Source organism: Ipomoea nil, unplaced genomic scaffold (assembly GCF_001879475.1).
Source record: "Ipomoea nil cultivar Tokyo-kokei standard unplaced genomic scaffold, Asagao_1.1 scaffold2653, whole genome shotgun sequence".
NCBI lineage: Eukaryota > Viridiplantae > Streptophyta > Magnoliopsida > Solanales > Convolvulaceae > Ipomoea > Ipomoea nil.
Genome location: NW_017619081.1, coordinates 1591128 through 1709689, shown reverse-complemented (window position 1 = coordinate 1709689; position 118562 = coordinate 1591128). Strand labels below are relative to the sequence as shown.

Below are 118562 nucleotides of genomic sequence, written 5' to 3'. Positions count from 1 at the left end.
TCAGATCTAGAACCCAATATTTAGATTTCAATTTATTAAATTTAAGAATTAAAAAAAACTGGATCATGAACCATGAACCATGAACCGGCGGTTCCGGATCCGATTCGCAATTTTGAACCGTCTTTATTTTAAAATTTATTTTTTATTTTAAAATAGTCTAAATTCAACAATAAATGTATTTTATTTTTTCAGTTCGGAACATGAACCGGCCATTCCGGTTCGCGATTTTAATAAACTCTAAATATCGCGTTTTGATTATAAATTGTAATTGGAATATTTTGGTTTGGTTGCTATAGTATCTGTTTGGTTTGAACCAAATTATAGTAATAATTTCTTGGAGAAGAAAAATAAATGAATTATTTATTTTAAATATTTATTTTAAGGGTAAATATGTCCATTTAACATTTCAGGGGAAAAAAGAGCCACTTAAATAATTCAGGGGGAAAAAGTACTATAAGTATATAACTCAGGGGGAAAAAGTGCCATTTTCCCTTGTATAAAAAAAATATACATAATTGTATATAGAAATGTACATAATTGTATACCATAACATACATAATCGCATCAACTCCCTACATAACTTACCAAAATGACGTCGTTTTGGGAGACGTGAGGCGCACAGTGCTATGTGCGCCATGGTGCAGGGTATAACGATGGCTCAGACACCTATCGTTATACCCTGCACCATGGCGCGTGTAGCACTGTGTGTCTCGTGCCTCCCAAAACGACGTCGTTTTGGAGGCGCGGTAAGGAGTTGATGTGATTATGTGTATTTATTTATACAATTATGTATATTTATTTATACAATTATGTGTATTTTTTTATACAGTTATGTGTGTTTATTTATACAATTATGTGTATTTATTTATACAATTATGTATATTTTTTATACAGTTATGTGAAACGACGTCGTTTTGCATCAGGGCGCACAATGCAATGCGCGCCCTGGTGCACGATATAAATTGCCCTCAGACACCAATCGTTATACCCTACACCACGGCGCGCGTAGCACTGTGCGCCGCGCGCCTCCCAAAACGACGTCGTTTTGGGAGGCATGGTAGGAAGAAGTTGTGATTATGTATATTTGTTCATACAACTATGTATATTTTTTATACAATTATGTACATTTTTTTTATACAATTATGTACATCCGAATCAGGAAATTTTTGTGTATTATGTTAAGAGTTGATGTGTATTATGTTAAAAGTTTATGTTTATTATGTATTATGTTAGATTATGTGTATTATCTTTTAAAAAACAATATGTATATTTTGTTATACAATTATGTACATTCATGTATACAATTATGTACATTCATGTATAACATTATGTACATTTTTAAACATGAGATTTTATAAAGGAAAATTAACCGCCAAACACTGGGTAGCGAAATTTCAAAAAAATAAAAATAAAAATTGAAACAACGTCGTTTTGTATCTGGACGCACAATACCACGTGCGCCATGGTGCAGGATATAAATTGCTCTCAGACACGCCCTGGTGTAAAAATGAGGCGAATTGTTTAGCCCAAGTAGTATTTTAGAGCCTAAATTATTCTTTAAAGCCCACTCAACCCCAATAAAAAATATACATAACCCTAATTTGATTAAAAATAGGAGAAGAGTCTAAAAATAAGAAATGAAACCACAAACCAGCGACCCTCCTCATGCGACTTGCGACTGCCGACTGGGCGAGTTGTGGCGCAACCTCCCCTCTAGCGACCTCAGGTGATGCCTCGTTTTCTGCCTTCTTTTGTTTATTTCGTTTTTTTTTTTGGTTTGTTGTTAGCCTGTTATTACAGAGTATATATATATATATATATATATATATATATATATATATATATATATATATATATATATATATATATTGTTCTTTGTGTTATACTGTTATTGTGTGTATATATCTTATATATAGTAGGCAGTAGGCAGTGAGTGCCACTTGGCAGTAGGTAGGGAGTGCCACTGTTATTGTGTGTATATATTTTATATATAGTGTGCCACTGTTATTGTGTGTATATATATTAACTTGGCAGTAGGCATTAGGAATTTTTTTTTAATATTAATTTGTTTGAATATTATTAATTATTTGTAGATTGATTGTTTATAAAAAATGGTTAATCATTCAAACAAGAGTAGTGCGGGCAGTGGTTCAGGAAATCTTGGAGTGACTACGGATGCAAAAAATAAATATGTCATATGTAATTATTGTAAGAATGTGAATTGAATTTTATTTGAATGCATTTTCATATGTTGAATGTTAAATTGTAGTTTGTAAATGTGTTGAAATCTGTCAACTATTATCATGAAACTAATTGATTGGTTGAATTGAATCAATAGGGGTTATGCATTAGGTTTCTTTGAAGTACAGTTTAAAACTCAATTATTTTGAGACATATAAAAATAGAATTGAGCTCGTAAGTTGGGGATGCAAAATCTTTGATACGTCTTTTCTCTCACTGTTTCAACTCATTTCTTGTTGAAATTCAGTACTTGAACACTTCTTCCCCTTCCAACTGCAGAGTAATTGCTGGGCAGAGTTAGTTGATAGTAGACTGAGAAGATATTGCTTAATAGGATATATAGTAGGGTTTTACCTTCACCATAGAGCTGGGGCTGGTTACCATGTTGAGAGCAGCATGGGTTGCAGCGATTATACCCATTCTCATTGCCTTGATTCATTCCTCTAAGCTTCGTTGCTTTCACGAATTCCTGCTGGGTTTCGCTAAGAGAGGCAAGATCATGCAATCTTCTAACAATGTAAGTGATTAACATTTTAATTTACAATAAAATTTGAATTAAATTAAAAAAAAATGTTTAGTCAGATTGTTGTGAACCTTTGGTATTGATTATTCAATGGTGACCTTGTGCCCATCTTTAGCTTTCTGTTACTTGCCCGCATATAATTTTTTTTTTTACTGAATTTTTGTTTTTATGGATGAATTAGACTTTACCTTGCTTAAAGTATTGTTTTTTCATGTACGGATAAATAGGTCATTTTATCTCGTTTCCTAGTTTGTTTGTTTGTTTTTTTTTTTTTTTTAAATCCATCTTGCTTGATGTGAACATTATGTTAAGTAACTTGTTAACAAACTTTTTTTTTATTGAAGTGCAGAAATTTACTGTTCCTCAGAAATTCTTCTGTCATTTTTATATTCTTGCTACTCTTTGGACCACTCTTCTGCTGGTTGCAATGTCACTTTATGCATATACGACTACAACAGTAATCTCTGAGTCATCACTTTTTTCTAGCATTGTAAGCGATTTGACGGGACGCTCACACATTCTTTCCCTGCATACATCAAATTCATCAAAGGAAAATAGAAGCAAAGTTCTGCTATCTGTCTTTCTGCTTTTACTAATGGAAACCCAGGCATTGCGACGTCTTTTTGAGTCAATATATGTATTTAAATACAGTCCGTCTGCCAGAATGCACATTCTTGGCTACTTCGTGGGCTTATTGTAAGACTGCCTAGCTTATATATTGGTGATTGTTATTGTAGATGAGAAGAAATGAGACGCCTTCTAAATCTTATTTTTATTTCATGATATGATGCTAGTTTCTTCTCAGCTGCGCCTTTATCGCTTTGCTGCAATTTTGCTCTGGAGGTTTTGGAATTCATAGCGAGTTTGGTCCAAGAGTTTATTGTTAAAGGGAAAGAGAGAATTCAAGTCGCCGAGTTTGATTGGTGGGAATTCGTAAACCCTCTGATGCAACTAAGATGGTATGCATGGGTTGGTGCAGCTATTTTCTTTTGGGGTTGGATTCATCAGCACTGTTGCCATGCTATTTTGGTAATATTCAAACCTTTCTTCGTTCTCCTTTTCGGATTCAATTTGTTGGTGTGTTTTCTTCTTTTAAACATGATTTTCCGTTCGTATTATTTGTAGAGCAGAAGGGGATTTAGTGTAATGCTACCTTTTCAAGCACATCAAAATTTCCTATAAAATGTCTCATTTTTTTCTTGTATGGAACTAGGGAAAATTGCGGAAGAACAGAGAACAATTCGATGATTTCATAATCCCTCATGGTGATTGGTTTGAATGTGTTCCGTCTCCACATTATCTGGCTGAGATAGTAAATCCTGTTCATTCATTAGCTTTGCTTTACTCTTTATTAGTCTACATACCAACTGCTTGAAATACTTTTCCAAAACATGCTGGCACATGCTATATGAATTTGATTAATTGAAGTACGTGTTCCATCTCAACTAAAAGCCTAGTTCAGCATGCCCCTCATGTGTGCGGGCCGGTTACTTTTGACGGGCTCCAAGCAACACATGGATCATAGTCTGCGTGATGCAAAGATTCGAACCCGTGACTTTTGGCAAGGGGTGGGCTTTGATACCAATTGAAGCATGTGCTCCATCTCAACTAAAAGTTTAAGCTGATAGTTGGATTGCACATTTATGTTTATATATTATATATATGCTATTATGCTCAACAATATTTACGTCATAACTGGTTTTTCCATGTACTGACGGTTATATATGGTGGTCTCGTGGTTGCAAGTGGATGTTTGGATCTCATAGTGTGGCTACTCCTAACTTTTGTGGTACTAGTTGGAAAAAAAACGCTTATCCTTTACACATTAAACATGTGATTCAGGCATACGTATATATTAGCGAGTATATTTTGTTTTTGCAATTAAGGTGATTAATTACATTGTCTATAGGTGGTAAATCTCGTCTTGGCAGCCGCAGAAACGCATAGATGGTATCTGCATAAATTTGACAACTACCCCAGAAATCGCTTTGCCATTCTGCCCTTCCTATATTGATGATTATGCTCTCTGCAGTTGCAGTTCTTCCGGGTTTTAATCGGTTGCCCTGATCAAGGTTTGCGTATTCTTCTTACACTCACGCATACACTTCTAACACATGTAATTAGTTGCAGGTTGATGAGCCTGTAAGTAACAGCCATACATGTTTTATTATAACAATTATCGTATATGGATCAAAATTTTTAACATCTTACATGATTTTATTTGATTAACTCGGGATAGTTTAGTCAATTTTCATGTCATGTTAGAATGGTGAACCACTAGGAACCTGCAAAGACCCCTTATGTGTAGAGTGTACAGGTAAGCGGTCGGAACATGGGCCTCTTAAGCAAAGGTTCTGGGGGTTTAATATGGGGTTTTAGATTAATATGGCGTAAGTAGGAATAACATAACTTTGGAAGTTGGTAGACAAGTCTCAAGCAATGTGAGGCTTGAGAGAATATTGCTTAACGATGAATATTACATGTACTTTTATTTTTCTCTCTTTATTGATATAGTATATTATAATTGATCTAGTAAAAATGTGAGTCATTTTTTATTTCTTTCTTTTTTCCTTCCTTTCAATACAATCAGGACATGCAGTGAAAGTTTTATTCTATAGGTATATACTTGTTATATATATTGTCCTAAAATTCTAATAATCAAATTTTGTTTTCAAACATAGTGAAGTCTCAACTTTCTTTTTAGTTTCTAATTAAGGGTTTGAACTGTTAATTGTTGAAACAAATACGGAGTAGTTAATAATAATGCTTGTACATACTAACAAGTTTAAAATTGACTTGTTTGACTATTATTAGTTGTTTGACTTGGTTAAACAACCAATATGATTTGGGAATACACTGCAATGAATCCCAACCGCAGCCACATGAGCAAGAAACAGAGCAAGTAGTTGAAGAGGAACAACCATTGGATGCTTTGGTTCAACAAATTGGAGAAGATGCAGGACTGTCAACGCCCTTGGGAGCAGAAGTAACTCCTCCACTTGTTAGAGTCCCATTTCAAAGATATGTTCATCATGCCCCTGCTGCTGATGTTGATGTTGATGACTTTGATCGGTAAATTGACAGTTTTTTATTTACATTTAGCTTTAACGTTATGAATTTATAGTTCTAAGATTATGAATATAAAATTATGAACATTTTTACAACTGTGAACATATAGCTTTGAAATTGTGGATATATAGATATAAAATTATGAACATTTTATATCTGTGAATGTATAGTTCTATGATTATGGACATATAGGTTTAATATTATGGATATAAAGTTCTAACACTGTTGATATATAAACAACAGTGCCATGCAAGAAAGTGAGTATGATGTTGAGGACGTGACTATTAGGAAGAGACCCCAGCGATGATTCAGGAACAAACCTCTTTGTCTGAGGTCACCATACTGGACACAGAATGCAGGTTTTATATGCACTGCAACTCCCCGGGAAAAAATCATCTCAAACTATGCATTCTTGAGTGTGTCTAACGAACACCCAGAAGAGTATGTTTGAACACGTATATTTATAACAAACTTTTAATTACTTAGATAGTTCATATTATTATTATTATTATTATTATTATTATTATTATTATTATTATTATTTTGGTGTTGTAGTGAGTTGCTGTTCAGCTATGGTGACTACTACCTAACAAGGCGTCACTTCTCAACTTTGAGCAACGGCGAGCTGGATATAGACTTCTTGAATGTTTGGTCTTTACGGCTAACTTTGAAGAACACAGAACGTGCTGTTGGGAAACCAAAACGAGTATTCTTCACCACACTGCCACATGTAAGAGTTATTTTTGACATGCAGATGCATATCTTTAAAAATCTGGCTGTGTGGCATTATAATTCTAGATGTATAGCTTATAATTTTTGGATATATAGTACTCTAAGCCTTTTGAATACTCATTTTTGCATTCTGTGTATTCAAAAACAGCTGCAGCTTGATCCATCTGATGATTGGATGAAAAGTCTCCTGGCCGAGAAAAAGATGGAAAATTTCAATGATAGATTGAATTATGAAATATCAAGTTTTGGAAACCTGGAAATCAATGATGCAGACCTTGTAAGATCTATTACACACACCCAATTTAAGAATTTAAGAATTTATTATGGATATATATGCATGAAGCTTGGAATATACAAAGTTTATTAAGATCCTTTATTTACTTCTGAATTTGTGGATATATAGTTTTAAAATTGTGGATATATAGTTATGTGATTATGGATATGTAGTACTCTGTGAATATATGAATGTATTACTCTGTGAACAGACTGTTAAGAATTCTGGATATATAGTAATGTTTTTTTGGATGTATAGTTATGAATTTATGGATATATATGCATGAAACTTGGAATATATCCAATTTATCAAGATCCTTTATATAGTTCTGAATTTGTGGATATATAGTTTTAAAATTGTGGATATATAGTTATATGATTATGGATATATAGTACTCTGTGAATATATGAATGTATACCCATGCAGTTAATAATACATGAGTATGTAGTTGTTCAAATTTGATCTTTAACATAATCTTCTGTAATTTCAATTTATCATGTCCATAAATATTAACATCGCTATACCTTTTGTTTTGGAATTAGATATTTTTCCCAGTGCATCGCCATACATGTAACACCCCGTGTTACGACCCCTAAGACCAATCAATCATTTGACCAATTGCCCAAAAGAAAGAATTAAATTACAATAATTAATTAAGAAAAGGCCCACCATAGTCCGTGGGCCCTCTTCTCTAAACCCAACCCCTAGTCCTAAAAGGAATAGAGTTAACAAGCCTATAGTATTTGGGCCCTAATTAGGACTCTTAGATATATAAATAGGGGACATTGGAGGCACCTAGAACCCCCACCACAATAATCTCTCACTACACCAAGAATTCCAAGAATTCCCCTACGAGAAATCAAGAAAGAAGAAAGCTTAAAGAAATACCCTTCATAGCCAAGGAATTAATTAAGGCTAAGAGGTAACCCATGTCTCAACAAAACCTATTTTCATAGCTATGATTCCCCTCTTAGGATTTTCCCCATATGCTTGTGTGTTGATGATTCGTTATATTAATCCTGGTAATTGGTATTATGATTCCATGGGTAATCTTGATGATGAAAGGTTCTTGATGATTATATGGTGTTCTTGATATCCTTGATGATTATATGGTGTTCTTGATATTCTTGATGATTATATGATGTTCTTAATGTTTATGTGATATTCCTACCGAATCTTGATATTAGAAGATGAATTGTGCTCTTGTTGAATTAAAAGTAATTAGAACCCTAGGTTGTATCGTGGAACTCGTATGGTATTATTCTTAGTATATTGGGTGGGAATTCGTATGTTTGGGTGTTGATTATGTTTAGAAAAGCATGATAGGTTATGTGTCGTATGTTCTTGCTTTTGAATCCATTAATTGTCTACGTATTGTTGTCAATTGCGTTTGAAAGTGTCTAAGCATGGTTTCGGGTTCCACAAAGATTCCCGGGGCGTTTTTGGTGAAAAAGAGTCAGTGGGGGGGTAGGTGGGGGTAGGGGACCCGCCACCTACCCGCGGCCAACATGGGCAACGCCGGCAGCGGGCAGCCGGCGGGCGGGCAGCTGCCCGCCGGGCACCCGCTGCCCGGAGTTACGCCACCGGCGGGTGAACCCTCACCCACCGGCTACCCGCTGGAAAATACCCTGCTATGGGATTCCGGCTTCCCTGTTTGATGTTCCCCCGATCCCCGTGGCGTCCCAACGGACTCCGTCTATCGTGCCTTTGTCTAGTTTGATATTTCGGGTACCGTTCGTAGGTTGTACGAGTCTTATATATTGCATGCTAGATGAATTGGTATCCCGTTGACCCAGGTGAAAGAAGTATGAACCCCTTAGGATTATCCTTAGCATGTGAAGGATCACGCATAGGTTTTGTTATACGTTTTCTCCCCCTTCCCAATGTGTTAATGTGGGTTGCATGTGCTTGCTATGTGTTATGTGTGCATGATACCCCAATCCGGTTGCGATCGGATTGGTTATTCCTGAGCTGCAGTTCAGAAGCTGGCTGCGGTCAGATTTACACTCTTGGGCTGCGGTCCACCGTTTGGTTGCGATCAAACGTTTCTACATGAGCTGCGGTTCATATTTCCTGGTTGCGGTCAGATGACATACTCTTGGGCTGCGGTCCACTGTTTGGTTGCGATCAAACTATGATGAGCTGCGGTTCATCGGTCGGTTGCGATCGACCCCTCCGTGTTGCGATACGGGGCAGGGTGCTGTGGGGCCGTGTCAGAGCTATATGCGCTGACCCTCATGTATGAGCATGCGATTGGTCCTGTGGCGCCAACAAAGTGTGCTTATGTGATGAGATATGGATAAGGTGTTGTTATGTGTGTTTTCAGAACGTGACTATAGGATTTATGCTAGCAACTGTATATGCTTGGTTATGTGCTTGTCTCTATCTATCGTGCCTGTTCTCTATGCTGGAAAACTGTATATGCTTGGTATAATTGTTGACTGTGCGTATCCCTATCTGTCGAGTCTATTCCCTGTTTTGAAAGCTAGAGTCTCTTAGGATACATCTTCATGCTTCGAAATGGTTTTTCGTATATCTATGTATATAACTATATGTATTGTATTTCAACACGTTGGAGTGGGTTACCAGCATCTCTCGCTGAACAGATATATTTGGCTTTCAGGCACAGACGAGTAGATCACTGGAGCGCGCTATAAGCTTGGGGCGTAGATTAGATAGTTTTCCCTTTCGGCCTGTGTGCCATGATTTTGTATTGATACTGATTGAGGTTTTAGAATTTAGCCTGTGCACCTGAGTTCTCTAGCTCGGGTGTGGCATAACACTCCGTATTCTTATAGGCATTTTGGGATTTATGATCATTTACCTTTGTTACATAGTCTTTAAAAGTTTTTTGAAATTTCGGGGTGTTACAGTTGGTATCAGAGCCTAAGTTTGACCCTAGGATAAGACTATTAAGACAGACCTTAGGACATAGACTTGAACTTTAGGGACATAGGATTCGGGAATCCTAAGACGCGCGGTGAGATTGTGAAACCTACACATAACCTCCCCTCACTTTATCCCTCCCCTATCTAAAGAGAACTTTTTCCCCCGCTTATCGCATCGAAAGAAGAGCACCAAGCTCTAACTTAACGTTCTTATAAACATTGACCCAGAAAGACGACAGCATGGCGCCAAACAGAAGACAATCAAGGACTCCAGAACCCGCCACACACGACCCCCTGACCCAAACACTACAACAACTAACGCAAGTCGCCCAGGCACTAAGCGACGTAGCTCTTCGCAACAACAGGCCCCCGCCTCCTCCATCAAACGCGAACTCAGACGTCGCCCGACAAGTTTCAAACCATCGACCACCCACGTTCTCAGGAAAAGAGGACCCCGTGATCCTGGAGGAATGGATCCGGACCCTCGACAAAATTCTCGGGTTAGTGGAATGCCCAGAAGAACGTCGCGTGGAGATAGCCTCGTTCTACTTCGGACACGAGGCCGATCTTTGGTGGATCCACGAGGGTCCCGCTTACCAACAAGAACCAGGGTTCAACTGGGAAAACCTCAAAACGCAACTGCGAGAACGATTCTACCCAACACACGTAAAAGCATCCATGTACGAAGAGTTCCTCCATCTAAAACAAGGGACAGCCACCGTCATGGAATACCACAAGTGATTCCTCGAACTAGCACGCTTCGCACCAGAGCTAGTCCCCACCGAAGTAACCAAAATAGAAAGATTCGTTTCGGGCCTCAACTTCGAAGCCCGAAAAGCACTAGTGGTAAGCAGACATCGGACTCTCAACGAGGCTTACTCCAGTGCCGCCAATCTCTATCGAATCCAACTACTCCAGCGCGGGGTTCAGGAGCAAATACGAAAGAGGAACACCGGAGGGGGAGCACCACCGGTAAAAATAACCAGGAACGACACCAACACAAGACCAAGCAACCTGACCAACCAAAGACCGTCCCTAGGGAACAATGAAGCAAACCCAAGAAGCTTCCCTTGCCCAAAATTAGAGCTGTCAAAACGGGCCCAACCCGTCGGGTTGGGCCCGTTTAACCCGTATTTTACACGGGCTGGGTTGGAGGATTTCCAGCCCGTCCCGTGTAACCCGTGGGAGATACGGGTTATACGGGTTGGCCCATGGGTTACACGGGCCGGCCCGTATAACCCGTATCCCCACCCATCCCACCCCCAAATGTGTTGTATAATTGGGTATTTTATTAATATTTAAAAACATTGTTGCTAACAAAACTTGAAACATTGACCTTTTACTTAAGTTATCAAGTTATTACTAATATTGAAACCAATTATGCTAAGAACACATGTTGAACATTTTAATATAATTATATATCTATTTACATCATTCACAAGCATTATTAAATATATAATTGATAATTAATTTATATTACATTTATTACAAGTATTAATTAATACGATTAATTGTATCTTTATATAAATTTTAATTACAAAATAAAAAATATTACATGTAAAATATATTAGTATTAAATATAAATTAAATAAATTATAATTACATATTAAAAACTAAAATCTAATTTTATATGTGTATATCAGTATATGTTATATGTGTATATACATATTTGTATATATATAAATATACATATTTGTTCATTGTGGTTAATGTGGGTGATGTGGTTGATTGGAAATAATCTTGAGTACTAACTTAGAGGTTATGGGTTCAATTTTTAACCTATATATATATAACAATAAATATTTTAATAATGTAAATACAAAAAAAAAAAAAAAAAAAAGGGTTGACGGGCTGGCCCGTTTAGCCCGTCAGCCCGTCCTACACGGGTTGGGTTAGGAAAATCCCAACCCGTGGAAAGACGGGTTGGCCCGTCCCGTCCCGTTTCCAGTTGAACCCGAGACGGGCCAGCCCATATGGGCTAGGCTGGCCCGTTTTGACAGCTCTACCCAAAATGCAACAAAGGCCATAGAGGGAAAGATTGCATGGGCAATCCCTGTCGATGCTTCAACTGGGGAGAAGAAGGGCACAAGGCCTTCCAGTGCACTCAACCCCAAAGGCCACGCCCCACCACCACGGGTCAACACGGAAGCACCACCCACCAAGGAAACTACGGTGCTCCCGGGAAAATATTCGTCATGAGCCGCACTCAAGCCGACCTCGGGAACGAGAGCAATCTCGAGGAGGGGAACCTAACCCCAGAAGACGAGGACCACGCAAACCCCGCAGGAGAAAACCAAGAAGACGAATTCTGTCTCGGATAAACCGGCAATTCCTTGTAATCACTTTCATAGTAAAACTACTTATTTAGCGATTACTTCGGAATTATTATAAATAAAGGCTTAGATCGGAATTCGATCCTGCTTACGGAGGGGTGGAACTAAAATTATACAAACAAGCCAAGCCTTCCACCACTAAAAGACAAAAGAAGGAAAAAGACAAAGGCCACACCATAAAAAAAAAAAAAAAAAAAAAAAGAGGCTTAGTGTTACCAATAAGAATTGAACCCTTAACCTCTCACTTACAAGATCAAGGTCTTGACCACTAGGCTAAGGGTGTTTCTTGAAACCTCAAGGGAACACTCCCTTGTTAAAGCCCTACAAAATCCCTAAAACCCACAAAATCCCCAAATCAAAAACCCTTCTTCTTCCCCTTCTTCTTCTCCTTCTCCCTCACTTCCTCCCCTTCCCTCTCCCGCTCACCTCACCGCCCCACCAAAGAAGTTCCGGCAGCCACACAAACACCACCACCAGCCGATCACCGCCGCCGGCCGAGCGCCGTCCGCCAGCCCCATACCGCCGCACCGCCACCCAGCCGACCGCCCCCTCTTCGCCCGGAGGCCGCCCAGCTGCAACCCGCTGCCACCACTACCCGACGCCACCAAGGACCGCCACTCCCCTTCGCCCAAACCAACACCGGAGCCCAGCCGCCGCCGCCCCCCTCACGACAAAGCCGCACCGTCGACGACCCGCCGGAAAAACGCACCGGAGCCCCCACCGCAGTCTCGCCGGAAAGTTCGCCGGAAAACGTCACCATCACGTAAAGCATCACATGCCAAAGAAACCCCTCGGAACCCGTACCCCGGAATGGAGCAATGCCGGTTATACCGTAATCGGAGGTAAAGCTCTTGAACCCGACCAATTTTCTCCAGAATTGGTCGATATGCTTAATTATCAAGGCCTTTTGGATACATACCTCACCATCAAGGGGGATACATACCCCGAATTGGTGAAAGAGTTCTATCAACACTTGGTGGCCATCAAACGAGGTGATAAACTAGAAATCACCACTAAGGTCCGAGGCAAGGAAATCATACTTTCCGAATGCCGTTTGGCCAAGCTCTTGAAATTGACCACCACGGGTGTGTCAAACTATGACCGAAAGGGGTGGATTGACACCCAAAGTACGGGGTACAAGGACTACCTCGGGTACCTACTCAGGAGAGAGGAAGGATTCACCTCGGCCACACGATCGAATAGGAAGTGGCTAACGGCGGAGCAAAAGATATTGGTTATGATTGTAACCGATAGCAGAGCCCATAAACAATAAGAGCAAGGACGTGGGGAGTTTGGAGTGCACCTTTGCCTATCTCTTGAAACACAAAATCAAGTTCAACCTGCAGGCCCTCATGCTAAAACACATGGAGTTTTGCAAAACAAGCAACCGGCTTAGCCTACCCTACGGGATGATCCTAAGTTGGATCATGGAAAAGAAGGGGGTGGACCTAAGCCACACCGAGGTTAAAACCTCGAATGGCATGATCTTTAATGCCCAGAACCTCCGACGCAATGATATCTACTACACCGAGGGAGGACAGTATGTCACCCTCGAGGAAATTTGTCTCAAACCCGAGGAGGAACGTAGGGAGTTGGTTGACCGATTGGACATCTCCAACAAAAAGCTCAAACGAGCAATGCAAGATTGTGGGGGTCTGGAGGGAAATGAGGATCAGGAGGAGGATGACGAGCCTAACCCATCATTGCACCCACGGTCGGGAGGGGACCCAAGGGAGCAGAACGAGGGCTCAATCAATGAGCGCATACTCGCACAACTCAACCGGCAAAACCAAATCATGGAGGAAGGGTTCTCATCCTTGATCCGGACGACACGCGCACTAGATCAGAGGGTGGCAGCAATCGAGGCCACCTTGGGCACTCACGGGGTGTCCAGTTCAGGAGCAGGAAACCGAGGTAGACCCAAACTTTCCTATCACAACACCACCAGAAGTCCAGCCTACCCCAGCTAAGACAAAACGTGGGGCCACACTCCTAAACCAGGAGGCCAAGATGCGGGATGTCTAGGGGTGAAAGAATGGACTACCACACCGGGCTTCGGGGACGAAGCCCCTCGTAAGGGGGGGAGAGTGTAACACCCTGTGTTACGACCCCTAAGACCAATCAATCATTTGACCAATTGCCCAAAAGAAAGAATTAAATTACAATAATTAATTAGGAAAAGGCCCACCATAGTCCGTGGGCCCTCTTCTCTAAACCCAACCCCTAGTCCTAAAAGGAATAGAGTTAACAAGCCTATAGTATTTGGGCCCTAATTAGGACTCTTAGATATATAAATAGGGGACATAGGAGGCACCTAGAACCCCCACCACAATAATCTCTCACTACACCAAGAATTCCAAGAATTTCCCTAGGAGAAATCAAGAAAGAAGAAAGCTTAAAGAAAGACCCTTCATAGCCAAGGAATTAATTAAGGCTAAGAGGTAACCCATGTCTCAACAAAACCTATTTTCATAGCTATGATTCCCCTCTCAGGATTTCCCCCATATGCTTGTGTGTTGATGATTCGTTATATTGATCCTGGTAATTGGTATTATGATTCCATGGGTAATCTTGATGATGAAAGGTTCTTGATGATTATATGGTGTTCTAGATATCCTTGATGATTATATGGTGTTCTTGATATTCTTGATGATTATATGATGTTCTTGATGTTTATGTGATATTCCTACGGAATCTTGATATTAGAAGATAAATTGTGCTCTTGTTGAATTGAAAGTAATTAGAACCCTCGGTTGTATCGTGGAACTCGTATGGTATTATTCTTAGTATATTGGGTGGGAATTCGTATGTTTGGGTGTTGATTATGTTTAGAAAAGCATGATAGGTTATGTGCCGTATGTTCTTGCTTTTGAATCCATTAATTGTTTACGTATTGTTGTCAATTGCGTTTGAAAGTGTCTAAGCATGGTTTCGGGTTCCACAAAGGTTCCCGGGGCGCTTTTGCTGAAAAAAGAGTCAGTGGGGGGTAGGTGGGGGTAGGGGACCCGCCACTTACCCGCGGCCAACATGGGCAACGCCGGCAGCGGGCAGCCGGCGGGCGGGCAGTTGCCCGCCGGGCACCCGCTGCCCGGAGTTACGCCACCGGCGGGTGAACCCTCACCCACCGGCTACCCGCTGGAAAATACCCTGCTATGGGATTCCGGCTTCCCCGTTTGATGTTCCCCCGATCCCCGTGGCGTCCCAACGGACTCCGTCTATCGTGCCTTTGTCTAGTTTGATATTTCGGGTACCGTTCGTAGGTTGTACGAGTCTTATATACTGCATGCAAGATGAATCAGTATCCCGTTGACCCAGGTGAAAGAAGTATGAACCCCTTAGGATTATCCTTAGCATGTGAAGGATCACGCATAGGTTTTGTTATACGTTTTCTCCCCCTTCCCAATGTGTTAATGTGGGTTGCATGTGCTTGCTATGTGTTATGTGTGCATGATATCCCAATCCGGTTGCGATCGGATTGGTTATTCCTGAGCTGCGGTTCAGAAGCTGGCTGCGGTCAGATTTACACTCTTGGGCTGCGGTCCACCGTTTGGTTGCGATCAAACGTTTCTACATGAGCTGCGGTTCATATTTCCTGGCTGCGGTCAGATGACATACTCTTGGGCTGCGGTCCACTGTTTGGTTGCGATCAAACTATGATGAGCTGCGGTTCATCGGTCGGTTGCGATCGACCCCTCCGTGTTGCGATACGGGGCAGGGTGCTGCGGGGCCGTGTCAGAGCTATATGCGCTGACCCTCATGTATGGGCATGCGATTGGTCCTGTGGCGCCAACAAAGTGTGCTTATGTGATGAGATATGGATAAGGTGTTGTTATGTGTGTTTTGAGAACGTGACTATAGGATTTATGCTAGCAACTGTATATGCTTGGTTATGTGCTTGTCTCTATCTATCGTGCCTGTTCTCTATGCTGGAAAACTGTATATGCTTGGTATAACTGTTGACTGTGCGTATCCCTATCTGTCGAGTCTATTCCCTGTTTTGAAAGCTAGAGTCTCTTAGGATACATCTTCATGCTTCGAAATGGTTTTTCGTATATCTATGTATATAACTATATGTATTGTATTTCAACGCGTTGGAGTGGGTTACCAGCATCTCTCGCTGAACAGATATATTTGGCTTTCAGGCACAGACGAGTAGATCGCTGGAGCGCGCTAGAAGCTTGGGGCGTAGATTAGATAGTTTTCCCTTTCGGCCTGCGTGCCATGATTTTGTATTGATACTGATTGAGGTTTTAGAATTTAGCCTGTGCACCTGAGTTCTCTAGCTCGGGTGTGGCATAACACTCCGTATTTTTATAGGCATTTTGGGATTTATGATCATTTACCTTTGTTACATAGTCTTTAAAAGTTTTTTGAAATTTCGGGGTGTTACAATACACACTACTTTGTTGTGTGCATAAATGTCAAGGAATCCAAGGTTCAGGTGATAGACAACAAGGAATTGCCTGCTGGTGTTTCAGAGCTTGATAAATATGGGGACTGTCCATATACACTGGTAGCTTATATTATATTTAAAAACTCCTTATTGTCACCTATATATTGAATTTAAAACATTATGAACATTGAGCTAATTTTTTACCAGATTGAAGCATTCAAGGCGTACCTGGCAGCAGGACAATCCACCTTGACTCCCAAACTGAACAGCATGCCAGTAGAGTTCCTTGCCATGGACTGGAAAAATGCTGAAAATGTCACCGACTGTGGCATATATGTAATGCGGCATATGGAGACTTACATGGGTGGAGCTCTCGAAAACTGGGATCCTGGGTTCAGGAAACATATGCGCACAAATGTAAAAGTAACATAAATATATTACATTCAAACTACATTAAAAAAAGATAACAAAATTACAATAAACTAATTATTTATTTTTCTTAATTTACAGGCAAGCTTCATTTGTGAGTTGGGCAAAGTATGCTGCTTGTATCATCACATCAAAACTGAACACCGTCGTAAGCCAGGTCATAAAAGCTGCAAAGATTGAAGACAAGAAGAAGTAAAAGTGCAAAGATCATTGAACGTTTTTTGTTATGATCAAACATTGTTTTGTAACAACTTTATTGCAATTGTTGCAATTTCTGATCTATGAAGTTCACGGATTGTTTTGTAACAACATTATTGCAATTTTTGCAAATTCTGATCAATGAAATTCACGGAATATATAGTTCTCATATTATGGATATATAGCTTTAAGATTGTGTATATATGGATATAAAATTATGAACATTTTACATAAGTGTAAACATAAAGTTCAAATATTTATGAATTTATATTTCAAAGATTATGGACATATAGGTTTAAGATTGTGGATATATTGATATAAAGTTATGAATATTTGTACAACAGTGAACATAACATTTTACACAAGTGTAAACATCAAGTTCAACTATTTATGATCAACTGCAAATGCAATATATAACCTCAAGTATAACAAATAATACACATTCCATTGAAAATATAATTCCTAAGTAGAGGGTGCGGGGAATGCCGAATAAATCCAGCCATGCTCTACAAAAGGAATAACATTTTCCATGGAAAAAGAATGAAAATATAACAATGCTGAACAGTGTGAATTATGAGCATATAAAACTACATATAAACCTGGAATTGAAGAAGAACCATCAATGTCTAACTCTATTGGATATGAACTTGATGAATCAACAACAACATCTTCACTGACTGCATAATGTTACAAGCCAGAACAGAGTATCAGTTTAGAAATTTTGGATATATAGTATTAGAATTCTGGATATATAGCTCACAATTTCTGGACATAAAGTTCAATAATTATGGATATACAATCCAGAACAGAGTATCCGTTCACAAAATCCTGGATATATACTATTATAATTCTGGATATATAGCTCACAACTTCTGGTTATATAGTTCAAAAATTATGGATATATATTTCGTTCATTCAGAAAACCATAAACACATAAACACCCAAAAATTACGAATGATCTCAAACTAGAATGACCAGCATCACATACGTTGTGTACAATCACACTAAATATAAACACCTAAACAATATATCACACTGCAACAATCAAAATAATCGCAAACGATCACAAATCCATAAAAAACCAAATGCAAAATAACCTGGAACCGTATGCAATTCATCAACTGCTTGATCTCTCTGATCTACTGCCTCCTCCATCATATGATCCATACACAAAATCAGAAAAACGACTGCAATTGCTATTGCGATTGCGATTTCACGTATACTAAACTCAAAACGCCAAACTACCAAAACTTTGAAAGCGTGCAAAAACCGCAAATACGATATGAATAACGCCGTTAACGGCCATCTAATTATTTTTTATGCGAGCCGTGTCGTTTTTTAATAAAACGGCGCCGTTTTGCAACCGTATGCACCTTGCAAGGTGCATTCGGTTGCACGGCATAATTTGCGTTCAGACACGCCCAGGTGTAAAAATGAGGCGAATTGTTTAGCCCAAGTAGTATTTCAGAGCCTAAATTATGTTTTAAAGCCCACTCAACCCCAATAAAAAATATACCCAACCCTAATTTGATTAAAAATAGGAGAAGAAGTCTAAAAATAATAAATGAAACCACAAACCAGCGACCCTCCTCGTGCGACTTGCGACTGCCGACTGGGTGAGTTGTGGCACAACCTCCCCTCCAGCGACCTAAAGTGCCTCGTTTTCTGCCTTCTTTTGTTTATTTCATTTTTTGGTATGTTGTTAGCCTGCTGTTACAGAGTATATATATATATATATATTGTGCTTTGTGTTATACTGTTATTGTGTGTATATATCTTATATATAGTAGGCAGTATGCAGTGAGTGCCACTTGGCAGTAGGTAGGGAGTGCCACTATTATTGTGTGTATATATTTTATATATGGTGTGCCACTGTTATTGTGTGTATATATATTAACTTGGCAGTAGGCATTAGAATTTTTTTTTAATATTAATTTGTTTGAATATTATTAATTATTTGTAGATTGATTGTTTATAAAAAATGATTAATCATTCAAACAAAAGTAGTGCGGGCAGTGGTTCAGGAAATCTTGGAGTGACTACGGATCAAAAAATAAATATGTCATATGTAATTATTGTAAGAAAGTCATAAAAGGGGTGGGTTAATGCAAGCATATATCGGGCAACGGGTTTAATGCTTATTATCTTATATTATTATTCTGCAAATTGCAATAATTTGGCTGATTGTTGTGGAGAGGACGATGGGAGAACAGAAGCCATGGTTTTGCATATAAAAAATGAGACGAGGGATAAAACTGTGGCTGCAGCAGTAGTACTGTTATGGTATTGGACTGGTGGTAGGATCTTGATGAAACCTTAATCAAATGGAACTGTGGTTTATTTTCATTAGAATGTGAATTGAATTTTATTTGAATGCATTTCCATATGTTGAATGTTAAATTGTAGTTTGTAAATGTGTTGAAATCTGTCAACTATTATCATGAAACTAATTGATTGGTTGAATTGAATCAATAGTTGTTATGCATTAGGTTTCTTTGAAGTACAGTTTAAAACTCAATTATTTTGAGACATATAAAAATAGAATTGAGCTCGTAAGTTGGGGATGCAAAATCTTTGATACGTCTTTTCTCTCACTGTTTCAACTCATTTCTTGTTGAAATTCAGTACTTGAACACTTCTTCACCTTCCAACTGCAGAGTTATTGCTGGGCAGAGTTAGTTGATAGTAGACTGAGAAGATATTGCTTAATAGGATATATAGTAGGGTTTTACCTTCACCATGGAGCTGGGGTTGGTTACCATGTCGAGAGCAGCATGGGTTGCAGCGATTATACCCATTCTCATTGCCTTGATTCCTTCCTCTAAGCTTCGTTGCTTTCACGAATTCCTGCTGGGTTTCGCTAAGAGAGGCAAGATCATGCAATCTTCTAACAATGTAAGTGATTAACATTTTAATTTACAATAAAATTTGAATTAAATTAAAAAAAAAATGTTTAGTCAGATTGTTGTGAACCTTTGGTATTGATAATTGAATGGTGACCTTGTGCCCATCTTTAGCTTTTTGTTACTTGCCCGCATATAATTTTTTTTTACTGAATTTTTGTTTTTATGGATGAATTAAACTTTACCTTGCTTAAAGAATTGTTTTTTCATGTACGGATAAATAGTTCCTTTTATCTCGTTTCCTAGTTCGTTTTTTTTTTTAAAAATCCATCTTGCTTGATGTGAACATTATGCTAAGTAACTTGTTAACAAACTTTTTTTTTATTGAAGTGCAGAAATTTACTGTTCCTCGGAAATTTTTCTGTCATTTTTATATTCTTGCTATTCTTTGGACCACTCTTCTGCTGGTTGCAATGTCACTTTATGCATATACGACTACAACAGTAATCTCTGAGTCATCACTTTTTTCTAGCATTGTAAGCGATTTGACGGGAGGCTCACACATTCTTTCCCTGCATACATCAAATTCATCAAAGGAAAATAGAAGCAAAGTTCTGCTATCTGTCTTTCTGCTTTTACTAATGGAAACCCAGGCATTGCGACGTCTTTTTGAGTCAATATATGAATTTAAATACAGTCCGTCTGCCAGAATGCACATTCTTGGCTACTTCGTGGGCTTATTGTAAGACTGTCTAGCTTTTATAATGGTGATTGTTATTGTAGATGAGAAGAAATGAGACGCCTTCTAAATGTTATTTTTATTTCATGATATGATGCCAGTTTCTACACAGCTGCTCCTTTATCGCTTTGCTGCAATTTTGCTCTGGAGGTTTTGGAATTCATAGCGAGTTTGGTCCAAGAGTTTATTGCTAAAGGGAAAGAGAGAATTCAAGTCGCCGAGTTTGATTGGTGGGAATTCGTAAACCCTCTGATGCAACTAAGATGGTATGCATGGGTTGGTGCAGCTATTTTCTTTTGGGGTTGGATTCATCAGCACCATTGCCATGCTATTTTGGTAATATTCAAACCTTTCTTCGTTCTCCTTTTCGGATTCAATTTGTTGGTCTGTTTTCTTCTTTTCAACATGATTTTCCGTTTGTATGATTTGTAGAGCAGAAGGGGATTTAGTGTAATGCTACCTTTTCAAGCACATCAAAATTTCCTATAAAATGTATCTTTTTTTCTTGTATGGAACTGGGAAAAATTGCGGAAGAACAGAGAACAATTCGATGATTACATAATCCCTCATGGTGATTGGTTTGAATATGTTTCGTCTCCACATTATCTGGCTGAGATAGTAAATCCTTTTCATTCATTAGCTTTCCTTTACTCTTTACTTTTCCAAAACATGCTGGCACATGCTATATGAATTTGATTAATTGAAGTACGTGATCCATCTCAACTAAAAGCCTAGTTCAGCATGCCCCTCATGTGTGCGGGCCGGTTACTTTTGACGGGCTCCAAGCAACACATGGATCATAGTCTGCGTGATGCAAAGATTCGAACCCGTGACTTTTGGCAAGGTGTGTGCTTTGATACCAACTGAAGCATGTGCTCCATCTCAACTAAAAGCTTAAGCTGATAGTTGGATTGCACATTTATGTTTATATATTATATATATGTTATTATGCTCAACAATATTTACGTCATTACTGGTTTTTCCATGTACTGAAGGTTATATATGGTGGTCTCGTGGTTGCAAGTGGATGTTTGGATTTCACAGTGTGGCTACTCCTCACTTTTGTGGTACTAGTTGGAAAAAAAAAACGCTTATCCTTTACACATTAATCATGTGTTTCAGGCATACGTATATATTAGCGAGTATATTTTGTTTTTGCAATTAAGGTGATTAATTACATTGTCTATAGGTTGTAAATCTCATCTTGGCAGCCGCAGAAACGCATAGATGGTATCTACATAAATTTGACAACTACCCCAGAAATCGCTTTGCCATTCTGCCCTTCATATATTGATGATCGTGCTCTCTGCAGTTGCAGTTCTTCCGGGTTTTAATCAGTTGCCCTGATCAAGGTTTGCGTATTCTTCTTATACTCGCATACACTTCTAACACATGTAATTAGCTGCAGGTTGATGAGCCTGTAAGTAACAGCCATACATGTTTTATTATAGCAATTATGGTATATGGATCAAAATTTTTAACATCTTACATGATTTTATTTGATTAACTCAGGGATAAATTAGTCAATTTTCATGTCACGTTAGAATGGTGAACCACTAGGAACCTGCAAAGACCCCTTATGTGTAGAGTGTACAGGTAAGCGGTCGGAACATGGGCCTCTTAAGCAAGGGTTCTGGGGGTTTAATATGGGGTTTTAGATTAATCTGGCGTAAGCAGGAATAACATAACTTTGGAAGTTGGTAGACAAGTCTCGAGCAATGTGAGGCTTGAGAGAATATTGCTTAAGGCTTGAGAGAATATTGCTTAACGATGAATATTACATGTACTTTTATTTTTCTCTCTTTATTGATATAGTATATTATAATTGATCTAGTAAAAATGTGAGTCATTTTTTGTTTCTTTCTTTTTTCCTTCCTTTCAATACAATCAGGCCATGCAGTGAAAGTTTTTACTCTATAGGTATATACATGTTATATTTTATATTGTCCTAAAATTCTAATAATCAAATTTTGTTTTCAAACATAATGAAGTCTCAACTTTCTTTTTAGTTTCAAATTAAGGGTTTGAACTGTTAATTGTTGAAACAAATAGTTAGTAATAATGATTGTACATACTAACAAGTTCAAAACATAGTGGCCCTGTTTGGTAACATAGTTAGTTTATCGGTTAATTTTGGTTTGTTTGACTTGGTTAAATAACCAATGAGTGTTTGTTTAATCAGTTTTTTGTAACAACTTATTGCTCCAAAATGTTAAAATTTAAAAAAGTTGTTTAAAACATTTTTTTTTAATTACATCTAATGGATTAAATTGGCTCGGACCCGTATCAAATAACCCAATTAATTAAAGGAACGAATGAATACGGTAAATGAGAAGTGATAAAGACAAGAAATGTATGTCACAAAGATTGAGATTGTATTAATGTTTGTGTATTACAGGAGAATAAGTGATGTCTTAACAAGTAATTACATGGGTATTTATACTAATTGCTTTCTAATCGTTCCCCAAAAAGAGGTAGTTAGTCCTAACAATTAGGACCACTCTCAAGTGTTGACCGGGTGACCCGTGTGCTCCAAAAGTTAGCATCAAATGTTCTGGAGTTTGGTGAAGCTATGTTTGAAATTGGAAAGCAGGGCGCACCTATTGAAGTGATGAAGAAAGCATTCTCAGGGATATCAAACACGCTAGGTGCTACAAGTGCAATTGAATCGACTTCCGTTCCAACTGCCTCTCAGTTGGATGACATATTCTTTGGGAGTGAAACCTTCACAGCTGCAGTGGATTCGTTGGTGGAAGCGTTTCAGAAGACAACAAGAACCATGGAAATTGAAGCTCCATCATTTGATTTGGGAATAAACTGCAATGAATCCCAACCGCAGCCACATGAGCAAGAAACAGAGCAAGTAGTTGAAGAGGAACAACCATTGGATGCTTTGGTTCAACAAATTGGAGAAGATGCAGGACTGTCAACGCCCTTGGGAGCAGAAGTAACTCCTCCACTTGTTAGAGTCCCATTTCAAAGATATGTTCATCATGCCCCTGCTGCTGATGCTGATGTTGATGACTTTGATCGGTAAATTGACAGTTTGTTATTTACATTTAGCTTTAACGTTATGAATTTATAGTTCTAAGATTATGAATATAAAATTATGAACATTTTTACAACTGTGAACATATAGCTTTGAAATTGTGGATATATAGATATAAAATTATGAACATTTTATATCTGTGAATGTATAGTTCTATTATTATGGACATATAGGTTTAATATTATGGATATAAAGTTCTAACACTGTGGATATATAAACAACAGTGCCATGCAAGAAAGTGAGTCTGATGTTGAGGACGTGACTGTTAGGAAGAGACCCCAGCGATGATTCAGGAACAAACCTCTTTGTCTGAGGTCACCATACTGGACACAGAATGCAGGTTTTATACGCACTGCAACTCCCCGGGAAAAAATCATCTCAAAACTATGCATTCTTGAGTGTGTCTAACGAACACCCAGAAGAGTATGTTTGAACACGTATATTTATAACAAACTTTTAATTACTTAGATAGTTCATATTATTATTATTGTTGTTGTTGTTATTATTATTATTATTATTATTATTATTTTGGTGTTGTAGTGAGTTGTTGTTCAGCTATGGTGACTACTACCTAACAAGGCGTCACTTCTCAACTTTGAGCAACGGCGAGCTGGATATAGACTTCTTGAATGTTTGGTCTTTGCGGCTAACTTTGAAGAACACAGAACGTGCTGTTGGGAAACCAAAACGAGTATTTTTCACCACACTGCCACATGTAAGAGTTATTTTTGACATGCAGATGCATATCTTTAAAAATCTGGCTGTGTGGCATTATAATTCTAGATGTATAGCTTATAATTTTTGGATATATAGTACTCTAAGCCTTTTGAATACTCATTTTTGCATTCTGTGTATTCAAAAACAGCTGCAGCTTGATCCATCTGATGATTGGATGAAAAGTCTCCTGGCCGAGAAAAAGATGGAAAATTTCAATGATAGATTGAATTATGAAATATCAAGTTTTGGAAACCTGGAAATCAATGATGCAGACCTTGTAAGATCTATTACACACACCCAATTTAAGAATTTAAGAATTTATTATGGATATATATACATGAAGCTTGGAATATACAAAGTTTATTAAGATCCTTTATTTACTTCTGAATTTGTGGATATATAGTTTTAAAATTGTGGATATATAGTTATGTGATTATGGATATGTAGTACTATGTGAATATATGAATGTATTACTCTGTGAACAGACTGTTAAGAATTCTGGATATATAGTAATGTATTTTTGGATGTATAGTTATAAATTTATGGATATATATGCATGAAACTTGGAATATATCCAATTTATCAAGATCCTTTATATAGTTCTGAATTTGTGGATATATAGTTTTAAAATTGTGGATATATAGTTATATGATTATGGATATATAGTACTCTGTGAATATATGAATGTATACCCATGCAGTTAATAATACATGGGTATGTAGCTGTTCAAATTTGATCTTTAACATAATCTTTTGTAATTTCAGTTTATCATGTCCATAAATATTAACATCGCTATACCTTTTGTTTTGGAATTAAATATTTTTCCCAGTGCATCGCCATACATGTAACACCCCGTTTTACGACCCCTAAGACCAATCAATCATTTGACCAATTGCCCAAAAGAAAGAATTAAATTACAATAATTAATTAGGAAAAGGCCCACCATAGTCCGTGGGCCCTCTTCTCTAAACCCAACCCCTAGTCCTAAAAGGAATAGAGTTAACCAATTTCAAATATTTATGAATTTATATTTCAAAGATTATGAGCATATAGGTTTAAGATTGTGGATATATTGATATAAAGTTATGAATATTTGTACAACTGTGAACATAACATTTTACACAAGTGTAAACATCAAGTTCAACTATTTATGAATTTATATTTCTAATATTATGGACATATAGCTTTAATATTGTGGATATATTGATATAACATTATATGAACACTTTACTAATTTGACATACAAGTCCAATAATTTGTGGTCATATAGTTCTCAGAATATGGATGTATAGCTCTAATATTATGGATATATAGTTTTAGTATTATGGATATATAGCTTTAATATTATGGATATATAGCTTTAAACCTGCAAAGCAACAAGTACTAAAATTTTGAATACACAGATCAAAAACTTGTAAATTGATATCCTCAAAACAGCTAACAACTTGTATTAACCCCAATCTCAATCTACAACTGCATTATCATCTAAATCATTACTAAATTGACAAAACTCCGAACTCCCAGAACTTGGATGTACAAGGTACCCATCCCCTGCAATCTCATATAGACTTTCCAAAACCAACGACTGAACAGCACCCTTTGTACTCGAAGCAACTTTATTTGCAGCACTCCTCTTCCCCCTTGCAACACTGTACTTCTTTTCAATAACACTACTCCTCCTTACATTACGCTCACCTTTTGATCTCCGGTTTGAAGGATTTTGAATGACACCACTTGAAGATGAAACACCACACTCTTCAATATGCACATAGCCAATCTCAGCTTCAACCTTTTTCTTGGCATCCTCAACTGCTTCATCGCAGAACTGCCTAGTTACACTTTTATCTTGACTAGATGTAGTCAATCTTTGAAATTTTCTACAAATCTCCACAACCCAAATTGAAGGAGGGACACCAACTCTATAAAACATTGGACCAATATTCACATCCCTACCATCATCAACCTTTTTAGTCCACCTTTTCATGATATATTTATTAGAGATACTAGAAACACAATGTATATGAAGAATACGTAAACAATGACAGCATAAAATTCCCAACTCAGAAATCAACTTGCAACTACACGAAATGTCCAAGGTTGCCAACTTAAAACTAACTTCATGCCTTATAATATCTATATCTGGACGCCATACATGATACTTGAACTGACAGCCATCATTCAACACCATTTCTTGATGACAAGCATTGCCTTTCATAAATTGTTCATCAAACAAAAAATATATCTCAATCGTATATACCTCTCTAGCGTGTAAAAGAAGTTTCACGTGCTCCATCATCATAGTGGGTACCCCTTGAGCACAACGAAAATCTTCACCATTCTCTTTGCTTCTCCATTCAGAAATTACACTAACAAATGATGAATAAAAATCACAAAGACCCGCAGTCTTAGACAGCCTTCTTGAAATCGAATGATTTGTAGTTTCACTCCTTTGCGACGATAAAATGCCCCCTGAAAAATAATCCTTGTTGAATGCTGGACACCACTTCTCCCTACAGTCATACAGCTTTTGTATCCAACTATTCTTGTGACACTTATAGTCAGTCACCAGCCTGAAAATGATAAGACATATGTTCAGAACTCTAATGCTATATATCCACAATTCCAATACTATGAATCCATAAATTGAATGCATATAATTCAGAGACAAACAGGAAGCTCACTGCTTCGTTACTACATGTTCAGACAACTAATACTATATATCCATAATTCTAATGCTATATATTCATAATTCCAATACTATAAATCCATAAATTGAATGCATGTAATTCAGAAACAATCAGAAAGTTTCATGCTTTACTACTACATGTTCACATAATTTTAATACTATATATCCATAATTCTAATACTATATATCCATAATTCCTTTACTGGAATGAAAAAAAAAAATAAAAAAAAATAGTGGACATACCTTGTCCAATAAAATTCAAACTCAGCTTCAGTCTCTGTGTATTTCAACATACAGTTAAACATATCCAAGAAATCCTTATTATTCCTTAACGCCTTGATATGCTTCTTCGAATTCTCACCAATATGCCATATGCAAAGACGATGACGTGATGTTGGAAACACCTGACAAATAGCAGCAGCCATGGATGCACATTGATCTGTCATGATAGACTGTGGACACTTCCCATTCATAGATCTTAAAAATGCTCTAAACAACCACACAAATGATTATATCCTCTCATTCATCAAAAAACCGCATCCAAACATTACATTCATGCAGTGATGGTTCATCCCTACAAAAGGGCCACAAATCATATCATATTTATTGGTGCGATATGTTGTATCATGCACTAACAAATCCCCAAACAACTCGTAGTCTTGTCTCATACGACCATCCCTCCAAAAAAAACTGCACAGTCTTGAATCGCAATCAACTTCAAAATCGAAGAAAAAATCAGACTCAGTCGACTGCCTCTTCCTAAATATTTCAATTAATGAGTTCGAATCTGTTCCATCCAAACGCTTTGATGTATCAGAAGCAATCGAATTATAAGCATCTCGATTAGTGAAACCAATTAATATAATGGAGACCTTCTACTTGATGTTTCAAATTGCAACACCACTCTTCTTCAAATCTTTTAAATATAACAGCTGATTATCATCCACATTTCTATGTGAACGGAGAAGATGACTCTTGTCTACCGCACATAACTCGTGGTTGTGCACTTTTACGTGTTTTGTAACCGTCCACAACTCATCCTCACCCACGTCAAACTGAACACATGCACCACACCCTGTCCTTATGTCAATTTTTGAATATGCCCTAACACCAGCATTTGCCTTAACCTTAAAACCAGCTTTAGAACACATAAACATCTTCATTTGGACTGTTTTACTATATTCCTTGCAACGTTGATTACTCTTCCTTACACTAAAACCAACTCTATATGCATAATTGTTATACAACTCATAAGCGTCAACCCCGTTACTTACAACAACACCAACCAAATCTTGATCAACTGCAAATGCAATATATAACCTCAAGTATAACAAATAATACACATTCCATTGAAAATATAATTCCTAAGTAGAGGGTGCGGGAAATGCCGAATAAATCCAGCCATGCTCTACAAAAGGAATAACATTTTCCATGGAAAAAGAATGAAAATATAACAATGCTGAACAGTGTGAATTATGAGCATATAAAACTAAATATAATCCTGGAATTGAAGAAGAACCATCAATGTCTAACTCTATTGGATCTGAACTTGATGAATCAACAACAACATCTTCACTGACTGCATAATGTTACAAGCCAGAATAGAGTATCAGTTTAGAAATTTTGGATATATAGTATTAGAATTCTGGATATATAGCTCACAATTTCTGGACATAAAGTTCAATAATTATGGATATACAATCCAGAACAGAGTATCCGTTCACAAAATCCTGGATATATACTATTATAATTCTGGATATATAGCTCACAACTTCTGGTTATATAGTTCAAAAATTATGGATATATATTTCGTTCATTCAGAAAACCATAAACACATAAACACCCAAAAATTACGAATGATCTCAGACTAGAATGACCAACATCACATACGTTGTATACAATCACACTAAATATAAACACCTAAACAATATATCACACTGCAACAATCAAAATAATCGCAAACGATCACAAATCCATAAAAAAAACAAATGCAAAATAACTTGGAACCGTATGCAATTCATCAACTGCTTGATCTCTCTGATCTACTGCCTCCTCCATCATATGATCCATACACGAAATCAGAAAAACGACTGCAATTGCTATTGCGATTACGATTTCACGTATACTAAAATCAAAACGCCAAACTACCAAAACTTTGAAAGCGTGCAAAAACCGCAAATACGATATGAATAACGCCGTTAACGGCCATCTAATTATTTTTTATGCGAGCCGTGTCGTTTTTTAATAAAACGGCGCCGTTTTGCAACCGTATGCACCTTGCAATGTGCATTCGGTTGCACGGCATAATTTGCGTTCAGACACGCCCTGGTGTAAAAATGAGGTGAATTGTTTAGCCCAAGTAGTATTTCAGAGCCTAAATTATGTTTTAAAGCCCACTCAACCCCAATAAAAAATATACCCAACCCTAATTTGATTAAAAATAGGAGAAGAAGTCTAAAAATAATAAATGAAACCACAAACCAGCGACCCTCCTCGTGCGACTTGCGACTGCCGACTGGGTGAGTTGTGGCGCAACCTCCCCTCCAGCGACCTAAGGTGCCTCGTTTTCTGCCTTCTTTTGTTTATTTCATTTTTTTTGGGTATGTTGTTAGCCTGCTGTTACAGAGTATATATATATATATATATATATATATATATATATATATATATATATATATATATATATATATATATATATATATATATTGTGCTTTGTGTTATACTGTTATTGTGTGTATATATCTTATATATAGTAGGCAGTAGGCAGTGAGTGCCACTTGGCAGTAGGTAGGGAGTGCCACTGTTATTGTGTGTATATATTTTATATATAGTGTGCCACTGTTATTGTGTGTATATATATTAACTTGGCAGTAGGCATTAGGAATTTTTTTTTAATATTAATTTGTTTGAATATTATTAATTATTTGTAGATTGATTGTTTATAAAAATGGTTAATCATTCAAACAAGAGTAGTGCGGGCAGTGGTTCAGGAAATCTTGGAGTGACTACGGATGCAAAAAATAAATATGTCATATGTAATTATTGTAAGAAAGTCATAAAAGGGGTTAATGCAAGCATCTATCGGGTAACGGGGTTAATGCTTATTATCTTATATTATTATTCTGCAAATTGCAATAATTTGGTTGATTGTTGTGGAGAAGACGATGGGAGAACAGAAGCCATGGTTTTGCATATAAAAAATGAGACGAGGGATAAAACTGTGGTCGCAGCAGTAGTACTGTTATGGTATTGGACTGGTGGTAGGATCTTGATGAAACCTTAATCAAATGGAACTGTGATTTATTTTCATTAGAATGTGAATTGAATTTTATTTGAATGCATTTCCATATGTTGAATGTTAAATTGTAGTTTGTAAATGTGTTGAAATCTGTCAACTATTATCATGAAACTATTTGATTGGTTGAATTGAATCAATAGGGGTTATGCATTAGGTTTCTTTGAAGTACAGTTTAAAACTCAATTATTTTGAGACATATAAAAATAGAATTGAGCTCGTAAGTTGGGGATGCAAAATCTTTGATACGTCTTTTCTCTCACTGTTTCAACTCATTTCTTGTTGAAATTCAGTACTTGAACACTTCTTCCCCTTCCAACTGCAGAGTAATTGTTGGGCAGAGTTAGTTGATAGTAGACTGAGAAGATATTGCTTAATAGGATATATAGTAGGGTTTTACCTTCACCATGGAGCTGGGGCTGGTTACCATGTTGAGAGCAGCATGGGTTGCAGCGATTATACCCATTCTCATTGCCTTGATTCCTTCCTCTAAGCTTCGTTGCTTTCACGAATTCCTGCTGGGTTTCGCTAAGAGAGACAAGATCATGCTATCTTCTAACAATGTAAGTGATTGACATTTTAATTTACAATAAAATTTGAATTAAATTTAAAAAAAATGTTTAGTCAGATTGTTGTGAACCTTTGGTATTGATTATTCAATGGTGACCTTGTGCCCATCTTTAGCTTTCTGTTACTTGCCCGAATATAATTTTTTTTTTACTGAATTTTTGTTTTTATGGATGAATTAAACTTTACCTTGCTTAAAGTATTGTTTTTTCATGTACGGATAAATAGTTCCTTTTATCTCGTTTCGTAGTTCGTTTTTTTTTTTAAATCCATCTTGCTTGATGTGAACATTATGCTAAGTAACTTGTTAACAAACTTTTTTTATTGAAGTGCAGAAATTTACTGTTCCTCGGAAATTCTTCTGTCATTTTTATATTCTTGCTACTCTTTGGACCACTCTTCTGCTGGTTGCAATGTCACTTTATGCATATACGACTACAACAGTAATCCTTGAGTCATCACTTTTTTCTAGCATTGTAAGCGATTTGACGGGAGGCTCACACATTCTTTCCCTGCATACATCAAATTCATCAAAGGAAAATAGAAGCAAAGTTCTGCTATCTGTCTTTCTGCTTTTACTAATGGAAACCCAGGCATTGCGACATCTTTTTGAGTCAATATATGTATTTAAATACAGTCCGTCTGCCATAATGCACATTCTTGGCTACTTCATGGGCTTATTGTAAGACTGCCTAGCTTTTATATTGGTGATTGTTATTGTAGATGAGAAGAAATGAGACGCCTTCTAAATCTTATTTTTATTTCATGATTTGATGCCAGTTTCTACACAGCTGCTCCTTTATCGCTTTGCTGCAATTTTGCTCTGGAGGTTTTGGAATTCATAGCGAGTTTGGTCCAAGAGTTTATTGTTAAAGGGAAAGAGAGAATTCAAGTCGCCGAGTTTGATTGGTGGGAATTCGTAAACCCTCTGATGCAACTAAGATGGTATGCATGAGTTGGTGCAACTATTTTCTTTTGGGGTTGGATTCTTCAGCACTGTGGTTATTTTCATTAGAATGTGAATTGAATTTTATTTGAATGCATTTTCATATGTTGAATGTTAAATTGTAGTTTGTAAATGTGTTGAAATCTGTCAACTATTATCATGAAACTAATTGATTGGTTGAATTGAATCAATAGGGGTTATGCAATAGGTTAGTTGAAAAGGTGAATAATTTGTACTAGCATTTGATGAATTAAGTTAAGCTTCTCAGCTTGTGTAGTCCATGCTAATGCTAGATGGATTATGACACTAATTAATTAGTTCATACAAGTAGTAGATGAGTTATGTTTCTAATTATATCCCTAACATATCTTTAGTTCAAGTGTATCAAAAAAATTGAATAGTTCATGCTTGAGTAGCCGAATTATGTCACTAATTTTTAGTCCGTATTTCACAAAACTACATTAATTCTAAGCATATAGCCAATAAGGATGGCAATTTAACCCGCTTCGATGGGAAAAATCGATTCCTGCCTCGATGAGACGGGTTCGGAGATTTTTTCGGGAAACGGGGACGGGGATGGGAGGAATTTCTCAATCCCCGTTGGGGACAGGGACAGGGAATGCATTCCTCGCACCGACCCCGATCCCTACCCCGTCCCCATTAAATTAATATATATATATATATACATATATATATATATATATATATATATATATATATATATATATATATATATATATATATATATATATATATATATATATATATAATATTATTAACTTTATAATATATAATATATGTATAATATTAATAATAAAATTTTAAAACTAATATTGACTTAACCAGTTAACCCTAGCAGATTGCCCAAGACCCAAAGTCCTCAGTCCTTTCTCATTTCTACATTTCTACTCCGTGAGCCGACTGCCGACCCTGCCCTCCTCTCCTTTGCCGTCGACCAAGTCGGTTGCCCGCCGTCCGCAGAAGATCTACCGCTCACCTGCTCGTCCTTCGTTTGCGGTGTGCCTCTCTGTCTCTGGCCGCAGTAGGTCCACAGTCCACCGTCCGTGGTCGTGTGCGGTGTGACTCCGTCGGTAGGTAGTTTCTTGACTTTCTTCTGTAGTTTAATTAGTTTAATCTTCTAATTAGTTTCTTCTGCAGTTTAATTAGTTTCTTCTTTAGTTTAATTAGTTTCTTCTATAGTTTAATTAGTTTAATCTTCTAATTAGTTTAATTAGTTTCTTACTTTCTTCTGCCTTACTAGTTACTGCTTAGTTTGGTTTAATTAGTTACTTGTTATATGTTACTTCCTAGTTTCGTTTAAAATACAATTAGCATAGATATCAAACATAATGATATGTTACTGCCTAGTTTCGTTTTTTTTTTTTTTTTTTTTTTTTTTTTTAAGGCATAAATGAAAAACGGGACGGGAATTCCCCGTCCCCGAAAAATCCCCGCGGGGACGGGGAATGAGGAGAAATTTCGGGGACGGGGACGGGACCCCATTCCCCGCCCCGCCCCGTTGCTATCCCTATAGCCAGAGCACCTCATAAAATTCAATATATACATATACATTCCTGGCACAAATAAATCTGTTGTTCTGACTTGTGAGATTAGTCGTGGGTTCAAGGTCCTAGGCTTAGCTTGATTGAACTCTTTAGTTAATTTGCATTAGATAGTCATTAGCTTTTTTGAGTACTACTAACTATGTTACAATGTAGTATCTGTTCATAAGCTATTTTCTCAACCTATTGAAGCACAAAGAGTCAATACCGCATCCACTGAGGATTGAACCCATTTGGGAGAGCCACTTCGTGCCCCTAGACCACAAGGTCATTGGCATAGTTTAGAGTATAGTCATTAGCTAATCTTTAGTTTTTGCTGAAATCAAAATATTCAATCAAATTTCTTTAGAGTAATTCAGGTAGCTCAATTAGGATAAAACAATTGCTGCACTTCCCTGTGGGTATTACACCCTAATACTTGCAATGCTATATCGATCTTGTATGCTTGCATGTACAAGGTCTTAAGACTAATTGAAAAGACCATATTAGCAATTCATCTGGAATCACTAGTACAAAAAATATCAATAAAACTGAATAATTCGCGTCCAAACTTAGAACTTTAGACGCTTAAAGTGTAGTGCAGTGACATTTTTGTAATTAAAATGTCACTATATAATTTTTTATTATTTTTTCTGAAATTAAAAAGAATAGGCGTCCAAAGTTGACGCCTATTATATGCCTAAAGTCATTTTTGTAATTAAAATATCACTATTTATTTTATTTTACTTTTTTGACGCAAATAATAAACGCTAGGGTTTTTCTGAACAAAATCGCCCCCAACCTCGTCTTCTCCCCGTCTCTGCCTTCTTCTCTATTCTGAACTAAACCGCCCACAGTCGCCGTTCTCTACTTCTCCATCTCCACTCCGCCGGTCGTCCATCGTCATTCGCTCGCCGCTCGCCTCCATCGTCTTCTCTGCTACTCTCGTCGCTGCTGCGCTATTCTCTGCTGCCATCGCCGTTCGCTGGTCGCCGCCGGTCTCGCCCGTCGCCCATTGCCGCAAGCTCACCGGTTGCCGACATTCTCACCGGTCGCCGCAAGGTACGTCCTTTGAATACCAAGGCGATAAACATTGAAACTCCTCCAAACTCTCTTGGAAAACGTCGCCAAACGCACCAATAAACTTAGCTTTGATCTTCCATCGTTTGTTATTCCTGTCAAAACTTTTCCAAGCATTGGCCGGGTGAGGGTGAAGCATCGAGGGATTCTTCTTACCCTCTAAGGGACTGTAATTAGGTCTGGGGTTGCAAAAATGATAGAATGGGGAAAGTGGTACCAATGTCGGAGATGTAAATACAGGTTGATTATTATGTGCTTTCTGAATGCTCTTACACTTGGTTTTGCTTCACAGAGGGATTATTGCATAGTTGAGGGACAATTAATGGGCAAAAAAGTTAGCCTTTATTAGTCTTTTAATTATATAAAATTAGCCACTGTTAGTATCTCTATCACGAGTATTCAAATGTCAAGGCAAAAAAGGATTGAGAATAGACTAAGTGCTCTACTTATAAATATTTTAGCTCCATCCATCTTTAGTCTACTAATGAAATGACTACTGCAAACATTTAGTCTTTCTATATTGCAATTTGTAAAGATATAGATTATTTACTGCCATGTTCCAAGAGTACTGAGAAATTTGAATGGACAAAGTGAAACTGTTATCTAGATTAACTAGTTTTCTCTTCTGAATTTTTTTTTTTCCGTTACATTTCCAGGAGAATAAATGAATTAAAGTCATAAATAGACATTCATGATGACATTATCCTGAAATTCAAACAGTTTTGGCAAGATTTTGAGGGTTCCCCTTTAAAAGGTAAACCCACTCGAGCTTAAAGTTTCAAGTTTATTGTCATAATTTATAATGGTTGTAACTGCTCTTATTTTTTAAAACTGTTGTGAAAATTAGGTAGGAATGCCATTCTTAGGGGTGTTTGCCCATTGGTCTTTGGACTTTTCACTGTCAAGCTTGCATGTTATATTCTTGTTGTTGTTGGCTCTTCTTAATTTAATTTAACCTAGGTACAGTCAAATCATGAGATTGATATTATCAGCAATCACATGCCATGTGAATAAACTTATAACAAGATATAGTTGCATTTAATCTTAGTAGTAGTTTTCTCAGTGTTTCTTCAGTTGAGAACTCTCAAACCTTTTTACATGCCATTTTGATGGAGTTCATTTTTATATAGTCACATTGACACTTATTGGAGGAGTTGCACATATTGATGCTTCTGGAACAAAAGTAAGGGGGGATTCTCATTTGCTTCTTGTTGGTGATCCTGGTAACTTCTCATATTTTATGCTTGAATATCAGAGTATCTTCTTGTGACTACTATTTTAAAATGATTAAATGGTTAACATAATATTTAGAACGAATTTTACTTTGTTTTGAAAATTATTGGTCCATAATACCAGGCTATCGGCTGAATAATGCTCTAAATATACTTTTGTCTTTGTAATTCAATCAGGTACTGGGAAGTCACAATTTTTGAAGTTTGCTGCAAAATTGAGCAATAGAGCTGTAATTGCTACAGGGTTGGGAAGCACAAGTGATGGGTTAACTGTTACTGCAGTTAGAGATGGGGGTATAACATTTCTCACTTCAATTATTATTTAGAGGTTGGATTGAGCTAACACTTATTAAGTGCTTTTAGGGGAGTGGATTCTGGAAGCTGGTGCTCTTGTATCAGCTGATGGTGGTCTTTGTTGCATTGATGAATTTGATAGGTAAACTCATGAGGGAACCACACATGTTATGGACAATTCATTGTTTTTGGTGCATTGGGATTGAACCTGACAGCTCTTGTTAGAATCTTGCTCTAATGCATTGGACTACAATGCCCTTGTCTATAATAGACAATTCATGATTTTTCAAGAGAAATGTTTTTAGGAATAAGGTTCAAATTGGCCACTGAACGTAACCTGAAAATGCAATTAGGCCACTGAACAAAAAAAAAGTGCAATTAGGCCACTGAACACTCCAAAAATGTGCAATTTCACCTGATAGCAGGTTACCCTCAATTTTAGCAGGTTATCTACTTACGTGGCAGCTGAGTTGGCATTTTTAATAAATTTTAAATCATTTTTAATAAATTTTAATAATAAATTTTTATTTAAACAAATTTAAAAAAAAAAAACGACTTTATTTTATTTTTTATTTAATTTTTTTTTCAATTTTTTATAAAATTTTTTATAAAATTAATTATTAAAATTAGTTATTAAAAATTATTTAAAAATTATTAAAAATGCCACATCAGCTGCCACGTAAGCAGGTAACCTGCTAAAATTGATGGTAACCTGTTATCCGGTGAAATTGCATACGTTTGGAGAGTTCAGTGGCCTAATTGCACGTTTTTGAAGTGTTCAGTGGCCTAATTGCACTTTTTGTTCGTTCAGTGGCCTAATTGCATTTTCAGGTTACGTTCAGTGGCCAATTTGAACCTTATTCCATGTTTTTATTTAGCAAATGCACTTTGACAGTAGGTTCACTGAACTAATCACATGTTATAGTACATATTTTTATATGTCAACCTAATGATGTGCTTTTTGATAGCATGAAGGAACATGATAGGGTGACCATCCATGAAGCTATAGAGCAGCAAACTATTAGTGTTGCCAAGGTAAATAATCATACAAAAGTTCTTTTTTGGAATGACCTTTAATTTTGTTCCCATAATGCAATCCAATTTGGATTTTATCGTTTTGATTGGTATGTCCCAAGCAACAAAGAACCATCTCCTTTAGGATGCTTTTATGGTATAAAAAACTTGGAATCTCTTTATATTTTTATGACACTTGTGAACTTTTCCTTTAAAATCTAACATGACAACCAATTTTATTTGGGAATGCCATCTTCCCACCCCTGAAAGGGAAAAAGATTTATTGTTTTTATATTTGTTATTGATCAATGAACATGACCTCTCTATGACAATTCTAGGCTGGTCTTGTAACAACTCTGAGTACAAAGACAATAGTCTTTGGTGCAACAAATCATAAAGGACATTACGATCCTGAGCATCGTATCTTTTCTTTTGGTCCTGAGCATTTGTGCCTTTCACGTCTTACAAGATGAATTTCCAGAATTATCATCATTTCAAATTTTTTCTGCATTCCATTTCATATTGTCGTTTCCTTAGCAGACACAAACAAAGAGCTGAATCCTATTGAGAATTCCCATTTTTTCCATAATTTAACCAACACAAACAAAGAGCTGCAATTCTGAGGAGATTCTGCACGATATCTGGCCACTTCCTATGCTTAGGCGGTAAAATGCTTTGAAAGCCAATTCTGGTTCAGAAATACAAAATGTGTCACTTGTTAAAATGAGAAATCTTCTATACCTGGTATTCATCACTTCACTTGACATTTTGACAGGTATCCACTTTGTGAAGAGAGATTTTCAACCAGTTCTCACAAAGGAGGCTGAAAAAGTTATTTCAAGCTATTACCAACTCTAAAGACGATCAGCAACTCAAAATGCAGTAAAAATGAAGAATACCAGGAAGTAAGTGTTGTAGCAGGAAAAACACATGAGGTTAACTTCTTTTCCTTCAGTTTGTGACTTCAATTGCTTTGTTTTTCCATGTGTTCTTGGTCATTGCAATACAACCAATCTTACCTTACAGTATGTTCTGTTAGTTATCCTCTTCCCAAAGAAGAACTTGAATATAATGGTAATAATATTTGCATATTCTTCTTTCAGTTGTTGAGCATTTCACTTTACGTTTTAGTATATAATGCTAAAAATACTCCCTACAGATTATTCACTGTCACTTTAGCTATTTTCTTAGTTAATTTGACCAAATTTCACTTTACGTTTTGATATTGCCATATTGGTAAATTCAGTTTTTGAAAACTAACACAATTATATTATGATACTACAAAAGTACTATTTGTCTATTTGACTCGGGCACTCTGCTCAAAAGTTAAAAATCTAAGTCAAAATAAATGGTACATGAGTGAAATTCCTCCTTACTAAATACTCCGTACCGGCAGTTTTCTAGAATGACAAAATGATTGAGGAGCATAGATTCAAGCAATGAATGTAAAAAGTTTTTATTCTGTTTATACTTTTTTTTTTCCTGAACTGTTATAATAATTTAATTCAATAAACTTAATCATCAAAGGATTTATAAGTCCTATTTTTGTGTAGCGTGGAAATCCAAATCAGAAGATTGTGAAAAGGAAATACAGGAATGGCAGAAAGAGATATCCACTGCAAAAACAACCATTAGCTCGAGGGACCTTGAGTGGTATTAACTCTAATCATTTTCTTTTGAGTTCACTAGGGCTGCAGCATATAGATTAACCATGGATAGATGTTTAGGAATTTGGGCAGTTTATTTGTAGAATTTCTAGTTTATTTTAGTAAAATGTTATTAGAATTGAAATTTTAGATTGGTGTGTTTTAGTTGATAGAATTGGTGTGTAGTATACATCTTAAATTGATTAATGTTGAAATATATTATTTGGTAGTTATGTTGGAAATGTGGTAGTTATGCTGGAATGTACAGGAAAATAAAATTTGGTAGTTTTATAAAAAAAAAAATTTTTAATTTTTTTTTACTATACGGACGCGAATTATAATTTTTTAAATCAAAACATTACCTTTGCGTGTCCAAAGTTCATGAACTTTGGACGCGCAAAGGTAATATTTTGTTTTTTAAAATGATAATTCGCGTCCAAAGTTCTTGAACTTTGGACGCGAATTATCATTTTTCGCGTCCAAAGTTACTTTGGACGCTGATTGTTTATACAATCAGCGTCCCCGACATCTGCGTCCCAGCTACTTTGGACGCGAATTAGCCTTAACTTTGGACGCGAATGACTGTTTCTGTACTAGTGAATATTGACTTCTGGCATCTCAATATGATGAAGGATAATGAAGCCAGTTTCTGCCTTATTTTAAGTAATGAACTTTATTTTTTCACTGAATTGCCGAGTTTATACAATTTATAGAAAAAACTCAATTAGTTTGAGGCATATCAAAATAGAATTGAGCTCATAAGTTGGGGATGCAAAATCTTTGATACGTCTTTTCTCACTGTTTCTGAAAGTTTCAACTCATTTCTTGTTTACATTCTGTTGAAATTCAGTACTTGAACACTTTTTCCCCTTCCAACTGCAGAGTAATTGCTGGGCAGACCAGCACAGAGTTAGTTGATAGTAGACTGAGAAGATATTGCTTAATAGGATATATAGTTGTACTACTGAGTAGGGTTTTACCTTCACCATGGAGCTGGGGCTGGTTACCATGTTGAGAGCAGCATGGGTTGCAGCGATTATACCCATTCTCATTGCCTTGATTCCTTCCTCTAAGCTTGGTTGCTTTCACGAATTCCTGCTGGGTTTCGCTAAGAGAGGCAAGATCATGCAATCTTCTAATAATGTAAGTGATTAACATTTTAATTTATGATAAAATTTGAATTAAATTAAAAAATAATAGTTTTGTCAGATTGTTGTGAACCTTTGGTATTGATTATTCAATGGTGACCTTGTGCCCATCTTTAGCTTTCTGTTACTTGCCCTCATATTATTTTTACTGATTTTTGTTTTTATGGATGAATTAGACTTTGGGAGTGTTTGGTAAATAGCTGTTAGCTGATTGTGTTAGTGAGTTTGACTACTTGATAGCATTAGCTGATTGTAGAAAAGTGTTTGGTAAATTAGTTGATTAGATGCAAAATGATTTTCTCAAAAAGCTGATCGAAAAAGCTACTTTGAGCAACTTTTTGAATTTGAGCATTTTGGAGCAATAAGTTGTTACAAAAGCTAATTAATCAAACACTCATATTGATTTTTTAACCAAGTCAAACAGCTAATAGCAGTCAAATAAGTCAAAATTGGCTGATAAGCTAACTATTTTACCAAACAGGGCATTTACCTTGCTTAAAGTATTGTTTTTTCATGTACGGATAAATAGTTCCTTTTATCTCGTTTCCTAGTCGTTTTTTTTTTTTTTTTTTTTTAAAATCCATCTTGCTTGATGTGAACATTATGCTAAGTAACTTGTTAACAAACTTTTTTTTTATTGAAGTGCAGAAATTTACTGTTCCTCAGAAATTCTTCTGTCATTTTTACATTCTTGCTACTCTTTGGACCACTCTTCTGCTGGTTGCAATGTCACTTTATGCATATACAACTACAACAGTAATCTCTGAGTCATCACTTTTTTCTAGCATTGTAAGCGATTTGACGGGAGGCTCACACATTCTTTCCCTGCATACATCAAATTCATCAAAGGAAAATAGAAGCAAAGTTCTGCTATCTGTCTTTCTGCTTTTACTAATGGAAACCCAGGCATTGCGACGTCTTTTTGAGTCAATATATGTATTTAAATACAGTCCGTCTGCCAGAATGCACATTCTCGGCTATTTCGTGGGCTTATTGTAAGACTGCTTAGCTTTTATATTGGTGATTGTTATTGTAGATGAGAAGAAATGAGACGCCTTCTAAATCTTATTTTTATTTCATGATATGATGCCAGTTTCTACACAGCTGCTCCTTTATCGCTTTGCTGCAATTTTGCTCTGGAGGTTTTGGAATTCATAGCGAGTTTGGTCCAAGAGTTTATTGTTAAAGGGAAAGAGAGAATTCAAGTCGCCGAGTTTGATTGGTGGGAATTCGTAAACCCTCTGATGCAACTAAGATGGTATGCATGGGTTGGTGCAGCTATTTCCTTTTGGGGTTGGATTCATCAGCACTGTTGCCATGCTATTTTGGTAATATTCAAACCTTTCTTCGTTCTCCTTTTCGGATTCAATTTGTTGGTCTGTTTTCTTCTTTTCAACATGATTTTCCGTTCGTATGATTTATAGAGCAGAAGGGGATTTAGTGTAACGCTACCTTTTCAAGCACATCAAAATTTCTTGCCAACTTTGAATTTTGATGCTTGACCAAACTGATTCCTATAAAATGTCTCATTTTTGTCTTGTATGGAACTAGGGAAAATTGCGGAAGAACAGAGAACAATTTGATGATTACATAATCCCTCATGGTGATTGGTTTGAATATGTTTCGTCTCCACATTATCTGGCTGAGATAGTAAATCCTTTTCATTCATTAGCTTTGCTTTACTCTTTATTAGTCTACATATCAACAGCTTGAAATACTTTTCCAAAACATGCTTGCACATGCTATATTAATTTGATTAATTGCAGTACGTGCTTCATCTCAACTAAAAGCCTAGTTCAACATGCCCCTCATGTTTGCGGGCCGGTTATTTTTGACGGGCTCCAAGCAACACGTGGATCATAGTCTGCGTGACGCAAAGATTCGAACCCGTGACCTTTGGCAAGGGGTGGGCTTTGATACCAAATTGAAGCATGTGCTCCATCTCAACTAAAAGCTTAAGCTGATAGTTGGATTGCACATTTATGTTTATATATTATATTTTATTATGCTCAACAAAATTTACATCATTACTGGTTTTTCCATGTATTGAAGGTTATATACGGTGGTCTCGTGGTTGCAAGTGGATGTTTGGATCTCACAGTGTGGCTACTCTTCAGTTTTGTGGTACTAGTTGAAAAAGAAAAAAAGAAACGCTTATCCTTTACACACATTAAACATGTGATTCAGGCATACATATATATTAGGGAGTATATTTTGTTTTTGCAATTAAGGTGATTAATTACATTGTCTATAGGTGGTAAATCTCGTCTTGGCAGCTGCAGAAACGCATAGATGGTATCTGCATAAATTTGACAACTACCCCAGAAATCGCTTTGCCATTCTGCCCTTCCTATATTGATGATCATGCTCTCTGCAGTTGCAGTTCTTCCGGGTTTTAATCGGTTGCCCTGATCAAGGTTTGCGTATTCTTCTTACACTCACACATACACTTCTAACACATGTAATTAGTTGCAGGTTGATGAGCCTGTAAGTAACAGCCATACATGTTTTATTATAACAATTATCGTATATGGATCAAAATTTTTAACATCTTACATGATTTTATTTGATTAACTCGGGATAGTTTAGTCAATTTTCATGTTATGTTAGAATGGTGAACCACTAGGAACCTGCAAAGACCCCTTATGTGTAGAGTGTACAGGTAAGCGGTCGGAACATGGGCCTCTTAAGCAAAGGTTCTGGGGGTTTAATATGGGGTTTTAGATTAATATGGCGTAAGTAGGAATAACATAACTTTGGAAGTTGGTAGACAAGTCTTAAGCAATGTGAGGCTTGAGAGAATATTGCTTAACGATGAATATTACATGTACTTTTATTTTTCTCTCTTTATTGATATAGTATATTATAATTGATCTAGTAAAAATGTGAGTCATTTTTTATTTCTTTCTTTTTTCCTTCCTTTCAATACAATCAGGACATGCAGTGAAAGTTTTACTCTATAGGTATATACTTGTTATATATATTGTCCTAAAATTCTAATAATCAAATTTTGTTTTCAAACATAGTGAAGTCTCAACTTTCTTTTTAGTTTCTAATTAAGGGTTTGAACTGTTAATTGTTGAAACAAATACGGAGTAGTTAATAATAATGCTTGTACATACTAACAAGTTTAAAACATAGTGGCCTTGTTAGCTAACTATGTTAGCTTCTCAGTTAATTTTGACTTGTTTGACTATTATTAGTTGTTTGACTTGGTTAAACAACCAATATGAGTGCTTGTTTAATCAGTTTTTTGTAACAGCATTGATCCAAAATGTCAAAATTTAAAAAGTTGTTCAAAACAATTTACTTATTTTTTAATTATTATATCTAATGGATTAAATTGGCTCGGGTAACCCGTATTAAATAACCCAATTAATTAAAGGAATGAATGAATACGGTAAATGAGAAGTGATAAGGACAAGAAATGTATGTCACAGTGATTGATATTGTATTAATGTTTGTGTAATACTATTATAAGAGAATAAATGATGTCTTAACAAGATAATTACATGGGTATTTATACTAATTGCTTTCTAATCGTTCCCCCAAAAGAGAGAGTTAGTTGTAACAATTAGGACCACTCCCGACCTCGGACCCTTGCCTAGTACCAGTGGTCGAGGCGGTGGGGGCCTACCCGGGAGCCTTGGGTGCAATTGAACCCATCTTGTTTTGCTCTATTGGGTTGGTTTGTTTTGGGTTTCAACTGAGTTTATCTTGTTCCGCTCTAACGGGTTAGTTTGCTCCGGGTCCATCTCTAAAATATTAATCACCAAGCCCCTACTCCCCAATAATTTTACCAAAAGTCATTTTTATTATCATCAAATATTTTATTCTTATTCCAATTTTTATTCATGTTCAAACCAAATGCCCCCTTAATTAGACTAGCTTAGTTTAGTTCAAAGCATAACTAAATAGATGGATGACCAACTTACCGATTTGACACCACTTAAAGAAAGAGAAATAATTGAGTGAGATAGGAATTTAGAAAATATCTTCTGAGTAAAAAATCTAGAAAAATGTTTTTATCAAAATAAATCATTTTTCATTGATTTTATTTTTTGCTAATAGTCAAATAATGAAAAATTCCAAAAATAAATTTTAAAAATCATTTTAAAAATTTTTGAGCGAACTCTAAATATGGGTGGACAATTCGGTTCGGTTTTTCATAACTAAATCGAACTAGTAATATATCAAAAAATCAAACGGTTCAAGATTCTTGTAAATCAAATGGTTCGGTTAAAAATTGATTTGAACTGAACGGTTTGGTAAAAATCGAACCGAACCAAGAGTATCGTTTGATTTTTTTTTTTAATAATAAATATAACAACAACAATAATAAAAGAAGTAAATCGTTCCTTGATGCCTAGGGGTGAGCGTCGGACGGGTTCGGACATATTGGGGTGACGGAAAATCACCCCGTTCGGATTTTGATTTTTGCTTCAGGACATCCTGTCTGTTCAATTTTGGACAATTATTCGTCAGATAATTGTCCGAATTAGTTCGACGAATATCCAATTTATCCGTCGGATTAGTTCGGTTTTCCAAAAAAAAATAAAAAACATTGGAAATTAAAAATTGTACTTCAAAATAAACAATTTTTTACATGTTTCACAGTTTCGTTGAAACACTGAAAGTTGAAACATCAAAACTTGAACACTTAACGACTTAAGAGTTAAGTTTAAGTAAACTTACAAAACATATAAACAAATGAGAAAATTACACTTTTGGTCCTATGACTATATGGGAGGTGGTAATTTTAGTTCGTGACTTTTAAAACTAACAGATTTAGTCCTTTTAGTATTCTTTTTTTTACACATTAAGTCCTTCCGGCCAAATCACAGGCCAAAAGTCACTGGAAAAATATAAATCATTTTTTTATTATTTAACTATGAGGACAAATTGGTCATTTCCAAGTCATTTCTTCTTCTTTCTCTTCCTCTTCGGCTGGCCTTCGAAAAATCCCGGTGTCGTGGGGTATTCGTGAGCTCCGAACGCCATGAACTACCAACCCAAATTAACAAATCACAGATATGATGATTGGGCCCATTAGATATGCGGGTCTCTTCCGAGAACGTGAAGCAGGCGGAGTCCATGGTGAACAACATCTTGGCCGAGTCCTCCGGCAACAAGAATCGATCCGACGCGCCGAAGACGTGTCTTGAGCTCTACGAGTACGTGGAGCGTCGTATGGAATTTGTGGGCGGTGCCCTGACGAGCGGCAAGATCAAAGACGCCCGGGTGTGGATGAGCGCCGTCCTCGTATACCACTACGACTGCTGGTCGGCTCTCAAGTATCGAGAACAGATTACAAATGAACAGATTGGTCAGAATATGTGTCATTTTTCCAGGAAATTATCGGGTATAAATTCTAACCTGCCAACGAAGTTGATGTCCATGGTTTTGAGGAAAGTCTTGGCCATTTCAACAGACGATCCGACGACCACCGGGAAGGATCCAAACTGCAACTGCATGATGGGGCCGTATTTCTGCGACAAATCATGGATGGAACGGTGAGGGAGGGTGCCGATGAGGTTCAAGTTTCCGATGATGGGCCATGGCTTAGGACCCGGGGGTAGATGAAGCTTTCTCCGGCGGAGATGTTTGGCAAGGAGGATAAGTGCAATGGTGGATAGCCATGCTACTGCATAGGTTGCAGGGCCCTCCATTGAATGAAGCTAAGATACTTTGTTTAGTGGGAGCAGATGAGATGATATGATGGTGAGCTTCTCAGACTAAATGTGACGCTTTTACCCCCCAAAAAATTAATAATGAAATGAAATTGAAATTCCGGCGAAAATCTACCGGCAAATTAGCCGGAAGGACTTAATGTGTAAAAAAAAGCATACTAAAAGGACTAAATCTGTTAGTTTTAAAAGTCACGAACTGAAATTACCACCTCCCCTATAGTCATAGGACCAAAGTGTAATTTCCGAAATATACAACTTAGAAGTTAGAACTCAAAGTTCAAAACATATAAATTCACAGATTAGGTTTTAAATTTAAAACTTTGAGTTAGAACTTCAAAGCAAAATATAAGCATGTGTTAGCATTAGCAATCACTGATTCATCATCATTCTCCAATCTCCAAGCAGCAACAATTTAGCATTCAGCATTTCAGTCAGTCAGCACTCGGCATTCAGCCATTCAGCCATTCAGCCATGATCCATTCAGCAAAAGAAAACCAGAAATCCAAAACTTCAAATACCCAATATACAACTAACATATGAATATATAATTATCTAATATTAACTATTGAGTAGTCTATTCTTCTTCCCGATAAGTGATAACATAAAAACATAATAAGTTCAAAACATTGCATAATGTCATAATTTAATGCAATGCATTGTGACATTGAATATTAGAACAATTGATTGAGTTAATGGATTATAGACTAAAGAGTATGGCACACTACTCAATGAGTATGGATCAAGTTAGAATTGGGGGCACACTACTCAATGAGTATGACATAAACACCACACTTCATAGGCAACATATCAAACCCAATTCTATATATTTAGAGAACATGGTGGAAGCATCACCATTGCACAATAACACTTATACTGGAACAATTGATTGAGTATTTGAGTTAATGGATTATAGATCAAAGAGTGCTCAGATAGCTTTTCTTCCATATCAAGTTAGGATTGGGGGCACACTACTCCATGAGTATGGCATAAACACCACACTTCATAGGTGACATACCAAACCCAATTCTATATATTCAGAGAACATGGTGGAAGCACCATCATTGCACAATAATACTTGTACTAAATAGTGAATACTTATACAGTTATACACTTATACTGATACCTACTCAGTAGTCAGAACTCAGAAGAAATCACTACTGAACAGTGAATACTTATATTGATACCTGAGTTCAATGGCAGTAACATTTAAAATGTCACCTAACCATGAGCACTTTCCACTTTTCCAGTTCCCAGCCTCATGAGGGACATTGATTTGAATCTACACATACATGATACACTGATACAGAGAGTCATAAATTTATCAAGAAATCAAATAAGTAATCAGAAATTCAGAATTAGAATTCATAAAAGCAGAATAAATATGTAAACATACAAGAATTGTAGGCAGTGAAGATCCAACTCTAGTGCTAGATGTGATGCACAACTCTGTAAAACAAATACAAAAGTGGAAGTTAAAACTTAAAATCTTCTATGTAATGGTTATTATAAACAACTAAACAGACAAGGTAAAAATGTAAAATGTTAAAGTATATACCTTTCTCAATCCTTTCAACATCATCAATGTTTTCTTCAACAGAGATAGGTTAATTGGCTAACCTTAGCCAATCTTGTGCGGCTGTGCACACACAAGTGTCTCAACAATTTTAAGAGTTAGGGAACTCCTAAAGGCATCTAGTACCCTTCCACTGGTACTGAATGCTGATTCTGAAGCAACAGTAGAGATTGGAACAGCTAGAGTATCCCTTGCCATTTTAGATAAGACAGGGAACCTATCAGATTGATGCTTCCACCATCTTAGAAGGTCAAAAGAATCATCCTCATCCACAATAACCTCAGAGAGATACACTTCCAACTCAGTTTTTTTCCTAGACAAATCTCCACTCTCCAATTTTTGCTTCTTAATCTGAGATTTCACTAATGATTGAGGTCTCCCAACAGAAACAGAATCAGATATTGTGGTTGAGGGAGAAGATTTCTCATATTGTTCAGGAACAGACTGGACAGGGAAATATGCAACATAATCTTGAAACAACTCCTTAAGGCCAACAATAACCTTATCAAACATTCATTTACCCTTGTGCTCGCCATATAACTGGTTAAACTGAATGGACATATACTCAATTTTGTCTCTGGGGTCTAATATATTTGCATAGAATATCAAAAAATTCATTTTTTCAGGCTCACCCCAATACTTATCAAATTTTTGTCCTCATATTTTTACCCATCACTTTAACACTTTCTTATGTAGTTTCCACCATATTTTTCAACAAGCAAGACATATCAAAAACCTCAGAAGGTATTAGAAGTCACATACAATGAACCAGAAATCTTAACAGTCATTTCATAAAAACATTTCAGAATCTTAACCAAAAATTCAATGGATTCCCAATCCATGAAATCAGGTATACTTCTACCCAAATCAGATTTAAATGAACTGTCATGATCTTCATAGGCTTCAAATACCTTTTGAAATAATAATGCAGTATTAAGCATCATATAGGTGGAATTCCACCTTGTAGGAACATCAAGACACATAGAATTCCTAACTTCCACCCCCAATAGATCAGCCAGATCCCTAAACTTTTGTAACCTAGCAGGTGAGCTCCTCACATACCTAACAGCATCCCTGACTTTCTTAACAGCGCTGTCACATTCTTTCAACCCATCCTGTACCACCAAGTTATGGATGTGAGCAATGCACCTCATGTGCAAATACTTACTCCTAACAATAGTACAACCCCAAGAGACCAACTTATTCTTCAAGAATCCTAGGGCAGTATCATTGTTGGAAGCATTTACTGTCACACTAAACACTGATTTTAGACCTTAGTCCAAAAGGCAACTTTCTAAAGTCTTTGCAATACTTTCCCCCTTGTGAGAATAAATGGGAACAGATGAAATGATTTTCTTCTGTAGCTTCCACTCACTATCAATGAAATGTGCAGTTATTCACATGTAGTTTATTCTCTAGACTTAGGTCCAAGTATCAGCTGTGATACTTACCCTCTGACTGCTAGTCTTAAAAAACTTCTTCAAGTTCACTTTCTCATCAGAAAATATCTTGAAAATGTTCCTACTAATAGTCCATCTTGAAGCGATTTTAAACCTAGGACAGCAGACTAAAACAAACTTTCTAAAACTATGTCCCTCAACAATCCTAAAAGGAAGTTCATCCAAAATAATCATTTCAGCTAAGGCTCTCCTCCTTATCAAGTCTTAATCAAACACCCAAGTACCCAACACCCCTTCAGTTCTTTCACTACTTTGAGTTACAGCAGAAGAAGGTGCAGGTTGGAATATAAGTAGGGACTGCCTTGTACCCGTAAAGTGAGGATTTTTAAGGCAGCTTAAAATGTGATTCCATAGAGAAGAAGTCCCATGTTTCTTGGTCTCACATGCACACACTTTTGTACAATATATACATTTTTCTTTGATGACACAACCCTCATTGTCTTTGATCTTTTCAAACTGATCTCATACTGGAGATCTGGTGGTTTCAACTGTTAGTATGACTAGTATTTTATTATTATTATTTTATATTGTATAGTCATAGTTTATGTGGTGTTAGATTAGCTGACTTAGTTTACTCTATTAGTTAGGATTAGTTAGAGTTTTATTCAACGATATACTCTGTAATCCTATCATTGTGTAATCTATCTGAGGAGACTTTTCTAATCTGGTATCAGACAGGTTATCCGATCCTCTCCAACCTCCACCGCAAATTTACCCTCTTCTCACCCCTCCTCTTCCGGCATGTCGACTTCCTCCGAGCGTACCGTCTCCGCCGCCGGCAACTCACTCGCCGGAGCTCACCATTACGTGACGATGAAGTTAATGCTCAAGAACTTTCTGTTTTGGAGGATACAACTCCTCCCCTTCCTCCGCGGCCAGGAACTCTTGGGATTCGTGGACGGTAGTCTTCCGTGCCCTCCGGAGACCATTCCCGGCGCACCACCGACCGGCGACTCCACGACGACTACGGCTGAGGCAGTGGCGGTCCCCAATCCGACGTATCACGCCTGGGTTAAACAAGATCAGACGATTGTCTCTCTTCTGATCTCGTCCATGTCAGACGAAGTTCTACACCTTGCACTCGGCCGGGAGACTTCGGCTGTGATCTGGTCCTCCATCACCGGCGCCCTTGGGTCCTCCAGTCAGGCGCGCTGTCTCAATATGTTGAGCCAATTCCAAATGCTGCGTCAAGGAAATTCTACGTCGGCGGATTATCTCGGACGAGCCAGCGTGCTCGTCGAATCCCTGATCCAGGTCGGCCGGCCTCTCACACTGATGGAGCAGAACTTATACATTATTCGGGGCCTGCGACCGGAGCTCAAAGCTTTGGCAACGTCTCTGACTGCATCGAGATCTTCGGTGACTCTTACTCACCTCTCCGATTTTTTACAGGCACATGAGTTCATCCTCGTGGATGATTACCCATCGATGGACGGCGGTGTCACTGGTGAGCTGTCGTAGGCTCCCAAATTAAAACCTTACAAACGTAGTAGAGGGAGTAAGGATCGATCCCACGAGGAGTAACTAGTTTAAAATATGTGCTCAAATTAAAGGAAGGGGGGGGGGTTGGAATATATCGAGAATAAAGATAAATTAAAAGAGAATTTAAATAAACAAGTAATTTAACTGAACGAATAAAGCAATGAAAATAATATATCGAAAACACTTATAATAAGAAACCTTGGTTAGTAAAGATCCGCCATCGGAATTTAACACTGATCATTGATTAATAAAGTAATTAATATGCAATTGAATATTTGTCGTGAAATTATTTCATTTCCGTTTTCCCTTAGTTGTAGTTAACTAAAGCACACGCGGTTTAATTACCCCTAACTACTAAATAACCTAAGACAAGCGCTATAGATTTAATTTAATAGCAGCAATAGGAACTAGGAAAACTGACAAACTAAATAACACAAGCACAAGCGGTTGCATTTAATTTAGGAAAATATTCTTCCCGAGTCCAATTATCACTAAGCCGTCAATAATTAACCCAGTTGCTACTGAATATTAGAATAATTTGTAGCACAAAATTATCTAATATAGCAAATAATTATATCAAGTAAATAACTAGTAGGCCTCCCTAGCAATTAAATGATATAACTATTCAAATAACTTAGAAGAATATTTAATACGCAAATACATAAAAATTATATAATAAAAATAGATAAATAATCTTACAGCATAATCAATTCCGGGGCTTCAATTCACTAAACCAAGCTAGAAGAAAATTAGCTGCGTAGAGCCATTGATACGAGAAGAATATATGTATATATTGTGAGAAAAAGACAAGATCCCTGTCCTTACAAAGCAATAAGCTATTTATACTAATCATTGAGAGATTAATACGGATGTGTTTGTGGCCGTGCTACGTGGGTGATGCCGCATAATTTGGCGAGTGGAAGATGGAATTGACATGCTGCTTGGTGCTGCGCCATTTACGCATGAAAGAAAGAAAGAAACAACAACATATAATGTTAGTTTTGCTTTGGACGTACGTCCCTTTGTTAATAAAATAATTGGACCCTAATTAACATTAACATATTTAACTAAATAGCATTATAAAACATTTATTTAATTAATTAATTATTAAACTCTAAAAAGAAATAATTAATATATAATAGTAAATAATTAATAAAAATATTATAAAGATGTACCTAAAATATGGGTGTAAAATATGTCTATCAGTCACGCATACGACCATGTATGCCGGGCCTGGCCGTGGGGCGCATGCTGGTGGCAGACAGTCGCAACCTCCGCAGCAGCAGTGAGGTGGTCGAACTGGTCGTGGTGGCCAACACCGGGGAGGCCGCGGTGGTCGAGGCGCGCCGAGATGCCAGATATGCAGATCGCATGTGCATTCGTCTGTTTATTGCTACAAAAGGTACACGACGCAACGCAGCAACCTCTGGAAACAATTGCGGTTTCCGGCAAGATTCTGGCAACTCCGATGTCTATTCCGGCAGACGGGTTGTATCCGGACACCGGAGCCACCGCGCATGCAACCCCGGACGTGAACATGCTAGGCCAATCAGACACTGGAGATCTGGTGGTTTCAACCTCTTTCATTTTCTTTGGAACAGGTGAAGGCAAAGGCTCAGCAGACTGAGGAGTAACAGTCTCTACAGCTGGTGCTTCCACCTCAAGTTGGATTCCAGATAGACCGCTAACACTTTCCATCTAAAAAGGGGAAAGTATCAGTGAGACAGTGAATGGAAAATCACTTGTCAGAAAATCATCAACAATTATGGATACAGGCATCAATTACTTAAAGTCTTAAACAGGCAGAATTCAGTTACTTGGACATTTCATCATGTATGCAGAATTGCACATAAATAATTTAAGGGTTACATATCCATAAACTTAATTACTTAATACTTACAATTTCACACTTACAATTTACAAAGAAATTCATAATCAGACATTCAAGCTATGTAGATGTATGCTACTTTATAGTGCTCATCATTTATATGGATTTCACACACATGGGCTAGGGCTTCCACCAGAATACCAAATTAAGGGCTCAACAGATTCACACTTTATAATGCTTAACATTTATATGGATTTCAGTATTTCACACACAGCGGCTAGGGCTTCCACCAAATGACAAAATCATAGAATCCAACTAAGTATCAGAAATTCACACTCAAATGACTAGTGACATGCAATCTGGAACTTCTCAACAGATTGACAAGTATCACAATCTACATAATCATAGCAAATTAGGAACCCTAATTAAAGTATCAAAAATTTACACTCAAAGGACTAGTGACATGCAATCTGAAACTTCTCAACAGATTGACAAGTATCACAGTCCACATAATCATAGCAAATTAGGAACCCTGATGAATAAGACAATAATCTCTAACAAAAATGTAAATAGGGTTTAGCAATTACTTCGTTTCTAAAAAATAATCCCTCGAGAACAAAGCGCTTCGTTTCTCAACAGCCATAGAGAATCAGAGACAACTAGGGCTTCCACAGTTCCACTGGTGACCGGACTAGGGCTTCCACCTAGGGCTGGGCACATTGAGGTTTCGGTTCGTTTTTTTTTTTTTCGGTTTCAATTTCGATTTTGATTTTTCGGTTTTAAAAAAATTAAACCATTCGGTTTAAAAATAGAGTTCGGTTCGGTTTCAGTTTCGGTTTGAAAAGTTCGGTTTTGGTGGAAGTCCACTATTTAAACGTTTCCTTTTTTGTCTGACCGATTGTTCAGTTGGCTCACTTGGAGTGCCACTTGAAGTGTTTTGTTGATGACAAGATGAAGAATCATCCATCTATAGTTAATATTTGAAAAATAAGAATTATTAAAATACCAAATGGTGGGACTTACGACTTAGAGTTGAGATATGAGGATTTGAGGAATTGAAATTATTAATTATTATAATATTTATATATAATACTAGCATTTTGTACGTGTGATGCGCGAAAATTTATGCCCAACATCAAAATATTGATAAATGCAAATAATTACAAATTATAGTTTAAATTATATTTCGCAATTCCTTAAAGTAGTAAATTTTAATTATCGTATTTGAAAACTATAGAGATAAACAAAATTTATATTTTGTTTATTAATAATGTAAACAATTTTGATATAATTTATACTTTGTTTTTACAATAAATAAATAAAATATCTATAATACTAATCTAGTAACCGGTCACATATATTGGTGTGTGTGCATGCCTCTATATATATATATATATATATATATATATATATATATATATATATAGTTATATACACACACATATATGATTTACTATTCATAGCTTATTAATTAAAATATAATCAACATCTAAAGTAATTATATAATGATTTTAATAAAATGATAATTAAAGAATAGGAAAAAAGATATCATAGACAATTAGATATAGGTGTATGATATTAATGATAGAGTTATGAAAGTTTTAGAATTAAATAGTAATGGTGTTATAACGGTATAAGGGTATTTTAGTCTAACAAGAATGTACGTAGTAGGGACAATTTTGTCCATTATAATTGAAGTGTACAACATTTAATAAAAAATGTATACCTTTATATACAATTCTAATAAGAGCCAATAATGTTAGGCCCTTAACTGGAACAAAAAAATGTCGGTAGGATTGTTTCTTAAAATTAATGGTTCATATTATTTTAATTTTAGTATATTTTAATGATTTTCCTTATTTACCCTCTATTATATTATTTTCTTCTCTTAAATAATCTAAATTCCATTAGTATAAACTTTAGTAACGGAATATTTCATTAACTATTTATTATTTTTAACCTATTCATTAATTTCTATAAGAAAGATCTTAGGTTCGAACCTCATCCCAATTAAAGTTGGCATAATTGTTAAACATATACTACGAATATGTTAAAATATATTAAAAATATATAATATAAAATTTAACATAAACTTTGTTCAAATAATTAGTCCGGCTAAATACATAACATTCAAAGTTAAGCATCAAAGATTATAAATCAAAAACTTTAAAATTCATTTGATTTTTATGCATTTAAAAAAAAAAAACAAATTTAGGTTAAGTTTTTTTTTTTTTTCCGTTTAATTAATCTTCTTTTGATTATTTAGATCAGAACAAAACTTAATATTTCAATTATACTTTTGCATTATTGGCATGATTTTGGTTGTTATGGTATTAATATTTTTTGTATGTATTTTTATAATGGTACAATTATACATTACTTTACAAATATTATACTATTATTTTTTTTATCGGACAAAATGGTTCTTACATCATTGTTAGGCCTGCGCGGCCTAACTACAAAGTTTTTTTAATCATAAATACAATTACACCTGAACTCTAAAACGGTACGATCATTTTCTAACAAATTGACAATGTTGACATCCCACTGGCTCTAATTTACACATCAGAATTTTATCAAAAATAGCACTTTTTCCGGCTGAGTTATATACTTATAGTAAATTTTCCCCTTGAATTATTCAAGTGACTATTTTCCCCCCTGAAATGTTAAATGGACATATTTACCCTTAAAATAAATATTTTATTTATTTTTCTTCTCCAACAAATTATGACCACGATTTGGTTCGGTTCATGTTTCAAACTAAAAAAAATAAAATTACATTTATTGTTGAATTTAGAGTACTATTCTTAAAATAAAAAATAAAATTTTAAAATAGAGACGGTTCAAAATCGCGAATCGGATCCAAAACCGTCGGTTCACGGTTCAGGATCCAGTTTTTTCGATTTATAATTTTAATAAACTAAAATCCAAATATTTGGTTGTGAATTTGAATCATAACTGGAAATTTTCAATTCGATTGCTATAGTGTCTGGTTCAGTTCGTACCGAACAGTGGTCACCCCTACATATAAACAATAATTTGTTGGAGAAGAAAAATAAATAAAATGTTTACTTTAAGGGTAGAAATGTCAATTTAATATATCGGGGGGGGGGGGGGGGGGGGGGGGGGAACCGCCTTTTTTAGAACAATTGAGGGGGCTAATGTGCTTACATGAATAATTCAGGGGGGAAAAAGTGTCATTTTCCCTTTTATCAATGCATGAAAACTTCTAAAGAAATTTGTAAGTTAACTTTTACTATATCATTATAACAATATCTATTGTAACTATATATTTTGAATTATTTATTATCATCCTCTATTGACAGAAATTGTAGCAATTGTCATTGACAAACTCTCTAAACAATTTGTCTCAACAACGAATGTAAATTAAAAAAAATAAAAATCAATGATTCATTATTGTTGATGAAAAGTATGTGCACCACTTTTTTTTTTTGAAAAATCAATCTGTGGATTGTATTAATTGATGAAAGCTATAATAGTGTCAGGAGGGATAGAATCCCAATACATAGAATGTTCCTGAGTAAAAGCTAACGAAGCTAAAGCATGAGCATGTAAATTAATCTGTCTAGGCACATAGCTTAACGAAATAAAATTAAATAGAGACATCATTGTCTTGCACTGGTCAATTATCAACCCAGCATACGAGTGAATGGGTGTAATCTGGTGATTATGGTGGATCGCAGAACCATACAATCCGTGAGCAGATTGGCCGAATTAATACTCCTTTCAACTAACCAGGACAGTGCCTCTTTAAAAGCCATAGCCTCTGCCATGAGTGGTGAAAAACAAACGGGTGATCTTCCATTCCTAGCTGCCACAAACGAGCCACCGGACTCTAATAACACAATTCCATACGTAGCCTCCCCGGTTTCCTGCCGATACCCCGCATCTATATAGCATCGCATGTGATTGTTGGACAACACTGGTTCGGCCTATGGTTGTACACCTTCTCGCGTGGAACGACCGTGTACCGCACCATAGGCTTTCAGCAATGTTGCCGCCCCCTTCGCAACAGCCCGCGGCCGTGACATGGCCCCTTCCCACACAGCTGCATTGCGGCTCCTCCAAATATTGTAAAGAACTCCCACCAAAAGCTGTGTTTGTTCCTCGGTTAGAATCGTCATAGCCCCAGTTAACCATGCCGCAAACGAATCTGTAATAATATTCGTGATAGGTAATTGTGTTATATTCCAAACTAATGCAGAATATTCACAATAAACTAATGCATGCAACACATCTTCATTATTAAATCTGCACATAGGACATGTCGGGTCAATCTCCACCCTCTTATTAATTAGATTCGTGGTAGTGGGTAAAATATCACATACTGCTCTCCATATAAAAGTCTTCCATTTTGGTGGTACTTTCAATTTCCACATCTTAACCCATTTATCAAAATCACCTGGGTTATTCTCATAATCACCAACAATACGCCTGTAGGCATTTGGTAGGGAATATCCCGATCGCTATATCTTTACCCCGGCCGGTGTGCCTTTGTTTTTGAATTCTTGTCTTTGCAGGTAACAGGTCGAGCTTCTTGTGAAGAACCCGGTCGGTTCCCGACCTGGAGTTGTCCGAGCGGCAGTGTCGACCCCCGAGCGGTAGCCCTTTGGCGAGAGAGCTGACGAGGGACACGTGGCGGCTCCACGCGTTGATAGGCAGGGCACCCGGGACAACGGCACGTGGTTGCTACGTGGGAGGCATGCCGAACGGCTGGATTTGTGTCTCCGGCTCCACGGCTATAAATACCCACGATAGCTACAATGTGGGGGACTTTTGGACGATCAATAGGTTGTTGTTAGAGAATCCCGACCGCAGTTAGTCGGCACTCAGAGCAACCAAGTAGATTGTACTTAGGGCCTTCACAGTGATCAATAAGAGTTATTTACTTGCTTTAATTGGTCTCGTGTTTATTTAATTACCGCTTACGTGGCAATTAACACTATCATTTTGGCGCCGTCTGTGGGGACCCGTGCAAGAAAGTCATCGTCTTGACAAGCACCCGATTTTTCATCAACCATGTATCCGTGGGCACAAAACCTCTTCGCCGACGACCAGACGGATGCAGCGAGCTCATCCGACCACCAGGCGACTCAGCAACAAGGTCAGACGATGGACCTCAACCTCAATCTCTCACCACCCCATCCATCCAATACATACCCGGCCGCCCAACAGCCGGTGAATTACATCCAACCGGGATACCCAACATCCGGTCAGCAATATCAGCAGCAGCCGATGATATATCCCGGCCAGTATCCATACTCGGCCCCACCTCAACCGTACGGGTATTGACCAGGCCAACCGATGTATTACACACCCCCGGTTGGCTATCCACCTTACACGCCTGCGTACACGACTCCAGCCGCCGCCCCTCCAGTTTACCCGGCCGAACAAGCAGAGCCGCAGCATCAGCCCGCTTCCCGGGCTCGACGCTCGGCTCGTTCGCGGTTGGGGTCGGGGGGTGCTGATGCGATGGAGGCACCACGGCAGGCCTAGCAAGCACCGGAGGCTCCAGTCCAAGCGGAGGACCCCGAAGAAGCTGCCCGGACGGTAGCTTTTGACCGTCTTCGACCGGCGATGCGACAACGTTTGGGGCCCCAAGACCCTAACCGACAGCCGGAAGATGTACAGATGCAGGAAGCCAGGCAGGAGGCTTCATCCGGGCATGGTGGGTCGAGATCTCACCGTCGACGATGCGCTCGGGATGCAGCCCAAGCGGCCGAGCTCAACGAGACCCGAGGATTGCTCTATAACCTCCAGGCGGAGTTTGCGCAATTCAGGAACGCGCACCCTACAATACCCCCGGTCGACCAATCGTCCTTGCTCAGGACACCTTTCACTGCCGAGGTAATGGCTCAGCCCTACCCGCTTGATTTGAAGGTCTCCGGGGAGAAAAGTTACGATGGCCGTACGGACCCTGAGGTCCATGTCAATGATTTCTATGGCAACATGATGTTGAATGGCGTATCAGATGCCGTGATGTGTAGGGCTTTCTACTCCACGCTCACCGGTCGGGCGACGGAGTGGTTCCGAACTTTGCAGCCAGACTCAATTGCTGACTTTAACGCCCTGGCAATCAAGTTCGTGAGGAAATTCATCACCTCCAAGGTGGTGAGGAAGTCCTACATGTACTTGGAGAAGGCCAAGCAGCTTGAAGGGGAAAGCTTGGCCGATTTCCTCGTCAAATGGAAAGCAGCGGTCGGGGAGGTCGAGCCCATGGATGACACGACCGCCACCCACATGCTCCACATTTCCCACCGGGCGGGTTATTTGTACCAAGACTTCATTCTACACCCCCCGGCCACGTATGAGGAGGCCCTTCGAAGGGTCACAGATTATGCCAACGCTGGCGAGGCGAACGCCGTAAAGCGCTCACAGGAGGTCGGGTCTTCGTCCCGTAAACCGGCCGGCCGGGCGGAACACCGATCGGGTGATGATCATCCCCGACCCCGCACCAGGCCTGGTGAGTTTACGGCCTTGAACCGGTCCGCAGTGGAGGCCATGCAGTACGCTCAGTCCTGCAATCTCATCAAACTCCCCCATCCCGATCGAGACGGCCTTGACAAGAATAAGCACTGTGCTTACCACCGATGTGCCGGGCATGACACTGAAGAGTGTACCCACTTTCGCCAACTGTTGGAGGATTTTCTCAATCTTGGGAAGTTGGACAAGTGTGTGGGGAAGAGAGAAGACACAAAGAAGAGTACCGATCGGAGAGACCACCGGCGCTCTCACCACAGTTCCGATCGTTCTGATCGTGAGGGGCGCTCCGATCGGCCAGGTCAGGACCGAAGAGACGATCGAAGGGACGATCGTCGTGATGACCGACGGGATCCTAACCCTCCATCTAGCAGCCGACCAGCAGGAAAGCCGACCATCCACGTTATTTTTGGTGGATTGGACGATGCTTCCCGGTCGAGGGGCAATTGCCCGGTCGCCATTGTAGATTCCCGGGACACTGGGAAGAGGCAGAAGATGGAGCCCATAACCTTCACCCTCGGCAGTGGTGACCACGGTATGGAGGCACTCGTGGTCACGATTGATGTCAAAGGGACAGACGTCCAGAGGGTTATGGTGGACACTGGCAGCAGTGTAAACGTCCTTTATTTGGACGTATTTGAAAAGCTTGGACTTGACAGGAAGGAGCTGACTCTGGTCGGTGTACCACTGTCGGGATTTACCGGGGCGCTCATTTACCCCGAAGGGAAAATAATGTTCCCGGTCGAGATCGGCACATCTCCAAAGTCGATCAAGACGGAGTTGGAATTCGTTGTGGTCAACCTCCATTGTGTCCACAACATTATTTTGGGCCGACCCGCAATCATGAAGATTGGTGGGATAATTTCAATGCCTCACCTGTGGATGAAATTTCCCACCCCCAATGGGGTCGGTGTGGTCCGCGGCGACGTCCAATCCGCCCGGAAGTGTTACACTCGAGCGGTTAACAGGCGTGACTCCGGTCCGTCTTCCCGGGTGAACACCATTGCCAAGGAGGAGGCAAAAGATCGGAAGGAACAACCTGAGCCTTCCGAGGAAATAGAGGAAGTTCCCCTGTCCGAGGACCGACCAGACAGGAAGATTAAAATCGGCCGGGCCCTCACCCCCGAGCTCCGAGCAGAAATCCTGGCCATACTCCGGGAGTATGCTGACATCTTTGCGTAAGACATGCCCGGGATCGACCGATCAGTAATCTGTCACAAGTTGGCTGTCGATCTCGCAGCGAAGCCGGTCGTGCAGAAGACCCGGCATCTTTCGTCCGATCGCCGTGAATTTGTCAGGGAAGAGGTCAAAAAGATGGCGGCGATCGAGCACTTCCGACCGGTAATCTATCCCGAGTGGGTCGCAAATATTGTCCTTGTTCCGAAGCCCCCAGCTTGGAGGATGTGCATTGACTTCACCGACCTCAACAAGGCCTGTCCGCTCGACCCGTATCCTCTACCGAGTATCCATCAGATGGTCGACGAGACGGCCGGGGCCGAGTTGATGAGCTTCATGGATGCATTTAAAGGGTATCATCAAATAATGATGCACCATGAAGATGAGAGCAAAACAGCCTTCGTGACCTCGGACGGGCTGTATTGCTACCGAGTGATGCCGTTCGGCCTTCGTAACGCGGGAGCGACCTATCAGAGGATGGTCAATATGCTCTTCGCTGATCTGCTAGGCCGAACGATGGAAGCCTACATTGATGACATGCTGGTCAAGAGTCGGGACCGATCCGACCACACTCGGGACCTTCGGGAGTGCTTCCAGATCATGAGGAAGTACCAGTTGCGGCTGAACCCGACCAAGTGCACATTTGCGGTTCAGACCGGGAAATTCCTCGGCTACATGATGACCAAGAGAGGAATCGAGCCCAACCCGGCCAAAGTGAAAGCGATTCTGGACATGCAACCACCTTCTACCGTTCGAGAAGTCCAGCAATTGACCGGTCGGTTGGCAGCTCTCAGCCGTTTCCTCTCTAAGTTAGCTGAGCGCGCTTTACCTTTCTTCAAGGTATTGCGTAAAGTCAACGGGTTCGTCTGGGACGAAGAATGCCGAGCGGCTTTTGATGAGCTAAAGGAGTATCTCATGTCACCAATTGTGCTCTCAAAGCCCGAGCTCGGAGAAGAGCTAGACGTGTACCTCGCCGTCTCCGATCGTGCAGTAAGCGCAGTATTGTGCCGAACCGATCCGGAAGGGGTCCAACGACCGGTGTACTATGTAAGCCACGCGCTGCATGGTCCCGAGCTCCGGTACTCCCGGCTGGAGAAAGTCGTCTACGCTTTGTATATCGCTGCGAAGAAGCTGGCTCCCTATTTCCAAGGTCGAGCAATTCGCGTTTTAACCAATCAGCCGATCGGGCCGGTCCTCCGAACTGCTTCATCATCCGATCGCCTAGTCAAGTGGGCGTTAATGTTTACCCAGTACGCGATCGAATACCGACCAAGACCAGCCATCAAAGGTCAAGCCTGGCAGATTTCTTGGTCGAATGCACCGCCCGGGATACCCGACCTCCCGAGGTTGCGGATCCCGAGGCTGAGTGGTGGTCGCTAGCTACTGACGGGTCAAGTAGCAAGAAAGGAGCAGGAGGAGGAGTGGTGGTCACGAGCCCGGAGGGATTCAAAGTCTATTTCGCCCTCATGTATCAGTTCCATCCGACCAATAATGAAGCCGAGTACGAAGCCTTTGTCAATGGCTTACAGTGTGCTCGGGATTTGGGGGCTGAATACATTCGAGCTCAAACAGACTCCGCGCTCGTGGTCGGATAGGTTCTCGGGGATTACGAAGTGAACGGAGAACGTCTACAACTATACCGAGACCTGGCCATGGAGAAGCTTACCCAGTTCCGGGGGTATACCGTCCGGCACATACCCCGATTGGATAATGCCGATGCGGACATCTTGTCTAAGTTGGCCCAAGACGCCCCGGAACACATGTCGAAGATAGCTCGGATTCTGGTGATCCCGAGACACAGCATCCATCGCTTGCCGGTCAATCCAATCCAACCGGCAGAAGACAATTGGATCACCGATCTGAAGGATTTCCTCGAGCACGGACGACTCCCAGACGACCCCCAGCGTGCTCGGAAAGCCAAGCTTAGAGCCCCGAGGTTCCAAGTCTTGGACGGTCGTCTTTATAGGCGGTCGTATGGAGGCCCTCTTATGCGTTGCTTGACCGCATTTGAGGCCGATTTGGTCATGAAGGAATTGCACTCGGGCATTTGCTCGTCACATCAAGGAGGCCGATCGTTAGCTCGTCGTATTATGCTAATCGGGTATTATTGGCCGTCCCTCCAGTTAGACTGTGAAAAGCTAGCTCGAGAATGCGAGACGTGCCAATTGTTTGCCCGGATGCCTGGACGACCGGCAACCTTCTATCAACCGATCACGACTGCGATTCCCTTCACTAGGTGGGGGGTGGATATCTTGGGACCTTTCCCTCAGCTCTCCGTTCGGGGAAAGTTTGTAATTGTCGCCATTGATTACTTCTCCAAGTGGATAGAAGCCGAGCCGTTAGCCACGATCACTTCTCAGCAATGTGCTCGGTTCCTTTGGCGTAATGTGATTTCCCGCTTCGGTGTGCATATGCATCTCATCAGCGACAACGGCCGCCAATTCGTAAGCCAGTATTTCCAAAACTTCTTGGCCACGATTGGGACGACCCATGTCTGGTCGTCGGTGGCTTACTCGCAGGGAAATTGACAAGTGGAAAATGCTAACCGGACGATTTTGGAAGGTCTAAAAAAGAAGCTACACTCGGCTGGTCGTAGTTGGGCCGATGAGTTGCCATATGTACTGTGGACTTATCGGACGACCCCGAGGGAAGCTACTTTGGAGACCCCTTTCGCCCTGGTTTACGGAGCAGAAGCCCGACTCCCGATCGAGGCTTGGATCCCGACCGACCGAGAGCGAACTTACAATGCGGAGGAGAACGAACACGCGATGGTCGTGGATCTCGATGGGGTTGAGGAGAAAAGAGAGCTAGCCGCTCGGTGTATGGCCGAGTATCAGAAGAGAGTCAAGAGTTCAAAGGATATTCGGGTCAACCCTCGTTATTTTCAGGTGGGAGATTATGTTCTACGACGAAGGGAGGCCAGTCAACCTTTGGAAGGCGGGAAGCTAGCTCAGAATTGGGAAGGGCCATATATCATCAGTGGTGTCATACGGCCAGGAACATACCGACTGGAGACGACAACCGGTCGAGTAATCGAGGGGACTTGGAATTCCGAGCACCTCGTGATGTTTAGGCATTAGCCTATTTTTTGTAATCTTTAGACGAAGTGGGGGCTCGACCTGTGAGTTAGTCCCGGTCGTCATGTATATTTGAATTTATTGTTGTAAATGTTTGTTTAACCGCCTGCGAGCGGGAAGGTTTAATGTATATACGATCGGTGATTGCTTGACCGTTTGCATAGGCGGCCCGGTCGGTTATTTTCTTTACCTTCATTGCATGCAGGACATCTCGTCACCAAGTTACATCGACCGGGCGAGTCAATCGACCGGTCAAATGCGCTCCTCTTCAGCGGACAATTGGGTCGCGCCACCGATCGGGAAAGCCAAAGCTCCCAGCATAATTCCCCGATCCGTCCAACTTCTTTCCACTATCGCACCCACTCGTGCCTCGAGGGTACAATAGTGTGGGGGCTGGGATGATGAAGTGTTGTAGGCCAGTCGCTCGGGAAAACCCCGACCGTGGAGGCTTACCCAGTCTCAAAATTTCGACAAGGCCAAGAGATCGGGTAAACCTGATTGGGCAGGCCAGTTTGACGTCGAAACTTCGGATGCACGACCGGGCCATAAGGCCACAAGGTCGGGTGTCGAATAAGTCGAATAACGCATGACCGGGCCAAAAGGCTATGAGGTCGAGCGTTAAGGGTTCAGTGCATGTTTGAATGAAGATAAGCACGAATAAAAGAAACGGACGACACAAGTTTGACAAAAAATGAATTTCAGTAATTAAAGAAAGTGCCCGGTACAAACTCGGGACCGGGCTCCCGATCAGCGTCTACAAAAAAAAAAAAAAAAAAAAAAAAAGAGAGAGAAGTAAACCTACTTCTACTTCTTCGCTCCTTTGGCCTCCCCTTTCTTAAAAGCCTTCGCCTCGCTCGGGGCCGTCGCCGCAGGCCCGCTCGGGTCGGCCGCCTTGTCCTTTGGGGCGAACGGAGAGGGATCGGGGTCGGCAAGGTCGGGAGGGAGGGCAGACAAAACCAACTGGAGGTCGTCTCCTTCAAGGGCCTGCTCCATCCGTTTCTGGGCCCTCTCGAGCATTTTCCTTTGCCCGGCTTTGAAGGCCCACCGACCGAATGATAGGATCAGGTCCTCCCCGATCTTCGTCCTCCGGGCCGCCGTAAGGAACGCCGAGCCCGTGTCGTTGTCCTTAAACACAGACTGGGCCAGCTCGTTCGGGTTCTCCAATCGGGCCTTCAGCTTCGCGGCCTCCCCGATCGCCCGTTGCGCGACCTTCTCAGCCAGGACCCAATCTTCCTCGCTCTTCTTAAGGTCCTTCTGGACCTTCTCCAGCTCGGCCTGGATGTCCTTGACCTCTTGAAGGCGTCGGGCAGCGGCCTTCTTATGCCGATCGGCCTCGTCAGCCAGCATGGGTCGACCCTGAAGGAGCTGGGCCGCTCGGGAGATCTGCAACACAGAAAACGCTCAAAGTTAACCCGGTCAGAGACACTTGCATAAAAAATCAAGTGGAGAACGCTTACCTCGGCCAAGTCGTGGCCGATCCTCTCGGCCACCTGAGTCGGGGTCATCTTCCCCATATCCTCCCTGACTGGCCCGGCGTTGCCGATACGGGCCAATATGGACGACTCGTCCTTGTTCCGCCCGGCCGAGGGGCTCGGGCTGCGTTGCTCCCTGCGGCGCTTAATGCCGCCGACCTCGGTCACGCCCTTCTCCACCTTCTCTTTTTCCCGGGCGACCTCCACCCGGGTGACCAAGACGTCCGATGGCTCGACCACAAAGCCCTCGGCTTTTGTGATGGTCGAGGTCCCGATGGGTCGGGCCAGGGGAACCTCCTTATGCCCGGTTGGTTTGGCCTTTGGCTTCTTTTTGCCAAGCGAGATCTTGGCGGGCGGGGGAAGAGCGTCATCATCTCCAAATTCTGCCATTTCTGCAAAATAAAAAGAAACAAGGCAATTAGTTCGGGAAAAGTAGAGTCGTTCGGGGTGTTAGGGTCGGGAAACGTGGTTAGCATTAAACCTTTACCCTTCCGCTTGCCCCGAGCGGGCATCCTTGCAATTGTCACGCCCCGAGGCTCGGGCTTGTACTTCTCGGGCACGTCGTATACGGGCTCGGGCAGGTCGGCCGCTTCAAGGGACTCGGGCGTCCTGAAGATCCGGTACTCGTAGATTTCCCAGGATATCTTGGTGGCCGCGTCCTTGAGGGCCTGAGTCTCGGCCGGTATAACTTGCTTCCTGAAACGTTGACTCCAGACCCTCTCGACCGGGAGAATCCACGGTTCATACTTCACAGAGAACAACCGGTTCTTCCATCCCCGGTTGTTCCCGGGCAGACCTTCAATCGAGCACATGTCCGCCCGGGATTGGGTCATCAGGTACCCGCCCCCGTATGTGGCCGCTAGCACCTTCACCTGGTAGATGAAGTTGAAGAGTTCCATGGTGCAGGCCAGCTGGTGTCGACCGCAGATCTGCGGGAAGCATGCAATCATCCGGTGCGCATTCGGGCAAATCTGCCCGGGCACCACCTGGTAGTAACCCAGGAATGCGGTGAGGAGGCTCGAAAAGGGGAAAGTGATCGGGGCCATGAGGGAGTCGTAGTGCATCCCGAGCCACTTTCCTCGGTGTCGCTCGATAATGTTCCCGAGCAGCCGGCTTGTGTCAAATTCGACCCGGCCGGCGAGAGTTGCGGCGATTTTGGCTGCTTCGCCCTTGGTCAGCTTACTCATCTGGGTCTCGACGCTCTCGCTGTTGAGGAACTCGAACCCGTCCCCGCCTGGCGCCGCCGGCCCGGCCGAGTCTTCCTCGACCGCCTCCACGTCGTCTGCCCGGTGGTCCCCTTCGGGCTCAACCTGAGGGTAATCCCCTATTACCCTCGTAGGCGTTTCCCTAACGCCTTCGACCGGGGAATCCCATCCGCTCGTGGACGTTTTCCCGCTTTCTTCGCTCGAGCTCCCCGACCCACTGGAGCTCGACCCCGACGTCCTCGATGAGCTGGATGACCTTTCTTGCTCGGGGGATCGGTCGGGGGTTGGCTGCGGTCGTTGTTCGACCTCCGGAGAATAGGACATGATGTCCACCTCCTCGCTGATTTGTTCGACCTCATCGTCGTAGTCTGCGACCGAGACGTTCTGGCTGTCTGAGTCTGACATCTTTCTACCTAAAGGTCGGTCGTGGTTAGTACATGGCTCGGGACAGTGGGTCAGAGTTAGTCCTATCCTACTCCTACGCAAAACTAAAAATAAAAGACCAAGTAAGGAAGAAGAAAGCTTACCGACCAGGAAGACTTTGATGGAGCTTAAGTTGGTTTGCTCGGTTGATCTGTTGATGTTCACTCGGGACTCTCTGAGGGTGCCGGTTGATTCAGAAGATTGAGGAAAGTTCAAATGAGGGCCTCAAGGGCCTATTTATAGGAGAGCATTTGGGCGGGAAATTAATTCACTTGCGCGATGTGACCCGCACTGACTCCGAGGCGACCGTTGCAGTCGCAGAGGCCGGCAGTTGCCGACACGTGGCGAGAGAAGGAATGACAGCTGGCCGGTCGGTTTGGTAGCCGACGGTTGGGCTTCTTCATCCTGTCTTGTTTTTTCCCGGACGATAAAAAAGGCCCGGGCTGGGGGACTCTTGGTAGGGAATATCCCGACCGCTATATCTTTACCCTGGCCGGTGTGCCTTTGTTTTTGTATTTTTGTCTTTGCAGGTAACAGGTCGGGCTTCTTGTGAAGAACCCGGTCGGTTCCCGACCGGGAGTTGTCCGAGCGGCAGTGTCGACCCCCGAGCGGTAGCCCTTTGGCGAAAGAGCTGACGAGGGACACATGGCGGCTCCACGCGTTGATAGGCAGGGCACCCGGGACAACGACACGTGGTTGCTACGTGGGAGGCATGCCGAACGGCCGGATTTGTGTCTCCGGCTCCACGGCTATAAATACCCACGATAGCTACAGTGTGGGGGACTTTTGGACGATCGATAGGTTGTTGTTAGAGAATCCCAACCGCAGTCAGTCGGCACTCAGAGCAACCAAGTAGATTGTACTTAGGGCCTTCACAGTGATCAATAAGAGTTATTTACTTGCTTTAATTGGTCTCGTGTTTATTTAATTACCGCTTACGTGGCAATTAACACTATCAGCATTCTTTACTGAATAAATTCCTTTTGGGTCACCTGTCCAGTACCATGAGTCATCATAATCAGGGCTAACAGGAATTATAACTATTCTGCTCACATCCTCAGGGATAAATAAATCAGATAAAATATGTGGATCCCATGTTTGTGTTTGTGGGTCAATCAAACCTGCTACTCGTGCTTCTCTTAACTCCTCAGGCATAATTGTTTGTACCAAGGGACTTGGATTATCTGCAGCCATGGGTGTCCCCAAATTAGAGTTGTCTCACCATTTCCAATCCTGCGTCTTACCCCAGCTACCACTATTGGATGTGCTGCCATTATACTTCTCCAACAAAAACTTGGGCAATTACCAATAGTAGCATCAACAAAACTAGAAGTGGGGTAATACCTGGCTTTATATATTCTTGCCACCAGAGACTCTGGGTTTGTCAAAAAAATGTCATGCCTGCTTGCCCAGCATAGCTAGATTTAAAGCCCTCAATTCCTTGAACCCCAAACCACCAAACTTCTTAGGGATACATAACTTATCCCATGCCTTCCAGTGAATCCCCTTATCTCTGTCACTTCCCCACCAGTATCTATTCATTGCTCTCTCAATGGATTGACAAACTGTTTCATGCAACAAAAAAACACTCATTGAAAAAGTTGGCATAGATTGAGCCACACTTTTCAATAAAACTTCCTTACCAGCCTGAGATAATAACTTTGTGCTCCACGATCCAATCCTCTGCCTGATCTTTTCTTCCACATAGGAAAAAGCTGCTCTTTTATTTCTGTCCACAAACGATGGGAGGCCCAGATATTTCCCAAAATTAGTTGCCTGCACTACCGCAAGATAGTCTGCCACCTGCATTCTGACCATGTGGTGGGTATTTCGGCTAAAACATATATTTGACTTGTTATAATTCACCACCTGTCCAGATAGTTTCTCATACCTCATCAAACATTCTTTAATCACTATAGCCTCATTAATATTTGCTTTAAAGAAAAGCAGGCTGTCATCCGTAAAGAATAAATGAGACACCGGGGGAGCACCCCTGGCCACTCTACATCCATGTATAGATCCTGCCATCTGTTCCTTCTGCAACAACATCGAAAACGCCTCAGCACAGACAATGAATAAATAAGGAGAAAGAGGATCTCCATGTCTGAGTCCACGAGTCGGTTTGACCCGTCCCCCCACCTCCCCATTCACCATTACAGTATAGCTCACTGTTGTCACACACAACATTATTAGATTAACCCATTTATCACTAAAACCCAGCACTGTCAACATTTTTTCCAGAAAACCCCATTCCATTCTATCATATGCTTTTGACATGTCCAACTTTAGTGCACTCCAGCCTACTACACCACACTGCTTCCTGTTCAAGTAGTGACCCACCTCAGCTGCCACCAAGATATTATCCGTAATTAACCTGTTAGGCATAAATGCACTTTGGGATTCCGAGATGATATCTCCCATCAAAATTTTCATTATGTTTGCCAACATCTTTGCCATTATTCTATATATGACATTACTTAACGCAATTGGTCTCAAATCTGCAACTGTCTCCGGGACCTCTTTTTTAGGAATCAATACTATATTAGTATCGTTCAGACCTTCTGGAAACACCCCAGAGTTCAAAGCATGCAATATAAAATCAGACACATCATCCCCCACAATAGACCAAAAGTGTTGATAGAAACCCGGATTCATTCCATCCGGGCTTGGTGCTTTATCCGGGAACATAGAAAAGAGTGCGGTTTTTACCTCTTCTTTCGAAAAAGGCTGATTCAACATCACATTATTCTCATTCGACACACGGGGGGCAAAATCATTAAAGAGGGGGTCATCACAGCTCAAATTATTAGAAGCAAATATGCTCTTAAAATAATCCAGAATCACTGTACGCATATCTGTATCCTCCACCCAATCCCCACCCTCATTCTTAATATTAGCAATAAAATTCTTCTTTCTACGGGCAGAAGCATACCTGTGATAGAACTTGGTGTTAGCATCTGCACCCCGGAGCCAGTGTTGTTTCGCACGCTGTCTCCAAAAAACATCCTCCTGGGCCTCCAATTGCTTTAGCTTATTCTCATTCTGTTGGAATTCGGCCAATGCGACCGGATCCGTTATATCACAGAACCCCTCCTGCTGCCTCCGCAATTGCCCTATTCGGTGACCAAATTTATGGAATTGGTCCCCCCCCCCCCCCCCCCCCCCCCCATCTCATCAACTTCATACCACAAAATTGCTGACAGTGCAACAAGCCTTCCGGCCTCCCCTCCTGCCAGGCTGTCTCCACCACCTCCTTGCACCCTTCATCCAATAACCATGCATTTTCAAATCTAAACCTCCTCGGTCCTCTTACTCTACGCATACTGAGAGCATTTATATTTAGAAACAGAGCCGAGTGATCTGATTCTCTAGTCTACATATTCTCCACCCATGCATTCTCATTCATACCACCCCACTCCTCCGTAATAAGCACCTTATCAAGCCTCTCCTGTATCCAATTCACTGTGCCTTTACTCTTATCCCAGGTAAACTGGCGTCCCCGCATCGGCATTTGCACCAAACCACACTCATCAATGGTTTCCCCAAACCCTCGTAAGAGGCTATTCGGGTATGGATTTCCCCCCCTCTTTTCATGTTGATAGAGAAGATTATTAAAATCCCCTATCACCACCCAAGGTAACCCAGATCTATTCTTCAACATACTCAGCAGCTCCCAGGTTTCCTGTCTTCTATTTCGATCCGAACATCCATATATACATGTCATACGCCATAACTTACCCTTCATACTAACCTCAATATCAATATGGTTGAGCGAGTAACTCAACAATCTAGCTGTGTTGTTTGTCTTCCAAAGGAGTGCCATACCCCCACTCAGGCCTTCATTATTCACATAAAACAAACCCTCATAACCAAGCCTGACACGAACTCTCTCCGCATGACTCCGTGCCACCTTGGTTTCCATTAAAAACACAAACTCTGGCTTCTTACGGGACACCATGTCCACTACTTCTCGAACTGTGCGTGGATTGCCCAAGCCACGACAGTTCCAGCTTATCGTACTCATGATGATGGGCGGGGCTGGACACCAGCTCCCGCCATGGACAAGTTTTTTGAACCAACAATGTTTGTTACCTCATCATTCCCACCATCCTCCCCAGACTCCGTCCCATGCCTACGACGCTTCGCCGTAGCCACCACCACCTCATCCTCAGACATACTCGTGGGTGTGACTCCACCACCTCCCCGACCCCCGTCTTCCGCCTCAATCATTCGTGGCTTCGCCACCAATGGACGTGGTTTCCCGCCTACCGGCACGAGCCAGCTATCCCCAACCGCTCTAGGAGCGCTCCGGGACCCACCAGCCCGCATATCCGGACCGTACAGGTACCTTTCCACTGGAATTCCCGCCTCCCTAGCTTGTAGGCAGAAAGTATGCAAGTGACCCATATAACCACAAAAGTAGCAAAACTTATGCAGCCGTTCATACCTGAAATTATCCCATGTTGTAGTCTCATCTCTCTTCATTAACCTCATCCTTCTCCTAAGCGGCCTATCAACCGAAATTGATACCCGAATACGGTGGAAGGTTAACCATGGTGCTCCTTCAAATCTCTCATCATGCTTAACAAAAGAGCCCAAAAAATTCCCCGCCTGTTCCAGAATTGCATGAGATGTGTACCCCTTCGGCATGTCATGCAGCTGTACCCACATATCAACCATATCCAGCTCCACATCCACAGGATTCACCCCGTCCAACACCTCCCGACACACAAGTGCATTATTCTCAAAAGCCCAGGGACCCCCGTTCAGAACATAGTCCATGTCTGTTTTATGGAAAAAAACAAACAAGAACAAACCCCTCTGAATCTCCGTTACCTGTACCCCACGCACCGGCTGCCAAACCGACGCTAATACCTGCCTCATAAAATCCAGTTTAATTAACTTTTGCGTCAAAAAGCGCCCGACCACCCTCCATGTATCCTCCTCATCTTCCCCGCCTCCCTCAACCCCATCATCCTCCCCTCCCGGCATAAACACCGCACCCTCCTCCTCCAGCAGTGCCCAATCCGCCCACCTATCCGTCAACTCCGCCACACCCGCCCCCACCCCCGGCTGCCTTACTGCCCCCCCCCCCCTCCTCCCTCCCTCGCTGCCCCCTACTACCCGTCCCCCTTCCATCCAAACCGCCCCCAACATTACATGCCAAACTGCCACCTTCTACATTCAATGCACCTGGCCAACTAGATCCACCGCCACTACCCTCTCCCCCTCTTTCACGCTGTACATTCTCCATAGGCAACACGTGACTTTTGCTTATTTCCCTCCCAGCCAAATCTCATCCACCGTCTCGCTGCATTACAGTTCCCGTTCGGCGCATTGGAGTTCCAGCCGACAGCCTTCCACCGTTTAGTTCTTGCCCAGCTCTCGTCTCCTCCTCACGCCCAAGCGATTCGTCATCCATAGCAACGTCTCAGGCCATCGTCCGGACAGAAAGAAACCGATCACCGTTGAAAACCTAGGAAAACCCTAGTAAGAATGGCAAAAACCCTAGAGAGAATCTAGAGAGAGAATTTTAATCTTTATGTATGTGCGCCACTTTATTACTCTTATTAAATTAAATAAAGTAGTAGCTACACCAAAAATTAATACATATGCATTTAATTAACTTAGAATTAGATGTCTATAATGCCTTTATTTTTAAAAAAAAAAAATTATTCATTATAAAAAATTTTAAAAGAGATATAATTTCATTAGTTATATTATCTTTATTTTCTACAATTCAACGATTCATTACCTTCAAATTTATTAATTTATTATATATTCACTACATTGTCCATTGTCTTCTTTTTACATTCTCTTGTAATTAAATATCAAAGTTATAATGCAAAATATGTTATATATATATATATATATATATATATATATATATATATATATATATATATATATATATATATATATATATATATATATATATATATATATATATATATATATATATATATATATATTTATTTATTTATTTATTTATTTATTTATTTATTTATTTATTTATTTATCAAGTATTTTATACAAATATAATAAATATTAATATTTTGTTCAATACTTTCACATGACAACCTACAACATACATCTCACAATGCATGAAACATGTAGGGGAAAAACTACCACTACTAAATATCAATAGGTGCTTGTAAGATAATAAAGAGTTAATAATACAACTAAGATTCCATCATATACACAACAAGACAAATCTAAAGCTTCCTACACCATAATCTCATTGCACGATGAATCCATCTATGCTACCACCAGTAACCCAATTGCACATGACACATTACCAATCAAAAAAAAAAAAAAAAAAGATGACATGTACTGAAGATGAAGACAATGACAATGCTACCCAAAAGAAAATTAAGAAGAATTAGAGAAATTGAAACCAAAAATAGTATTTATTTAGACTATATTTTTAGACTAAGTATTTAGACGCGTTATTACAAAGTTGTAAACATTTATTTTAGTGACAACAAAATCAATCTCTCATATATTATCTTGCATTTATATACTTTAAATTATCGATTTAAATAAACAAATTCAATATTTATTTACCTATGCATGAACATCTCCGATATAATATTGCATTGATATACTTTGAAATACTTATTTAAAAATAATCATTGGACATTATTTCATTCAGGCAAAGCGCGTACAAGAACTAGTATTAACATACAAATGTAAACATTAACACAAATATGCCATAGCTTAATGGGTAAAACTCTTGATTTTAAACTGGGTGGTCAAGGGTTCAAACCTTAAGACATTTAATACATTGTATATATTTATTATAAAAAAAAAATGATCGGTTCGGGGTAAAACCCGAACCCCGAACCGATCAGGTTACCTATCGGTTTAGGACTGAACCACTTCGGTTCGGATTACCCGAACCGAAGTTCCCAACTTTACAGTTCCACCACTCCACCAGCAGACTAGCCGACATTCACTCTATATATATATATATATATATATATATATATATATATATATATATATATATATATATATATATATATATATATATATATCAAACACACGACGTCCTACATTTTTTATGGCTTGTTCTCTACTTTGCATTTTTGTTGTTTGTCGCAATTGTTCTTTACCTCACAATTATATTTAACTTGGGTTATTCTTACAATATTCAGTATTTTCCTTAGTTTCATGTTACTATGAATTTAATGTGCTTTAACATCATTCTAATTTTGATTTTCAGTGCACTGGAATTATTTTCTAGTATTGGAATATATTTCCAGTGCACTGGAAAATAATATTTCAATGCACCAGCAATGACGGATTGTGTCCAAAAATTAACTGTACAGTACTTGACACTTGTAATTCAAATATTAACTATACAGATAGATGATTATTCATCTTGTCAATAAAATATTCCAAGTTAGTCAAATGAGCAGTCGATTGTGCAAAAAAAAAAAATGATGTTTGGTAATTAGTACTTAGTAGTGTGTTTGAACTTTGGATTGTTATTTTGTTATATAATATTTAGACTTTGAATTTGGATTATGTGATTATGTGAATATGTATTGTTTGGTAGTATGTTTAGAAAATTAAAAAATGTTAAAATTTCGTGATCTTAACCAAACCAAATTAAATATGAACTGAAACTGAACCGTTTCAAATCGAACTGAAACCATGTTAAACCGAATGATTTAATTTTTTTTAAACTAAAAACTCAAAATCAAAACTGAGAAAACTCAAATCGGAGCCTGAAACGCCCACCCCTAACTTTAAATTAAGTTCTATAAAAGTTGTGTATATTAAATCCTCCCAAACCCAACATCATAATAAATTTAGTTGAGAGTTAATACCCAAAATCGTCCTCGACTATAGTGATTTTTCTCAATTTCGTCCTAAACGACTTTGGTGACCTAATATCGTCCCAGACTTTTGTGTTTCGCTCGATTTAGTCCCAGACTTTTATGTTTTTGCTCAATTTAGTCCCTCATTTGTTATTCTGCCCATTTGGTGTTACATAAATAGACAATTCAGTAATTTTAATATTAACATCTCTTTACTCATAGACATGTGAACTGCGAAATCCTTTTTTTTTTTACGAATTACTCCCAGAATTACTCCTAAAACTGCGAATATAAAATTTGATTTGCAGGTCCGGGAGTAATTCTGGGTGTAATTCGTACAAGAAAGAGGAATTTCGCACTTCACAAGTTGAAAGTAAAGAGAGATCAATATTGACATTACTGAATTGTCCCTTAATTTAACACCAATTTGACGGAATAACAAATGGAGGACTAAATTGAGCGAAACACAAAAGTCTGGGACAATATTAGGTCACCAAAGTCGTTTAGGACGAAATTGAGAAAAACCACTATAGTCGAGGACGATTTTGGGTATTAACTCATTTAGTTGACCCATATAACTTGAATTCAAGGAAATACTCACGAATCAAATTACAACTCACATCTTCGCAAATTATATCGCGCACCGCGGTGCATAATCGATTATGCACCGCACATCAAAATAACGTCGTTTTGTTTAATGAAAAGAAACAGCATTCGTTTACCGTCGTTTCGCATCCTTCCGCAAAAAGTAACTTTGTTATTCAGTTTCATTTTGTATACACTGAAGTTTCAGTTCAACACTACAATTTCATTTTGATATAACTACAGTTTCATTTGATATTTATAGATTCGAATATGTGAAAATGGTATTTAATTTTATTTTATATACACTATAGTTTTATTAAAACACAACTACATGATCATTTTGATATAATTAGAGCTTCATTTTACAATATTTACAAATCTAATAAGAGCCAATAATGTTCCAAGTATTTTATACAAATATAATAAATAATAAATATTAATATTTTGTGCAACACTTTCACCTACGACACACATCTCACAACACATTGAAACATGTAGGGAAAAACTATCACTACTAAATATCAATAAGTGTTTGTAAGATAAAGAGATCATAGTACAACTAAAATCTCAGTCATATACACAGCAAGGCAAATTTAAAGCTTCCTACACTATAATCTCATTGCATGATGAATCCCTCTATGCTGCTGCCACCAGTAACCTAATTGCACATGACACACTACCAATAAAAAATAAATAAAAAAAAAAAGAGAGAAAACATGTACTGAAGATGAAAACAATGACAATGCTACCCAAAAGAGAATTAAGAAGAATTAGAGAAATTTAATCCAAAAGTACTATTTATTTAGACTATCACTTTTAGACTAAGTATTTAGACTAGCGTTATTACAAAGTCGTAAATATTTATTTTAGTAACAATTATAATCAATCTCTCATATATTATTTTGAATTTATATACTTTAAATTACCGATTTAAATAAACAACTTCAACATTTATTTACTTATGTATAAACATCTCCTATACAATATTGCATTGATATACTTTAAAATACTTATTTAAAAATAATCATTGGCATTATTCCATTCGTGCAAAGCGCGTAAAAAAACTAGTACACTCATATATGCGAACTGTTGTTTAGTTTTATTTCATATATACTGCTGTTACATTTCACCACAATTACAGTATCATTTTGATATAACTGCAGTTTCATTTGATAATATAAAAATAATACGTGAGGCAGTGTAGTTTTAGATATACTGTAGTGTTAGTTGGTAATTAACATACAAACAAATGTGCGCTCTGTTAACACGTACTAACAGCGCACCGTTTCTTTACTTAAAGAAACGGTGCCGTTTTAACCGCGGTCCACGATATAACGACTCTTAAATCTAAGTGAATATTTATTTAAAAAATTAATAAAATGACATCAAATAATTTTTTTTTTGATAGGACATCAAATAATTTAAAAATGAATAAAAATATGATTTCATCTACATGGCATTATCCTTAGTTTAACATGACTACTCACATCAGTCCCACCATGATAAGTATAATTTTAAAGAGTAAGTCTTAATTTTATCAGAATAAAAAAATAATTAAAGTTATAACACATTTTTTAATTAGTTAGAATATGATACTATTTTTTTGAGCTTGATTAAAACAGTGTTAATAAAAAATTAAACTTTGATATAAGAATCATGCTCAATTCATTCAATCTTATAATCTTTTACTAGTTACCACACACGTATTGCACAAATAGTTCAATGCTCAATGTGTATTTTTTAAATTAGTGTTTCAAAATTTATCAAAGTGTCATTCGGTATCCTGATGTATATCAATGCAAGATTATCAATTTTTTCATAAAAGTAAAATATTTTAAATAATGCATAACGATGACTTGTGAAATAAATGTTGAATTAACGGGTGTAATAGCGGTTTTAGAGGGAAACACCCCCACTGAATAGTACCCAAACATAATTTTTGCAATACAAAACCTTATTAATTGCCGTGATCCATGCTTGCTCTTGTTTCCATTTCCGTCAAAAATGAATTCTTGATTTGATCTAGACCCCTGGTATGCTTCACTGCAATTTTAGTGCATTGGCGCATGGCACCTTGAAAAACATAACCAAATCTTCTTTCCCAAAAAATACAATGATAATATGCATAGTTTCTCATTTGTGTTGAATATATATTGTAAATTAGGTGTATCGTTTTATCAATGCCCAATTCTAATTAATTGACTAAAGTTCATATTAAATTTTATTTTCTATTTTTTTTAATAAACGCTAACATATTCATAGCATATGTTTAACAATTATGTCAATTTTGATGGGTTCTAAACTAAGATTTTCCTTATAAAAATCAATAAATTAACACTAATAAATAGTTAATGAAATACTTTGTTAATAAAGTTACACTAACAATTAACAAAATGCATTGTTATTTAGAAAAAGTAATTGATATAATATAAAATAAAATATAAAAAATAATAAAAATTAAAATAATATAAATCATTCATTTTAGTAAACAATTACATTAAAAATTTTTAGTTACCATTATGATCTAACTCTATTGACTATTTAGGTTTGTATATTTGTAAATAGATATAAATTAGTAGAATAATTATGCTCCACCAATTCCACTACTTTCTTTCCTTTTTTTTGTTAATTCACATTTCACGCGCGGAGTTAACGTCCACGTCATCGTAACAGCGTACGATGACGGTTATAGAAAATCCATTGTGGACCCCACGTAACACATGTCAGCAGGCAAAGCATTCCTACTCCTACCCCACTTCCATCACAACGAAACCTTTTCCATATCAAAATATCGCCGCGGAAATCTCGGGGATTTGCAATTCAGTTACCTTACCTTACCTGCTATAATTCTCGCCCGTTTCTTCTCCCATCATCTTCTTCTTCTTATCCCATCCATAAATGCCATACAAAAACCCTAAGCGTTTCTTCCAGAAACCCTAAATCCTGCAACGACTGCCGGGGAGGATTCACGGCTCTCATCATCATCGGCGGCGGCGGTAGCTGAAGCAGTTCGGCGTCATCGGCGGCCGGAATGGACAACGACGGAACCAAGGATGAACGATCGTCTAAAAGAGCGAAACCGTACAAGCCGCGTAAAGAATCCATCGCAAGTGAAGACCGTAATCAGGTGCTCTCGCCGGCGGCTATATCGGAGTGGCCTGAGAGGTAATTATCGATTGCCGAATTTCTCTAAATTTTCATCAAAAGTAGTATCATATTGCCTGTAATTCTTTTGGTGTATTCAACTAATTCTTTGTGCGAACATAAATTGTAATGCCTTCCTGGTGTTTAGTTTGTATGCGATTTAAAGAAAATCGGGCGGGGGATGGAATTGAATATGAATATTCTGATGTAATTTACTACGGAGTATATGTAATTGGCTGTATAGATTTGAATCTCTTTCTTCAAAGGTTCCATTTCCATTTTTTATGAATGTTCAGTATTTTATGCTTTGAGATAACTAGTGGTTGTAGAAAATGGTGGAATGTATTACATTGCTTGCTATTCATTCTGTCTTAATTATTTGTTAACTTAAGTTGTGTCTCTGCACTAAAATTTAGTGCTTCAATTAAGGTGTTAGTTAAATTTGGCATAGTTTAGACAGAGAAAAGTAGCACTTTTGCTGTTATATGATTCGAGCTGTATATAGAACTCAATTCAATCTGAGGAAAATGAAGCAGGGGACTGATGGAAATAAATAAAACAGATATACCAAATAAGGTTGCATCATGCAGAATGGCATGGTTGTTTGGAATACCAGAAAGATGCTAAATTGAGATGTATTATTATTCATGATTAACCTTTACCGTTACAGTTCAATCATCAAATAGTTGTTGAATATTTTGCCGATATGCCATAGGTAAAAAACTGTGATTCTTAATGACAGGTAGCTTAGGTTGAGATTACATCATCAGTCTTATCAATTTCCATCTTGATGCATCATATGTTGCATGTCCCAAGATTTTTATCATTTGGTATCTACAGAAACAGTAAGCAGTTCTTCAACCATAAAAGGGGGGAAGACTTAAGGCATCCCTAATTGAAAGAGGAATCCTTTTGGAAGGCAACACCAGTGCACTTATTTTATTGTAAAACTGTAATTATTGGAAAAATAATGTCACACATCTCAGTTTTGAAGTAGTTACTTTTAAACATGGTTATAGGTAGAATATATACTGTACATTTTGATTAGACTGGTTTTGTGTAAGCAAGGAAATAAGATTTATACACTCCTATGGAACTGCTATTTTATCTTTATTCATCATCCTTAAACTATTAAATAAAAGGTAGAGGATGATAATTCAGGGAAGTATTAAATATGGATGCTGCCATGGATTATCAAGGGGAGCCGCACCTTCAAAAATCTCTATTTGCTTCACGAACTTCCCCAAACTCGTTGTCTCAATTGCTCAAGCACCTCACAGATGAGCAAAAAGAGGCGGTACAGGAGATTGGTTTTGGTGGGTTGCTTCATCTTTCCACTGAACGACTTGCTTCATCACTGTCTTATTGGCTTGCGAACAGCTATGAGGTAGCTGATCAAACATTATACGTGGATTTCAGTCGTGGAAAGAAGATAGAAATCAATTCATATGATGTTCATCTCACTCTTGGCTTGCCGTGCTCAGATAATGAGGTTGTTGAAGCAGGAAACAGTGACGATTCTGATGAATGTTACAAGAATTTATTGGACAGATGGCGTGAAAGTTGGAACATACAATGTGGATCACCCACAGCATCAGCAATGCTCAAAGCTATGAAGGCTGACAAGTCACATGGTGAAGAGTTCAAGAGGAACTTTGTGATACTTGCTGTGTCCACATTGTTTGCATCAACACAAACCAGATATGTGAATTTCAAAATTTTGAAATCACTTATTAATGTTGAACAAATAAGAGAACTTGACTGGTCTGGTTATACGATCAAGAAGCTCAACCAAGCGATGGATTCATGGAAGGCAAAGACGGACTCTTTTTTCACTGGTCCAATGCTGTTCTTACAGGTGAAATAGAGTAGAGGTTAAATATCTAACTGAGACTTAATATTGATTTATAGTAACACCTTTTATCTAATGTCTGTTAGATGCTTTACCTAGACCGTGTGGTTACTGCACAAGGGAGGATAGTTCCAAGGGATTTTCCTACACTAAAAGGGTGGACATCTGATTGCATATGTCAACGACTGGACTGGGAAGACAAGCATGGAGGTTTTGGAAAGGGGCGTGTTGAAATGCCTTATGGACACGAGTTTTCTCGATCTCCCTATGTAGCTCTCTCAATTCAACAAATCGAAGATGATAGTGTACCCAAAGGGGAGGAACCAGATTATGAGGTAAACCACTTGTGTATATAATGACTGCTTAGTTCTCATTTTCTGAACAATGATTACTCATTTGATGTATATGTATTAACAATTCAACTATTGCAAATGCACAGAGGGATTTGAAAGATTTGGGTAAGTGCTGTGCAACCGTGGCCGTCGCCATCATAAACTTAAAAAGAAATATCACAGAAGTGTCAGAAAAATACCCAGACTCGGCACAAGTAAACAGGGTTAAGGCAATGGCTACTACAATTTTTATGGGTAACAGCTCTTTAACCCAAAAGATTAACCAGCTTAAGTCCATGGCTACTACACTTGTGGATAAAACTTCTGGCACCAAACAGTTTGAGGTCAGTCAGATTGTCACTCAAGATGAATGTACCTTTGCATAAATGGATTGATTGTTCATCATAGAAACAGAATGGTAGTCAATATTTTGTAGGAAATGATTCTTGCCTCTTGAATTTTCCCTCATATTTTCCCTCTTGATGTGGGTGGCATCCATTCATTGGGTGTCCATGAATTGGTGAGTCACCACTAATTAAAAAGAGAATTTAGTATTTAATTAGATAATGTCATATTAATAGGGATGGGATGGATTAGAGGGAAAAATATGAGTGATCTAGCATTACTTTATTTTGTATTTATACCGTTTGACTGAAAATATGATCTTCAATTGTCATACAAAATAAGTAAATATTTAGCATTCAATATACTTTTGGAGTTTTTTTATTTTTTTTATTTTTATTACTCTAGCTGTTTGACATAGTTAAACAATCAATATGAGTGTTTGATTAATTAGTTTTTTGTAACAGTTTATTGCTCAAAAATGCTAAATTCAAAAGATTATTCAAAGAAGTTTTTTCGATCAACTTTTTGAGAAAGTAATATTGAATGTAATCAACTATTAGCTATTAGCTATTAGCTAATCTACCAAACACTTTTCTACAATTATCTAATGTTATCAACTAGTTAAACTTATTAACTTAATTAGCTAATACCTATCGGCTATTTACCAAACATTCTTATAAATTAACTCCATTAATAGAACTTTATTTACCAAACATTCTTATAAATTAATTCCATTAATAGAACTTTAATGTCTCCAAATCATTATCTTTAGACGAGTCTATAACAAAATTTAAAATATAGAACAATACGTAACTATTTGAATAATAAGAAACTAAAGGATAAAGGATCACAAGGATAATTTTTTTTTTTTTATCAAAATCTTTTATTGTAATGTATAATTCAAATATAAGATTGGCCAATTTTCGATAACTAATGAATACAAATGGTAAAGCGTGGGTTTGTGTCCCTGTAACTTTATCCGAGGACCATTTTCCCTATCTACGGAACAATCTTTTGCAGTTTTGCTACTAACATTATGGAATATAGAAGAAATGGCAAATGACAGGAGGCATTGCAGCAGATGCAATTTGTTTTGTTTTGTTTTTTGTTTTTTTTTTTCCAGCAATAATGTAATTAGTTTTCAATCTCCTCTTGAATTTGGCCATCTGCATCAAACACACAACGAAGTTCAGTAAAATTGATGAACGGACAAAAGACTTTTTTTGTTGGATGACGATGGAAACCCCACAACCCTTTTGGGTGTAGGTAAACCTCACCTTGTGACTCTAACCAGCAAAGGATCACAAGGAAGTAAACCAACATACGCTACCCATAGCTGACTGGCTCAAATAAAGGGGCAAAGATTTAAACTCGTGACCTTATGGTTACAAGTGTGGATGTCTTGCCATCTTAGCTGGGGTTACCCCCACCTGAAGACTTTTTAATAGCAAGAGAAATGGAAAATTGGAGAATTGAAGTCTACATAGTCCTCTGCTTTACCACCTGAGCTACCCTGACTAATCTCTTCTCAGTTCTCACCCTACCCTAGTATCCTTAATTATAAAAGTAGAAATAAATCCGATAAATTTTTACCAGGAAGTGCAACGCCCAAGTTTGCCTGTACATCGGCATCAGAGTTGAATTTCTACAGGACAAATACATATATAAACGAATAACGTTATTTTCCAAAGCATAACAAAATCATAGACAGTGTTTATGGTAATATATAATAAGCAGTGAGATTGTGGTTAGAGAAAGAGAAGATGTAAATCGAAGCAGAAAGGGTACCCGCAGAACGTGAATGATTTGGAAGGAAAGAAATCTATCCTTAAGTTGTTTTGCCTGCCCACACAGGATTGAAAGGTTTTGGCTTTTAACCTTCCAATGGCCCTGAATCTATCCATTACAAAAATTTATTAAAAATAAAATAAAATGAGAGCAGAATAAATACATAACCAACCTGCATACAAACAAGTTTGGAGTCACCCTGAACACGAATGCTAGTAAATCCTTTGCTAAGTGCATAGTTTAACCCCAAAATAATGGCTCGATATTCAGCTGCATTACATGTTGCAATGCCCAAACCCTCACGAAGCCGACAGGTCTGTACAGGTACACGGGAGAAGTTCCAAACATTAAAAACGAAAGTGAAAGGGACGAACAAACCCCTCAATGAATAGAATATAAGAATTACCAAACTTCCATCATCAGCTCGGACCACAGCTCCTGCCCCCGCTTGTCCGGTTCCTTTAGAAGCACCATCAAATTCAAGAGTACAAGAGCGCTGCTAAGGATAACACAAAGAAATCAGGTTCACTTGCAGCCCACTATTAAAGTAGACCCAAAAAAACGTTTGAAATTCTTGCTAATGTCAACCTCTCGATAAGTGCAAATACATTTTTACCGGTTAATCAGTATACAGAAAAAGCTTTTTTTTTTTTTTTTAAATGCAATTAGCATCATAACAGCCACTCACACCTGATGATAGCGCTTGCTCACTGTCATGTTCTAACTTGGCATCCTTTCTTAGAGAAACATCCTGCAAATAAACATACCGATAAACAAACCAATTGCCTAAATGTTAAGGAACCTTCCAAGATGCTAAAACATTCATCAAGAATGTCAAAGTTTCCTTAAAACTGTAAATTTATATATATTTAAAAAAAAAAAAAAAAAAAAAAAAAAAAAAAAAAAAAAAACTGTTTTAAAACACACAACACACATGTATAATTGCTTCACCTGGAATGGGCATGGCGACAGAGAGCCAAAAAGATCTTCAGTTAGATCTTGGGCTCTGATAGTATAAAGAGCATTTTCAAGCCCACGAGAGATAAGGTAGTCTTCTGTGTCCTTAGGCATGGCATAGCCTTTATACACACTAACGGGAGGATCACATATCTGCCAATGGGAGGAAATAGGGAAAAAAAATCATCAAAAGGCTAGTTATTGTATATATAAAAAATAAAAATAAAAATAAAGTAAAAATGAAATTCAAACAATAAATATCCGAGTTATCACTTGTACAAAGCATGTGTAAGCGATGGAATCTCGAACAAAAAGATAGGATGGCAAACATGTAACTAACACTAGAAAAAGTGTCAAATAAGTCACTGAACTTCTTGTTTTTTGTGCAATTAGGTCATTGAACTTAGAAAGTGTACAATCAAATCATCAAACAAGCAAAATATGTGCAATTGAGACATTTTTCCTAGTAAAATCCGATCATATTGCTTACACGGTATGTACTAAGAGTTGTATTTTCTAACATACTAGTTGGGAGTAAGGATTGAAATGTTTTTAACTCAAATTGCATTAAAAGAAATTAGAAAAATGTTCCAACTTCACCTATTTTGCTTGTCTGATGGTTCGATTGCACACGTTTTAAGTTCAATGACCCAATTGCACAAAAGCGATAAATCCAGTTACCTATTTGACAATTTTTTCCATTAAAGAACTACAAAGTAAGATGCCGTGAGGGCAGGGAATGGAGTGGGAGAGAGATATTTACATCTTTACAGTGACATAAATATGGATTATGCATTATGAATGAAGCAATGAAACAAAACATCGGTCACATTCTCCCCTAGGTTGAAAAGAGAAATTGGATTACTTACCGAGGATCCAACTTGAGTCTGGCAATCACTCAAACGTTTGTAGATACCAACGAGATCTCCTTTTCTAACAACAAAGAAAGCATTTGTCTCGTCGTCCTCCATTCCCGACATAGCATGGTCATACTTTTGTGACCAAGAACTATTCCTACTTGACTTTTTAGATGAATAAGACCTAACGTAAACTCTTTCCGAAAATGAGTTTAAATGAACTCTTCTAATCCCGGCTTGACTGAAGCTCACCTTCCATGGAAGTGCTAAAAATCTGCAAATCGAGTGGCCCCCAACAAGACAGCTCGTCTTCGATACTATAGCAGCAGAACATGCGTGAAACAAGGTATTCATCACACCCGACTTTGCCAGGCTCCCTGTCTCTATAGAAACGCAGAAGACAAAGGTGCATCACTACTCCAAACTCACCTTATGTACATTGACGATATTCAATCAATCACTACATATTTTTTTTCTTGTACCAACCCCTCCTTTGGTTCCATAAATATTTCGCCCAATGTATTCGAGCCAACTTTTTCTATAGACTTTAAAACGTTATTCAAACTCGACTAGTCATCCATATCCACCCCAGTTTCAACTTACCAAATTGCAGACAATATAAGAGACCCAACCTTTTTATGATTTTAATTTCTCTCTGAACAAAAATTTGTTTTCAAACCCAAAATATAAACAAAACAAAACATCATTCAAAGAAAAGTTAATGTATTTTACCCTACAACTTCCAATTTACCATCATATAAATTTTTATTGAAGAAAAGAAAGAGCAGAAAATAAGCATTTCCTTAAAAAAAAAAAACAGCAGCAGATTAAGAGTTTAGAGTTAAAATTGACAAGTGGGTTTGGCGTAATTCTTATTTTCTTAACCTAAAATGCAACCTTTACTGCCCCTTCCCTCTCCCAGGCAGTATATGTTTGCTGATTTAAAATTTAAAGTACCCAAACTTTGATGCCAATCAAGCAAACGTAAATTTCAGAAGGAGTAGCAAAATGGGTTACTATAAACGAACATACCGTTAGTTTCAGCTCCCTCCCTGTTTTTGAACTTTGAAGAGACTCCACTCCGTTCCACACAGAAGATTAGGCTATTTTTGTGTAAGGCTTTTCACTTTTGCGGGGTTAAATATGGAATACTCCAAACACAGGGGACCTAAGCTCCAACTCTAACCTTACGAGCCCTTCCCATTTCAAGCTCGTCTGAAAAAACCCCCATCTAGCCTCTTAGAGGGTGTTTGGTTCAGGAAATGTATTTTAGAACATCCGCATCAGTTGGAGATAATGTGGGGAGAATGTAAAAATGATTAGGAAAGAGAAGATGGGATGGGAGGGAAAAAAAAAAAAAAAAAAAACTGAATTTTAAAATAAAAATAATAATATTTTAATGGCTGGCCCTCACGCACAGCGTGAGGGAGTGGAACAAATGAAGGCATGGGTCCCACTCTCTCCTATTCTCTCCACTCTTGCAGGAAGGTCTCAAATTTCTCTCTCCTACCCTCTCTCTCTTCTAAGTCATCCATTATTTTACTATTCTCCCCACAATATTGCAGGAAGGTCTCAAATTTCTCTCTCCTACCCTCTCTCTCTCTTCCAAGTCATCCATTATTGTACTATTCTCCCCACAATATGCTTTGATGGTGATGCTCTTAGATTGCTGAGAATGTAGATTCCTGCGTTTGGTTTAAAATTGAGGTATATAATATAATTTTTTTATAGCATTTTTCACTTCACGAGCTTGTCTTAGTCACTTTTAATCACGATGACGGTGATGACTATCCCCAGGGCCGTTCCTAAGAAGATTGGGGTCCTGTGCAAAAATTTAACATGGGCCCCTTATTGTATAATTGTAAACTAGTAAATTACCCGCGATACATGGATAATTTTTTTTATTATATATTTAAATAATAAAATTAATGATAAAATTATAAATATTTCTAATATTTGAAAATTTACATTTATTTGAAATTATAAGATTTGTATATTAGTATTGAAATTGATTACTTAAAAATTATATTAGGAACTTTCAAAAAAATAAATTATATTAGGAAAAGTCTAAACAAAAAATAGAAGGAAGAGAATGACTAACTGATATTATTTTAAGTAACAAAAATATACTGTAATCAAATGAAGATATATTATATTGTACCAAAATACATAAAAATCTATAAAAAAAAAAAATTTTGAGGATGTCAAATGCACAAACAACGCACTTCAAATTAATGATTACTGAAACAGAATTCCTTCGTTGTGAATACAAATCTTGCGTGTATGCATTATAATAGGAATATGAGTAATTTTTACTCTTTATATATAATAACTAGTATTTGTCCCGTGCGATGCACGGAAAATATGTTATAAAAATATACCCTATATGAAGTTTATTCATATATAAAATTTTTGTTATTTAATAATTATTATGTGTGAATTCCTATGATAAAATTATGAACATAAATATATTTACAATTAAAATAATATTTAAGGTGGGTGATTACTACAAATCTTAAACTATATTAAAAATTTAGTAAATAGTATTTAATATTACAAATTTTTAAGAACTTAGTAAACTACAATAGTAATTGAATTACAATTTTAGAGTCACCACAGATCAAAATTTTTAGACCTTTGAGATTTCTAACTCTAGATGTAGCAACATACAATTGACCTTTAAAGACCAAAATCACAATCTTAGTTCGAACATTGAGTTTTTCTTCCAAATACTATCGAATTAAGTGTGTAATCAATAAAAGATGAGAACTAATAATTCGAGAATATAATCTTAATGTTACTAAGCCTACTTCACGTCAATTAAGCTGGAGAGTGTTTTTGGATAGTATCCGATGAATCCACGAATAACGCATCTTTGTCTCCGTAGTCCTCAATATGCACATCAACAATCTTAAATATTAGGCCGCCTAGCTATGCCATATATTAATTTCAAACTTATGAACTTTGGGGTTGCATGCAATAAAAAGTATATTTTAAATATACTAAGGGTACATTATATATGTATGTAAGGTACTTTCAATATAAAAATAATGTATTTTTAATATATTAAAAATGTATTTGATATTCATGATCCATACAATTATGTGGACCATCGTTCACACAATAATTTGCCAGTAGAAATTGAAATATAAATAAATATAATAAATAAATAAATAAATAAATAAATAAATATATATATATATATATATATATATATATTAGAAACTGTCAGTGAAAATTATTATCATTATTATTATTGCAATTATTATTATTATTATTATTATTATTATTATTATTATTATTATTATAATTAACAATATTATTATAGTCTTGTGAAAATTAAATGTTGATTATCACCATTTAATTTTCACAAGACCATATGGCTTTATTATATATAGGATTCTACAAATTTTGCTTTGTAGAATTTTAGACCATCTTAATTTTTTTTTTATACATAAGTTATACCAACACTAATAATTTAATATATAAAACATAAATATATACTTTAAAAAAAAAAAAAAAAAAAAAAAAAAAAGTACCCCCAAAATTTGGGGGCACAACAACCAAACTATGAAATGTGTGTACATAACTCTGTAATATATACAAATTCTATTAGATGATTTGGGGCCCCCCAAAATTTGGGGCCCTGTGCGTATGCCCTGGCCAAACATGGTCAGGGACGGCCCTGACTATCCCAAGCTAGTCGGGGGCCATTAGGATCCCATGCTATTTTTGATAGAGTTGTTAAAAGATTTTTGTAATAAACTCTTAACATAAAAAGATTATCATTTATAATAAAACATTCTACACCTGTTATTGGAGTTAATTACACCAAGGAAAATGTAGACAATGGTCTTCCATGGGCTCTTTCTATTGAAAGAAAATTTTAGGAAGTGGAGTACTATTTTTATGTTTTTATTTGCTAAAATCCTTATTTAGTCTAATATAATGAATTAACATCTATATAGAGTGGTAAGCAAAAGAATTTCATTGATCTCCACATTGATAAGTTGGGATAACAATTAATATGAATATGCTGGTTGATGAAAACTCATACTTGTTTTGCATTAGAATAATTATTATATTTATTTCTTTTACTTGGTAATTTTATACTAAATTTGAAACTCTTGTACATGCTTATTCGAATTTTATTATCCGATCTAACCAAACAAAAAATTAATATAGTCTGACGAATGCTTTATGAATTATGGTTGGAGTACAATCTAATCCCCTTGAATTACACACATTGCCCGGATAGATTGCAGATGTTTTCCTCTCTGATCAGTACAGTACAGTACCTGCTCATTCCATTTTGCAACACCATCATCGATCAAATCGTCAATGGTATCTATCTCCCTAACGACAACCACCAATTACACATAAGATCATAATAGTCCGCATGGGCTTAACTTAACTAGTTCAGTAGGTAGTATTTGAGAGAAAAAGATCAAAGGGGATTCAAAACTCGGCAGCAGCAGTTGAGAATTATGTCAAAAGTGTGCAAACCCCTTGTACACACCGGTATTTGGTCATGTCTGCTGAGCCATTGAATTACCATAATTTACATCCTCTCACATGCTCGGTTAAGTTGGAGTTGAGGATTCAACCTTTTGAGAGAAGTATAAGATCATAATAACTGGAAGAAAGAAATTGTATCAACTATGACAATGACCTTGTGGTCTAGTGACACGAAGTGACTCTCCCGAATGGGGGATCATGGGTTCGATCCCCAATAGGGGTGATATTGAATCTTAGTGCTTTATAGGGATGTCAACGGGGCGGGGGACATACCCCCATTCCCCGTCCCCATCCCCATCCCCGCCGGGGAATGAAAAATTCCCCCCATCCCCCATCCCCACGGGGAATCCCCACCCCCGTTAATAAGTTATAAAAAAAAAAAATTAAACATTAAAAACATTTAAATAAATAACGCATATATATCCATCCCCAACTCAAAGGTGTATTCAATATTTTACAATTAAACATTTTATTTAAATATGCATGACATACAATGACAAGAATACTTCTAAAATTATATATATTGTATACAAAGTACTACATTTGTGTGTGCTGTGTGGCAATATATATATATATATATATATATATATATATATATATATATATATATATATATATATATATATATATATATATATATATATATATATATCGGGGACGGGACGGGGCGGGGCAGGGAGAGTACTCCCCATCCCCGCCCCCGTCTCCGGCGGGGAATTCAAAATTGTCCCCATCCCCATCCCCATCCCCGATCCCATATTTCTGTCCCCATCCCCGTCCCCGTAGGGGCGGGGAATCGGGTTCCCCGTCGAGAGCGGATTCAATTAACATCCCTAGTGCTTTAGTAGGTTGAGAAAGTAGTTATGAACAGATACTGCATTGTAACAGAGTTAGTAGTACTAAAAAAAAAAATGTATCAACTATAAATTCAATACAAGTACTAGATTAATGGTTGTACTAGTGAAGAAAACCTGGTCCATTTGACATAAATATAGCTAGTCTTTCCATTTCACCAATCAATTTGCCTAAACTTAATATGGATTAGTTGTTGTGACACTATTACTATGTCTCTATAATCTGTGAGCATATAGCCATTAACGTGCAATCCAACTATCAGCTTAAGCTTTTAGTTGAGATGGAGCACATGCTTTAATTTGGTATCAGAGCCAGACCAATGGTCATGGGTTCGAATCTACCGCACACGTGAAGAGGTGTGTGAGCATATTTAATCTATATCTCGAGTAATATCGAAATATATTTTCAGCTTTGTTTTTCTCCAATCTCATTTTACTGTGATTAATGCACAAAAGAGATTTCCAAGCTACAGGACAAAGAAACTGCAATGAAAAAGGCAGCTGCAAAAGATAGCACGGTAGAGCAGAAAGCTAAAGAAGAAACAAGTAGACGAAGAGATGAACTTACCCAGGGTTAGATTAGGAGCCGTGACTTGTGCTGCCATTTTTGCCAGTGCCTGCAGCAGAGTTGGCCAATCTTCGCGCTCATTTGCAACACCCTAGAAGATACCGCTACTAGGAATAGTTTTCAACAAAGTATTACGGGAAAAGGAAGTTCAAATGAGGTGTTGGTTTCTCTTTGCATTCAAAAAGGCACGCCAAAGCACAAAAACATTATGAAACAGTCAACAATATGTATTAACTATGATCGAACAAATGTAAAGTCAGAAAGGAGAACACCAACAGCAGTATAAGATCACAATAACTGGAAAATCGAAATTGCATCATCAACTATAAAGTAAATATTTTGTGAAAATACAAGTACTAGGTAAATGGTATACTAGTGAAGGAAACCTCGATCATCTGACATATGCATAGCTATCAAGCCGAGTTTGGGATGACCGAGTTATAATGCTCGCCAAGTCCGTATGCATGCCTGTGGTATGATAGCACGATACTTGGCTCAAATGAGGCAGTGACACTGGCGGGTTTGTATTCCTTTCCCATCTCCACATCAGGGAAAGATCCTGAATATATCAGGATATGTTTCTTTAAGATATGAGTTAGGGCACCGAGCTCAAGTTGTCCTCCCCATGCTGCAGTTGACTCCACTTCTCTACAATACTTATCAAACCTCTGCATAAGAGAATCATCTGATTCGCCTTCAATAATATTCTCGGAGAGGAAAAAAGGAAGGAAATCAGATGCATGCTTCCTCATGTAAGCAGCCACCATCTGTCGTAGTTCCAGGTAAGTATAAGGAGATGAGCCTCCAGAATGTACAGCTAGCTGATTCTCAACAGCTCTATAGAGACAGTGTCCATCAGGCTTTATTTCATTAATGGTCAATCCAAGGGGTTCAAGCTTCTTTTCCAGCTTCTCATTCTCAATGACCCGATCACTTGTAATATTACTCTGCTCTTCTTGTATTCTTTGCTCTCTGGCTGCTTCTTGTTGAGCTCTTTTTTCACGCCTCTTCACACTCTTACTAGGCTTTGAATGTTCAGCCTGATTGCTGACAGATACCCCAGCAATGGCATTCACCAAATTTTCAAGATTTCCTTTATCTTTCCCATCGATATTACCACTATAGCCCAGAGAACCAAGTTCTGCAGCATGTTTTTCTTTGAGCTCTGTCAAAAGTTTAGACATCTCTTCATCCACTTGTTTCTTCTTAGCTTTCTGCTCCGCCTTGCTACCTTTTGCAGCTGCCTTTTTCATCGCAGTTTCTTTGTCCTGTAGCTTGGAAATCTCTTTTCTGCATACATCAAAGTAAAATGACATTGAAGAAAAACAAAGCTGAAAATCTATTCCCCTATTACTAGATACAGAGACAAAGTAATCGTGAAATATTAGTGCCACAACAACTCCTAATTAAGTTTAGGCAAATTGATTGATGCTTTAGTTACAAACTGCAAATGGAAAGACTAGCAAAATTGTCTAAAAGCAACCATGTTCTTTCAAAGTTAAGTGACTAGTCCCATACTCCCATGCAATGAAATTTCAAAGAATAATATATACCCCCACTGAATCGTATAATAAAGAAACATGGATATTTGATAAAAGGCAAAAGTAAAACAAATTTGCCTTCTCACCTGTGCCTAGAAAGCATCTCTTCCCTGGTTTCTTGTGCATTTTCAGAGGCCAACTCAGACAATTCAGCCTCTACTTTAGGAGTGTCCTCCATTCCAAACTTTGAATCTAAAACCAAAGCAAGCATCTCAATATGGCTAGAGTTTAGAAGAAATGAACCTAGCATTGTGTGATAATAAGAATTGTACACAGAAAAGGTTGAGCTGAGAGTAAACCGTCTTTAATTTTATTTTTTTCTTTTGATATGTAAATTGTCATGCCATATTTCTGTGTGCTAAATTCTTTAGCTCCAATTACATTAAAATCCTTCCTATTTTTGGCAACTAAAAATTAAAATCTTAATGATCTATAGCATAATCATGTGATATCTCACTATCACCAACAGTGACTTCTCCGTTAATGCCTGCATATCTTTAATCTTTAAAAATACTTTCAGGATGTAAACTGTAATGGTATTAGTTACTTCACAAAAATTTATTCAATGTTATGAATAGATAATTTTTTTTCCAACTCGAGTTCAGCCGAACCTTAAATGAGAAACTCTCTCAAAAATCTCATTTATCATTTATGAACAAGTACAGAAGTAAGCATAAGTTAAATGGACTGAAAATGAAAAAACACAGAAAGAAAAGCATAATTTTACTAGTTCAGATCTTTAGTCCAACATGTATTCTAGGTTTTCCTGTGCTTGAAAACGATGGAAGTACAAGTATGATAACCAAAGAAGTATGCAGAGAGAAAATTAATAAATAAATATTCCAATTTATATTCTTTAGCATTGGATGACACATTAGGACATCCAATTAAAGGAAAAGGGTTATTTTAATGTTGCAACTTTCGAGCCAAAACAATTGAACTAAAACACCAAGACTTGAAGAATGACAACAGGTTAGGCACACATACAAGAGTTATATACTTATATACAATTCACTAATGCAAAAATGGCAAAAAAGTTTGAGCTACATACAAAATATAGGAAGAGCTTAATAGATTATATTTGATTATTAGGCTACAGACAATGTCCCAAAAGATAGGTTTCACTCATCAACCTTTCGTCCTTTCCCAAGTATGGCTGATGTTGAGCGTTACTGTCTATGGCGCAAAATTAGAACTGAAGCCGCATTGCATTGTGTCCTTATTTGACGGTGGATTTTACATGCGTCGGGCTAATACACCTTTCTAATGTATCAAAACACAACGGACATTTTACTTTCTAAAGTTAATTTATATTTCCGACACATACTTACCTCTTGTCTAGTACTTCTATAAATGGTATACTTGAAGTGCAGAATCTGAAATTATAGTAACGCAACTACACTTTTTAGATTTTCTATATAATTCTGAATGAATTGTCTCAATACCTGGTTATTTATCAAGCAATTTCTATGGATGATTATATCTGTTCAATGGTTAAATGTGTCAAGTATCGTATAGCTACACCTAATTACCTGAGTATTTTCATCTTAGTAATTACTCCTTATCAATAAATTTAACAAAACATATCAAAGTTGAGTACATATTAATGGTGGATATAGAGAATTGTGCTTAATCTTTATAAGCTGGTAAAAGAACTGAAATGGAATAGGAAGGATTGCCAACTTAGCATATGTAAAAAGCAGATATAGTAGAATTAATTATACAAACAACTAGAACTAACATCACCAAATCTTCCTCCAACAAATTAGAACATAAACTGTATATATCTTCATCTCAAGATAATTCTTTTTCATTCATCAAGTATATCTAGCAAACACTTGAACACGTTATGTGTCTTTCCTCCTTTTTAGGATATGCTATATACTATCTACAAAGGCCATTTACTTAGACTTCTCAAAACCTAGTTAATAATGAACAAACTTTTTAAAGTGAAAAAGTGTAGCAACAGGATGAGGCTGGGTTTTGCTTTAAAGCAAACGCGCAAAGCAATGCATTGCTTTTTCACACAATGCAACGCTTTTCTAAAAAAACACAATTACTAAACTAGCGATGCAAAATGGTATATAAAAATAAATAAAAAAATAAATAAATTACCACTTTATAAAAGTTTTAAAAAAATTACAAATTTATATAACAAAATTTACAGTTTTATAAAAAGTTTTAAGAAAATTAAAGATTTATATTCAAAGTTCAAAAATAAATTTAAACTTCACTGGCAGAATTTTTTTTTAATCAGAAATTAAGAATATCATAAAACCAAAATCCCAGATTAGTTGCCTACTTCACTGGCTGAAACAGAGTGAGACAGTGATTTCATTTTCCTGTACTCCTATTGGGTCGAAGGTCGAAGTGGGATAGCAATTTCATTGGTGAGTGGTGAGATTGAACAATCAAAGGGTTGCTGGAGATGAGGTGGTGACCTCACAAACCCTAATTTCTGGCTGTGGCGAGCAGCAAGCTGCCCTTTCAAGTCTTAAAAGGTTGGAGAAGAGAAGGTTGCAACTTTGCAAACCCTATTTCAGGTCTTTTATTTTTATTTTCATTTTATTTTTTGTGCTGACCTACAAGTTGACTGCGCTTTTCATGAGAAAGCATCGCTAGGCTGCGCCTCGTCGCTCTGCCAGGAAGCGGCCGCTTTTTCACACAACTGCACTTCACTATGGCATGGTGATTTCCTGTCGCACAACTCCCTTCTACGCTTTGGTTTTAACAAGTTCGATAATGATGACAGATTTTCTTAGAAAAGATTTTTGCATTTTGCCAAAGGAAATTTGTGCATAATCAACACTTCAAAAAGATGCCAGATGACTTTTCAAAACATGAATAAAGAGCATCCATTACTCCAAAGATTAAATGCACATTGAAAAATCAATGACAAATCGATACCCATCGGCCCATGGTGCAACTCCTTGAATATAGAATAAATTGTTTAACATAGATTATTTCAATTACAGTCAAGAAACTTCCAATCCAATATACATGGACGAATGGCATACCCTCCTTCAACTAATTCCATACACATTATCAAATCTGAAAATACTCCAACTCACATATCCCAATCCAACTAAACTGGTATAGTATTTTCCATCCATAAACAACTGAAATTTATCCTAACCATAGTCAATAATTCGGAGCTTCAAGAACCGGTTGAGCACACTACTAGCACTTTAAAAAAAAGAAGGTAAAATTGTCTCAAACAACCAACTTAGCAAAGTGTACACTTAAATCATTTATTCACATAATTCATTAACCAACAATTCAGGTTTCAACAGTACCTAATTCCCCATGATTAACAACAATAAAATTAATATAGCTCTACAAATAAAATCGAAAAATTTTCAGCTTAAACCATTCGGTAAATATACAAGAAATTAAAGTCGACCAATACATTTAACTTAAACTACCAAAAAAAAATGCTGAAGAAAAATAGAATGGTACTTACTTGAGGTAAGGTCTCTCCGTCTGAAGAATCCCTGGGCGGCGCTATCTATTGGGGCATTGCGTATTTTGGTGGTTGAAGGCTGCGCTACTCTCTGTCTCTCTCTCTCTCTGTCTCTCTCTCTCTCTCTGCGCGATATTTCTCCTAGGCAATGCTCGATGGGAATTGGGAAGGGAAGGGAAGGGACTAAAAAAGATGCTAGGGTTTTATTGCATATTTAGGAAGTTTTAAGTTGCCTATTTCATAAATTAATTAATTTTAATATTTTATGAATTAATAATTAATAATAATATAAAAATTCAATATATTTAAATGGGTGTTGCTATTTGCACCCCTTTGACCAAAATGTGATAAAAAGTACATTGAAAATATAAAAAGTTAAAAACTTATAATAAATACATAGGTGGTGCAAATAGCCTAATGAGTGGTCAGAATGCTATTTTCACCACCCTAATTAAATCACATTTATTAAATTTAAATAATAATTAATTAATTCAAAAAAAAAAAAAATTTAAAAAAAGAAAGAAATCCCGCCTTCGGTGCCTTCTCACCGGAGAAAGCTACATGGGTCGCCTTCTCCGTGAGAAGGCATGTCCATCGCCTTCTCACCGGAGAAGGCTTCCTTCGTTTTTTTTTTTTTTGTTTTTTTTTTTAAGCGGTAAGAAGGCAGCCCAATTGTCTTCTCCAGTGAGAAGGCAGTCCCTGCCTTCTCACCGGAGAAGGTGACGGGCGGTGTTTTTTTTTTTTTTTTTTTTTTTTTTTTTTTAAACAAACCACTGGGTTACCTTCTCACCGAAGAAGACAACCCACTGGGGTGCCTTCTCACCGGAGAAGGCAGCCCAGTTGCCTTCTCCGGTGAGAAGGCAGAGAAGGTGACGGGCGGTGTTCTTTTTTTTTTTTTTTTTTTTTTTTTTTTTTTTTTTTTAAACAAACCACTGGGTTACATTCTCACCGGAGAAGACAACCCACTGGGGTGCCTTCTCACAGGAGAAGGTGACGGACGGTGTTCTTTTTTTTAAAAAAATTTTTTTTTAATTTTTTTTTAATTTTAATAATTTTAATTTAAAAAAATGAAAAACAAAGAATAATCTTTGACCATATTTAATGCATGTGGTGTAAATACCAAATTTGCATTTACACTACCTATAAAGCTATTTGACCTACTAGTCCCCATGCGTGAACTGTGGACTAATCTTGTACATTCATTTTTTTTATTTGGATGACCTAGATTCGTTTTCATTTTTTTATTTGGATGGCCTAAACTCGATTTCATAAAATCACATAGATTGATCTTTATTCATTGCCCTGCTAGTTGAAAGATCATGAGGCATATCAACAGGTTCAATAGACTCATTGGTTTTGCAACGGGTCTATTGAACCCACTGGGGAGCATGTACTCGTATGTGGTAGTTGTGCAACTTATTTTCGGAATTGGTTATTGGGCGCCTTATTTACTGATTTGCCCTTAGTTAGTTTTTAATGTTATCTTCTCAATCCTAGTTCTTTTGTTGTGTCTATGCTTGAGTTCGATCAGGTGCATATTCAAATCCCCACTATCATTATATATAGTCTCATCGAATGTTCTTCCGTACATAAGAGGTCATTCATTGAACTTATGCGAAAATACATCTTTGAAGAACAATGCGCTTCTTGACTCAATTGTTGTGTTCTTATGTATATCTGGATTATGGAATTCATACACTAGAAATCATTAAGCACTACTGTTATGTGCATAATCAACAAAATTACTTCTTACAATTTTATAACCTATATTTATTTTTATTAGTGTTGGTATTACTATTTTTGCAAAACAGTCCCACACTTTCAAATATTGATAGGATTATTTCCTACATCCCATAACTCATATAGAGTCTTATGGAGGTTCTTGATTGCATGATACATTATTTAAAAACTATTTATTTGACAAAATAGCCTCACACCACATATATTTGTGCAAAGCTGAACTCAGCAACATCGCATTCATAATCTCTTTCAATGTGTGATTTTTTTACTTTCAGTAACAACATTGATTGAAGTGAATAAGGTGTTCTACTCTGATATACAATACTATGTTCCTTGTAATAATCACCAGTTGGTCATCATACTAACTTGCTACCTCAATCAGCTCTAACTTCTAACCACCTTAATTTTTCTATTAAATTGGTTTTCCACTTCATTCTTATAAATAATGAATTTATTAATGAGTCTGTCCTTGCTCTTAAACAAATACATATATGAGTAACGAGTGTTATCATTAATAAAGATAATAAAATATTCATTACAATCTCTTCTTTTTATTAATTTATAACCACATATATTATTGTGGATTAATTAAAGTAGTTATGTGTTCCTTTCAATTGATTTAAAAGGGGTTCTCGTTGTATTGCCTCAACAAAAACTTCACACCGTTGAATAACATCAATTTGAAATGTTGGAATTAGCTAGGTCCGATCATGTTAATAATGCATGTATGCAAAGAATTAAAATTAAGATGACCAATCCTACCACGCCAAAGGTTGGAAAGCCACAAGTAGGTAAGTAGTTTTTGCATAGGAAATCTGAATTTGAGTGTTTTCATACTTGAACCGCACTAACAGTTTGCACATCTCCTTTACTTGAAGAGCTTTCTCAATCAGCAAGAACCTCACAAACCTGAGAACAACATTTTTTAATTGCATTTTAAAGTTGAACCCATTAAACTTGTCTACTTTGTCAAACCACTTGGTAGCGTAACAAGCTAAGTAGTTGTAACATAAGAACAGTCCCTTAATTGCATGCCAATTAGAACTACTGGAGTACCGATTTGCAAACCGAAGTTAACCTAATCAAACACCTAAGCTAGTTGAGAGTTCTGATCTCACACACTTGCCATTGTTCCCAACATTGATAGATGTACTTTCCACCATTGGATTTCGATGAATTTTCATTGAAAAGTTCTAAATTTTGATTCGGTTATTATAGTATTGAATTGAATAGATCGAATACAATCTGTCATGTGTTAGCAAACTAGGGAATGAACTGGATTCAAAAGCCAAGCCATTTAATTATTTGATTTGTTTCATTATATTCTGCTCTGGAAGAATGTGAATGTTGAGTGGGAATTGAACCCACAAATGTTACTGCATATATATATTCTTGTTTATAGAAGAGGCATGCATGCATGCAGTTTATGGTTTTCAATTCATTTGGAAGAATAATATAATGATTATGGGCTTAGCTTAGCTAATGAAAGAAGTGATCGGTGTTTTGAGTGTATAGTGTGGTTTTACCGATTCACATCGGACAGAATTTTCATGGATTCAGCTTTGCTAATATATAACACAAGTCATGCTTTAATTTGGCTTCCAATTAATGCAAGTCGTTTGGAAAGAATGATGATGGCTTTAGCCTTTAGCCTTTAGCTTAGGTAACAACAGAAGTGATGTTTTGGGTTTATGGCTTCCAATTCATTTGTTGACAGATCGAGTCATGTATGTAATCTATACAATACAATTTAAGTCATTCAATTAAATTAAAGTACAGGTAAAATGCAAAAGCGGATTCAGAATTTTCTTTGAGTGGGGGCTAAGAAATAAACTGATAAACATAAGCAAAACATAATTAAGAAATTTAGGGCAAAACATAATAAAATTTGCTGCATAAGTTCAAAACTCAAAACTTAAGGCAAACAATTGAACAAATTAAGATTTATAGACGGAGTTGACCAACTACGAACTTGACTACCTGAGGCCTGAGGGTGAAGAGTTGAAGACGGCGGCGACTGGTGTTTAGTGATGACTGGCGAAGTAGAGGATAGACTGACAGTGCGATAGGGGAGTGTGTCTAGGTCAAATTTGAGGTGCGTGCTTTTTGTGATTAAAGTGCATGGGTTGTGTACTTAATATGAGTAGTTGTTGAAACTTAAGGTGCATGAATTTTGTTCTTAAGGTGCGTCTTTTGCACAGCAGCATGGTAACTCTTCCCTGCACCTGAACCCTTCCCTCTATATATATATATATATATATATATATATAGCTCCAAAACAACGTCGTTTTTGGGTAGCCTAATTTTTGGCAATGGAGGCATTGACCTCCATGGGCCATGGCAGCTCCGCCCCTGGGTGCATGATATGTGTGGCATCACCAAAGAACTTGATCTTGACTTTGGTGGAATTGTTGTTCTCAATTCATAATCAATTTTTTTTCTCTACATTTGGGATGTTTTGGGTTTATGGTTTCCCCAGTGATCTTGACTTGTTTATGATATGAGAAATGTTAAAGCAGTACTTGATCTTTTTGAATTGTGTGTCATGGTATTTGCATCTTGGTGAAATTAATTTAGGCTTAATGCTTTGATATGAGATGATAAGCAAACTCTTGATTTGTTGAACAAATACATTGATTAGATTGGGTAATAAAAACTGAATTGCATATGTATTAACAACTATCAAGAGTGATCTTCTAAATTGAATCTAGCTAAGCTACAATAATTGTGGTGTCAATCAATTGAAGAACATGTGAAAAAGTGTCCAACACAATTTCCATTTTAGTATGATCTGATCTGATCTGATCTGTGTTGGTTCTCAGGCATGTTTTTTCATTTTCCTTTTAGCTATACACAACTACTCATCTTCCATCTCAATTAAGATCAGAGTTTTTGGATTTAAACTTCCATTGAAATTTCAGAACCAACCATCCCTCATCAGCTCCCAGCTGCAGCAGCAGATTCAGAAATGCTCTGCAATGAAGGACGCCAGGATTTAGACCCACCGCCACCCAGCTTCGTTGCCCCACCCATCTGCCTACGTTTTTCATGTCTCATGCCCTGAAATTATATTATATATATTTCTTAGCATCAATCAAGCGTTTACCGTTACGCCAAAAGCAAGTTGTAGCTAGTAGTCAAGACACAATTTTATTTTCTTATAGACTGTCACTGTCACCGCCATCCTTTACCAGCACCAGGTTAGGGTCAAACCCATCACCTGGGCGCTCTGATACCACTTGTTAGATCAAACGTTTACCATTTCGTCAAAAGCAAGCTTATAACTAGTAGCCGAAGACACAACTTTATTTTCTTATATACACTCACACATTTTTGGACAAAATTAATTTTATGATCAAATTTAATTTATTCATTGGGTAGGTGTTAGCTAGCTAGGAATATTCTTACTTGATTGTTTTTCCTTTCTTCTTCTTCTTCTACTTCTACTTCACAGCCTGAACTCTGTTTCTGTGAATCTGTCTTCTTCATCTTTGCATACTTTTTAGCTTTCAGGACCTTCACCACCTCTGCAACATCAAAACAACCAAAATTATATATATAAATTCACATCCAAAACTTATTCCTAATACAAAAGAAAAACTATATATATATATATATGAACTAACCTTGAGTAGTAATTAGGCGATAAGCCCTGCCCAGAACCAGAGTATCAGTAGGCCTGAGAAGCTTGACACGGCTGAACCTGACGGTTTTGTCGTCGGAATTCTCATCGCCGGCGGCGATGGGCAGAGGTATTATGAGAGAAACGTAGTGGCCCGGGTTGGTTTTCATCACCTCACTCGCCATTATCGGCCAATACATCCTCTCCATCTTCCCACTAGGATGCTGTATAACCAGTGCTGCTGCATCCACAGCCTGACAATTTCCCATCTCTCTCTCTCTCTATATATATATATATATATATATCTATCTATCTATATCTCTCTCTGGGTTTCTCTTTGAGACTGTGATGAAGAAGAAGACCGAGAGTGGAAGAAAGATAAGGATATGAAGATGAAGAAGAAGAAACAAAGCAAGAGTCTATTTCCCAAGTTGATAGTGTTTTTAGGAAAGCACAAAACACCGGGCTTCCTTATATATATATATAGTGCTATCAAAATTCTAACTTTTTTAAAGGTGTAATATTTTTAATTCTTTAAATATAAAAATAAAAATCATAATAAAAACAAATCCAATTTATCCGTAAATATTTAACGTCATCCGTCACGAGGCTTGCCGGCAGGGTTCGTAAGTATATTGCTGAGATCGCCACGTGTACGTGGGGATCTTGGTCGGAGGCTTCCTCGCCGCTCTCCAATTCCTCATGATTTTAACAATTAACACAAGGATTTATATATAGTTTTGTCAATCACAAAGTTAGGTCACCGGTAAAATTATTAATATTTAAAGTTCACCCCGACTTGGTTTGTCGTCAGACTTAAAATTGCGCTCATCTTTTTTTTTTTTTTTTTTTTAACAACCTTTAATTGTTAATCTACTCAAATTGATGAATTAATCCTCACTTTTAGAATGTTGAGCATTAAATACAAAGAAAGAATTTATTTTATTTTTGGACCAGTTGGTATATCGATTTTAATTCGTGAATTTTGAAAACATTTTACTTTTAGTTTAAATACCCTAATGGCCCGTTTGGTTCACGGAATAGGCCGGGAATGACATAGCATTCCCAGTAATAGGCATATTCCTTTGTTTGGTAACCATTTCTATTACCAGGAATACTATTCCTGGTAATAGCCTATTACCTCAAATATGGTAATAGCTATTACTAGGGGCCCTCCCCCTGATATTAGCCTATTACTGAACGCTCAGGAATAGATTTTAGAATCTATTTTCTTTTTTACCCCTTTCTTTAACCTAATTTTGTTTATCCTATACATAAATTTATCCTATTTCACCACCGTTGTTGCCACCACCATCACTGCCGCCGCCACCACCACCACCACCACCATCGCCACAACCTTCCCCGCCCCCACCACCACCGCCGCCACCGCCACCACCACCACCCCACTACCACCTCAGCACCACCACTGCCACCACCACCATCACCACCATGCCACCACCATCGTCGTCGTCGCCGCGACCACCACCACCGCCACCAGAACCACCACCCAGCAGCACCACCGCCACCGCCACCACCACCACCGCCACAACCGTCGCCGCCCCACCACCACTGCCACAACCGTCACCGTCACCACCACCACCGTCGCCCCCACCACTGCCACCACCACCACCACTACCACCCCAGCACCACCACCACCACCACCACCACCACCGCCACCACCACCTTCGCCACCACCACCACCACCATTGCCACCATCACATATTTTTATAAGGGTATTTATGTCTTTTAAAACATATTTTATTTCTATTCCTTAAATCAACCAAACACTGTAATATAATTCCTAAAGTCTATTCCTTCCGCGAACCAAACATTAGAATACAATTCCTATTCTATTCCTTGCCTATTCCATTCCTTATGGAATAGCATTCCCATTACCTCAAAATTCATTCCGTGAACCAAACGTGCTGTAAATGTTTTCATTTTATGAAAATTTCACCAAACTTCAACCCCTTACAGGGCGTTTGGTTGGAGGGATTTTAAATTCCCTTCCCACTTAATTCCCACCTAATTCCAAAGACCATTAAATTCCGTAGTTTGGTTGAAGGGAATTGCAATTCCCCCATTTTCATGGAATTAAAATCCCATGTCCCCCTGGTATTTTAATTCCTGGAAAAAACAGATAGTGATGAGTCAAAATTACCCCTTCCCTTTTTAACCTAAAATTAATGTCTAACAACAATAATGGACATTTTTGACTTTATACTACTTATTCCCTTTCAATTCCCATGTATACCAAACATAGGAATTGAAATTCCCAGTAATTTTATTCCTGTCAACCAAACACTGGAATTTAAATTCCCACTTTATTCCCAGTAATTCAACTCCCATAGAATTATAATTCCTTTCCCACATAATTCCCTCCCTCCAACCAAACGCCCTGTTATTTTTATTTTTTAATAACACTTAATTGTTAATCTACTCAGATTGATGAATTAATCCTCACTTTTAGAATGTCGGGCATTTTTTTTTTTGAAAAAAAAATGGCAAGCATTAAATACAAAGAAAGAATTTATTTTACTTTTGGACCAGTTAGTATATCGATTTTAATTCGTGAAAACATTTTACTTTTAGTTTAAATACCCTAAATGTTTTCATTTTATGAAAATTTCACCAAACTTTAACGATCAATATGATGCATTTTAAGGACAATTAGGGTATTTTGAATTAAAAGTGACACATTTTAACAAGTGAGGATTTCAAATTTAAAAAATCAAAGTTAAGGACAAAAGAAATAAAAATTCCACTATAGTCAGAAAACCAAAACTGGAATATAGTCTTAGGTAAAAAAAATGATAATTAAATGCGTTCTATAGATAAAAACATCACTACAGTTAGAAAAAAAAAAAAAAAAAAACCTCAGTAGTACTACTTAATAATAATAATAATAATAATAATAATTTCACAATTTAGGATAGTTAGTAAGTGGACTATTAATACAATTGTAAAGTCAAATAATTGACTCTTGTAGTTATGCATTATGTTAAAAAGCTCTGAGTCAAGTATTTCTATCTAATATATATATATATATATATATATATATATATATATATATATATATACTATATTAATAAGAGCCCAAGAGAGTTAGGCCTATAATGAGTAGAAAAAATGGCGGTTAAATTTGTTAATCAAATGAATAGCTCAGATTGATCAGATTTTAATTTTTCCTTAAGATTTCCTTATTTATCCTTAATGAATATGATTTTTCGTTAATTTTTCCGTTAAATATTATCTTTTCTGTTAATTTCTGTTAGTTCACCGTTAACTTGCTCATTGATTTCAATAAGAAAGGTCTTAGGTTCGAACTTCATCCCAATCAAAGTTGACATAATTAGTACTCTATTTTACTCTTATTAAATTATAAATACTCCGTAATAATTTAGTAGCTACAACAAAAATAATACATATGCATTCTTTAATTTAGAATTATGTATCTACAATGTCTTTATTCAAAAAAAAATTATTCATTATCTATAAATTAAATAACAGAAATAATTTCATTAGTTATATTGTATTTATTTTTCTCCAATATAAAAAATCTTTACATTCAAATTCATCAATTGATTATATTCGCTACATTGTCCCTACAATGCTTTATTTAAAAAAAATTATTCATTATCAATAAATTAATTAAGAGAAATAATTTTATTAGTTATATTGTCTTTATATTTCTCCAATGTAAAAATTCTTTACATTCAAATTCATCAATCGATTATATTCACTACATTGTCTATTATCTTTGTTATGCACTATTTTTTAATTAAAGATCAAAGTTATAATACAAAATAATGTTATATATTTATTTACCAAGTATTTTATTAATACCATGAAAAAATTAAAAAAATATAATTAATAAAGTCAATCATATTAACTACTTTGAGGGATTTGTTGACAAAGAGAGTATTCAAATCACACAACAAATTGAAGTGAGAACTACCTCGCAATGTCCTTGTTTGACAATCAGTAGTTAGCGGTTAGCGTTAGCGGATTATATTAGCGAATTTGACCAGCGAATTATATCAATGGTTGGTAAAAATATATTTGAAAAAATTAGTTGTTTAGATTAACATGTAAAATGAGCTAAGGGTATAATAATAATAATAATAATAATAATAATAATAATAATAATAATAATAATAATAATAATAATAATAATAATAATAATAATAATAATAATAATAATAATAATAATAATAATAATAATATAATATAATAATAATAATAATAATAATAATAATAATAATAATAATAATAATAATAATAATTGTTTTAAAAAATATATAATTAAGTCAATCATATTAACTACTTGGGGGATTTATTGACAACAAGAGTATTCAAATCACACAACAAATTGAAGTGAAAAACTATCTCGCAATGTTCTTGTTTGGCAATCATCAATTAGCTCTTCAATAATATTTAATATTTTATGCCCTAATTTTTATTTGCTCTCCCTTATGTCCCGTTTTGGTTTCAACAATACCTATACAATTATTTTATTGACAATTATAATCAATCTTGACTATATTATCTTGCATTTGTAATCTTAGAATTGCCTATTTAAATACGCAATTTAACATTCAATTGTCTATGCATGAACAATTCCAATATAATCTTGTCTTGATATACTTTAAAGTACTTATTTTAAAAAAAAACATTGGGCATTATCCCAATCGCGCAATGCGCGTAAAAAACTAGTATACTAATAAGAGCCCAAGAGAGTTAGGCATATAATGGGTAGAAAAAACGTAAAAAACTAGTATATATATACTAATAAGAGCCCAAGAGAGTTAGGCCTATAATGGGTAGAAAAAATGGCGGTCAAATTTTTTAATCAAATGAATGGCTCAGATTGATCAGATTTTATTTTTTCCTTAAGATTTCCTAATTTATCCTTAATGAATATGATTATCCATTAACTTTTCCGTTAAATATTATCTTTTCTGTTAGTTCACCGTTTACTTACTCATTGATTTCAATAAAAAAATGTCATAGGTTTGAACTCCATCACAATCAGAGTTGGCATATATAATACTCTATTTTACTCTTATTAAATTAAATAATAATTTAGTAGCTACAACAAAAAATAATACATATGCATTTCTTTAATTTAGAATTATGTGTTTACAATGCCTTTATTCAAAAAAAAAAAATCATTATCAATAAATTAAATAAGAGAAATAATTTCATTAGTTATATTGTCTTTATTTTCTCCAATATAAAAATTCATTATATTCAAATTCATCAACTGATTATATTCGCTACATTGTCCCTACAATGTCTTTATTAAAAAAAATGATTCATTATTAATAAATTAATTAAGAGAAATAATTTTATTAGTTATATTGTCTTTATTTTTCTGCAGTGTAAAAATTCTTTACATTCAAATTTATCAATTGATTATATTCACTACATTGTCTATTATCTTTTTTGTGCACTATTTTTTAATTAAATTATATCAAAGTTATAATACAAATAATGCTATATATTTATTTACCAAGTATTTTATTAATACCATGAAAAAATTTTAAAAAATATAATTAATAAAGCCAATCATATTAACTACTTAAGGAATTTGTTGACAAAGAGAGTATTCAGATCACACAACAAATTGAAGTGAGAACTATCTCGCAATGTTCTTGTTTGACAATCAGCAGTTAGCGGTCAGCGTTAGCATATTATATTAGCGGATTTGACCAGCGAATTATATCAATGGTTGGCAAAAAGATATTTGAAAAAATTAGCTGTTTAGATTAATATGTAAAATGACCTAAGGGTATACATATATTTAATAATAATAATAATAATAATAATAATAATAATAATAATAATAATAATAATTGTTTTAAAAAATAAAAAAATAAAAAAAATATAATTAAGCCAATCATATTAACTACTTGGGGGATTTATTGATAAAAAGAGTATTTAAATCACACAACAAATTGAAGTGGGAAACTTCCTCGCAATGTCCTCGTTTGACAATCAACAGTTAGCTTTTCAATATTAGTATATATTTAATATTTTATGCCTAATTTTTATTTGTTCTCCCTTATGTCCCGTATTTGGTTTCAATCATACATATACAATTATTTTATTGACAATTATAATCAATCTTGACTATACTATCTTGCATTTGTAAATATAGAATTACCTATTTAAATACGCAAATTCAACATTCAATTGTCTATGCATGAATAATTCCAATATAATATTGCCTTAATATATATACTTTAATTTAAAATATTTATTTAAAGAAAAACATTGGGCATTATCCCAATCGCGCAATGCGCGTAAAAAAACTAGTCTTCGAATAAGAGTTAAACATTGCAGACCCAATCCCAATCAAATATATATATATATATATATATATATATATATATATATATATATATATATATATATATATATATATATATATATATATATATATATATATATATATATATATATATATATATATTAGTCTCACACGGCTTGGATACCAATGTTATACGAAAATATAAATAAAGAATAAAGTTCAAATTAGCCATTGAAGTACACACGAAAATGCAATTGGTCATCCAACTAAAAATAAATAAAAATTGAGTTCCTGAAAAAGTCAAAAGCGTGCAATTGTGTAAAAAATGACATGCTCTCAAAGTTATATGCTAACATGGTGGTAGGGATGAAAGTAGGTATAACACCCACGATTTTCAACAACTTTTAAAACCAATTAAAGCTTAAGAAAGAGATAAAGTCTACTCATCAAGATTAAATTAAAGTGGAAGCTAATAAACGAGTACGGGAGATGTTATGCCACACCTACACATCTATAGGTGCACAGGCTAAGTCTAAACCAAACGTCATAGTCATACTTATAAAAATGCACGGCTCACAGGCCCCAAGTCTAACTAAAACATGTCACAAGGAGCTACACTAACTAACGATCTGCTAGTGCGCTCTCCAAGATGCTACTCAAAACCTGTAAAGCAACATAAAGATAGGGGATGACACCCGGTCGGCGAACATTGCTGGTAACCCATCAATACGCGTTAAATAGCATATATATATAGATAGTATCAGTTAAAACCATTTTCGAAACAGAATACAGTATATATCATTTCAAAAGCCAAAGAGAGAAGTCAACTTCAAAGACTCAATCACACTCTCAAGGAAAAGGAAATCAACATCCTTATGACAACAACAAGACAAGAATACCAACTGTAAACAATACAACTCGAGATGTATTCTACTGATCACAAAGTAGAATACAGCAAGACATGCTCAATAGCAAAGAGTACACATTCACACATTGGCAACTACATGCCATAGTGACAACTACATGTCACAAGTTCCAACCTTATACCCTGTTCCAACCTTATGGCTACCTCGGCCTTATTTCAGTTCCAATCATTACCTCCTAGTGCCACCCTGTATTTCTGAGTCTAACTTTTTGCCTCCGATGACCGTCGTCCTCACCGCCGACACTCCTATTCACCACCGATCTCTCAGTACACGAGGGTACCATTCAATATCATATCACAAAACCACCAATCTCACGAGCAAAGCTCAAATAACAAACCACCAATCTCAATCATGGCCACAAGAGGACCTCATCATTACCAATAAGACTAAGGCCCCATAAACCTTAATCATGCATCAATCAAAGGGTACAACGATTACATACGTTCACATCATAGGAATCAATCAATGGATCACAACAAAGATATGAAACCATACTCAACAACGAAGGATTACAATTCGACACCAAACGATGGTCAACACAAGTTGCCAATCTCACTAGGAAAGAACAAACCGCACACACTAGCATTTCAACATCAAACTAGCATGCTTATCAAACGGGTAAACCAAAAGTAGTTCCATAGAACATACAAGACTCATTATCAATCCAACGAATCACAAAGTTGGACCACAAGCACGATTCAAGACACCAAATCCTATGTGGATTCCTAACATACCGTTCTAGACATACGAAACATCAAGAAGACTCACAAATCGCCCAATAAAACAACATCGGGAGGTCAAAACATCAATACCAAGTCAAAAGAATCACGGGGAACAAATCCCCGCCAACCACCATATATGTTCCCCGCGGGTGGGGCCACGGGTGGACAACCGCCCGTGGTTCCGCCCGCGGGTACGAAGCCCACACCACATCGTTCCCCGCGGGTGGGGCGGCGGGTGGTGCCTTGCCCGCAGGTACCGACCTGTACTCCAAAATAATCCCTTCGGGGATTTTCATCAACAAGTCCAAATTCAAGTCCAAAACACCCAAAATCTCAAAACAACAATATGACTTGAACCCAAGAAATAGCCAAGCAATGGCATACAAGAACCCTAAGAACAAGCTCTAAACATGCATTACCACAAGACAAAGCATCAAATCTCACATTTCAACACAAGAATCACAAGTAGAAGCCAAGAAATCATCATATAAATAAGAAAATAGGTTTTGTAAAGCATGAGTTACCTTTGTAGCCTAAAACTTCACTTTCTCACCCTTAGAAGGCTTCTCCTAAAGCCCTTCTTCAACACCAACTTCATAAACAACCAAAAGACAACAAAGATTCTATTTTTAGAAAAAGACAACTAAAAGGATGCTAAAAACACCCAGAGATCAAGGATCTTACCCTCCCCTATGCTCAAGATTAGGAAAGTAGGAATCTTGGAAGACAACTTGTAAGATTTAGGATGTCCAAATTTTAGCTTGGAGAAGAAGCTACCAATCCTTAGAGAGAAGGTGGAGGTTTTGTGTTTAGATTGTTGGTGGATGTAATGAAGAGATGATGCTAGGTTAGCTTGGAGCACAAACTTTAGGTAGAAAGGCATCTTTGCCCTTACTAAAGTTGGAAGAATAAGGAAACAAGGGAACAACCCACTAAGCATAAGGTACAACCCTTTGACCTTGATTGACTAGTCAAATTCTAGTCCTCCGACTCTTGAATTTTCAGGATTTTTAGAAATAAATTAACAAGAAGACTAGGATTAATTCTCTAATTAATCCTTAACTAGAGTTTGGATTTACGGGGTGTCATATCCTCTACCCCTAACAAGAAGCTTCGTCCCCGAAGCCTGGGCACGACGAGTTCAAACAAAACGGATAACATGAATCAACAATGTGACAAAGGAAAGCAAGAATACCTCTTTACCAAAACTTCAAGAATTCAAAAGGTGTAAAGTTGTTAAGAAGTCAAGACATTGCAAGATTTTAAGAGATCACAAAGAAATTCCTTAGCAACACAAACGCTAAGGCCAAGGCACGACAACTAAAAGCCTTCTAAACCATACTTAAGCTCAAAACATCTAGGTTCTAGCAAAGCACCCAACTACACTAACTACCCCAACAACAACTGACAAGCAAGATAAGCAAGAACAAGCATCTAAGCACAACCAACAAGCGACAAAAACAGAACGACAACAACAAACGAGGGAAGGAAACAAACTTACCCCAACTCTGATCTAGAAGGACTCACTCTCGGACTCCTCGGCATCCTCGTCCGAATCTTCCTCAGCTCTACCCCGGCTAGAACCGGCCTCCAACTGATCCAACCTTTGATTGACAGCGACGAACTGAGTCTTCATGAAAGCTAAGCCCTCCTCTATCATCCGGTTCTGGTGACGAAGAAGGGTGACCACACGCTCCTCGTGCGGCATAGCATCGTGCTCCCTTTTGGTTCTCGCCTCCTTTCTCCTCAGATTTTCTTCACTTCCAGAGTCGCTCTCTTCGGCTTCTTCAACTTCTTCTCCACCTTCTTCCTCTTCCTGTTCCTCTTCACCCTCATTCCCAACATCTACTCCCAAGCTCTGAATCGCAAGGTTCAACTTCCCAACGGGGATCTCAAGCTCTGCAACCAACTCACTCCTCTCAGCAGGGGCTTTTCTGGCGACCTCTTCAAGAGTGATGTACTCCCCATCATCTAGTTGGAACATGTTGCAACTACAGATGTTCGTGGCATCCAAAACCATTTTACCCATCGGCTTAGGCACACAACCGTCAACACTCACTCCCTTCTTGGCAAAGATCCAGCTCAAAACCACGCCATACGGCAAACTCTTGCGGTTATGATCTCGACAAAAGACCATGTGTTGTAGCATTAACGCAGGCAAGTTGAACTTCACCATATTATTCAAACAAAAAGCAAACGTGCACTCTAACTTTCTCAACAGACGACTCTTATTATTATTGGGCAGCAAACAGTCAGAAACAAGCATAACCAAAATCCTTTGCTCAGCAGACAACCATTTCCTCTCCGGCATCATGGCCTGGGTAAAACCACTAGTTCGTCCCAAGAGATAACTCAGGTAATCCCGATAGCCCATGTTGTTCGTCCAAATCCAAGAGTCACCACTATACTGCGAGACTCCCGTAGTGGTTAGACTCAACAGCTGAGCCAACCTTTTCTCAGTCAACACAACCTTCACACCTCTCACTTTAGAGGTAACCTCCAACTTTCCACCATCTTTAGTCACAGTCATGTGACGGTAGAACTCTTTCACCAAACTTGGGTAAGTCTCGGCCCTGATGGCGAGAAACCCATCCAACAAACCCTGATAATTCAACACCTTCAACAAAGAACTTGAAAAAGATTCAGGATCAAAGGCTTTACCTTCCAACACTAGGCAGTGGGCATCCACCCATTCCACTCTCCTCATCAAATTAGACCTTATGGGCATGATTCTGAGATGACCCGAAGACTCAAGGTAGAACCCAAAACTCTCTTCTTCCTTTCTTCTTCTTCTCTCTCATTCTCCTTCTCTCTCGGTTCTGATTTAGCTGGGCGGCGCACGACAGAGGTTCGACGACAGCAGGTCGGCGATCCGGCGACGGCTGGTAGCGGCGACACTCCGGCTGCGACGAGGAGGAGAAACCGACGGGTAGGGAGGGGGGGGGGTCTCGGGTAGCTTGCGAGTGGAAGGGAGAAGAAAGAGAAGGGTTTGGAGAATTTGGGGAAAATTGGGAAAAGAAGATTTTAATTTGGGGATTTTTGGGTATAGTGAAAATTATGAGTTAAATGGAATTTAAATGAGATAAAGTTTAAGAAATATAATTGGTTTAGATAGTTCAAAGGCTGGGTTAGTAACTTACACACTCGAGTTCGAAGTTAAGTGGTTATAAATTAAATCTTTCTTGATTTTTTTAGGCTTCACAAGAAGGGATTTGCTATAAATTGATTATTCTAAATTTATGGGTAACAAATTAGGTTTGGATAACCCAAAGGAAAAAGGGTTTGAATCAAAATATACTTGGTAAGGCTTCAGAATTAAAACTGGCACGAGCCACTCAGAAATAAACAATCAAATCACAAGGAAAACTCTCTTAAAAAGCCTACGAGGATCACATGTCAAAGGGATAAGACAACAAAGGAAAGGCACACTCTCAAGATAAGGTTAGACTTAAAAGAAGGTTATCTGCCGACTCTTCCTTAACCAAACCCTCTGACTCAGCTTGGGATCGGCCCATCACAAACACTCGACCCGAAGGCCTTGCTCCCACTGCACCTCGGCTTGAACTCCCTCCCGAAGGCCCATCGGATCCCGAGCTAGGTGGCAAGGCTCTCTGATTTGATTGGGCCCGACATTCGAAGGCCTTGTGTCATCTTTCTTCGCACTTGTAGCACCGCAACGCATTCCATTGGCAATCTTTTCCCACATGTTCCTTTCCACATCTTCTGCATGCAAAAGTCTTAGCTTGATCTCCAGACTCTACTCGGGTTGATCCTTGAGGGGAGGGGGGGGGGGGAGTGGTGCGGTTCTGGCTTGGAAGTCTTGTCTCGGCTTCTTGAAACTGTGGGATCCACTGCTTTCATTCCTCTTCTTAGCGAACTCAAACGACCCTCGCTGCAACTGTTGTACCCGGTACAGGTCGGCAGCGCTCAGATAAGCCTCCTTCAAAGTCCTCGGTTTGCTCACGGTTAACGCCTTTCGGGCCTCATAGTTGAGCCCAGCCACGAACTTCTCCACCTCCGCAAGCTCGGTTGGGACTAGCATCCTTGCAAAACGGGCAAGCTCCAAGAAGGGCTTGTGGTACTCCACCACAGACGATGAGCCCTGCTGGAGGTGTAAGAACTCCTCGTACATAGCGGCTCTGACATGTGATGGATAAAACCTCTCTCTCATCCGGTCTTTCAAAGCTGTACAGTCGAAGTCGGGCTCTTCTTGACATGTGGGGCCCTCATGCACCCACCAGAGATCAGCCTCGTGACTGAAGTAGAAGGCAGCCAGCTCCACTCTACGATCCTCAGGGTATCCCACAACGGCGAAGATCTTGTCAAGGGTCCGGATCCACTCCTCGAGTACTACTGGATCCTCTTCTCCGGCGAACACCGGTGGCCTATGTCCTGAGACTAGACGTCCCACATCCCGATGTCCGGCAGGCTGCAGTGGAGGATCAGGATGGTTGTTGTGCAGAAGAGCTTCACTCAAGGTCTGCATGGTCTGGGTCAAATGTTGCAAATTCTGAGCTAGCTGCTCGTTGGTTGTGTCTCGGGCGTACGAGCGCGTTAACGAGGCGGAACCATGGCGATACTTCTACAACAACAACACGGTTACGGTAGACACAAAAAACAATGCACCCTTACCTGGCACTAACTAAAAGAACGCTAAGCTAAGCAGAAACAACAAAGCAAACAGGACAAACGGTAAACAACACACAGCTCACCACGCGTCCTAGAAGTCCTAAGTCCTAAACTCTTAGATACTTAAAGGCCAGCTAAGGTTCTCAAACCATACTTAACTTCTTAAAGTCCAGACTCTAACATCCTAGGCTCAAACCTAGGCTCTTATACCAACTGTAATACCCCCGATTTTCAACAACTTTTAAAACCAATTAAATCTTAAGAAAGAGATAAAGTCTACTCATCAAGATTAAATTAAAGCGGAAGCTAATAAACAAGTACGGGAGATGTTATGCCACACCTACACATCTATAGGTGCACAGGCTAAGTCTAAACCAAATGTCATAGTCATACTTATAAAAATCCACGGCTCACAGGCCACAAGTCTAACTAAAACAAGTCACAAGGAGCTACACTAACTAATGATCTGCTAGCGCGTTCTCCAAGATGCTACTCAAAAACTGTAAAGCAACATAAAGATAGGGGATGACACCTAGTCAGCGAACATTGCTGGTAACCCATCAATACGTGTTAAATAGCATATATATATATATATATATATATATATATATATATATATATATATATATATATATATATATATATATATATATATATATATATAGTATCAGTTAAAACCATTTTCGAAACGGAATACAGTATATATCATTTCAAAAGCCAAAGAGAGAAGTCAACTTCAAAGACTCAATCACACTCTCAAGGACAAGGAAACCAACATCCTTATGACAACAACAAGACAAGAATACCAACTGTAAACAATACAACTCGAGATGTATTATACTGATCACAAAGTAGAATACATCAAGAGATGCTCAATAGCAAAGGGTACACATTCACGCATTGGCAACTACATGCCATAGTGACAACTACATGTCACAAGTTCCAACCTTATGCCCTGTTCCAACCTTATGGCTACCCCCGGCCTTATTTCAGTTCAACCATTACCTCTTAGTGCCACCCTGTACTTCTAAGTCCAACCTATTGCCTCCGAGGACCGTCGTCCTCACCGCCGACACTCCTATTCACCACCGATCTCTTAGTACACGAGGGTACCATTCAATATCATATCACAAAACCGCCAATCTCATGAGCAAAGCTCAAATAACAAACCACCAATCTCAATCATGGCCACACAAGGACCTCATCATTACCAAGAAGACTAAGTCCCCACAAACCTTAATCATGCATCAATCAAAGGGTACAACGATTACATACGTTCACATCATAGGAATCAATCAATGGATCACAACAAAGATATGAAACCATACTCAACAACGAAGGATTACAATCCGACACCAAACGATGGTCAACACAAGTTGCCAATCTCACTAGGAAAGAACAAACCGCACACACTAGCATTTCAACATCAAAATAGCATGCTTATCAAACGTGTAAACCAAAAGTAGTTCCATAGAACATACAAGACTCATCATCAATTCGACGAATCACAAAGTTGGACCACAAGCACGATTCAAGACACCATATCCTACGTGGATTCCTAACATACCGTTCTAGACTTACGGATCATCAAGAAGACTCACAAATCGCCCAATAAAACAACATCGGGAGGTCAAAACATCAATACCGAGTCAAAAGAATCACGGGGAACAAATCCCCGCCAACCACCATATATGTTCCCCGCGGGTGAGGCCACGGGTGGACAACCGCCCGCGGGTACGAAGCCCACACCACATCGTTCCCCGCGGGTGGGGCGGCGGGTGGTGCCTTGCCCGCGGGTATCGACCTGTACTCCAAAATAATCCCTTCGGGGATTTTCATCAACAAGTCCAAAACACCAAAATCTCACACAAAACAACAATATGACTTGAACCCAAGAAATAGCCAAGGAATGACATACAAGAACCCTAAGAACAAGCTCTAAACATGCATTACCACAAGGCAAAGCATCAAATCTCACATTTCAACACAAGAATCACAAGTAGAAGCCAAGAAATCATCATATAAATAAGAAAATAGGTTTTGTAAAGCATGAGTTACCTTTGTAGCCTAAAACTTCACTTTCTCACCCTTAGAAGGCTTCTCCTAAAGCCCTTCTTCAATACCAACTTCATAAACAACCAAAAGACAACAAAGATTCTATTTTTAGAAAAAAGACAACTAAAAGGATGCTAAAAACACCAAGAGATCAAGGATCTTACCCTCCCCTATGCTCAAGATTAGGAAAGTAGGAATCTTGGAAGACAACTTGTAAGATTTAGGATGCCCAAATTTTAGCTTGGAGAAGAAGCTACCAATCCTTAGAGAGAAGGTGGAGGTTTTGTGTTTAGATTGTTGGTGGATGTAATGAAGAGATGATGCTAGGTTAGCTTGGAGCACAAACTTTAGGTAGAAAGGCATCTTTGCCCTTACTAAAGTTGGAAGAATAAGGAAACAAGGGAACAACCCACTAAGCATAAGGTACAACCCTTTGACCTTGATTGACTAGTCAAATTCTAGTCCTCCGACTCTTGAATTTTCAGGATTTTTAGAAATAAATTAACAAGAAGCCTAGGATTAATTCTCTAATTAATCCTTAACTAGAGTTTGGATTTACGGGGTGTCACAGTAGGCTAAGTCGAGTCGAGCTTTAGTGAATTAGGCTTGGGTTTGCTAATAAATCATAAGCCTGAGCCTGAGCTTGTATATAGGCTTTCTGTTAGCTCGAGTCTGAACCTACAATTGTTCTGACCTAATCTGAAACTTTTTTAAAAACCTATTTGATAGTTACAAAGTAAGTCTTAAATAGACTTTGAGTCTATTTAAGGCCTACGTGTTATACAAATATACAATAATACATAACTAACATAATTATACTACCACAAATTCACATTTAATTAGCAGGAAGATTGGAAGACTAGAAGTGAAAACCAAAATAGAATTGAGAATTTTGGGGGTTATGTTTGGTAATTTGATCACATATATTTGGAGATTTATTGTAAATATAAAACTATATTAGTTATAATACACACACATATAAAATTAATGTTCAAGTGAGACAACATATTCCCTTGAGATTGTGACACACCGTAAATACACGTAGTCTACTCTACGAATGCACACAAAATTAGATTGTGTGCATTCATGTTGGGAAATTGCACACAATCTCGTTTGTGCATTCGCGTAGTAGACTGAGTGCATTCACGTTGTGTCTCATTGTCTCATGGGAAGATGTTGTCTCATTTGATTGTGTATAAATATAATATTAAATATATAGCTAAATAAGTCAGGCATGTAGGCTTGACAATCGTTATGCCATGGAACCGTGTTCACCATCCATGGTGAACACAGTCTCAAACGGTAACGGTGTTCGTAAGTGGCACCGTTATCTTCCACCAATCTTTTTTTTTTCTTAATTAATAGCACGACTTTTCTTCTTCATTTTCACATTTTGCGGTTTCACTTCCTCTTCGTGCAAGTTTCTTCAACACTCATAAATTATGAATGTGTAGGCATGGATTTATGAATGTGGAGTTATGAAATTATGAATTTTATTTTATGAGATTATGAATTTTCTATTATATAACATCGCAAATTGTTATATTTAGCACTGTTGCAAAAATCGGTCTAGGCGCTAGGCGCCCCTAGACCGTGGCGATTTCCCTCCTAGGTGTCCGCCTAGGCAACCGGTCGCTTAGACGTCCGCCTAGCGCCTAACTCAGCTGACTTGGCCGCCTAGCGTCTAACTTAGCTGAGTTAACTCGTCCATTTCAGTCGAGTTAACTCGATCAGCTCAGTCTTGCTAATTTTTTTCATTATATATATATATGTGTGTGTGTGTGTGTGTGTGTGTGTGTGTGCGTGCGTGCGTGTGTGTGTGTGTGTGTGTTATTTGATTGAATGTTGAAAACAACCTCATTAAAATTGTCAAACTGCAAGTCTGTCACTGTTTTTTTGGTGCCCGCCTAGCATCGCCTAGATTCCGCCTAGGCGCTGCCCGGGAGCCCGACTAGAGCCTACTGCAACCATGATATTTAGCGACTTTTTCTAGAGCGTCGTTAAAATTTTCGTCGAGAAATGAAAGATTTCTTGTAGTGCTAGGCTAGGCTAGGTCCAAATTAGGTCAGGCCATATGCCCCTAGAAGGTGTCTGACATATTTATATCCATGGTCCACACAGCTATGTGGATCATAGTCCAAAAACGACGAATTTTCGTGTAAATGTTTTTTTTTCACGTGACCCACTATAACATACATTTTTATAACTCATAATGTACATTATTCTAAAGCATAATGTACATTATTATAAAGCATATTGTACATTATTTTAACTCATAAAATACATTATCTTACTCCAGAAATTTCATTATTCTAACACATAATGTATATTATTCTAACACATAAAGTACATTATTCTAATACATAATGTACATTATTCTAACATATAAAATATATTATTCTAACTCATAATGTATTCTAACTCATAAAATTCAACGACGTCGGTGTGGACTACGGGGCCTACATAATTTGCCCTTTTTATCCCTACATGGTGGTTACCATTTTAAAAACTAATTTTTTTTTTTATTATTTGAATGTTCTTAAATATTAAAAAAAAAAAGAAAAAAAAACCTTCCCTTTCGTCTCCATCCTAAGACGAAGAAAAATTATTGTCTCCGACTTAGAGATGAATGGGAGGGGGAGTGTTGGTATTTTTTTAAAAATGTTAAAATAAATTTTAAAATTATTTTTTCTAATTGATAATTACCACATTAACATATTACTTAGAAAACATGTCATTTTTAATCCAATTGCACGATTTTAGTTTGTTCAGGGAGTTAATTATAATTTTTTTTTTTTTGGAATTGAATAGCTTAATTGTATTTTTATATGTAGTAAAGTAGTAGTGACTAATTTAACATTTATTCTAAAAAAAAAATAGAAATAAATAATAGTAATACGGTGTATATGAATCAATATTAATAATAGAGTGTACATAGGATGGTATGTGAGATATATATTCCTTTTGCATGGCCTCTTCTATTAGTCTACAACTACCTTATCCCAACAACTTGACTTATTTTGGACCTATCTGCCCATCCATGTTTCCTTTTCTTTAATTTTTAATTTTTTTTTCCTTAAAATCATTTTACCAATATTTTATAAGGAAAATATTCTTTAGAAGTCTATAATTAGTTTTCTAGTGGCGTGTGTCACTTTCATTTTGTTTTCATCCTGACAATTTTAATTAATGAAATCTGTCCATGGTTGAGGACATTGCTTTCACGACTATCCAACATTATTCTTCGAAAACCCAAAGGGATACCTCAAGTGGCAAAAGAACTTCTTTGTGGAAATGATCATTGGGATAATTCGAATTCGATTCTTATAAGTGACAATTTCTCTTGAGCTAGCTCCCATGCTTCCCTGAACGAACAAGGATTAGTCGGGTGGACCTGGACCATAAGATAGATAAGATAGACCCGAAACACCTCGTGATTTACAAAAAAAAAAAAAAACATTATTCTTCGACAAATTATATTATAAACTATGATCAACATTTTAAGTTATATCACTGATAAATGTTTGTTGTTTGTTTGTTTGTTTGTTTGTTTGTTTTTTTTTTTTTTTTAAATATTAAATGTTTATTTTTAATGTACTTAAAGTTCATATTTAAATAGTAACTAAAAATAAACTGATTCTCAATTAGTAGCTGAGGCGATTTGCGTCTGTGAAGCCCTCAGTTGGATAAAGGGAACTTGGATGGGAGATGTTGATGTGGAAACAGACTCCCAATTAGTTTATTTTGCTTTACGTTCTGAAACTTTTAATTCTGCTTTTGGTTTAATTGTTGAGGATATTAAAGAAGTGGCATCCACTATTGATGGTGTCGACTTCTACTTTGCTAAGCGATCTGCGAATCGTGCTGCCCATTTGATTTTTCGGGAAGCCGTTTCTGAGTAAGGTTGCGGGGAGTGGCTCGACCATCCTCCTCATTATCTTGTTGATTGTATGCTTTCTGATATAATGCATTAAGTTCCTTCTTCCAAAAAAAAAAACACCTTTATAAAATGAAAATCTAACATAATAAAAGTAACTATTCAGTATATTAAAAATTAACCTATGAAAAATAAATAAATATGTATGTCATTAGTCCACATTGTAATGTGGACATGGTATACAATATAAGAATCAAAAATTTCAACATTGTAATGTG

At 37.7% G+C, this 118562-nt stretch overlaps 6 protein-coding genes, 1 long non-coding RNA gene and 1 pseudogene across 15 annotated transcripts; 5 read left to right on the top strand and 3 right to left on the bottom strand.

The window, feature by feature from the left end:
• The first annotated feature begins 19756 nt into the window (after positions 1–19756).
• Positions 19757–21771, top strand: LOC109154703 (polyprenol reductase 2-like). The gene is made up of 5 exons (XM_019302437.1): positions 19757–19975; positions 20319–20665; positions 20764–20998; positions 21182–21280; positions 21658–21771. Exons 1-5 carry the CDS (start codon positions 19820–19822, stop codon positions 21769–21771), a joined length of 951 nt encoding a protein of 316 aa, XP_019157982.1. The 5' UTR covers positions 19757–19819.
• Positions 21772–30816: 9045 nt separating this feature from the next.
• On the top strand, positions 30817–37941 carry LOC109154702 (annotated as a pseudogene).
• On the top strand, positions 32792–42781 carry LOC109154818 (polyprenol reductase 2-like). Of its 5 annotated transcripts, XM_019302558.1 has the most exons (15): positions 34299–34525; positions 35200–35297; positions 35674–35766; positions 35953–36069; positions 36139–36211; positions 37038–37104; positions 37624–37748; positions 37859–38018; positions 38637–38736; positions 39612–39872; positions 40526–40872; positions 40971–41205; positions 41429–41527; positions 41930–42001; positions 42132–42781. In XM_019302558.1, the coding sequence occupies exons 10-15, from the start codon at positions 39717–39719 to the stop codon at positions 42234–42236; spliced, it is 1014 nt and encodes a 337-aa protein (XP_019158103.1). In that variant the 5' UTR covers positions 34299–34525; positions 35200–35297; positions 35674–35766; positions 35953–36069; positions 36139–36211; positions 37038–37104; positions 37624–37748; positions 37859–38018; positions 38637–38736; positions 39612–39716; the 3' UTR covers positions 42237–42781. The 5 variants fall into 5 exon arrangements, with proteins under 5 accessions (XP_019158105.1, XP_019158107.1, XP_019158106.1 ...); XM_019302562.1 differs by having other exon boundaries at positions 34290–34525; positions 35953–36211; positions 41429–41480; XM_019302559.1 differs by having other exon boundaries at positions 35953–36211; positions 37859–37988.
• A 272-nt stretch (positions 42782–43053) lies between these two features.
• LOC109154817 lies at positions 43054–64070 on the top strand. Its single transcript, XR_002049795.1, has 3 exons — positions 43054–43132; positions 56106–56113; positions 64059–64070. It is a non-coding gene; the product is annotated as an uncharacterized LOC109154817 (long non-coding RNA).
• A 12743-nt stretch (positions 64071–76813) lies between these two features.
• On the top strand, positions 76814–80215 carry LOC109154811. Of its 4 annotated transcripts, none has more exons than XM_019302550.1 (5): positions 76814–77343; positions 78484–79180; positions 79261–79509; positions 79614–79935; positions 80138–80215. In XM_019302550.1, the coding sequence occupies exons 1-4, from the start codon at positions 77210–77212 to the stop codon at positions 79890–79892; spliced, it is 1359 nt and encodes a 452-aa protein (XP_019158095.1). In that variant the 5' UTR covers positions 76814–77209; the 3' UTR covers positions 79893–79935; positions 80138–80215. The 4 variants fall into 4 exon arrangements, with proteins under 4 accessions (XP_019158095.1, XP_019158094.1, XP_019158097.1 ...); XM_019302551.1 differs by adding an exon at positions 77913–77957 and having other exon boundaries at positions 77308–77343; positions 79614–80215; XM_019302549.1 differs by having other exon boundaries at positions 79614–80215.
• Positions 80216–80952: 737 nt separating this feature from the next.
• Positions 80953–84596, bottom strand: LOC109154812. The gene is made up of 9 exons (XM_019302553.1): positions 84486–84596; positions 83466–83836; positions 82591–82749; positions 82328–82390; positions 82046–82138; positions 81812–81955; positions 81640–81747; positions 81445–81496; positions 80953–81017 (listed from the first exon to the last, which is right to left on the bottom strand). Exons 2-9 carry the CDS (start codon positions 83805–83807, stop codon positions 80986–80988), a joined length of 993 nt encoding a protein of 330 aa, XP_019158098.1. The 5' UTR covers positions 83808–83836; positions 84486–84596; the 3' UTR covers positions 80953–80985.
• A 4942-nt stretch (positions 84597–89538) lies between these two features.
• On the bottom strand, positions 89539–94584 carry LOC109154813 (OTU domain-containing protein 6B-like). Its single transcript, XM_019302554.1, has 3 exons — positions 94398–94584; positions 91021–91126; positions 89539–90683 (listed from the first exon to the last, which is right to left on the bottom strand). Exons 2-3 carry the CDS (start codon positions 91110–91112, stop codon positions 89807–89809), a joined length of 969 nt encoding a protein of 322 aa, XP_019158099.1. The 5' UTR covers positions 91113–91126; positions 94398–94584; the 3' UTR covers positions 89539–89806.
• A 4200-nt stretch (positions 94585–98784) lies between these two features.
• Positions 98785–100215, bottom strand: LOC109154816. 2 transcript variants are annotated; one of them, XM_019302556.1, is made up of 4 exons: positions 99764–100215; positions 99546–99664; positions 99048–99197; positions 98785–99009 (listed from the first exon to the last, which is right to left on the bottom strand). In XM_019302556.1, the coding sequence occupies exons 1-3, from the start codon at positions 100026–100028 to the stop codon at positions 99075–99077; spliced, it is 507 nt and encodes a 168-aa protein (XP_019158101.1). In that variant the 5' UTR covers positions 100029–100215; the 3' UTR covers positions 98785–99009; positions 99048–99074. The 2 variants fall into 2 exon arrangements, with proteins under 2 accessions (XP_019158101.1, XP_019158100.1); XM_019302555.1 differs by having other exon boundaries at positions 98785–99197.
• Between the last annotated feature and the right edge of the window lie 18347 nt (positions 100216–118562).

Coding starts and splice junctions, on each gene's coding strand:
- LOC109154703 (XM_019302437.1), top strand. CDS start 19,820: ATGGAGCTGGGGTTGGTTACCATGTCGAGAGCAGCATGGGTTGCAGCG. Junction 19,976..20,318: donor TCATGCAATCTTCTAACAAT/GTAAGTGATTAA, acceptor ATTGAAGTGCAG/AAATTTACTGTTCCTCGGAA. Junction 20,666..20,763: donor GGCTACTTCGTGGGCTTATT/GTAAGACTGTCT, acceptor ATATGATGCCAG/TTTCTACACAGCTGCTCCTT.
- LOC109154818 (XM_019302560.1), top strand. CDS start 39,717: ATGGAGCTGGGGCTGGTTACCATGTTGAGAGCAGCATGGGTTGCAGCG. Junction 39,873..40,525: donor TCATGCAATCTTCTAATAAT/GTAAGTGATTAA, acceptor ATTGAAGTGCAG/AAATTTACTGTTCCTCAGAA. Junction 40,873..40,970: donor GGCTATTTCGTGGGCTTATT/GTAAGACTGCTT, acceptor ATATGATGCCAG/TTTCTACACAGCTGCTCCTT.
- LOC109154811 (XM_019302550.1), top strand. CDS start 77,210: ATGGACAACGACGGAACCAAGGATGAACGATCGTCTAAAAGAGCGAAA. Junction 79,181..79,260: donor GTCCAATGCTGTTCTTACAG/GTGAAATAGAGT, acceptor AATGTCTGTTAG/ATGCTTTACCTAGACCGTGT. Junction 79,510..79,613: donor GGGAGGAACCAGATTATGAG/GTAAACCACTTG, acceptor GCAAATGCACAG/AGGGATTTGAAAGATTTGGG.
- LOC109154812 (XM_019302553.1), bottom strand. CDS start 83,807: ATGAATACCTTGTTTCACGCATGTTCTGCTGCTATAGTATCGAAGACG. Junction 81,748..81,811: donor CCAAACTTGTTTGTATGCAG/GTTGGTTATGTA, acceptor TGTAATGGATAG/ATTCAGGGCCATTGGAAGGT. Junction 81,018..81,444: donor CTTGGGCGTTGCACTTCCTG/GTAAAAATTTAT, acceptor TGTTTGATGCAG/ATGGCCAAATTCAAGAGGAG.
- LOC109154813 (XM_019302554.1), bottom strand. CDS start 91,112: ATGGAGGACACTCCTAAAGTAGAGGCTGAATTGTCTGAGTTGGCCTCT. Junction 90,684..91,020: donor GAGATGCTTTCTAGGCACAG/GTGAGAAGGCAA, acceptor TGATGTATGCAG/AAAAGAGATTTCCAAGCTAC.
- LOC109154816 (XM_019302555.1), bottom strand. CDS start 100,028: ATGGGAAATTGTCAGGCTGTGGATGCAGCAGCACTGGTTATACAGCAT. Junction 99,665..99,763: donor TCGCCTAATTACTACTCAAG/GTTAGTTCATAT, acceptor TTGATGTTGCAG/AGGTGGTGAAGGTCCTGAAA. Junction 99,198..99,545: donor AAGAAAGGAAAAACAATCAA/GTAAGAATATTC, acceptor ATATAATTTCAG/GGCATGAGACATGAAAAACG.